This window comes from Sturnira hondurensis, unplaced genomic scaffold (genome assembly GCF_014824575.4).
Source record: "Sturnira hondurensis isolate 20B ecotype Veracruz unplaced genomic scaffold, ASM1482457v3 Scaffold0000566, whole genome shotgun sequence".
Classification (NCBI taxonomy): domain Eukaryota; kingdom Metazoa; phylum Chordata; class Mammalia; order Chiroptera; family Phyllostomidae; genus Sturnira; species Sturnira hondurensis.
The window spans coordinates 418,111-524,963 of record NW_028073197.1 but is presented as its reverse complement, the minus strand read 5'-3'; the positions used below and the strand labels follow the sequence as shown (position 1 = coordinate 524,963).

At 35.8% G+C, this 106,853-nt stretch overlaps 2 protein-coding genes across 3 annotated transcripts in view; both read right to left on the bottom strand.

Moving 5' to 3' along the window:
- Positions 1-3,028: 3,028 nt before the first annotated feature.
- On the bottom strand, positions 3,029-77,878 carry TMPRSS11F (transmembrane serine protease 11F). The gene is made up of 11 exons (XM_037042021.1): positions 77,686-77,878; positions 61,032-61,112; positions 33,704-33,852; positions 28,731-28,849; positions 22,038-22,105; positions 20,005-20,168; positions 16,903-16,941; positions 13,252-13,453; positions 9,550-9,809; positions 7,882-8,024; positions 3,029-6,132 (listed from the first exon to the last, which is right to left on the bottom strand). Exons 2-11 carry the CDS (start codon positions 61,040-61,042, stop codon positions 5,974-5,976), a joined length of 1,314 nt encoding a protein of 437 aa, XP_036897916.1. The 5' UTR covers positions 61,043-61,112; positions 77,686-77,878; the 3' UTR covers positions 3,029-5,973.
- A 16,894-nt stretch (positions 77,879-94,772) lies between these two features.
- Positions 94,773-106,853, bottom strand: part of LOC118984218 (transmembrane protease serine 11B-like protein) — a 27,063-nt gene continuing 14,982 nt past the window's right edge. For both annotated transcript variants that reach the window (XM_037041999.1, XM_037042007.1), the window contains 8 exons: positions 104,221-104,339; positions 104,057-104,124; positions 101,398-101,558; positions 100,657-100,695; positions 99,966-100,140; positions 98,957-99,216; positions 98,340-98,482; positions 94,773-97,223 (listed from right to left, as the gene is read on the bottom strand). In XM_037041999.1, coding sequence (XP_036897894.1) covers positions 97,062-97,223; positions 98,340-98,482; positions 98,957-99,216; positions 99,966-100,140; positions 100,657-100,695; positions 101,398-101,558; positions 104,057-104,124; positions 104,221-104,339 — 1,127 coding nt within the window. In that variant the 3' untranslated portion in view covers positions 94,773-97,061. The remainder of the gene's footprint in view (positions 97,224-98,339; positions 98,483-98,956; positions 99,217-99,965; positions 100,141-100,656; positions 100,696-101,397; positions 101,559-104,056; positions 104,125-104,220; positions 104,340-106,853) is intronic.

The window sequence follows — 106,853 nt, the reverse complement described above, 5'->3', positions numbered from 1 at the left end:
ACACACACACACAGCACTCCCTTCTCCCACTGTCCCAACTCCCGGTACTGTACATCAGGAAAAGAGCACACGTCCGTTTTTCAGGTCGCTGGCATGTGAGCTGTGTCGCCTGTCCAGGCAGGGTATCCAATTAATCCAAAGTCATGCGGCACCTTCCACTGGCAAGAGTTCTTTGTACCAAGTTCCAGTCAAAGTCTCTCCTGCTTTCCAGGCCACTCGGCCAAAGGAGCACCCCAAAGCCACGTGGGCCTCTTCTACCAAAGCCACACTCCACCAAAAGCGTGTCTTTCTTCTTCACCTGGCTGCAGGGATCTCCATTCTGGCAAAGCTGCGTGATCTTCCCTCTTGGCCAAGAGGGGGTCTGCACTCTGCTGAAACCGTGTGGCTCTCTCTCCTAATGGCTACAGGGGTCTACATCTTTCCAAAACAGTGCGGCTCTCCCCCTCACCTGGCCAAGAGGGGGTCCGCACTCTGCTAAAGCCACATGGCTCTCTCCCAGGCACTCTCTCTCAGAGAAGCAGCCCCCAATTACCATCCTGGGTAGCAGCCACTCACTTCTCCCTGGCCCAGAACTTGGCCACACCTATTTAACATATCTATGAAACCAGTTAAAGGTTATAGATATGCTAAATGACCATTCCAGAGGTTAGCTGCAAAACTGTTGCTATGCAAAATAGCTCTCAATGGCCCTGCTCCATTCATCCCTTCCCCCAACTGACACCTGGGGTGGGGGTTAGGACATCTTAATAATATTTCCTCCAATATTCCTATACACTTTGAGTTCTGGACACCATTCCAAATCTTTTTTGGGCCCCCCCTTGGCTGCACCCTGTATCATTCTCACACTTAGAATGTCTGACTTCTCTGCTACTGAAAGGAAAATTCTTTACTTCCAAAGAACTCTACATCTAAAGAAGCAGATTAGACCCACCTGGAAAATCTCCTTTTTGATGAACTCAAAGCCAACTGACAGCTAACTTTAATCACATTTTCTAAGAATTGTCACCCTAGTAGATTTTTAAAAATATACCCAAGTTCTGTAATTTCCACCTGAATCTAAACTGAAGATGCAAGTTTGAGGTTCAGCAAAATGTATTTGTTTGAAAACAGGTGAAAAGTAGTTATTGAAACTGTGAGGAAGGATATCCTAGGCAATTATGAAATTTTTCTTCTTGGAAATATTTAAAAGTTGGGCATCCAAACATCTTTTAGGGAGAATACCTAGGTTTAGAAGTGGAGAGAAGGAAGACCTAACAGGATAATCTCCTTACCTACAAAACTGCATTTTAAAGTAAAAGTTGGGGTATAGAGTCTAACCAGGCAACAAAATATTAAAAAATAGAACTTCACAGGAAACCTATAATATCTGATTAGAAAACAATATTGCATAGCTTTGTGACTTAAGTGGAAAAACCTTTAATAATTCAGAATGTAGATTAAAATATTACTAAGCCAAATCTTTAAATATACTTGAAATACTGATTTTGATATTTTCCACTGTCAGCTACAGAATAGCTCTAAAAATGTTTCTAGTAGGTTGATTACAGAGTTCTCCCAAATGCTATAGTAAAATGTAGTTTAAATAAAATGAATTTGAATTATATTCATTCTTAAAGCTATCAAATGAACAACAATTAATTTGATTTGCCTGGTATATTTCTTTTTTGGAATAAATTAATATTTACCCTATATTAAATATTATTTTTTCAAGAAATGCTGCATATAATTTCAGCAAAACAGTAGTATTTGCAAAGTGTGCAGAGCAACACTATTGATAAGTGAAAATGCAAACACTAGGAAACTTAGCACCTGAGCAGCATCAGCTGAGCTGAAATTGGTTTACAATAACATACTTTGCACTTTCTAAACAGATTTGAAACATTTTATGACATTTCGACTTTATTATTCAACAGGAGAGCCTCACAACATCATGAAGTAGATTAATTTTCCACTTGACACGTGGAGAGCAGTTTAGGGCAAAGGAATATTTCTCTTTTAAATTTTGTGACATGATTACATACATTTCTCTTATTTCTTATTAGGCATAGTTAAAATTGTCGGGCAAGAAAAATATTGAAACCAATAAAGGAAGTTTCGTTGTAAACATTTATGAAAGCAACTTAATAAAAAATTACAGATTGATGCATTTATGTGGGCTTCCTGTAGTTGTATTTCTTTATAAAACAGATGATCTAATGAGGCATTATAACAGCAAAGAAAAATCAAACTGTTGTTATTTTAGTAGGTTTCAAAATCTTTTGCTGCTTCCCACTTTGAAATATGTTACAGACTTTTAATTTATACCATATCAAGGCTTTAAATTACTTAATTATAAAGCTTATTGTGGAGGGTGAGAAAAGGAATGAGTAAGATATGGATTTGGGGGGTTAACTTTCCATGGAGCATTTTGACCTGTGCATTTGAGTGGCTCTATAGCTTTGCCTACAGTAAAATCATACTTCATTTCCTTAGAGATAGTTGTATACAGTGTTGTGGTGGTGTTTGACTTAATTGTAAAACTGTTTCATCTATTGACATGCTTTGCTGAACACTGTAAATTTAATTTACCTCATGTTTTTGCAAGGAAAAAAACATGATTTAGAAACAATCATTTAATCACAATGACTTTTAGGACTGCAGTGCTCCTGGCTGGTGAATCCAAATAACTCGAATTAAAGTGATGGAGAAATAGCTGGACTGGATGCAAGGGTCTCCTGGGTTTTATTTCTACACTGGCTATGGCTTATGATGTAACTTGGAAAAATTCTCTTCGCTTTGCTTTTGCATCAATTGAAAAGGGGAGAGTGTTGTAGATGATCTCCTAGGTTCTTTCAGGTTCTGGCAGCTATGATTCTAGCATTAGTTTCAATAATCTATAACAAGTTTACTTTCCATTTCCACCATTGCATGAAGGAATGCCTCCCGCAGATTCCCTCTCTGTCAAATAAACTAACAAAGCAACAACTTTACTCAGTTGAAAGGTGTGGATTCCTGTTGATATATTTTTGTTCCTATTGTTGTTGAATCATGAAGATTTCACCAAGAGAATATGATTAAGCACTTGCAAAAATTGGGGTTCAATCTTGTTCTAGCATCAAAAACTAACAATTTCGTTCTTTCTCATGGCACCTCTAATTCCAAGATCTCACCGGGAATATGTGCTATAGTATTTACCATCAACTTAATGGATTTGACCTCTTTTAAAACAATGAGTCAGACAAATTAAATGTTTTTTTCTATAAAAAGATGTCAATCTTATTTGAGCACTCACAGCATAAGAGGCAAAGGCCTGTATATTTTGTTTTTAACCACAATGTATTTGCAAAATTCACAAAGCAAGAGTACTGGTAAATAAAGTGCTAACACTGTAAAAAAACTTCTTTATAATATTAGTGCATTTGGAGCATCATCTGTATTGATATGTTTACAATAGTATACTTTCTACCTTTTTTTAGCAAGTTCTAAACATCCTTTGACTTTTCAACTTTATTATTCAACAGGAAATCCTCACAAGAATACCATGAGGTAGATAGCTTAATGTTCCATTTGGTAGATGGAAAACTTGAGAAGAAGCTATTATTGCATGATTCCTATCACACCATTCAATAGGTCAGACATAACTGAACTAGAAATAGTACATATAAATTCTGTTTTAAAAATCCACTTTTCCATATCTTAAATTTATTTAATGGCCTTTTAGGCTTATTCCTCTCATTTTTAAATTAAAATGTAATTGAATTGAATTAGCTATAGAATTATTTAAATCAATGTATAAAGTTTCACAGACCCATATGCAAAAAATTATCACAGTCTTCTGAAATATAAACATATTTACACAAAAGCACATATCCACTGTAATAGAACTTATAGAGTAGAAAATAAATTTTTTGTAGACAGATTTTTTTCTGCCAGATACTGTGTTTAGCTTTAATATAAAAAAGGTCTATCCTCAGTCAAGCACATCTTGAATATGCTAAATATTTTCCAGGAAACTTTAGATATGCTAAATATTCTCCAGGAAGCTCTGAATACAGAACAGTGTAAAGATTTAAGTTTTCACTTTGTTTTTTCTGTTGATATTTAGTTATTAGTCTTTATTAACTCCAAAATTTGGTGTCATTTTCCTTTTAAAAGGCAAATATAGACAGATGATCTTTTTCTGTTTATGGTATCTTAATATTGAGATGTAATTAACTAGGAGGTATTTTTTTAGTTATATTCATCTTGTTTACATATGTTACATATAAACACATACACATAAATTAACAAAACTTTCAGCCATTGAAGAAATAGACAGGCTACATTTTTCCCTGATAAATCAGAGCAACAAATCCAGCACTTGAGATCTTGCACTGGAGGCCTGGAAATGAATCCAGCTACTCTGTAATTACAACCCTGAGGCCAGATGGCCATGCAGTATATATTTTGAATCATGTTTATAGGCAGACATAGTTCAAAATATATTAATGAGACATAAGATGTGATTTTGAAGATCTAGTGGTGCCTAATTTTTTACAATGTGATTTAAAGTATTTTAAAAATGATTACATGATTTTTAAAAAGCAAGAAGCAGTCTTTGAAAAATGTATTTTTTATTGAGTCCAAAGGACACAAATAATGATTAATAGTAGTTCATATTATTGGCCTACTGTGTGCAGACACTGTTCCAAGTGCTTTATTTACTCATATTAGTGCATTTAATCCTAACAACAGTCATAAGTGGGCACCATTTTTACTGGCTCCATAAAGATGAAAGTTAATGCACAGTGACTAAGAAACCTGTACAAGTATAAACAGCTCAGATGAGGCACAGCCAGTCTCCAAGCTCAGGCAGCCTGATTGCAAAGCCTACGCTTTCCACCGCTGGATTTGGGGCTGCGTTAAGCCCCAAAGTCATTCATTCATCTGACAAATTACATTAATGTATCTTAAAACTCACAGAAGCATTTCTTTCCATTATAGGAAACATTTTGTAGTACACAACATATACCAGATACTGTCCTAAGTGCTTTACACAAATCAGCTCTCCCAACCTGACATTCCGATTGACGTGTGACCTATCAGATAGCTGAAGACTTACAAGAGCACCAGTTGCCATACATTTATGTAGATGTTTCTAAATAAATAACTGGATAGATCATTCCCTCAAAAATCTAGAGTGTTTGTCCTGTTACTAATAATTTGAAACCAACTCCGCTAGCCTAAGTCTCATCAGTTCTTTTCATCCTCCTTGTACCCATGAAAAAATGTTCCCAAGAGTCTTTTCCATTCTCCATTCTGGCTTGACACTAACTGATGATGCTGTTAAAAAATACATCAGAAATGCTTACTAACAATACAACATACATCCTGCAGTTAGTGCTTTTGTGTATAGAACAATGCAAGTTCAGATACACTTAAAGCTTTTTTCAATGGCAACTCTTGTGGTTAATGATAATGCTATATTATTATTTAAAAACTCAGGTTAGAGTTCAAGTTATATTGCAAATCCTATGCTTCTCCATTCTAGCCATTGAGTGTCCAATCATCAGTGCTGGTATAGTGGAGCTGTGAATCCTTAGGGAAGGCTGTTGATTTTTTTTTTTTTTTTTGCTAGAAGAATCCCAAGTGCTCCAGGTAAAATAGGAAGTAAGAATTTGGCAGCCTCAGAAGCTCTTCATGTTCTGTGGAAAATGATGGTTCTCATCTTCCATTGAGGAAAACAACTTATAAATATTCAGCATATTAATAAGTAACACAGTTTCCCTTCTGAGGGAGGAGTCAGTGCTACCTGTCATTTCCTGTGTCTTCTTCCCTCAGGGTAGAAAGAGAGTTGGTCACAAAGTCCACCTCATAATATTGGATTGGTCTGAGTCTGAAGGACTTCTTGACCTCCAGCAAAAACACTGATCCAAACCATGTAATGATGAACAATATACAACATGCAGGAGTTTTAAGTCTTGTACCATGGATATAATTCATGGACAGTTCACACTAGATACCAGTCTTTGAGGCAATCCAGTTTCGATACTGAGTCACTCTTGTGTAGACACCAGGTTTTTTGGGAAGAGCACACGATTGTCCCCAACTTACTATACCAACAATGTACCAGATATCATGGTTATCATAAACCAGAGGTCCACCAGAATCACCCTGGAGAAAAAAACACAAACATATTTCAAATTGTTAACTCTGATTTAATTCAGGAGGAAGGTCATTGCAATCCTCTCTCTTCCACAGAAGAAAAAAAGGGAAATTGATGCAAAGAACATGCAGCCATACTAGAAATAGATTATATGATTATATAATGTTTCTCTCAATTGAGTTAAAATCGTGTGCTAAACTTTAAAGTGCATTTTTTTCTTGAAAGATTAATATTCATATGGAATGGTTACATTATTTCTGGTTCAGCATCCTTAGATTTATGCATGATTTAGTAAGCATTTACATAAAATAGTCAATATAAGGTTAATGCATAGATAAGGGATAAGGAAAGTTAGAATGGCTTCCAGTCTTCTGACTTGTTTAACAAAATGAAAGGAAATATCATCCACAGAGATACAAAACACAGGGCCAAGGTCAGGTGACAAGGGGAATAAGAAGAGAATCAGATGCAACATTTTGAGTGAGATGTCTTTGAAATATCCAAGTAGAATATACATATAAGTCTGGAGGTAAAAGAAGAGGTTGAGGGAATATATAAATCTGGAGATCAAAGAGAAGGTTGGGGGCCTAAAAGTATAAATTTATGGATCATCTGCAAAAAGGTAATAATTGAAGCTATGGAAGAGAGAGAGATCCTCTAGGGAGAAAGTATTAAGAGGAACAAGCATAGGTTAGACCGAAATTTAATGTCTGGGGTTAATGGAATGTGAGAAGGCAGAGAAGCAATGGTTTATAGGTCTCTACAAAGTTGAAGAAAGACAACATTTTGTTCAGCTAACAAATATTTGTGCCTGGCACTGTTTTGCGTGTTGGTGATACAACAGTAAGCAAAATAAGCCCCCCAGTGATGTACCTTCATGGAATTTATGACACTAAACTAGATAGGTATAATATATTGTGTATTGGATGATGATAAGAGCTAAAGATAAAAATAAAACCAAGAAGGGACACAGAGAATATATGTGTAAGGTGTGTGGGGGGTCTAGGTAACAGTTGGTAGGTTGCAGTGTAACACAGAGTGTGGCCAAGAGGACAGGAGTAGGTGAAAAGCAGGCAGGAAGGATTGGGGAGAGGTGTTAAATAGGAAGATTTGGGTAATTAGTGTCTATATAGTAGGAACAGTTTTTGGTGACAAAGTTCAAGATGTGGCCCTAAGAATAGGTGGCTGCAAAGTGGTGAAGATCACTGGAAATCAGATCTAGAAACTAAGAATCCAGTATTTAAAGGTATCAGTGTTAATATTACAGGGTTTGGGATGAGGAAGAGACCTGTTTCAGGTTTCAAAGCCATTAGAAAATGAGGCAAAGTACAGAGACTCAGAGGTGGAGGTAAAACAAGACACATGACAGATGATGACAGACCTGAATAAAGCTGTCATCAGGGGAGAGGTTTCTGTGTTTTTTTGTTTTCAATTTTAAGAAAATAACAATAGACCATAAGAGTAATTGTGTGAACCAGAAATAGAAGCAACAGGCTTCAATTTTCTAACTTGTAATATAATTAAAGTACTTGTTTGATCTCATACTAAATAAATTAACATATAAAAAGTGCTCAGTACTTTGCTTAGCACACAGTAAACATTCAACATTATAATTTCTGTTATTGTGATTATTAAGTAAACTGAGTCCTTGGTGAAATAAATGTCATTTTTTTCCTCTCAAGTAAAATATAAGCCAAACTTAGAAATGCCTAATGGAAACTTTCCTTTTCATGTTTTGACCTTGACTTTGGACTTACCTTACATGCATCTACTTTCCCTTCCATGAATCCAGCACATAACATTCCCGAAGTTATCAGACCATCATACACATCCTTTCTGTTACACACATCACTGCTTATGGTTTCCACCCTGGCTTGCCGAAGTTTGTTTTGTGTAGGTCCTGTTACACAGACAAACAAATGAACAAAAACACGTTCTTCAAATACAATTGTATCTAAGACATGGAAGACACATAAAGTGTATATACCTAGGAGCAAATGCACAATAATATTCTATTAACATCAATTGTTGCCTAATTTTATTTCTGTTTCATAAATGTCTACACCCGAGGAACCATAAACATACACAACCCAGAATTATATCAGTGGTTCTTCAAAAGCTATTGGAACCCTTACAACTAAATGCAATATTACATATATATATATGTGTGTGTGTGTGTGTATGTATACAATATATGTATGTGTGTGTATGTATATATATATATATATATATATATATATATATATATAGCATTTTTCCCATGAGGAGAAGGTCCATCACACTGATCTTATCTAATTGGCAGATTTTTCCATATAAAGAAATTAAGGCTCAGGGAATTTGATTTTCCAAAAGCTATTCAAGCAGAGATCAGGCTGTGTGATGCACAGAGCTGTTTCCCCTACTCTAGGCTGTAGTGTGTCATTTGGGGACACCCTGAAGCATGGGGAACTGAACAGATGTCCAGGACAAGCTAGCAATTGGACACCAGCAGAGCCAGGAGTAGTAAGGAAAGAATACTGCACAATTGAGTATGAGAAGAGAAGGAAGTAGTTCAGAGCTCCTGATTGAATTATTGAAACTGTAGGTTAGTATCCCCAAGTTAGTGGGAAGGGAAGGGAAGACTGAAGGAGACTTATAATGACAACTCACAAAGTCAAGTTGGAGGTGCATGGGGCATTTGGGAAATTTTACATATAATCAAATTCTGTCAAAAATATGAAAAATGAGATTAAGATATAGTATCATTTGTCTCCTAGTTTCTTTAGGATATCCCTGATAAAACCTTAAATGTTTCTCATTTCCACTTTTAAAATATTTAATTATTCTCTCTCTTTAAAACAGAATGAACTGGTACCTAGAAATTTAAGTTCCGGTCTTCAGTTTATAAAATTTCAGAACTGATGTCTCTTAAATCTCTTAGGAAGTGGGACAGAGGAAAAGAAATAAAGATTCTATTAATTAATCAAAATAAAAATTCACAAAGCACTGTTGTATTTATAACCAACATAAATCCTCACTAACATGAGGAGGAATTTTTTAAAAAAGAAGAAAAATGGATCATAAGATTGTGGTTTGAAGGATAAACTAACCAGGGTAGTTTGCATATGGGAAATACACAATTCGGAATCACTGCTCCCTTGTACCCCCGGGGCATTTTGTCCCTTCTTACAGCATATAAAGTGGTCTGTTCACTTCTTCCATATTAGCCTCTCCCCTTTCTCACCATTGGTCCTTTCCTCGAGGACAGGGACCTGATTTCTTCTACTTTTTAACCCACAGCTAACCCCCGGCCTTGATCTTCTTGGGGCCATACACATTGGAAGCATCAACACTATTTTTACAAAAAATCTACAGAGGGATTTCCTAAGCCAGCTTGTCAGAGCCTAAGAGATGTTCATATTGGTAAATTATGTTGAGCTACTCACCATCATCTACAGTGGATCCAAACCCTGTGACAAATACACTTGCTTTAGGCGGCAGCTTTATAGCTGCATCTGGGAGGCAAACTCTCTGGACTACGTTTGAATAGTCAACTCGGGTACTGAGCTGAGCCAAAGCAATGTCGTTTTCATTTGTTTCTCTCCGGTAATTTTCATGAATAATAATTTTTCTCACAGCTCGTTGTAGTTTTGGTGGTTTTATAGTGATACCAAAAGTGGCAATCCATTGATTTGGGTCTTTATTTCTGTAACACATTAAAGGGAAAAATTTATGATGCTTAACTTTATATTTTAAAAGAGATTGAGAGTATATTTCTTCCCAGCTATTGGCATTATGTGCCAGAAAAATCCCTATAGTGAAAGAATTTGAAATTGATGACCTTATTGAAAAAAGAGGTTAAACAAACTGATAATGTAAGCATGTGAAAGCCTTTTAAATATTTTCGTCCTCTAAAATGTTATGCTCTAAAAAGAGCACAGCAAACTAAATAAAATTTCAGTGCTTCATTTGGGTTAATAATAGTAATGGGTATTATACAATTAATTTCCAATCTTTGAATTTCTTGTTTGTTAGAAACTCATTAGATTCTGTCTTGTATAATTTAAATGAAATGTAGTGATAGTAATATTGATTTGTTTTGGCTATTACGCATGCTAAGAGGCATTTCCCTCTGTATCAGACACTGTACCCAGTCTTATTTGATGACTCACGTGTTGACTGTTGTTTACTGGGTCTTACTGTTATGCTTGAGATAAAGTGTACCTAATTTGTCTCTTGTGTATACAACCTCTTGTGTGTATACAGGATTGCTTCCTCGCCTACACCCAGACCCTGTCTGGATATTAAGGACTAAGCAGCCCTGACTCAACATCACGCTGTGAGAGTTCTCACCGCCCTTTGATCTGGCCTGGTCAGTCCTTTCTACTATTTTTGAGGCTCTCCCTTCACACATGCTTTTGTCTCCCACAAAATTACAGCATGAGCAATTGCTCTGTCATACTACCATCTCTTCATCTTTATATTTTTCCCCAAAGTTCAGGCCTTCTTTTTCTTCTTATCTCTATCCACGATTAGAAATATATAGAAACTTGAAATTCTCTGTGTAGAAGAAAATTATGTACAAGGAAATCACACAGAGGAGAGTTCATAAAGGGGATTTCCTTGTTTATTCAGGGTTACTGTGTTGATGAATCACAAAAGTGTCAGTGTACTGAAGAGCTGGAAGATGGGTGGTTTTCAGAGTACTAGGCAATGCCCCAGGGGTGAACCGGCAGAACAGGGTGTGGGGGGGTGGGGAGGGGACTGAGAGATGCAGAGGGCTCCTCTCTCAGTTCTTTTGCTTCTTTATACTTAAAGGACATTTTTATCTAAAGCTGAAATCTTAGGGCTGAAGAACTCATTTGAAAAGTAGAGGCCCTGGCTGGCGTAGCTCAGTGGATTGAGCGCGGGCCTGCGAACCAGACAATCGCGGTTCGATTCCCAGTCAGGGCACCCCAGTCAGGGCACATGCCTGGGTTGCAGGCTGGTTCCTTGCAGGCTAAGTACCAGCAGGGGATGCACAAAAGGCAACCGTACATTGATGTTTCTCTCCCTCTCCCCTTCCCCTCTAAATAAAAATAATAAATAAAATCTTTAAAAAAAAAAAAGAAAAAGAAAAGTAGAATTCTGGGAGATACAAGGTACATGGGACTTCAGTCCTCAAGGAGCTAATTGAGTGGATAAAAGAAAGTACCCCATTTCTTTATTCATTGTCAACCAGAAAGGACACTCAATGTAGTAGGCCCCATTCAACATGCTTGTGGCTAAGGATACCAAGACTCAGAAGCTAGAAGGCTTGCCCAGTGAGGAACATATTCAGCTGCTTAGTGTCAGATAGAGAGGGCCCAGGCCTCGTGCTTTCCTGTCAAAAACTTTTTTCCCTGCTCACACTATTTCACAAAGACAGGGATCTTTTTAAGTGGTTGTAAAGATACTAACATTTGTCTTAAACATGATTTTTAAAAAATACTTTTTTTATAGAATAAAAATTTTAAAGTCCTTGGGATAATTGTAATAGTATGTTCAAAAAACACTATTTTTCCTTCACAACACTGGATGTCATTGTTCATTGAAATTGTTACCATCCCCCAATTGAACCCTATCCAGGGTCATTCTATTTCCCAACACTTTTAAGTTATTATTATCAGCATAAAAAATGCCATCATTCATAGTTTAAGAAATCTTTCCCATGAGTCTGCAACCACCATCACCTGTCAAATTTCCCTGTTCCCATTGATTTAAAAATTACTTGAAAGTGGCATCTAAACTCACTGCATCCAATCCTTATTCTATCCTCTATTCCATTCATTCCCATCCCACCTTATCACAATTTCTCTTATTATGGTACCAATTATTTCCATTTTACCATACTTGATGGTCAATTCCAATTTGGGTCTTTCAGCCCACAAAGACTACACCGGACCTGCTGAAACAGGTATCTTAATTACTATAGCTTACATTCTTCACTAAACCTTAATAAATTGACATCTAGATTTATTTTTAATTTACATAAGTAGAGATTGGTTATAAATAAAAATGGATGATACTCCCCCAAACAAGTATTAAAATCAGAGCATTATGTGAACAAAAAGTCAGAAAGCCTTAAACAATTAGTAAAACAAGTTCATGTAAGGCACAATGCTAGTTATTTTATGAAGGAGAAAGAAGAGACTCCTTTATAAAGGGGTCTCTCTCTTTTCTCTTCTCTTGAGAGTGGCAATCACCTTAAATTCATTAGGTCATTCCCCTAACTCGTCTGCCCTACACAAAAAAGTATAGGTACCTTACAAGGACTGTCAAGAGCCTCTTAGACTCGACAAAGATAATTGTCTTGAAAGAATGGTGTGAACAGTGCTACTGGCCAGGGCTGCATTCAGAGCCTTTACCTTTTGAGAGTTTAAAAGGAAAAACTTTCTGTACCCTAATGGTGAAACCTCTGGGAGGAAAAAAGGTGTGTCCCCTGATCCCCTGGGGTGATCGATAGGGTGCTTTGTATATCTGCACACATGCACTGATAGAGCTGAGCTAAGAGCTTCGACTATGAAAGCTCAAGCAGAGCGCTCCTGCTGGGTCCCATACGACCAGCCTTCCATGCTGCGAGGGTGGTGAGAGGACGGCAGGTCTTTCCTATCATCCGCACACCTTTCTGGTCCACACAAGCCACAGGGGTTGTTGGGCGATGCAGTTGGGAGGCACAGCTTCAAGGGCGGTATCTTAGATTTTATCTTATGTGTAAAGATATAGTGGATGTTGGTTGTGGGAAAATAGAGGGATTCATTTTAAAAAAAGAAGTAGCTAAATTTTCTCCTTGCATAGACAGAAAAGTTTAAACTTGTTACATGATAATAACCAGTCTTTAAAATAATTTATGATATAGTGGGAAAGATAGCACTAACATCCTGATAATACAGGAAAATATAGGGTGAGAGCCCAGAGGATGATGTAAACCACAAGTCACAGTCATTTGGAGCAGGGAGATGTGAACATGGTCAAGGCATACAGCAAGCAAAGTGCATTTTAGGGGGACAAAGGAGGGTCCATTCATAACGGAGCAGAAGATAGGCTGGAGACATCAGACTCCTCTCAAGCATTGAATCAACTGATGGCAACTGGTCACTAAATAAAGAAGACAGCCCCAGTGAACTTACTTGCGGAAGCAGTGAGCTGCTGTGAGGAGCCATGTGTTACTGATGAGGGTGGCTCCGCACTGATGGCCTGCCCCTTTGAGCTGGAGGCTGGCCTGCCATGGCCACTCCCCTTCCATGGCTGTTTCCTTTCCTTGGACAATCCTTTCTGCAGAAGTGTATGCTGGTAATGGCAAGTTTGAAGATGTCATCCTTAGTCCACAGCCTGTCACAGAAATAGATTTTAGCTTGTTTTCATGAAAAGGAGGAGGGAAAAGTGCGTATACTGACTTGCATTTTGTGCTAATGCCTAGATAATACATTGCACCTGCTACTCTTTAATCCATTTCTAACACTCAGTCTCTGAGATTATATGTTGGGGTCCTACTGATCATAGCAAGGCTCAGAAAAAAAATATTTACTATTATTTCAAGGCATCGAATCCAGAAATCAACCTCTGTCTCCCTACATAAAGCATATATAGATGAATAAGTAGATTGGTAGATAATTTATTGATCACCAAAAATGCATAGAACCTGTAGGATGAGTACCCATAGGAAGGGGATTGGGGGAGGTAGAAGAGGGTAAAGGGGAATTAAATGGTGATGAAAGGAGACTTGGCTTGGGGTGGTGAACACACAATATAATATATAGATGATGTATTATAGAATTGTACACCTATACATTTATTAACCAATGTCACCCAATATATTCAATAAAAAGATTTAAAATGTTAAGAGTTTTAGATACATTTACAACCAAACACTCTCCAGAAAAAAAAAATTCAGCCTTTGAAAGAGAACATAAGTTGCTGAAGGTCACCCAGCTGGTAAGCGACAATTGGATATAAAATTAAAAGGATCTACATCAAATTGTAATTTTACTGCTAGGAGAGAGCTCGGTAATGTAGGTCATGATTCTCCCTTAACATAAATCTATATGTTGTCTTTGCAAAATCCTAAATTTAAACAATAATGACCTTTTAAAGTACCATATGATCTTACTCATATGTAGAGTCTAATGAACAACTAAACTAACAAACAAAATAGAGATAGACTTGTAGGTAGAGAGCAGGCCGACAGCCCTGGGAGGGTTGGGTGGGTGGGGGGGGGGGGCATAGAGGGATCAAGTGAAAAAAGAAAAACAAGAAAAAGAACTGATGGACACAAACCACAGTGTAGTCATTGTGGAGGGGAGAGGGTAGGTGGAGGTAGAAGAGGGTATGCTGGTGGAAAAATAATAAAATAAACTAAAACATATATATATATTCTTAAAAGAATAGTTTTTCTAAAGTTTATTGGGATTGACATTGGTTAATAACATTATGTAAGTTTCAAAGGTACATTCTATAATACATCTGAATATTGCATTGTGAGGTCACCACCCCAAATCTAATCTCCTTCTGTTGCCGAAATATTTGACCCCCTTTATCCTCTCCATTCTCCTCCCACCCTGACTCTCTCTAGTAACTGCATTTCAGTAGTCTGTTTCTCTAAGATAAAGCATGATTAGCGCCACCTACATCAGATAATATATAATCTCAGAATACAAATATATTAGTGAAAGTTATTTTCTACAAAACTTTTAGAACATATTTGCTTGGTATCAGAAAAGACATGCAAGAAAATATGACCTTAATATAACAAAAGCAGGCAACTCTAAGGGGAAACTATGCTGTGATAAGACCATATATAACAAAACTGCTTTATATAATGAAATAAAGTTCAATAAATCACTAAAAAAAGTCATAGCAGATATAAAATCCACCTGGATGAAGTAATGAGAAAAAAATGAGACCAGGCAATTGATATAAGTTGTTTTCAGAAGTATTAGAATTGGTAAAAAAAGAAATTCTTTCAGAATGCAGTGGAAAGTAACTTGAGCTGGAACTATAAATAATAATTGATATGGCCCTGGCTGGTGTAGCTCAGTGGATTGAGCACAGGCCTGCGAACCAGAGGATTGCGGTTCGATTCCCAGTCAGGGCACATGCCTGGGTTGCAGGCTGGTTCCCTGCAGGCCAACTCCCAGCAGGGGATGTACAAAAGGCAACCATACATTGATGTTTCTCTCCCTCTCTCCTTCCCCTCTAAAGATACATAAATAAATAAAAATAAAAAAAATAATTGATATGAAGGTCAGAAAATGGACATTCAAATAAAAGTAAGAAAGAAATGAACAAATGAAATAGGATCAATCATCAAATTTATAATGGAAGAACATTTTTCCAGAATAAGAAAAAATATAGTGTCCACATTGAAAACAGTCTTAGTGTCCTAGTCAAAATTCAGTATAAATACAACCACTTCTATATCTCTTGGCAAACAAGTTATACAGATTTTCTATATTCATCAGAAACAAAAAAAGATACCCTACATAATAATAAAAATCACACCAGCCTTAAATTTCTATTTTATAGCAAAAATACTAGAATAAAACAGAATATCCTATATAGAATTATCTCAAAAAGTTTATGGCCCAATAATCCTAGAAGACATTAAAATAAAAGAAATGGAAAGATATTCTACCATCTGCAAGCACTCATACAATATACTATTTGTATAATTTTGTTGCTTAAATGACTTGAAGATATGCTTTAGCAGACCAAAAGGTAACACTAAATCAAGACTCAAGAATGGAAAAGAGTAAATATTAATTTAACAGGAGATTTTTGTGATAGATAAATAATTGTAACTATGGGGATAGAATGGAATATAATGTTTAAAAACAATATTAATCAACTATGTAAAGATTAAGTGGTAAATAAAATTATAAAGTTATTTATATAAAACTGGAAAGTCAATTGAAGTTGGGGAGAGGAATTTAGACTATGTTTTTCATTATGCATAGTTCTTGCTTTATCCTTGAGTTTGATAACTAAAAAGATAAAGGTTCATATATGGATTTAACAAGCATAAAGGCAAGAAGATATGTATATTAAAAATGTGTTATAAAAAAGACAGAACTTGATGAAAGAAAAAACTTTTACCAAAAGCCTGAAACATGAATGAGAACATATATATGAGCATTGAAAATATGCTAAGTGTTGCAAGTCACATATAGTGAACATTCATTTCTTTTAGCGTTCTTATAAAACTTTAATGGACATATATTTGTCCATAAAAAAACATACCAGTGTAGGGAGTGGTGATACAAAAAAATGACCATAACAGATATTTTAAGAAAAATGCAAAAAAAAAAGACCCTGAAATTTTAACATGAAGAAGTCTAACTAGTTACAAATTTAAAAAACTCTCTGAATTGTGATAGTATATTAAAATACAATTATTTAAGTGAAATGTTAGCCATATAGGGATGTATGTTGTATTGAAAATACTATGTACTTTTTATCATAATCTATAAGCTAAAAATTTTTCAATTGTGTTTAGTATAAATTTATAAATTTAAATAGCTTTAAAGTAGTAATAATATAAAACTAAGTGTTTGACAAAAATATAAAATGAACAAAAACTCTTGTTTCTTTTGTGGTGATTATTTTACGTTATTGTATAAGTGAATATGAAGTCATTACATTGTACAGCTAAAATTAATATCATGTTATATCAATTATACTTCAATGACAAAAACCCTTGCTACATTTTAGTAACTTTTTATGCCTTTTATTTATTATCTTTGCTATAAAAGAGACAGTTAATTGTGGGTTTTGGAACTTACGGCTGTTTAGAAGATTCCTCATCTTTTTGCCGTCAATAGCTGAAATAAACAAAATGTGAATTAGTTGGTAAAAGAATATGGTCTTATTTTTATGTAATTTTGCTCAAATGGCCTCTTTTGGAAATGCTTATTATCCAAAGCATGTGTATTTCAAAAGAGCATGAGATTTTTCATAGCCAAGTTCTAAATAACCCTCTACTCTGATTTAATCTCAAATGTATAAGTTTAATTTAAAATAAAAAGGGAACATTTTGGTTTTAATTTTTGCTGAGAAATCAGAAACTAAAATTAGAAAAAAATGGTAAAGATAAATGTCCCTGATTGCTTTCTTTGGGAGCTTCAATATAACTCATGAAAGCAATCACCGATTCCTATTACAATTGGTGTTCACTATATCAATTGCACTAGCCTATGCACAGTTAGTTGTGTTGGAAGGGCAGCTCCAGAGAGCTAAAGGTATTGCAGACCCCTCACAGCCCGATTTTCAGGCTTCAGTCTACAAAGGGTAGGAATGCATTTAATGCAGGCTGATGGCTTTCTGTCACTGAGGATTCTCTCTCAGATGATATAATGGAAGGTTGTAGCTCAGGCAACAGGCACTAGAGGCAGGAAGCTCTCTCATATACAGCCAATCCAGGGACGCTACCCCACTTCAATTTCTCCTCCACTTGATGCCTCCCTCTGTGACGTTTTTTCCTTCAAATGTATCTTAGTGTCATTTAAGGTCTGTGTCATTTAATTTTTGGTGGTTAGGTATTTGTTTTATTTTAGTTATTTGCTAGGAAAAAATAGAGAAGNATGGAAGGTTGTAGCTCAGGCAACAGGCACTAGAGGCAGGAAGCTCTCTCATATACAGCCAATCCAGGGACGCTACCCCACTGCAATTTCTCCTCCACTTGATGCCTCCCTCTGTGACGTTTTTTCCTTCAAATGTATCTTAGTGTCATTTAAGGTCTGTGTCATTTAATTTTTGGTGGTTAGGTGTTTGTTTTATTTTGGTTATTTGCTAGGAAAAAATAGAGAAGTATATGATAAGTTGCTCAGGAATGTTGACTTTCCCAAAAGAAGGATGTGAGTCCCAAATCATTCTAGAGGTTTTCTGGATATTCCAATTCTCTTTGCTTAACAAGAGATTGGGTTGGCCTAAAAGTTTGTCCATTTTTTTCCATAAGGTGGCTCTAGTACCACTTAGTTGTCTTCAACCTCATTCAAAACAATTTTGTTAGATAGTATTTTGATAAGCTGTCATATCACTGTGCATTTAAAAAAACATCAAAATTGGTGAACTTTTGTGTAGCTATTTTAATATTGAAGATGGAAAAAATACACAACATTTTGGCATATTATTCTTTATTATTTCAAGAAAGGTAAAACACAACTGAAATGCAAAAAAAAAAGAATTTGTGCAGTACATAGAGAAGGTGCTATGACTGATCGAATGTGCAAAAAGTGGTTTGAGAAGTTTTGTGATCAACAGTTAAGTAAATTTTTTTTTAAAAGTTGTTTTGTGCTGAAGATTTGTTGCTGGATGACGCTTGATGGTTGGGTAGACCCATTAAAGTTGATAGTGGTCAAATCAAGACATAAATTGGGAACAATCAATGTTACACTATGAGGGAGATAGCTGACATACTCAAAATATCCAAATCAATAAAGTTATTGATAAAAACAAAAATGTGTCTTGTATTTTACAGGAAAAAACATATAGACTTTTGGCAAACCCAATGTGCATATGGCAGAAAACAATATATACAGCAGAATTTTGACAATAAAATTCTACGATAACATTTTATTGAATAGAATATAGTTATCTTTATATTAAAGCAATGTGTATAATAAAAATTCATTGTACATGGCCCAAAAAGCTGAAAAAAATTTTAATGGTGAAATGAGAAAGCCTACATTTAACATCTCTTTGACAATAGACCTTTTACTTTAGCATACACAATCATAAATTAGGGGCAAATATATTATCAGAAATTGAGATTTAGTTTGAGATTATAATTTGTAATATCCTGGAAAATACCATGTTTTGTTTTAGAATATTATTGATTGATAATAAAGGTGGAAACCATACTCTTCATTGTTACTATTTCTTAAAAAACTTGTCATTAATGTCTATGGGGATTCCATCTCGCAACGTATTTATGAGTTTCCCAATTTCTAACAACATAGAAATTAACCTCAGACCATCTATTTCTTAAATTCTTGGCTGCTGAGAGGAAAAACACTTTCATGTCCAAAGAACAAGTCTTATTTTTTATATTAAATCAGAAGTAACTGAACTTTGAACTACTTAAGCGGAAGCAATGAGCAGAGCTGGAACACCTATGGTATATGAGACATGTGCTAGAATTTGTGGACAGGGATAAGAAAATAAAAGGACAAAGTCCCTGACATTGACACTTACAATCTTATTGAAATACATTTTTTTTATTTTCTCTAATTAAGTATTGATATAAAAAATAGAAATGCCTCTCAACGAGGATTGCAACTAACTTTGAGGTAACCTTAGTTTGAGTTTCATGACCTTTTTTAACCTAATTTTCTTCCACTCTTGAGGGAGAACATAACCATTTTTATAATTTTAGTTTTGTAAGGAATAAATAAAGAGATAGATAAAAAAGCTTTCAATTGGAAGTAAACTGGAGAACCACTTCACAATTCATGTCATTTTTCTTCCTACAGAGAAAAACCTTCAGAAAGATGTCTATTGCTTTGATACTTCAGAAGCTAATCCTCAAAGCTAATCTGTAAAGACCAGGTCTGGCCACAAGGCTTGCTAGTCCCATGTCTTACAACTACCTTAAGTCTCAGCTTCCTTAAAATGATGAAAATAATACCCACTCTTTTATGTTTTTGAAAATATCTAACATTATAATACATGGAGAAAATGTAAGATGTGCAGAAGAGGCCTAAACAAATAGAAAACAAATATTCATAAAACTAAACTTTGCCTTAAAGTGAATTTTTATTTTAGTTGTATTCCACACTCATATATGTATATCACTGGTGAATTCTTAAAATGAGAAGACACACTGACCTAAGTTCTTATGAGAGGATTGCAAGGGAAGGGAATCACAAGGTGGTACAAGAACTTACATGTGAGTGTAAATGATGGTCTGTTTATAGCCAAAGGCACCTGCTTTGTCTTCAGATTTTGATATAAAATATTCTCAATTCTTTTCCTGAGTTGCTCGGCAATCCCAGTAGATGGGTATCGAAACATGAGAACCATAAGAATGTTCACACCGTTTTTATCTGGACTAAAGAACAAAAAAGCAGATAAATAGAGATAATAATAAAGCCAGTTTTCTAATCATTAATTGCTTTTAGATATTATGATTCACACTAAATTTAAAGTAATACAATGGATGGCATATGTGTATATCATATTTCTAAATTATCTCTTGAAATGCTGGTTAAGATATAAAACAGGAAAAAAATTGTTCTCTGCCCTTACTTAGGCTCATAGTCTGGAGGAGTTATGGGAGAAGGAGATGTTTATGAACTCATGCTTTACATGCACTTAAAGGATTTGCTGTTTAAGGTATTTTGAGCCAAAGGTGTAATCATCATTATTCATCAGAAGTGAAGTGGAAAAAACAATGCTTTGTGTTCACCAAACCCAGGTTTCTTTGCCTCTGAGAACAGATCTAGATTTAATTGCTTCACCTTTCCTGTAGTTTATTGAAACTCCCTAGGGAATTCTAGACAATGGAATGTAGGCAGAAATGACGTACCCTGCTTCCAGGCCCAGACCCTAAAAACCTCTCATTCCATCTTCTGTGCCTTCCTTCTTCCTGTATCTGCCAACCAGATGTGGGAAATCCAGGGAGCGATTCTGCCATCCCTGCCAGCATCCACATCCCCTGCTGCCACTTCTGACTCTTTGAACCGAGCCACCAAAATGAAATAAACCTTTATCGTGTTAAGCCATTGGTGTTTTGGGGGCTGCTGATCAGTTAATACATGGTGATAAGTAGATGATTAGAGAAAGCAATTATAAAAGGGAATCTATTGATAAAAGTTTCAAATATATCAATTTATACTATAATGTATAGGTTTAGAAAGCCTCTGTCACCTTTTGAGAATGAATTTAATTGGCAACATATCACAAATATGTGAAGGAAGAAGGAGAGAATATAGAAAGTAAGAAAGGAACAAATGTACAGAGCAGAGAGGTAAGAAAAGGCAGGAGCCCCTTAACCATATGCATATTTACTTGACCATCAAGGAGTAAAGTAAGTATTACAAATACATATTTTACATATTGATTAATATATAATAATTTTCATCAAAAATGGGTAGAAATATATTCTAATAAATACCAAGCCCTGGGTGGATTACAGTAATTTATCTTAGTCATTGACAGCAGTATATGACCACTTTATAAATTTATGGGTATCACCTTTTATGGGAACATAAAAATGCAAGCATTAAAAATTTAAAAATTATGGAGAGGAGGGGGCTTGGTTTTCAGGAAAAACTATAAAAGACACATGGACAAAACCAAGGAGGGTTGGAATCAGAGGAGGAAGGTGAGGAAGGGGGAGTGGTGGGGGGTAAATGCAGATAACTGTACGTGAACAACAATAAGATTTTTTTAATTTAAAAAAGGACAACTGTAATAGCATAATCAATAAAATATATTTTAAAAGAATACTTAATAACATGTAAAGATACATGAGATGCTATAATAAAAAATTTTTAGTGTCAAAAATAGCAATAGAAATATAATGACATCAAAGAAAATCCTTATTGCAGAGAAAGTCATAGGCTGATTGCTGGGAAGGCTTAAAATGAGGACAATCAAACAGAACTGGGGTGAGTTCTACTGGGTCCCTTGCTGAAGGAGCAGGGTATGTTGGCAGCGTCTTCCCTCCACTTCCTGCATTAATTCCTCTTGGAGAGCACCTTTATTTTTAATCCAATAAATGACATTGTCTCTGGTCATAGAGCACTTTATGTCTTTCTATTGAGACTGGCAAATGGCTAGGCAGTATCAAACAGGCTGCTCAAGATTCATGACATTTTTGTGTTCCAGCAAACATTCACGCAGGGGAGCTGAGCAATTGTGTTGATCCAATGCTTCTTAATGTACTGGTTTGAAGTTGCAAACCAAGATTACCTACCTTATTTTGATAACATGAGATCTGACAAACCGACCTGCTCCCGAAGAACGTTGAAATATTCTAGACATCTGATTAGAAAAATTGTAAGAAGTATTAGTCTTAAGAAAAATGTTATGCCTTGTCTTATCGAGAGACTTAAGGCATGACAAGGATTTCAGTTTATTCTCCGATATGTGCACAGGCTATTCACAGCGATAAGACTAACTCAGGCTCTAATCCTTAGAGCAACAAACATAACAAAGCCGTTCAATTTTTCTGAGCTCCTGCACATGGTATAATGACAACAGCTACCTCATAGAGTTATTTTGAGCATTAAATGAAATAATGTATATCACACATTTCACACCTTGCCTGGCATATTATAAACTAGCAATAATGTTCATTTTGATGATCATCAAATGAATTAAAATATCTGTGCTAATTTTCAAGGCAGCATCCTCACTTTTAATAAAATCCACTGTAAGTTTTCCTTATTCTCGAATATGACGTAGTTCATTATCAATTTTAACTTGATTTCTTAAGTGATTATCCCATTACTACAGCATTCGACATAATATGTAATGGCATCTATTGTGTGACTCTGACACCCTCACTTGTTAGTCATCTCTCTGTGGCAGGTGTGCTTTCACAACTGGTGCTCCATTTAGAAGTAAGTTTCACCACACTCCATACTGTTAGCATTTTATTACTCAGCTTTTCTGATCTGAGTCAGTGAAAGATTTTGAATGTTCAGTGAATTGACTTGCCAAAGGGTTCTGATTTCCAAAAGGCTGTTAAGTTGCTGCCTTAGAGACAAAAACAACAACAACACAAGACAACGACAATAACCCCACTGAACTGAGTCAGATATTACAAGTCCATGTAAGTTTACATAGGCCCACACCCCTGGTTAATCTTGCCCCTCAATTACTGTATGCTCTCGGAAGAGGAAATATTGCCTTCTTCCCCATAAGATTCCTCCTTCTAAACTAGTGACAATGCTCAGTAGGTTTTACCTCATGAAATATTGATTCTGCATCCTTTCCTTCAATCCCACTGCTATGGTCTAAAGTCAGCTCCCTTGAACTTGAGCCTTTGCAGCTGTCCCTTCACTGGCATGTTTATGTGGTTCTACTCCATCTTTCCTCTTGTCAGTTGTTGCCCTCAATGCTGGCAACCAGGATATTTCTAAAGTGCAAATCTAAGTTGTTATACTCCTGCTTCAAGCCCAGTGTCTCCCTCTGTGTGAACTCCATAGCCTTATCCTTTCATTGGCCCTTGCCCCACCCCTACATTCCTGGCCTATTCTCTTATCTACTGAATGACCTGTTCTTTTCTAAACCTACTAAACTGGTTCACACATCTATGACTTTATACATACATTTCCTTCCTCCTACAATATCTCAGGCTAATTTCTTCAGTTACAATCCTGGTATTCTTCAGAAACTCCAGTAACAACTAAATTATTGTTGACTTGCCCTTCTCAAATAAAGTTGAACACTCCTTTATTTGGGCCACCACTGCATCTCGCACGTGATTCTCTTGTAGCGACTCTCAGGCCAGTTTGACACTGTGTTTTTCCCACTCTAGGTGAGCTACGCGACCACTGGGAGTGTGTCTACTTCATTTTTCTATCTCCAGCATTTGGCACATTGCTTGCCTCACAGTAAACACTCAATGTATGTTTAATGAATAAACCCATGAATAAATACATAAGTAAACGAATGACGAATCAACTCTCAGGGAGGAAGATAATAACACATTGTTTTTGTTTCATCAGCAAATCATGTTGCCAAAAGTTAAGTAGAAATTCATGGGACTGTAAAGCAAGGTGGGAGCCAAGAGACCCCAGGGTGACTTGTACATGGATGGCCATCCCAGGGGCTTGAGTCAGTTCCAAGTGAGATCACTTATGGTTTCACTAAGTGTCTCTGAGCTCATTGTAATTCCATTTCTCAAGGAATAGAGAAAAAATATGATTTTAAGGTCTCCCACACTTTACATAAAGGCCCTCTGAAAATTTTAAGTGTATACATAATAGCACTTTGGGAAAAGAACAAGATTCTATTATATAATAGTACAAAAAATTCTACTCTTCAAACTAAACTAAGAGTCTCTTCAAACCAAGAATCTCTTCAAACTAAAATGTGATATTAACAAGATGATGGTCCCCGGAGGTGTCAACCTCTACTTAAAAATGGGTGGATGTTGATAGAGTACAGTACTGGTATAACCACTAAGAACCCCTTACATGTGTTAATTCCATACTACAAGGTAGGCATGGGACTGATTCCTCTATTTAAACCTCGCATGACCGCATGAGGAAAGTATTTTATTTATCCTTAGCAGCCCCACTGTATAGATGACTAAACTGAGGCTCAGGATACTTAAGTCAACTTTTCCAAAGCAGCATAAAAAGGGGTGGCTCCGCACTACATGGTATACCTTAAACTAACCCAATGTTGAATGTCAACTGTAACTGAAAAGTTAAAAAATTAGTGAAAAATTTTCAAACAAAAATGCACATGTGTGCAGGGCATTAGGAAAACATAACCAATCGGAGGTTGTGACAGCATAGTGGTTTAAGCACATTGTCAATTTGTGAAGCTGTCTCTTACTTAGGAGGCGGCTGTAGAAACATCATTTAGCGTCTCTGTGCCTACGCGTCCTCACTTGTAAAAGGGGAATTGTACAATAATTACCTTGTAAAGTTGTTGTGAAGTTATAAAGCATGAGGAACTAGAACAAAAGAAAGTAGTGGTTCTGGCACAAGAACCCAGGGAATCTGGCCCTAGATTTTGTGTTCTTAAGTCCAATCAGTGACACTGACAATCCTGTGTTACTTACATAGATGATAACAGAGGTTTGGGTGGGTGGGGGAGAGCAGTCCCAGGGCAGGAAACTCTTAAAGAGGGACTCAGTACATCTTTTATTTCCTGACTCTAAGTCTCATAAAAGATAACCTCTCGGGAGGTTGCTCTTTGCTGCTTCTCAGTTTAGCAAGGCGAAGGGAACTGCTGCTCTCTACATGCCTAGTTATTGTAAGCAGTTTCTGGAGATGTTTAACTCATGTTTATATTCTTCTAATAAAAACTCACTAGTATTACATTTAGTCCAAATTACAAAAATTAATTGTATCCTTCCCTGTTTTTGATTCAAACCATAAAGAACAGAGTTTTTTTTTTTTATTATTGGGGATTGTTCTATTTAAAACAAGAGTGTGTAAGTTTGTGGTAAAACAGAAAAGCTCTCCTTAAGATCAGAGGCCAATTGTAGCCCTTGGCTTGAACTTCAGCATTAAAAAATCACATAACATGTTTGAAACAAAGTGTGGCTCTAAGATGACACCCAGTTACTGTCGCTGGCAAGACTGGGCTCGCGCCTTTCCCTTCTGGCTGGGAACTACACGCAGATTGTCCTCATGGAAGATCAGTAGTTACTGGATGCCATCTAGGGTATCCCTTTCTAGATCCACCGGTGAAAACAAGTTACGCAAACTCTGCAGGTTTCCTGGCACTGTCAGGGAAATACGTACCAGCAGAGGGCAAATATACCAAGAAAACAAATTCCGTTCCCCTTTTTTCTCCAAGAAAGTGTCCTGCTAGCTCAAAGGGATTCTTCCTTCCTCTGATCTCCTAAAATACTGATCATTTGGATCATATATTTGATGATTATTTTCTGCACTGTAGTAGCTCTCATACTGTTATAGTATCTTTTTAGTTCTCCTATTATTTACACTTTTAGTTTATATTATTTTCCATGCATAAACTTCCATACATAAGCCACATTTTAGACTCCAGTAAGGAAGGAACTGTATATTATACAGTCTGGCATTCTTCACAGCCTTGCACAAAGTAGGTACACAATAACATTTTAATTAATGATGAATTTCCCAACTGTGGTTAATCTTAAACAACAGTATAAGGAAACAACAATATGAAGAAAAAATTCTGGGTTTTGCCCAGAATCGTTTCATGACTTACTAATCCCAATCTCCTTCCCTTTTTCATTTTTCTATTTGTTATTCAACACAACTGATTAGGATCCTCCTATATGACAGGTACTGTGACAACAACACTGGATAAAGAGCAGGGAACAAAAAGTTGGGGTCCCTGGACTCACAGACTACAGAGGTAGACAGATAGACAGTAATAAATAAATAGGCAACTAGTACAGTGAGGTGATATAGAGTCATGGCAGGGGGGTCTGTAACAGGGAGGGGTTCTCATGGAGGAGACATTTAAGTGATACCTGAAGGATAAAAAGGAGTAAGCTACCAAAAGAGCAGTGCTATGGGACAGTCTTCCAGGTGGGAGAAACAGAAAGTGCAGAGAATCCAAAAGAATGTCCAGAGCAGGACGAGAGTATAAAAGTTGGAGGAATTGTTAGAGCCCAAACATCCAGGTTCTTGGAGACTTTCCTGAGGAGCTTGGAGTCTTGTTTGCTGTTGGTGGTGGTCCTCCAGGAAATCTTTTTTTAAAATTTGTCAATTATAGTTGACATTTGATATTATTTTATATTAGTTTCAGATGTATAAGATAATGGCTAGACATTTACATAATTTATGAAGCAACCCCTCCATAAGTCTAATGCCCAGCTGGCCATAAAAAAGAACAAAATCTTACTAACTGTGACAACACGGATGGACTTAGAGAATATTATGTTCAGTGAAACAAGTCAGGCAGAGAAAGACAGGTACCACAGGATTTCACTTACGTATGGAATCTATAGAACAAAGTAAATGAACAAACATTTATTTTGTTCTTTAGAACAAACAAAACAGAAAGACTCATAGAAAAGCTCAAATTTTGTCATAAGTATATTCAGAAACCACTTGTGAAATTTTAAACAAAATAATACTAAAATGTGTTTTTACAAGATAGTTCCAGTTGCTGTGTAGACAAGATATTAGAGGGAGCCTGAGTAGAAGCAGTTATTACTGTGAGTTGCTTATAGAAAGAAAAGTATTAGTTAGATATAGGATGGAGATAGTGAATTAGAAGTAGAAACATGACTTGCGAATGGATTAGACATAGGGAAATGTAGGTATCCTAGCAACTAGACAAATAGAGATGTCATTTGTTGAGTGGGAAAAAAAGGGAACAAGGGAATGAGATGGGGAAGCAACTTTCAAGAATTGCATTTAGATATGATAGCTTTGAGGTACCTGTGGGAAATTCAAGTGGAAATGTCACATAGACAATGAACCTTACAAGTCTGGAGTTCAGAGAAATCTGGGTTAGTGATTAAAATTTTTGAAATAGAGCTACTGGATATCTGTCAGTATATACTTCCCCACTTTTTTCTGCTGAGAGGACCCCTCCTTTCCTATAGAGAAGTCATCCTGTATCTTCCATATGGAGCTAAATTTGCCCCCTGCTCTCATTTCTCACATGGGTAGAACAGTTTCATTCCCTTAGTTAAAGGGATTGTTTTTAGGATGGCCAGGTATTCCAAATCTGACCAAGTAGGTTGGTTTTCCATACTTTGCTCCAAGGACTAGTATGGAAAATTGTCTTTTTCTGCTTCAGTAAATAACTTGGGAACATGTAGCTATTAACTATCTTATCTGCCACGTGCACAATAATTTTTTAAATTAAAAGCCTGAGGACGTTGTTTGAGTCGCTGAATTCAGCCACACCTGAAGCCAGATGAATCTCTAGATTTTTCCAATAGTCTTACGTATCCTTCCGTCCTTCCTTCTTTTTTCCTTTCTTGCTCCCTCCCTTCTTCTTTTATTTCTTTTCTTCTTTCCTTTCTTTCCCTCCCCTCTCACCTACCATTCTCTTCCATTCTTTCTTTCTTTGATTCATTAATTGGGTTTCTGTTATTTTCTTCCAAATGTAACCCATTCAACATGAGGAAGGATGAGGTCATTTATGGAGCAACCAAAGAAAGGGAAGCGAAGAAGGGATTATACCTTTGGTGATCGGGAGGCCTCGGTAAATGGGACTTGTACTGTTTATAATCACATATAAGCAAATAAAGCTTTCTTTTTAATAATTTCTTAAGAAGGCAAATTTACTTAAGTGATGATGAATTGTGATGAAAGAGGAATTTTAGCAGATATTAGTTTCCTAGCCATCCCCCAGCTTCTATAAGTCTGGACTGAAAACAGCTCACACCTGTATTTCCCGTGAGGCCTGACCTTATCTGACCTGAGCATCTTCTTCTGGGATGTCAGGTAGCTTTTTCTCCACCTTCCCTGGGCAGCCCTTGTTGTTATAACACAAATAGCCCAACCCTCTTTCCCTTGGGCAGAACCAACTCTCTGCTGTATCAATAATTAGGTTTCAGACTCCCTCAGAAATCAGTCTGAGCTTGCACTTCTGAAAGTACATCTTGGTCTAGCTTCTTACTCTGTCCTTTGCTGTTACCCTCACTTTCTTAAAAGAATTTTCTGAAAGCCTTTGGTTAATAAATTGCTTAACCAACAGTCTTCATCACAGACTGTGCTTTTTGGGATTTAAACTATACAGATATATATATATATATATATATATATATATATATATATATATATATAATTTGGAACTAGAGAATGCTGCTCAAATTATTTAGTCCTCAGAACTGTATAACCTAGGTACACCATATTATCTTTAATTCACAGAAACAGAGATTGAGGCATGGAAAACTAAGTACCTATGACAACCACATTCAAAGTGAGAGAGAAAAACACATTTATAAACTTTTAAAAACTTCTATTGGGCTTACCATTCTCTCAATCTGATGACTCCTTTGTGTAAACTCGTTTGAGGTTTTTATTCCATAATTTTCTTTGTATTTTATGTTTGTAACTTGAAAAGAGGCAAGGTAATAAAATGACTTATCATCTGGAAGGTAAAAATAAACAAAAAAATCCATGCTTAAGTACAATCAGTTCTTTGTCCCCTAAACCCAGGAAATAGGCTTACTATAATGCAACTTATTTCTTCTCAGTATAAAAATGACTGTGAACATTTTTTCAAATATTTTGTAATTTCATTAGCGTACTCAGCTAAAATAGAAAATTCAGGCATTAGAATAAATGCCTGAGGTATAATTTCATAATACCTCATTTATGGTGTTTTTGCATATCAAATTTTTCATACAATTGGATATGCAATATACAATGGAAAGTAAATATTAAAAGTAATTGTTGAAAGTCACATAAAATTATCAATGCTCAAAAAATTATCAATGTTCTCCAAGAATTATAGTATAGGTACATCATAGCTAAGCTGTATTTTGAAGATACATTGAACAGGCTATCATTTTTTTCTATATTACTGATAAGCTTACTTACATAGAAGTCTATATTTATTGTTTTCAGTTTCTTTTTGTCTATTCACTTTTCAATTCTCTGAATTTTCTACTGACACACCACTGAAACTGACATTGTCAAGGGTTACAGTTGTAATATCAAATAGCCAGGGTTTTTTTTTTCTTAGTTTATTTGCAGCCTTAACCATGTTCCCTGAAACTCCATCTTTAGCATCATGAAGCCATCTTCTAGTATTCTTCCTTCCTCCTTGTCCATTCCTTTTCATTTACCTTGAAGAACTCTTTATTCCTACTTTTATCCTGAGCCACCCAATATTCTATCCTTGACCTGGTCACATTAAATACGTCCTTCTGAGTGATCTTAACTGTGAGAGCCTCAATGACCAACTATTTGTTGATATTAAAAGATAAACCAAGCCATATTTAAATTTTCAACTTTCTTATGCAAATTCCAATGGGACAGTGCCAAATCAAAAGTAGTTAGGAGCACTCCATCAGCAGTAACTAAGGGACATTTTTATAGAGAAGCTACAGAAGAAAAGCAAGGATATTATTTGTTTGGCTATAGTTAATTAAGTGATTGCCTTATGTGAGGAAGCATGTTTGTAACTGGTTGTTTCTAAGTTTCATTTTCTCAGATAAGAGTGTATGGACTCTGGTTTAGGTTTTGGTTTGCTTACATAGGCTACCAAGGTATTAGAACCACCTCAGTTCAATGACCTTCTTGTTTAACAATTGATGACTCCAATACTTTTATCTCTACACCAGATTTTGACCGTGAGTTTCAATTCTGTAACAATGACTTCAAAGACTATTCACTGGACATCCAATAGGAATTGTATGCATTTCCAAAGGGAAATAATTATTTACCTCTTCCTCTACTCACACCTGCTCTACTTCTTATATTTTCTGTCTTCATGAACACTGCCATCATCCACACAGTCACCCAAAGCTTGGCTTCATCCTCATTTTCAATATTAAATCAGTCTTGCGGTTTCTAAATTCTATGGATGCAACCCATTGATAATTCTCAAATCATTTATCCCATCCAGAAAAACTACAACCTTAATTCAGAATCAGTCACCCAGCTACTGTCTATCCACACCAAACAACCTTTCTATTAAAAAAGAAGTCCCCCTATTAGATAATCTATCTTAAATGCTACCAGTACAGTCTACTTCATCACCCAAACAAGAGATTTCAGGGTGATCTTTGATCTCTCCCTAATAAAACAGCAAGGTCTGACAAAGTTGTCACCCAAATTTTTAAAATCCGTTCTCTATTCACAAACGCTACTGTCAGCGTTGCTATAGTCCATTTCCTCATCCTTTATTGTGTAGAAAAGGTAGTAGCTTTCAAATTATTACCTGGCTTCAGGTTCTGTTTTCCTTAAATCTATTTCCCACATAGTGGCAGAATGATCTCTCTCAATGAAAAAAATTGAATAAAGAACTTTGATTTTTCTCCATTTCCTGTGATAAGAAGTCTCAACCCTTTGCAATGATCTACAGAGGTTTTTCTTGACCTTGATCCTGCCAACCTCTTGAGCATATTCTTTACCACATTAGCTTTAGGATTTATGTTAAAACTACAGCAAACAGTATGCATTTATCTGCATTTAACATGCTGATTTTTTTGCATTTCAAAATGAGGTACTATTTTGGGTAATATGAGTAAAGAGACCAATACCTTAGCTCCTCATAGGGCAAATAAATATTTCAATATTCAACATTTATTAAGTACATTCTATATGACACTGTGCTCGGCATCCTAATTTTTAACTAGATTTATTAATTATTCATTTTAAAACATTTTTCAAATGATAGATGCTGTATCAGAAACTTTGGAATTAACAGATGAGTTAATTAACAGATGAGAATTAACAGATAGAATTAACAGATGGAATTAACAGATGAGATAAGAGAATAAGAATAATCTGTAACCTTAACATCTGGAAGTAACTTATATTGTTATTTCTGCCTATCTCTATTTTTTAAAAAATATTGTTTTAATTGTTTGAAGTTTGGTGAAGTAAAAAAGTAATATTCCCAAGCTCTCACAACTGGTATATATTGAGTTTGAAATCAAAACAGTTAGACTTGACCCTGAATCTCATGACGGAGCACACTTCCTCCAGTCCTGGGAGTGGAGCCTGTCCTGAAAATGAGAGGACAAATGATACTGTCCTAGTTCAGTCTTCACTTGCAGTTTCAAACAGTAAGCTTAAAAAAAAAAAACTTTAGAAAGTTGAGTTACTGGATTTTGTGAAAATACAATACTAATGACTATGTTCTTCAAAATATTTTGTGCAACTCCTTATAAAACAGATTCATATTTATACCATAACAAAAGATGTACTAAAAATTCTAAATAATCCTGGAAAAATGTATCTGAATTATAAAAATAAAATAATATATTTATATTTTTATATATTTATATTTTATATATTTATATAAAATATTATATAAATATTTTATATAAAATATTTAAAAATATATTTATATATTTTTATTTATATTTTATAATATAAAAATATTTATTGAAAAATGTAACTTATTATATAATTTTAGGTAACTAAAAAATAAATACCAGATAACGGGGAAACTCAGTTTTTGAAATTTTCTAGTTATTTTCATATTTTATATGAATGGTGGTAGTGATTTCATTCATTAATATCAAAAGATCCTTATACAATTATGAAGGTATCAGCATTTTATATATATAGATATATCTCCCATTATATTTCTCATTGGCACAATACATTTGTAACACATACAACTGGCAATAAATATATATCCAGAATACAAATAGAACTACCCAAATCAACAGGAAAAGACAGATAACAATAAACAAATGGAGGAAAGATGTGAACATCCATTTCACAAAAAAGGGAGATCTAAATGGTCAGTTAATAAATGAATAGGTATCCACTGGTAATCAGAAAAATACAAATTAAAATGATAATGATAGCACTACAATGTACACCAAGTTAGCAAATATACAAAGGTATGCCAACAGCAAATGTCATACGTGTATATGAAGCAACAGGAGCTCCTATACAGCTCTAGTAGAAAAGTTTCATAGTATTCATAAAGTTAAAAAAATCACATGCCCAGCCACCCAGCAATCCTACATCCGCATATGGTCCCTAGACAAACTACCACAGGTGTACCAAGATTATATATATAATATATTATATATTGTATATTATATATATTGTATATTTAATATATATAATATATTATATATCTCTATATAGATTATATATATAATCTATATATATATAGGCAGTATTAAACAATTCTAGAAGTATTGTTTAATATCTAAAACCTGGAACCACTCATGTTCAGGGATATTTGAATAGATAAATCCATTATGGCGCATTTAAGACAATGGAATATTAGTAGTCAATATTGAAAACAGATCGTCTAAAGCTACCTACAAAGAACTGGCTGTCTCCTGCAATAGTATTGAGTAGAAACAAAGCTCAGAAAATACTTATAACATTGTTATACTTTTTTATGTTCAAATAGGATTGTATTTTAAAATATTTCATTTTCTTTTGATTAAATAAAAAAGGTGAATCAGCCCTGGCTGGTGTAGCTCAGTGGATTGAGTGCGGGCCTGCGAACCACATGATCGTGATTCAATTCCCAGTCAGGGCACATGCCTGGGTTGCAGGCCAGTTCCCAGCAGGGAACTCATGAGAGGCAACCATACATTGATATTTCTCTCCTTCTCTCCTTCCCTTCCTCTCTAAAGATAAATAAATAAAATCTTTAAAAGAAAAGGTGAATCAAAGTGGAAATTCCAAGGATAAATAAGAATCCAAAGGTAAAGTTGTAAGTCATATGATTCTGTAAAATTTTAGGAGAAGTCTCAGTCACATGTGATTATAAATATCAAATGAATCTTAGTTGATTGTCACTTTGTTTAACTGTGGTATTAACAATCCATTTTAACACATAATGTAAAATTATTTCTAAAGTTTTTCTTCTTCCCCCTGTCATGAAATAATTTTTTTCCTTCAAAAACAATGTTTGGTCTTTAACCCTTTAAAATGTTTTTAGGTAACTTTTCTCATATCATCAGCATTTCTTGGGGCAACTCAATGTATTGATTTTGAGAAAAGTATGTTAAACTTAGCACGTGATGTGGTTTATCTTTACTGTGAAAATAATCTTTCATTCTTTCTCTTTCTAGATATGTATTCTTTTAGCTGTGTCTATCCATATTGCAAGCTTCACTGGATAGAAATACATAATAAAGAGTTCAATACCGGAGCAAACTATAATTTAACATCCCTAAAAGATTAGTAATTAAAATGTTAACATCATGCAAATGGCACTTTTTATACAACAGAGAATTTCAAGATATTAAGTAATGGAGCTCTTAGGCAATAGAAATGTGACCTGGATACTTACCCTCAACAACAAAATGAGCAACAATGCCGATTGCAATTCCTATGATTGCTACTATTACCAATGTGAAAATAGCTAGCCGGATAGGGTCCCAAAATTGTCTTCTTTGATACTCAACTTGAGGGTAGTCAGCTTCTGAAAATTCAAGTGGTCTGTGATAATAGAAGGAAACAGTAAACACTAAGACAAAATAATATTCATTATGACTGTACTCCATGTTCGCTTGCTTTTTCACTCAATGAAAATAGTTTATACTGCTAAACCACAAGAGTTTACTTAGATATTGAAAAGAACACAAGATTTTAATTTACTTTCTCTCTCCCAACATGCTAATTGCAGTGTAAGTTTTAGTTAAATATCTACTGATATTGACATTTAAATGGGAATATCTTCCCACTTTATTCTGTCTGATGTATCTGAAATGCAGGATATGAAACACAAAGACTCAATTAAAGAAAAGCTAATTAATAAATAATATCTTCATATTTTAATGTGGGAGTTTTAGCAATAAAGCTATGTAATAATTTCATCAGTTTTATTTGAGTAAAGATAAAAATCTTAATATGAACACTTCTTGAATTTAATACTTTTTACAATTTCTAAATGGCTTGTTTTAGAAGTCACAATGTTACTTTTGGAGACCCGATCATGGTTCTTCACACTTTATTAGCATCTCCCCATAAGTCACAAATCTTAAACTGTCCTTGAGAAGACTCCAGTCCCCGGGAAGACATTTTATTTCCACTTGACTCTTACCTGTCCAACTTAGGCACTACCTGCCCACCCCAAATTTCTTAAGCCATTTAAATGATCTTTCTCCCACTTGAAAGGTGGAATTATTTACTTTATTTTCTGAACCCTCTAATGGGATTCAGTATATAATGTCTTGCAAGTAAGATTTTTGGCAGTATTTTTTAAATTTTATTTAACAAATATCTATTTAAAATTCATTCATTAAATGAGATAGTAAAAAGTCCTTAGAATAGTACCTACCACATTATAGTAATGTTTCAGATACTGTTTTATTGTCCTAGAGGTATAGCATTTTTAAGATTTATTCTTTGCCCCTAGGATACCCGTACTATTAATAGAGATACAGATGTGAAAACGAGTATTTAATGTGTAGTGTGAACTGTGCCAAAATAAAACTGTATGAGGAAACAGTTAACTTTTTGAAGGGCTGTAAGTGTTGGAAGATTTTATCAAGAAGGCAACATGATTGCAACTTTGAATGATAAAAGTTCTCCAAGTATAGGAAATAAAAAAGAAAAATAGCATGCGGTGGAAAAAGAAAATAAAAACTAAACAAAACCAAAATTAAAAACAAGTGATGTGCTGTGGCTGGCATAGCTCAGTGGATTGAGCGTAGGCTGTGAACCAAAGGGTCGCAGGTTCAATTCCCAGTCAGGCCACATGCCTAGGTTGTGGGTTGGGTCCCCAGTGGGGGCCACATGAAAGGCAACCACACATTGATGTTTCTCTCTCTCTTTCTCCCTCCCTTCCCCTTTCTAAAAATAAATAAATAAAAATCTTTAAAAAACTAGTGATGTAAGACAGCATTCATTACTAATAACTAGCACTGAAAATAAAAATACATACATAAAATATGATTTTGTCCTCAAAGAATTTATGATCTCCCAAAGTATGTCCACAACTGAAAGTTTTTCACAGCACTGCTGTGCCAGAAAGAGAATATGGTAAGGCTGGTGGGCTGGACCAGATCACTGGCAGTCACATAACCCCAAGTAAAGAGCTACAAATGGACTCTGCAAGAGATGAGGGCCAATAAAGATTTTAATGAGACTAAGAAGATAGAATAATCACAGAGCAATGAAGGAGATAGGAATTAGAGCCAAAGTGCAGACAGGGAGATGGTTGAGTGGTGTTTTTTTAAAAATTTAATTGTTGTTCAAATACAGTTTCCTGTCTTTTACTCCCACCCCAGCCCACCCACCCAGCCCTCCCTACACCCTCCCATTTCTACCCCCACCCTAATTTTTGTCCATGTGTCTTTTATACTTGTTCCTGAAAGCCTTTCCCTTTTTCCCCTGAAATTCCCTCCCTCTCCCCTTTGGACACTGTCAGTCTGTTCTCTGTTTCAGTGTCTTTGGTTATATTTTGCTTGTTTGTTTGTTTTGCTTGTTTGTTTAGGTTCCTGTTAAAGGTGAGATCATGTGGTATTTGTCTTTCACCACCTGGCTTATTTTGCTTTGCATAATGGTTTTCAGTTCCATCCATGCAAAGGGTAGGAGCTCCTTCTTTCTTTCTGCTGCATAGAATTCCATTGTGTAAATGTACCATAGTTTTTGGATCCATTCAGTTACTGATAGGCACCTAGGTTGCTTCCAGCACTTGGCTATTGTAAATTATGCTGCTATGAACATCGGGGTGCATAGGTTCTTTTGGATTGGCGCTTCAGGGTTCTTAGGGTATAATCCTAGCATTGGAATTGTTGGGTCAAAAGGCAGATCCATTTTTAGTTTTCTGAGAAAATTCCATACTGTTTTTCATAGTGGTTGTACCAGCCAGCAATCCCACCAACAATGAACTAGGGTCCCCTCTTCTCCACAACCTCTCCAGCACTTGTTGTTTGTTGCTTTGTTTATAATGGCCATTCTGACCCATGTAAAGTGATATCTCATTGTGGTTTTAATTTGCATCTCTTTGATAGCTAGTGATATTGAACATCTTTTCATGTGTCTCTGGATCCTCTGTATGTCCTCCTTGGAGAAGTGTCTGTTCAAGTCCTTTGCCCATCCATTTTTTTATTGGGTTGCTTGTCTTCTTAGAGTGGAGCCATGTATGTTCTTTATATATTTTGGAGATTAAATCCTTGTCTGAGGTATCATTGACAAATATGTTTTCCCATACAGATAGTTCTCTTTTTATTTTAATACTCTTTCCTTTAGTAGTGAAATATGCCATTGGTATTTTAATAGATATTGCATTGCATCTGTAAATTGCTTCAGGTAGTATGGACACTTTGATGATGTTAATTCTTCCAATCCAAATATATTCCAAACACAATATATGTTTCTATTTGTTTGTGTCTTCCTTGATTTCTTTCTTCAGTGTTGTGTAGTTTTCTGCAGAAGCAGAAATCAAGAAAATAATCCCATTCGATATAGGAAAAAGAAAAATAAAACACCTAGGTTTAGCAGTCGTTTTGAAGGTGCTGGAGGACGACAGTGGGGGCCTGAACTGCGGCGGAAGCAGTGGGGTGGAGAGGAAGAGACAGACTTAGTCTGTGAGTGTTGTTGACTGATTGCCTCGCTGTGAGACAAGAGGAATAATGTTTCCCTTGTTTCAGTGTTCAGGTAAATGATTGCGCCTCTAAGCAAAATGAGGAAGATGAAATGAATAGAAAGTGTTTCCAATGTGGCATCAATGTTGTTAATAATGAGTGATGTGTCGTTTTTACGCTTGATTCAGAGCCATATGGAAAGTATTTATTTATGCCCTTTGTCCTGGACTCATTTTATTTTTGTTGTGTCACTGACACCTGTTTGCATGACTCTGATAAAAGTAACTGTTCAAGCTTAGTGCCACACAACCCCAAACAAACAAGTTTCTAATGTCCCCAAGTACAATGTCCACCTTCTCACCTAAGCGATGTTACCATTTTCAAAATCTGCCCCCACCAAGTTTTGATAATTTGATTGCTATACTCTGAATTCTTCAAGAAACAAAAACTAAAATTCTGTCAGATTTACAGGGGTGATGACTATGTATTACATCGTGATAACACCACATCATAGTAAAGGAGATTTTATCATGGTCATAGAGAATTTTAAAGTGACTTTTGTTCACCTAGGGCTATTCTCAGTTTGATATCCTGGAATGCTGACTTTTGTTTCATGCAGAAGTTGAAATATGTTTTACCAAATATTTATTTCAGTGTTTTGAAGTAGAAACTGGCAGGACCAGTATGCTGATATCAGCTAATTGCAAAGGAACTGGTGTTGACCCTAAAGAAACAAAAATTCAAAGCACTCTTAAGTTTGCAATAAACTTTCAGTACTTTGCTACAATAAGTTAGAAATATGGTTTAAATGTGTAACTGGTTCAAATTTTGAAAAATACTTTTTATTTTGATGATATTTAATCTCCTTTACATAGTTCTATATATGTTTGTATTTGCACATGACAATTATTTATTCATTTATTCTGAATGTGAAACTTTTTAATAGTACCTTGTATCGCATCTGTTTAAAGGGAGAATATTTAACATAAATTGATTCCTTAGTGTTTAGTTTTGGGGAGAAGGGTTGTTTGCTTTGTCTTGGTTTATTTTCCTCTTGATAAAGTAAAATAAAAATAAAAATGGGAAACATAAGTGGAGAAGGAAAGGGCAACTCAAACTTACTCCTCCATTAAAGTAAAGTTCTTAAAGATAAATGGAAAATATTGGTATATGTTCAAACTTCTTGACTGAGTTTTTATGATGGAAGTAAACACAGATCAGTGGGTTTTAATCCTGGTTTTTCTAATATCAATAAGTTAGTTAAATTCTAGACAGTCTTCTGATCTGTAAAATAAAGAATAGAAACCTTTTGTGGCTTTGTTAGGATTCAAAATAGTATAAGTACATAATACAATTAAAGAATCAGGGTAATTCTGTTTATTTCCTTCACAGCACTAACTGCTTTGTTTTGCTTCATTTTGTTCTGTTTTAGGTCTTTAAGTATAATTCTTCAGAACAAATTGGTAGTTACAAAGTAGTCCCTGGGATGTAAAGTACAGCATAGGGAATGTAGTTGATAATATTGCAATAACTATGTATGGTGCCAGGTGAGTACTAAAATTATCAGAGGGATCACTTTGTAAATTATATAAATGTCTAACTACTATGCTGTACACTAAAACTAATAGAAAATAATAGTAAATGTCCATTGTAATTTAAATATATATATACAATTTGTCAGATGATCTGTCAATTGATAATAAAGTATATTTCATATTTTTGCAATTATCTATAGTTCAACACAATTACTTTCTAGGTTATTCACATATTGTTCTTTATGAAAATCATAGTTCCTGATTTGCAAAATCAATTAATAAACTGATCTCTAAATGCATAAACATCGAGAATATAAATCTATTAGTTTCCAGTGCAAAGGGGCTCAGATGAGTTAGACTGGTTCTACATACTAACCACTCAGCACAATTCAAATAAAAGCATAAAATTCAGCATCAGAAATGCAAGGGTTCAAACCTTGTTTAGTCACATAGTGACTCTGTTATCTTAATGTCTCTAATTCAAAGAACGCTTTGTGTGTTAAATTAGGATTATAATATCCCTCACTTCTCAAGGTGGTTGTGAGGATTTTTTTTTTAAATCAAGTAGAGATAAATCATTATCTCTGAAGAACTATAGGAACAGGAGTTGTCAGAAAACATACCATTGAGAAAAATAACAAATTATTGTATTACTTTTAAATCCTAATATCTAACATAATTCCTTACATGAATTTTGTCGTTCTTTGAATAAACGAAAGAATAATAAAGAAATGCCGTCTAGATCCTAGATCTAGAAAAAATATTTGCCTACAAAAGCTAAAGAATTCCAAAACATAAGTGCTACTATTAAATACTCAAGAAAAAAATTATTTTGTACACATGCACTATGTTTTAGGTACCAATACTTACTGGACACACAATGAATCAAATGCAAACACATGGTCCTTGTTGTCGGAGTGCTCATTGTGTGAAAGGGGAGGCAGGTAAAACTAGTGAACACAGACATCCTTATGAGTGCTGATGAGAGTGAGGATGCAGATGAGTACAATGTCCATGGTCAAAAATAAGAAGGTATGGGTTGGGTTAGGTGAGGAAAATACTTGGAAAGAGTGAGTAAGAAAGTCCTCTCTGTGAAGGTCACATTTTTGCCAAGACATGAAGAATAAAAAGAGACCGGCCATGCATAGAAAGGTTGCACGAGTGTTTCTGGCATATGGAAAGTGTGTGAAATGCTTGCATTGAAAAATAACTTGGCCTGTTGGATGAGCTGGCTGGCCATTGAAAAAAAATGTTATGGCGAGGCAGCTGTAAACCACTGAAACTTTCATGGCTTAGGATTTGGTCAATAAGAGAAGCATTTGTTTCTTTAGTAGAAAAAAGAGTATTTTCTATATTCTTACAGAGGTGGGCCCTGCTTACATTTTTTCCTGAGTCCAAACTGCTATTTCATTCTTACAACTTAACTTAGCTACATGTAGCAAACTAACTACATTATCCCGGACAGAAAAGACATATGTATGAAAAGCTCAGTCTTCCACCTTTATCCCTAGACAGTCATGAATTCTGTTCAAGAGAGCAAACAGAACCTGTAATATTGCTTCTTCAAAGTGCCACCTGTGTGGACTATCAATTACTCCTGAGAGTTATGTCCTCTTTTAGAGGCAGCATCTCTGATAATAAGCACTGTAGTCATACCTAAATAACTAAGTGAGAAAGCCTGGCCCCTCCCAGGAACTGTATCATCTTTTGTAATGAGCTGTGATTAGTATATTAGTACATCAGAGGTGGCCAATCATTGAACACATGACAATCGCTTATTAGAGAGAAGCTACAGCTAGTTCAATCTTGAACTTTTAAAAAGTTTATTTGAGCAATTGGAATAGAGTTGTTCTTCCACTTTGTTTTTATAGACTTCTTCTTAGGACAGAAGTTTTTATGAAAAATCCATTAGGGCTCTAACTGGTGTAGTTTATGTAGAAGTGTGCAGAAGGAGGCTACCTTCAGCATACGTCTGCGCATTAAATGGCACGAGTGTCTTCTGTTAGGCACAACTCAGAGACTGTTATCCGAGTAAAACATGTTCCAGTCTCTCAAACCCCAACCTAGATATGTGTTTTAGATTACTCATCTTAATGTGGGAATCCACGGGACAAAGCTATTTAAAAGTCCAATGAAATATAAAAATGCATTGAAAAATCAGTGGTTTTAACTACATTGAAGAATAATAAATTACAAGTAAATCATAAAAATGAAGATAGTCATTTAATGCCTAAATGAGTCTTTTTACAGAATTCTCAAATTTGATCTACTTGTATCCTTTTAAAGAGTTAAATTAAAATATATTTATATAGTATACAAATATAAATGTTATAAATACCATATAGATATATCCCAGCCCCTCAGGCGTCAATGTAGGTATATCTTTATATTGTTATTTATATTGATATTCCCTCATGTGAGAATCCATACAACAAACCCATTCATATATATATATATATATATGTATAATTTATGCACATATATGTATGTGTGTATATATATATATATATATATATATATATATATATATATAATAGAGCCATTTAATAATAAATAGCATTGAAGCTAAAGTATTTTCTTTGTTGTGGCAGAGGCAAAGCTTGGTCTAAGCCTTATAAACTTGTGTATCATCTACTTTCTCTGAACTCCAAACAGATTAGAAGTTTTTCCAGTAATTTTTCTCTTTCACAATTTTATTATATGACTACTGAGTTCATGGTAAAGGGTCCCAAAAGTATTTTTAGTGATATGACAATTGGTTGATTTATGTAAATGTGTCATTTCTAGACAAACCTCAACTAGTACTGAACTTGGAACATAACCAGAGCCGCATGATATGTGTTCCTGTCGGCAGGATTATTCCATGTCCTTTTGTTACACTTCATTGAATTCTATTTAACAACCTTTCGTTGCGTGCCAAATATATTCTTATACTGAGAATACAAAGTTGTTTAAAAAGCAAAATGACAAACTTTGTAGACATAAAATAATAAAATCAATATAGTGTCATAGTGAAAATCATAGATTTGCCAAGTCCTGCCATCTGGAAACATGGAGGACTGGGTAATAAAGTTGTTTGGGAAAGGGACAGAAATGGGTACAGGAGAGATTTCACAGACGATGCGACAGCTGCGGCAACACTTGAAGGATAAAGGGTGTTTCCCAGCATGTGACACTTGTGAAGTGCATTCTGCACCTAACGCTTGTTACTCACGAGCTCAACAACGTCTCCCTACCACAACAAAACTGGGACCATGAATTTATTTGGAAGTCAAAGAAAATTTACTGATTAATAGCATTTTTCATCACCGCACAATAAAAAATTTTATAAAATGTACTAAATAAAGCAATTCACACATTTTAAATGGAAAATGAGAAGTAATAAGAATTTAAGAGAATGTGGGAAACCATGTTAATGGTTTGCACAGTCGAATTAATTCAGCTGATAAGAGTGTAATGCAGTTCTTTTGGGGGAGAGCTCTTTCTGTGGGAAAACTTTGACAATTCTTGAACACATGAATCAGAAACATTGGCAAAGAATAGGTCATAAAAGAGAGGAACTGAGTGTGTTGTTGCAACATTTAAAATGACACAGCTATCTAAGTAGGAATGACACTGGTATTTCCATGCTGAGGCAAAATTTATTTACGACTTGATGAGAGTTTCGAAGACTAGGGACATAAAGGAGTCTGGCAAGAAATGTCCTTGGTTTTGTTCAAAAGGCATATGAGGACATATTGTAAGAATGATGGTACGTGACTATAGAAGAAAAAAGAACTCACCAAATGGTGGGAAACTCGAGGAACTTTAAATATGAGTTAGTCATTAAAATTAGCTTCGCTATCAGCTAGATGTGACTGGTTTGGCAGGCAATGGAAAAGAGCAGAGTTGCAGAATGTGGGCAGAAATTACATAACATCCTGCTCCTTTAATAAAATGTGTAATATCTCTTTACACAGGGAGAAGGGGGGAAATATTAGGCCTATCAAATCCTATATACATAGTACTATATAATAGTAAAAGGCATATTTAGGATTTTCAGGATACTAGTGGTAAAAATTTCATGTTTTCCAAAAACTCCTTAAAAAATGCATTTAGACCAATGAGTTTACATCTAGCACATGATCTATTTCCCTTTATAGTTGACCTTTAAAATCATGATTGCCATCTCTAAGCATACAGAACCAGCCTCTTTCCAGGCTATAATATCAGCGAGGTCAGCTTCACCTTTGAAAGCAGTTATATAATCAACAATATTTGGTAATTTAATTTAATTCTTACAAATATTAGTAACACTTCTACAGTTTTTCCATGTCATTCAAAAACATACTAGTCTCTTACAATTGCATCCAAAAAATACCTAGAAATAAATTTAACCAAGGATGTAAAAGACCTGTACTCAGAAAATTCTAAGACATTGAAAAAAGAAATTGAGGAAGATACAAATAAGTGGGAACATATACCATGTTGATGGATAGGAAGAATTAACATCATTAAAATGTCCATACTACCCAAAGCAATCTATAGTTTCAATACAATTCCTATCAAGATACCAATGGTATAGTTCACAGAACTAGAACAAATATTCCCCAAAAATTAATATAAAAACACAAAAGCCCTGAATAGCAAACATCAATCTTGAGACGAAAGAGCAAAGTTGAAGGAATCATGCTACCTGATACCAGACAGTCCTACAAGGTGCTAGTAATCAAAACAACATGGTATTGGCATAAAAACAGGCATACAAATCAAACAGAATAGAAAGTCCCCAAATAAACTCATGCTTATATGGTTAATTAATATTTGACAAAGGAGACAAGAGCATACACTGTGGTAAAGACAGTCTATTCAATAAATGGTGTTGGGAAAATTGGATAGATACTTGCAAAAAATGAGACCAGAGCACCTTCTAACATCATACACAAGAATAAACTCAAAACGGATTAAAGACTTAAATGTAAAATTCAAAATTATAAACATGCTAAAGGAAAACAGGCAGTAAATTCTCAGACATTTCTCTTAGCAATATTTTTGATGACTCACCTTAGGTAAGGCAAACAAAAATAATAAAAAAACAAACAAACGGAACTACAACAAAATTAAAAAGTTTTTGCACAGCAAAGGAAACCATCAACAAAATAAAAAGACAACCCACAGAATGGAAGAATATATTTTCCAATGATACATCTGATAAATGGTTAATATCCAAAATTGATTTTAAAAAACCTTATAAAATTTGACACCAAATAAACAAACAAAATCCACTGAACAATCCAATTACAAATGGGCAAAAGACCTGAAAGACACTTCCCCAAAGAGAACATACAGAAGGTCAATAGACATATGATAAGATGCTCAACATCATTAATCATCAGAGAAATGCAAATTAAAACCACAAGAAAATATCACCTCACACTTGTCAGAATGACTGTCATCAATAATCAACAAACAGCAAAAGTTGGTCAGGGTGTGAAGGGAAACTTCATGCACCGTTTGTGAGAACACAGATTGGTGGATTCACTAGGGAAATCAGCATGGGGTTCCCCCCCCCTCAAAGTAAAAACTGGAACTGCCTTTTGACCCAGCAATTCCAGTTCTGCATATATAGCTGAAGAAACCCAAAACACAAATTTGAAAGAATATATGCACCCCTTTGTTTACTGCAGCATTATTTGCAATAGACAAGCGATGGAAACAACTCAACTACCCATTAATACAACCGTATGAAAAGGAGTGCTATACATGAACAGTGCAATATTCTCAGCCATAAAAGAAGAACAAAATCTTACTAGTTGTGACAGTATGAATGGACTTAGAGGGTATAATGTTAAGTAAAATTAAGTCAGAGAAAGATAAATACTATATGATTTTACTTACATGTGGAACATAAAGAACAATATGAAAGAACAAATAAAACAGAGACAGGTGCTTCAATAGAGATAGCAGACTGATAATTGCCAGAGAGGATGGGTTAGGGGCACTGGGTGAGAAAAGTGAGGGGACTGAGAAGCGCAGATTGGTAGTTACAAAATAGTTATGGATGTAAAGTACAGCACAGGAAATACAGTCGATAATATCATAATGACTATGTATGCTGCCAGGTGGGTACTAGAAATATTGGGGGGAACACTTTGTAAACTGCTATCTAACTACTATACTGTACACCTGAAACCAATACAAAATAACATTCAATGTAAATTATAATGAAAAAATTTTAAAAATAGATTATAACATGTAAATTACTAAAGCACACAGAGACACGATATATGCCAAGCTCTTCAAACTCTTCTGCCTCAAGAAGACTGTATGGTTACCATGACTGCCAAGCAAACTGTTAATAAGACGCTTTTAATTTCATTCATTTAACATACGTTAATTGAGCACCTACTTGTTTCAGGCACTATTTTAGGCTGTAGAAGTACAGCAGGGCTGAGGATATATTCTTTGACTTTAAGGGTATATTCCCTGGTTTTACACCTCCTGGCTGTCTTCTGGGAAGACACTGAGCAATCGATAAACGTAGACATAAATGTAAAGTGTCAGGTAAGGGAATAGAGAATGAGTGGGGGTGTGGTCATATTAGATAATCAGGGGACACCTCTCTGCAAAGATAACAATCAAAGCAGAGACCTGAGCAAAGTGAAAACTGGAATCACACAAATATTTGAGAGCCAAGTATTACAAACAAAGGGAATGTTAATCCAAGTGCCCTGAATCAAAAACTGTCCTGCTGAGTTTGTAAAAGAATGGAAAGGTGTGCTTAGTGCACACTGTGGCCAGTGTGCACCAGGCAAGCCACAATGGGGGGGGGGGTGAGATCAGAACCATGAGCCAGATCATAACCTAGCAGGTCACAATAAGAACTTTTGTTCATGTCATTCTGTGTTTAGAGGGAAGCTATTACAGAGTTTGGATCAATGAAATGGAATGGTGTGGTTAAAAAGCTCACTCTGTGGAGAATACACTGTGGTGAGGGGTAAGGGTAGCATGAAGGATAGTAGAGACAGGAAAACTGGTCAGGGGACCATTGCAATAGTAGTTCATGTGAGAGAACGGTGATTTGGACTAGGATGGTGACAGTGAGGACATTAGAATTTATCATTGGATTCAAGATATTATTTCAAAGGCAAAACTAATAGACTTCACTGAGAAATTGGTTGCAGAATGGGAGAAAAGGAAGAGATAAGGGGATTTCAAGGCATTTAGCCAGAGCAAGGAAAGGAAGCATTTTGAGGCGGTGAGACCCCTACTAAAATCAATGAATATATGGAACTGTAATACATAACACCAATTTAAAATAGTGCTGTTCTGGGATGGAGAGGGTATCTAGAACTCGACCTGTATGTAACCACCCCAGTGGAACACACTTGCAAGAATCAACACTGGCTTTTGCATTCACATACACCCTCTTTAGCACAATCCAACCCCCCCTGCCCCCGCCCAGTCCCTCATGGTGTAGCTGTCAGCAGACTGATCTGCCCCACAGCCATTACTGATTTCTATCGTTTTCCATTCCCCATCCTTCACCTGCCAGCTACCCAAGGAGCACCTTTTCATCTCCCAAGTGTAACCTCCATCAAGTCATGTCTACACAGGGAACTGCTGGGAAAGTTTGACCTGTAAGTAAGGATCCAGCAGGCAGGTAGTGGGTAAAGGCATGATGAGCCTTTTATCAGTTTCCGTCCCAGAGCCTCAAAACAGATGGGAAAGGCTGAAATCTAGGGAAAGGTAGTCTTTTACAAAGGGATCTGCTTCCTCTGAGATTGATTGCAGATACAGATGTACTTATACACACGGGGTAGGAATTTGAAGATTCTGTTCTTGATTTTATCTAGGAGCCCGTATAGAACCTCAGAATTCATAGTTCAAAATAACTTATTATTAATCCCCTTCAGTCACCAAGGGTAAGATTGATCCCCTTCTTTTTATAACCACTATAATGTTGGCTGGCTATTCTTAAAACCTTTTCTTCCTAACTTCCCAAGGAAACTTTTCACCTTTGAATAACCTGATGATGGCTTTTAGAAATGTATTCCTAAAGCTTACATCTACTTACACTAGTTATATTTCCTTAGGGTCATACAGGATTAATCTAACCCTTTTATCACACGTAATTCACTCAGCAAGTTGTCACATAAATTAAAATCAGCTGAGCATTTCCAGTTCCTTCCATCAGTTAGCTAAATCCTCTGACTGTCTCGGGAAAACAGTCAGGGACATGTTAAGAAAGCATTTCCTGTGCATCTTCCAAGAATTGAAAAATAATAACAGGAATTATATAATAGGTCACTCTAAATGATGATAGCACATTTTCCTGAGAACTGTGTAAGTCTTCTTTTTTTTACTCAGAATGTAAGGCTATGGCTTTGCTTTAAAATCAGTCAACTAAGTGGTGCCACCCAAACTTAGAAACAAAAAATCAATAGTTTATGTTTAATAAAGTTGTATATTAGTTTGATTCAGTAACGCAAAGAAAATGAGGATGAGTGGCCAAGGGTTTAAAGTACAAAGTAGAAGTGATTTTCTGAGGACTCTATAAACAATCCTTTATGATTGTGACAAATATTACTCAAATCTCTTTGATTACTCTCAATGACTTCCTCATTGGGCACATTTCTGTGTTCATGCTTAATGTCATTAAAATTTTATAAGGAAACCCAAGACAATTAATCTGAAGTGGGTGAAGTAAATTCATCAGATAAATGATGCCACCACGATGAGAATTTAAATACCTGACTATCCTTGGGAGTAGAAAAATGTAAATAACAAGCTGAAGGTAAATGAGGTTCACTCCTCCATGTGCAGTGTAAATAATTATGTGCTAGTCAGGTGTTATCCGGGCAGCAGCCCGGAGGGGAAATTCTTTTTATCTCTTATACACGTCTTAACACATCTGTATTCAACCTGAAGCACAGAGATACACATTAGATATTCTGTTTGGCAGAGTTATCTCAACTTCTTGCCAAAAAGCCTTCATTTCTGGGAATGATGGTGATTAGCAATACCTTCTTAATGAAATGGGTTAACTGAGGTTAAATACCTCCCTTACAATAAACACACAGGTAGTAATATACACATGATAATGGAGACAAGTAGCAACAGAAAACAAATACAACATTCATTTTAAATGCAATTTTGAATGCCTAAAAGAGCTTTCAAACCTCAGTAATATCCACAGACTCATAACATTCCTCTCCAGTTTTTAGCCATAGATACAGTGCACAATGAAATTAAATCACCAGCAATGGACTGTCTTTCATTATGGCCTGCTCTGTAGTCAGTTAAAAGGCATCAGGTTTGTCTTGAATGATTTGGGTTGAGATATAGTATGGTAGAATGATTATAAGCACCTTCTGGAGCCTAGCTATTTCTTTTGAAATCCCCCTTGTGGCTTTAGGTAAGATCTTCTCTGTGACTCAGACTTTTTTAGATCAGAAAAATGGGTATAATAGTATCTACTTCATAGTTTCTTGTGAAAATAAAATGAGGCAATATATGCAAAGTGCTATAAAAGAGTTTGCTGTTATTAAAATGCCACTAACTTATCTTTATAAAAACTCATGTTTTCCCAGAAATAATTAAATCCAAATGTTATATATAAGAACCAAACTGTATTTCCATATATTAGCATTGAACAAATAGACATAGAAATTATAAGAATAATACCTTATACAATAGCATTAAAAACCATGAAATTCTTAAATATGTCTTCAACAAAATTTGTAAAAGATTTATATAAGGAAAACTTTTATTTCTATGACCTTCACAAAAAAGTAAGTTATATAACTAAAAGAAAGGAAGGACTAAAATTCTTCTGTAACAAATATCTACATGGGGTCCACTCATATATGGCAACTGTCTTTGGAAATTCTTTAGTATACTTCTTCATGTTAAGTCTCTTCTATTAGTAGTATCTTACTCCTTAAGACTGTCACTAGCTGAGTGGTTCAACGAGGCTTAGACCATTTCATCTCCACAGACTCAGTTACAACAAGGAAAGAAAAAAATCATAAAATATACTTCACTTAAATCTTATACTATGGCACGAGAACTTTCCATTATTATGGACACATTGAAATGTCTGCTTTAGAGACTACAAGAGACCTATTACTTCCTAAGTGGAGAATAGAAGTTTGTAATTAGAAAACTTTCCTATTATCTTGTATAACAAATAGGAAGAAGTTACTCTCTTAAGGGAAAAGAAATAGTATTCAGATCATATTCATAAACAAAACAAAGTCAAATGCCTTTTCATATTCACTCCTCAACATGGTAGTGGGTAAAGGTAACTTCCTAAAATTTTTCAAAGGTATTTGCAATAATAAAGAGAGAAAGATACTGCCAAAAAAACCCCTGAGCACCTCATGAAAGTAATAACCAACAATTATTTAATGTTATCTTGAATTGGAAGTTGGACACCTTAATTGAAAAACATTTCTGGCTAGTGTTGCCTTTTAGAGTTCTCAGTCATCAGTGCACCAAATTATAAAAAGAACTTTTAATTGCCATTGATACATGGGCAAAAATTCCATTAAATCACATCACCACATCTAGTTAGCCCCCAGGTAATAGAGTCAATTAAGCGTGATAGTTCCATGATAGTTCCATCTCCCTAGCCAATGGTTGTTCAAAAATAGGCATGCATTCAGTCCTGGCCACTGATGATAATGTGCAGAGAAGTTAGCTGGGGTAGGGAGCAGGGGGTGCTGCCAGTGAGGATTCCTTTCTTCTAAAATAAGTTGAACTAAGAGATGGCTCCTTTTCTTTTCCTCTGGACAATGTGTGTCAATGTCGCCCCTGGGACTGCTCCAGCCACCTTTCAACTCTGAGAGAAACCAGCCAAGGTGAAAGCCAACCTACTAAGAACAGCAAAGTGCAGAGAAAGAAAGAACTTGGTTGGGTCTCATATAACGCATCTGAGCTGCTTTATCAAACACCACTGAGGCTAGCCCTGCTTTGGGGTTTACTGTTATAGTAAATAGAATTTTTTTCTTATATAAGCAAGTTGGAGGATGGGTTTTTAATTCATTGCAATAAAAACCATCAAAGTAATAACCCTAGTGTGCTGTTGGTAGGAATGCAGACTGGTGCAGTTTCTGTGGAAAACAGTATGGAGTTTCCTCAAGAAACTAAAAATGGAATTGCCTTTTGATCCAGCAATTCCCCTGCTGGGTTTATACCCTAAGAACCCTGAAACACCAATTCAAAAGAAACTATGCATTCCAATGTTCACAGCAGTACAACAATTTACATAGCCAAGTGCTGGAAGCAGCCTAGGTGCCCGTCGGTGAGTGGATCAATAAACATGGTACATTTATACAATGGAATACCACACAGCAGAAAGAAAGAAAGAGCTCCTACCCTTCGTAACAACATAGATAGAACTGGAAAGTATTATGCTGAGTGAAGTAAGCCAAGTGTTGAAAGAAAAATACAATATGATCTCACCTGTATGTGGAACTTAATTAACAAAACAAACTAACAAGCAAAATATAGCCAGAGACACTGAAACTGACAACAAACTGACAGTAACCAGAGGACAGTGGAGAGGGAAATAACATGGGAAAGAAGGGAAAGGGATGTAAACGAACATGAGTGAGGGACCCATGGATGGAGCCAAGGCAGGGTGGGATGAGGGTGGGAAGTGGGCATGGGTAGGGCAGGGGAAAGTAGTTGTAGGAAAACAAAGACAACTCTATTTGAACATCAATAAAAAAAGGAGAAACAAAAAGACATGAACCTCAAAAAAAAAAGTAATACACATATTTAAATGTTAATTATGCCACCTCAAGTATCTTCCAAGAATATTAAAAAGTTTCCCTTCAAACTTCAAGGACAATGTAATTCAGGATCTATTACAACAATTTTCAATAATTCAGACAATGGCTTTTGTATTACATGCGTAGAAAAACACTTAAAAAGAAAATACTTTAACCCATTGAAGAGAGAAACTTTGTCTATATTTTATGTGATTTGGAAGAACCATTACATATTCATGATATGCTAATTACAAAGGATTTCTAGCAGTTTTTTTTTAAGTCAGATCTTCAGTGTTATAGTTGGTAAAAAATTCTTATATTTATATATTCATTCAAAAATAGTTATTGAAAGCTTGTACTGTTTGCAAGTGGAATGTTTAAACACATTACTCATGGAGTATATAGCCCGGGGAGAAATCCAGACATTAAAAATATTATAGGATTATGTGTATAATTACCATGAAATGCTAAGAGAAATGCAAGGTGCATATAACAGGGAAAACTTATCTAGAGTAAGGAATCAGGGAAGATTTCCCTGGGGACATGTAAAGCAAAGCCTGAAGGGTTATCTAATTAAGTAAAACTTAATTAGCAGCAATGGCAGAAGAAGCAACTCCTGCTGCCTGTGCCTGAAGTGAGAAGCTTGTCAAGTTCATAAACTGAAACAAGGCTAGTATGGATGAAACATGGTGTGAAAGAGAAAGACCTAAAGTGACTGCAAAGAGATATGCAAACCAATTCCACAACATTTTTGTGTATAAATGTACAAAATTAACTTTATAAATTTGGCCAATATTGTAGTACATAAAGTTCATTAAAAACAATCATGTAACTACAGGGTGTGGCACAAATAGTGTCCTGTTTAATTACATAAAAATCTTTTATTACAAAATCAAAATTATGTAATTCTGTAACATAACAATATCACACTCAAGCATACCATATGACATTTTAGGTGAAATGTTCAAATTGCTCTCCATCTGACAGGAGACATTCCCATATCCTATCAACCACACTCAATGGCATTACTTCTGCCAGACCCTGTATTATAGTTACTTCACATTACTCAAAATATTTTCAAAATTTAGTAATTGTGAAACTTAGAATAATTCAGTATTAACAGAGATACTATATCAACCCAGAGTATACAAATTACACAAATACTACCTGTGATGATTATATATAAAAATCCCAACATATTATTAATATTCTTGTGGGGATTTTTTCACCTGTGATTTATAGTCTGTTACCCTACTCAGCCATTGATTGCATACCAATTTATTTTTTGCTTATGTATATCAAGTTTTCTTCACCAAAATTGTAAGCTCCTGCAGGGCAGCGGTTTGTCTCCAGCTTTTTTTTTTTTCAATTTCAAAAAGGCCCTTACACAGCAGTTAGTTAGAAAATCTTGTTGACCTGGAAAATTTCATCTATGAAAATGAATCACAATGTACCCTAAATTCACAACTTGCCAGCATTTCTCAAAGCGAAGGAGGACATAAAACAATGTTTGACAAATAATAAGTAAGAAAAACCATAATAACTTCTCAGAATCAAATCAAGAATCTCTGGTCTGAGGTTTTATTTTGTCCCCCAGAGTGTAGACAAATGATACACATGCCATCTAACAGGAAAGAGAAAAATGAGATTTTTTTTTCTTTAGATATTTGGTGTTCAGATCAGGTAGTGGGCAGGGCATTTACTTTTTCCTCAAAAATGAGCCAGTAATTCTCTTTTCAAATATTGACATAAGAGAAATTGACAAAAATCATGCTAAATTAATTTCCTCTGTATTTAACATACCTAGTGGACTGAGTCCCTACTGGAGGCATGCCTACTATGTCAATTTTTCTTTCTTTTTTCATTTTTAGTTTTATGAGATATCCCAATGGCCTCTGAATTAATTCTCTTTTTTAACTCAAGTCCATTTCTTTCAACTAAAATAATTTTAACTATCCTCATCCAACACAACACAAACACTTCTTGAGAAATCTCATTTTGCTACTTGTAACTGAGTTTGAGAGAATATTTGAGGGGGTGCAAAAGCAGACTTAACATAGACTTAGACCCCGGCTAATGTGGCTCAGTTGGTTGGAATGTCATCCTGTACTCCAAAATGTCACAGGTTCAAATCCCAGTCAGGGCACATGCCTAGGTTGCAGGTTCCATCCCCGTTCAGGATGCAAACTGATCAATGTTTCTATCTCACATGATATTTCTCTCTCTGTCTCTTTCCTTCCCTTCCCCTATCTCAAAAATAAATAAATAAATTAGTATGTGCTTGGATGAAAATTAAAAAAATAGTACCTGATAAAGAATTCATAAACTGTTCAGCACATATTCTCCTGACAAACATTTTATATATTTTTGAACACTTTTGGTATGTCACCCATAAAGAAATCATCAATATTTTGTCTACTATTTAAAAACTGAATAGTTATACTAAGTGCTATTAATTACAATAAATTTGACCTTTCAGTAAATACCAGTTCTGTTTTATATACTCAGGGTGGGGCAAAAGTAGGTTTGAAGTTGTGTGTACACGAACAGAGTTTCTGCTTGTATTATTTTCCATATGAATAACTGTAAACCTACTTTTGCTGCATTCTGTATAAGACAGATGCCAAAGAGAATGCTATTGCTATGTAGTTTCTGGCAAACTAAATAATTATATGCAGAAATATGTATTTTAAAACAAAGCTGCTTTCAAGAAGCAGCCAATGTTTTTCTCATAGCTTCCTGTATGATTGACTGGTACAGGGATTATATTTCAGTGGTATTTTGCAATCGAGTTTAAAGGGAGTGGCTATGATTAAGATACAAATGCCCTAGATGAAAGAGATCAACAATGTTCTCATTTACAATTGATGTAATTTGCATATTAAATCAGCAAAATTGACATGTCCCAGAATCTTAGTCACATTTCTGGGCAGCCACGTGTGAAGGAAGTAATGAGTAGGTTCGAGTGCTACATACAAAGATATTTAAGGGTTTCTCATTCTTGGAATTTTCTCCTCAAAGGCTGAGTTGCCTTAGCATTGAGTAGTGAATGAAAATATCATACAACCCAAAGGCTATTTCATTCGATTTATAATTTTTCAAATAGCTTTTTTTTTTTTACTTTTTGAAGGTCTGAGTATACATTAAGTAGCTCGCTGATTGCTATAATAAAGTCTCTTCCAGAAGTTTAAAAAGATATGCCATGTAGCTATGGAATCACATAGAATAATTGAACTTTAACTCCTGGGCTTTTCAAGAAAATTTACAAATCATGTGTACAGTTCAGGCAATGTAAGTATTACATTTTGTATTTGTAAGAATGCCTAGGGTTGTATTATTGAATTCATATTAAGTTAGATTCTACTTTTATTTCCAAAATAGGTTAACAGAAATTTATTTCTATATTTCCATGAAAACCCATTAATCAGTTTATAGCATTACATCTGAATACAGATGAAACTCTAAAAAGAAATTACAGAAATAAAGCTTAAAGCTATACCTGTAATAATAGTGATATTTCATTTGGTATATTGTGAGATTTGGAATCTAGCTTTCATGAGTATTCTTCTTTGTACTAAACATTATAAATGTAACATTAGCATATGAGTCAAAGAAAATACAATTCTAGTAGTAAAATACATTCTAAATAATGCTTATTTTATTTATTCTAATGTATAGATAACATAATTGAAACAGATAATCCAGTTCCAGAAACGTAAAGCAACAGCTACATAACCTGTTGAATGAAAGTGCACCTCAGCCCTGGCTGGTGTGGCTCAGTGGACTGAGTGCTGGCCTATGAACTGGAAGGTCACAGGTTTGATTTCCAGTCAGGGCACATGCCTGGCTTGAGGGTCAGATCCCCAGGTGGGAGTGTGTGGGAGGCAAGTGATTGATGTTTCTCTAGCACATGTTTCTCTCCCTCTCTTTCTCCTTCCCTTTCCAGCTCTTTAAAAATAAGTAAATAAAAATATTTTTAAAAAGTATATCTAGCCCTGGCTGGTATAGCTCAGTGGATTGAGCGTGGGCCTGCGAACCACACGATCGCAGTTCGATTCCCAGTCAAGGGCACATGCCTGGGTTGCAGGCCAGTTCCCGGTTCCTAGCAGGGGACACACGAGAGGCAACCATACATTGATATTTCTCTCCCTCTCTCCTCCCCTTCCCCTCTAAAGATAAATAAATAAATAAAATCTTTTTTAAAAAAAGTATATCTAATTTCAAATTCATTCAATCACATCCAGAAAGACAATAATATTTTTTCCTGATGCTTAAATCTGAGCTCAGCTTTACTAGGTTCCTTGAAAATAAACTGCAACTCTACATAAGTGATCCCAAATGTACAACTACTGGAGGGTCCTGAGAGTGAGGGCAAATACATCCCTGCAATACAACTAAATACACACACTACTACTAAAAATTATTAAAGACTTATAAATTTATGAATCAAGAAGTTCTTGGCTAATAAGCCATATCTTCCAAGTTGACACAATCTAGTTATATAAGCAGTGTTCAATGTTCTTTAAAAAGCCCTTGTCAGAAAAGAATGATGGCAGCTGACCAGCTAAACGAATTGAAAGAAGGAAAAATTAATGGTTTTCCCAATTATAAAGTAGGAAATACCGATTAAATTTCTGCTGCTTTTGTTGAGCCAAGGGGTAAAGAACATAAGAGCAGTACTAAGAAAAATGTAGTGGCCCCCCAAAAATGATTCATGAAAGGCAAGGGATCTAAGTCTGTGTTTACCTCTAAGAGGACATATTAACTGAGTTAACTTCACTAAAAATGTGAAGAGATGAAGGTACTTGTCTCAATCATTTTACCCGATAATATCCCAAGTATCCAATCATAATATCCCATGAGTTAACACAGTCTTAAAAGTGAAATGATATACAAGCAAAGAAAAATGAACTAACCATTTTTCTACCTTATTAATAGTGAATTATTGGCCAGAACCACGAAAGCAGCCAGCATTTGAGATTGAAAATGAAGGTATAATCAGAGACAAGTAACCATTACGGAGGAAGATGATTATGGAGGGATGAATGAAAAGTGGGAGGGGGACATAAGCACTAGGATCGTAATGGGGCAGGACATGCCTCACAGTCTTAGTAGAGAGGAGAGCTAATATGGTACCACTGACGTAGTTCTGACGTGTGTCTGTGCTAATTGTAACATCCAGTCTTAACATCTCTGCAACTGTAACATCTCTGCAACTGTAACATCTCTGCAACTGGTTCTGGTCTACACATATGACCGAAATCATGAGTTCAGTGTGAACAAAGGGAGTAACACAACTATCGTGATTTTTAATATATTTTTAGAAACTTTTATCAAGATGAAACTGTAAATTCTTTGTATCATGTCTCTTAAGATTTGACATTACCATGTTGCATTAAAGGCCTCCCTGATTCATTTTACGTCCTTCATGCCTGTTCAGGTTTACTTGAAAGATTATACCAGAATCTCTCAGTGGGTTTAAGAGGGCAGAAAAACAGTTAAAGCAGTTGTTTGACTACTTGAGATCAAAGAATTAGCTGGATTTTTCCTCATTTTTTCTTATAATAGTATCTAGACCCACCATACCCTCTGTTTTGCACTGAAATTTTTTCTATTTACAGAAATTAATTCTTGCCAGCTGACTCTATTATATTTTACTCATTAGGGTGTTTACTCAAGATTGTTGACATTCTAGTATATAAGCCAGTGTATTTTGGACAGGATAAAAAATTTTTCAAATGCTACCTTGATAGTTTTTTTTAAGATTTTATTTATTTATCTTTAGATGGGAAGGGAAGGAAAGAAGGAGAGAAATATCAATGTATGGTTGCCTCTCGTGAGTCCCCTGCTGGGAACTGGCCTGCAACCCAGGCATGTGCCCTGACTGGGAACTGAGCTGTGATCGTGTGGTTCGCAGGCCTGCACTCAATCCACTGAGCTACACCAGCCAGGGTGATAGTTTTGTACATTATGTAATTTAAAGTCACATTAGTCATTGCGTAGATTATACTTTAAGATAAATAAAACAGGATCTGGAAAAGACTTGATGTTTGAAGCATATAAAATTTCTGGTATTCAGTCATTTTTAACCTAAAAAGAATCGATTTCATGTAGTCCTCACTAATAGATAATGCTACTGCCTATTTTCTACAGTTATATTTTATATCAATTCATTTTTATTTTATATAAAATACCTGAGCCCTGGCTGAGTGGCTCAGTTTGTTGGAATGTCATCTCCATACAGAAAAAGATTGCAGGTGTGATTTCAGTCAGGGCACATACCTAGGTTGTGGGTTTGATACCTGGCTGGGGAATGTATGAGAGGTGATGAATCAATGTTTCTCTCCCTTCCTCTCTCTCTAAAATCAATAAATTTATTCTCAAGGCTTTATTAAGTATAGTAAGAAATTTTTCAATATTTGATGTTTTAAAAATACATTTCACAAATTTTTCTTACAGATAAACAAAAGTAGAGTGTTATCATATAAACTAAATATCTATTGTAAAATAAAAGCAATCAGTTATCAAAACCAGCATTATCATCAATTGCAGGAATTATTTAAAAAATGAAGTAAATTAGAAAAAGTTTTTGGAAAAGAGTATATACAAGATCTTCACCTTATATTTATAATTTACATCCCTTTGTTGGTTTAGTTATTTATTTTGTTTCTTCCTTTAGATTGTAAGCACCATAAAAGTAGAGCATATGTTTGTTTTATTTATATGTGTATTTATGTGCATGTGATTTGTATATATGCACATAATGGACAGCACATATCATGTGCATGTGTAATGTGTACAGATATGTTCAAACATTATGTGTATAGTATACTATCAGTACACTATAAGCTACAATAATAAGCATTTTGAATTAATGAATAAGTGAAACTTTATCTGACACTGTCATCTCTTCTACAATATATTCCTATCAGTACCGCAACATGTTTACATAGAATGAATTCTCTCCACTGTTCAGCTTTTTATTTACCTTCTGAATTATTCTATTTCAACTATCTCATAGGCCTTCTTGAATAGGTATGTAAAAAAAAGTTAACTTAAAATTTCTATTTGTTCCCACCCTTTCCTCTTTCTCAGCATGTTTTTTGGCTTTTGGCATATTTCATTGTAAGCCAACACGCAAAGGTTGAGAGTCTGTGATGGGCCAGGCAATGTGTCTGGCACTGGGAATACAGAGAGCTCTCTGCTTAGCTGAGGAGATATAATTTAAAACAAATAAGCACACAGAGAAGGACCAGCTGAAGGATCAAGTATATACAATATATTATGCAAGTTTGAATAGGATGGCTGTGCTTCAGGAATAATTAATATGCAAGGTGTGAGGTAGGAGAAAAATTTCACAGTGACTTTGATTAGAATCTTCAAGGAAGACTATATATATAGTGTCTCACTGAATGTGAGAAGGAACATTCATGGTAGGCAGAAGAAGCATGTACGTAAGTGGACTCCCTGCCACTCCCTTCATTTAGTTCTGCTACTGTATCCAGAAGACAGTTGAACCAACAAACTGCTTTGGTCCACTCTAATGTTTCTGAATTGCAAATTTCATCATTTCTTCCTCTTGTTTAATTTTTTCTCAATTCTCTTAACGTAGTTCAGAGAGTTTCACCCATACAAAAGGTCTTTTGTAGTCTGGGTGATTTATTGTTCAGTGTTATCTGATAACTTTCAGTGGTTATTTGTGAGTGTATCTCAAGTCTCTTGATGTTTGCAAGGGCTATGTTCTCACACCCCAGAATACCTAATTCTTTTTCCTTCTACTACTGTTATCATAGGTAGTTACCTATTTACTAATAAGAAAGAGAGCAAAAGGAATTAGCATCTGGTTTAATAAATTATGGAGCATGAGCCCATTTGCTTCACCAGGAAGCTACAGCTTCACTCCCTTGAGTATCACAGCATTGCTCCACCAAGGGGATTAACACTCCTTCTCCGCTCATCTGCTACCAGATTGTTGGGGGGGGGGGGGGGGGGGGGGGGGGGNAGGGGGGGGCGGGGTGCAGGAAGAAGTACTTGACCATAGAGCCCTGTCAGTTTAACTAGGGAATGGACCTATCAAAAGCCTGCAAAAACTTGGGTAGTTGACTGGTTATTTTGAAAAAATACCTGGTCCGTCCTAAACCTAAACTAATATACTCCCAGAGGAACAAAGAATCTCACTTTCTCTCCTCAGCTCTCGCTTGGTGACCTGCACTCACCCCGTGTGTCCAAGCATTCTTTCTTGCCTAGAACACACGTACGTGACAGTGCCGATCTAGCAGCCACGTGTGGGCCCAATGCAATGGTGCAGGCTCAGAAGGACTAAGCTTTAATATGAAGCAGAATCTCTGGACATTAGCTCTATCTGGCCTGGATTTTCCATGGCAGGATGTGGGGGATGGGAAATTGTAAACCCAGCAGTACATTTCCACCCAAATAATCCTTGTCACATAACAATCCCCTACGTATAGGTCCTTGGAATGCTTTTCTCATGATCCTATGGAAGAGCCTGATTCCCACCAGCAACACTAATTCCTACTTGCTTTTTTAAGACTAAACTCTGGTATCATTATATATTCCGAGAAACTTATGATTGAGTGGGCACTCCCATATCGCTTTGTTTATGCTTCTTTTTTGTTTGTTTGTTTTTTACATTTATCAGATTGTGCCATTAGGATGTGGTTTACTGATTTGCTTCTTGCCCCTAAGGTCTCTGCTTGCTGGTAACCACGTCTCTTATCTCTGCCTCACTGTGAAGGGCACAAGATACAGGAACTAAGAAACAAAAATTATACTCAGATTAATTTAAGTTGTTCTCCAGTACCTTCATAAAGTTAATGTTTCCCATATTAAGTAGTTATGAACTCTTTAGAAATTATAGAATTTAATTACTCTGAAGAATTTAAGGCTATGAATGCAGTGTTTTTAAAAATATTTTTTAGCGTGATCCACAATAAGAAATATTCTATATCGCAGCATGGAGCACACACATAATAATATATGTAAAACAACAGTTTCACAGTAAAATACTTACACTTACTACTGTACTACTTATGATATAGTAAAAATATACAAAAAATAATCCGGTAAAATTTTTATTATTATTTACTACCAAAAAAAATTAAATAGCACTAAAATAAACCAAAAACTGCTTTGTGCTTATCCACAAAAGTGATTTCAAGTGTCATTAATGCTGACAACCCTCCTCCTATTTATTTTACTGTAACCTCTGCCCACATTTTATAGATAAAATAGGTGAAGTCTTGAGAGGTGGCCTGTCCAGACTAATGAGTACAAAGCTGTGCCGAGACACATTTAAATCTCATGCTACTACTCACTCCACTGCACAATGAAAATGACACACTGCTGCTAAGAAGCTTTGCATATCTAAGCCATCTAATCTTTGAGACTACATCCCTTGGACACAATACCTTCACTAATAAATTCAATTAGTAACCTTCTTATTTTATCTGTGGCACCATCCAAGGTATTTGACAATATCTATTTTAAAAATAATACTGATCTGCAACGCAACTAAAAAGGCTACTTAAAATCATCAGAACTATAAACTCTGGATTAAAGTTGATGAGGCTTCAGTATAGAAATTTCATGTCTGCAGTGATACTTTCAGGGTGGAAAGGTGAGAGAAAAGTGTGATAAACTGGGGGACCAGGTTGATGGAACAGCCTTACCACAAAATTCTGAAAAAAAGAGAACGGAACCTCAAGCTCTTTGCTCACAGATTTTTTAAAACTAAAATTGTTAGCATATCACATTTGTATAAATATTTGTTAAATAAAACGGTAAGTTTTTCCCACAGCACATGTTGTCTTATTCTGTCCATATCTTGGTAAATAAGAAATATACTGGTTGTATTTGACGTGGAGTCTCCCTCAGGCTCACACTGTTGTCTGAGGACAAGAACACCCATCACTGAAGGTCAGGTCTTTAGGCCTACAGTATTATATTTAATTAAAGACAAAATCAAATAACTACACAACTATAATGATCACAAATTCATGAATAAATTTGACAAAAGTCAGTCAGAACATGTGGGAAATTGGTGTCCGCAGAGAGGTTAAGAGACTCTTTAGGTAGCAAAGTTAAATTAACCAGAAGTTTGGATAAAGACATTCTGATCATTTCTGAGTCTGTAAAAGAACAGCCTGAAATTACCTAAATATAAATATATATAAATTCTTTACCTTAAATTCATTAATTGATTGATTATTCTGGAGTTCAATTGTGACAAATGTCACATAGACTCTGTATTTGTTAACTCAATAGTTTTAGATATGAACATTTTAATCATTCACTCATATTCCCATTGCTACCATACTTTCTATTATTTAGAGTTAAAGAAATAAAAATTCTAATAGACTCTCTACTTACATTTGTACTTTATTTTCCCAAAATATACTTCAATAAGCAACACCAGATGAAAATTTATACCAAAGTATTGATTATACTAAAGAAATTAAATGAATTATATTTTTAAAAACTTTACTTTTTAAAGCATAGGTTTTCCTAAATGTTTAAATATAATACATTTATTACTGCATATAATTTCTATTTCTATTATTTAGAAAACAAGTACTGCACTGATTCCTTTTGTTTAACAAAAACTCTTACATTTAAAAACAACAAAATAAAACTTCAACACAAAATACAATAACAAATGAAAAACTTATTTTCAAAGCACTCTCCACCAACCAACATCGGTCCTGCCTGTCCCAGGAGTTGTCAACCTCTGTCCCAGTTGATAACCCTGATGGGAATAGCCTCTGAGTACTTACGCATACATCATGGACCCAGGACTGGGGCAACTTCTATCCAGTCACCATCTGATCTATATCAGCCCAGTCAAGGTTCGGAAGCTGGAAAATAATGACACTCATTAGCATCAAGAAAGGAAACAAGTCTGACAGGTTAGTGATTGAGGTCTGCAGCCAGGATATAGCCTGATAAGAGCATGATCAATGTTGTGACAGCCGGTTCCACAGCAGAGCTCCAAGCCATGGAGGGGACAAAACGTGCTGCTGGTGATGAATCATAAGGCCCCACTTTTCCGGTTGGAGAGGTCTGATCAGCACTGAGGTGTGGCCCCAATTTGTTTTCAAAACAACAACAACAAAACATTAAATTACATTGATAGCACTTCTTTTTCATTAAAATTGTCTCTTCCCTTTGAGGAAATCCGGAGTTCACAGTGGTGCAGGAAACACCTGGGCTATGGGACAGGGTGCCTGTTTTTACCCTCTTGGTCATGGGACCATAGGCCAGCTCCTCAGTTCTGGGAAGTTATTTTCCCCATAAAATACAGCAGCAGGTTTGTATTAGCTTTTTCTAACGTTATTCATTTTAGCTCTAAAGAGAACACATTTTATTTCAAGATTTTTATTTATCTCCAAAAAAGTTTTTAAAAAGTTTAAAAAAAACTTTTTTTTCTTTCCATGGGAAATATCATAGTTCTAGTGTATGTAAATTCCCCATTATTTAGACATAATCACTTCAGATAATTGTATTCACCCACCGAAATCTTAGTCTGAACCCATGAACTTCCAATTAAGATCAGTCAAGTTGTAGGAAGGATAATTTTAAGAGCTATTTTAAAGTATCAGATCCAGGAGATAGTAAATAAAAAAGCTGTAAGTACACACTTTGTTGTGCATACAGAATACCTTTATTTAAAATACTACAAATACAATACGAATTTAATATTTAAATGTCATAATATTCTGCTAAGGCATTAATATGTAATGTATTTCCTAAATCATTTTGCAAGTGAATAAACTGAGGCAGACTGTCCATATGCATAATCATCAGCAAGATGACAGGTAGAACAATATAATTTTCAGAAGGAAAAAAATTCTGAGTAAATAGTTCACAAAACTTAACAGATCAGTTAACTAAGTTGAAAATCATAATTCACTTTAGCAAAAGTCTTTGTCCTTTGGAGCTTTGATTTTTATTCTAAAGTAAAAAAAAAATTTAAATCTAACAAAAAAGGTGCTAAAAATCTATTTTAGTTTATAGTTATGACCATTATTGTTTTGATTTTCTAGACAGTAGTACTTGTGCTAACTTTAAATTAGCATTGTGCAAATGTTTGTAAAGGTTTAATGGTTACATTAAAATATTTCTCAATAATAATATTCTTATATTTTTGTTAAAACTCATAACAATATTCTCAGTTCTTTCTAATAGTAAACAACAATACAATAGAAAATACATTCTGTGGCTTGTGAATAAAATTATGCCAAGAAGCATGTCAAAGTAAGTACAAGAACCAGCTTTGAGGTTCTGGAATGAGACATGTAGTGTGTACATATTTCTTCTCTTACAGCAGAAAATCTGCATTTTCTTAACTAGGAAAAACTGGGGGGAAATTTAGAGCTGCAGTAATGTTTAACTAGTAAAAGATTACAGTAAAGGCTATTTTTAAAAATTCAAAACTAAGGACTGAAGACACAGCACAGGAAGCTTTCCTGGCTACATTGTTCTTTCAAGTTATCTTCTGTTTGGTTTGAAAGGCTCGATCTCTTCTTCATTTTTGGCTTTCTCCCTTTCTTTTACTTTCAGTGAATATGTGAAATAATTCACTTTTATTCTCTGTGATGGAGTGGGGCATGGAGTTCTCCATGCTCCCGGCAAGATGCCTGGGTTCAGTTGTCAGTTCTATTATTAACTAACTGTGTGAACTTGTGATTGTTCTTAAATTTCTCCATTTCAGTTTCTCTCTGTAAAGTAAAGATAATGTTTGTACCTAGTTTTAATGAGATAGTAAGTGTAAAGGACTTAAAATAGTTCCTGGTCCATAATAAAGCTCTAAAAACAAATCAGGTATTTTAGTCTTTCTCTACTCTCATTCCCTCCCCAACTCCAGAATTAGCACTATATTACTAATTGTTTTCAATATACTTCAAAAATGATATTTTCCAAATTCTTCTCTCCATGTGGTCCTATTTTCAGCAACATATTGTCTCTAGTCTTTTGTTTTACTTGTAATAAATGAAGACATTGATGTATTATGTTCTAATAATGTAGCAAATGGAGATTTTTCAATTAATGTTCTTATAAGTCTGAAAAACTAGCAGCTAATTCTGAGGGTTAGTGGCCATTAGTAATTTGTTCTACAGTTATGAAATTATTACATGCAAATTTTGTCTTACTGGTTCTCAGCACCCTCAGCCACATGTGTGCAGGTACTATACTAGCTTTTACTGCTGCGCTGTTGATTGATTTATCATGAGTCAAAGACAATGAGTGTATGATGCAAATGTCAATGAGGGAAAGTCAACAATAAGATGACATTACACCAGGACATCAAGGGAAAAGTTATCCCAAATTTATTCATGTAGAAAAAGATAACTGGAGTCTATAAAGGGATTGTGTATATTTTCTTGAAATTGCAGACTTAATAATAATTAATAAAATTTATGAACTTAAAGTCATCAGTAAAGGAACTACTTAACCTCATATTTACTAATAACCTACGTTCTGAGAGCTGACCTTACATTTTGCTTTGCACTTATTAAGACAATGAGTATACTATTTTTCCATTGAAGAAAGACATAAGGGGATTTGATGGGGATCACATTTTCACTCACAGAGCACTGCCAAAGGGCGATAACACAGAAGAGCGGTGACTCTTGAGGGAAACGAGTCCCATGTAAAAAAAAAAGGAGGCCATTTTAGGTAACCTTTCTCTAATATAGTATAAGAATTAAAAAAATTATTTGTCCAGAAAACTGAAGTAACGAAAACTGGGGACACACACTATAAGATTAGCTCTTCTCAAGAATCGTTTTATGTGCTCATTAAGTTATAGAACTGAGATCAACAAATAATATATGTACATTTTTTTAATTTCAAAGAGTAGATCTTGGAGTTTTTTGAACCAATGTTCGATACAACTTTTTTTTTTAGATTCTAATTGTTTCTTTCAGAAACCTTTATTTTTAAACAAAATGTACATTTTAGATACAAGAGAAATTATTTTATTTCAACATAAATTGCTTAGTTACTTCATTGTAACTATCTTCAAAGTTGTAAACATATTCTACTATCATTGAAAGATTAAGTACTAAAATGATGTCCATGCTGATAAATATCTGTCATGGTAACTACAATTTTCCTGTTTTAAGCAGTGTAATGGGACTTCAGGAACAAACTAACATGCCATTATTTGGATGGTTCTCTCATGGTTTTGGAGGTTTCAGTTTTAAACCATGTAATAGTAGCATTAACTGAATATCAAAGATGTAAAAGATATCAATTTTTTACATCCTAGAAATTTTCAAAACCACAAAATTTTACAGAATTTTAGTTCACACTCTTTATATTTAAGCATTCTCTATATTTAAAGATACTTTGTTACCTAAGTTACTTTATAAGTAATTATAAAATGTGAGTTATAATAAGTAATTATAACTATTTGTGAGACACACAAGTAGTTATACTGAAATGGACGATTATCAGTAGCACTGAGAATCTGCTTCTAGTAATCAAATAGCCATTCATTTTTACTCTTTGGATGATGTTACTGAAAATATTTTGAGTACAAATTGTTTAACTTGAAAAATATTGCAAATTCTTTTGTTATACTCTCATTATATCTATAGATTATAAATTATCTTTGTTGATGACCATTTCAACCTTGGTTCTCTATAAAGAATAGTTCTTATAGGTAAATGGCTTAATAACATCTGTGTAACTTTTTTTACATGGTTGAAAATGTCTATAGATATATGTTTCTGGGGTTGTGTGGTAGTAATTGGTTGACAAATGCTTATCACCTTAAAAAAAAGAAACAAAACAAACTTGAGCCTGATCTTCAACCTGATGAGCATGTGAATGCTAGATGGTAGGAGAGGCTATAAGAGAAAGATTATAATAACACAAACTTCTTAATGCCAAGTATCCTTGCACCTAAAAGAAACCTGTCTTTAAAAATTCTCTGAGTGTAGTGATAGCATCAAAATCAAATAACAAAGTCACAGGTGGCCAATATCTTGCCAAAGAGAGACACAAGGAAGGGTTTCCCTGGGACTTCATAAAGAATGTACGTGCTGCTTCATCATCACAAAGATCAGATAATTAATGCCTTGTATCATTGAATGGGCAATTAATAAGAAATGGCCAAACTCATGACAACAACAGGAAAAATAAACCATATTAAAAAGTTTTCTGAGCAGCATATTTAACATCATTATGCAAAACAATGAAGGTCATCACTCATGATCAGGTGAGACTGCATTTCTTCCCTACTGATTTCCCTGTATTGAAATGACAGCTGGGAACTCCACCTGTGAGTTCTGACTCACCTCCCAAGTAGATGCATTCAGTTGTCCAGGAATATAATTCCCCCAAAACTTTGCATCTCCTGAACCCCCCAAAATATCATTTCTCATTCTTCTCTCTGCCTTCCGACTATGATAATCTTCCAGTCATTTTGTACTTTGCACTATTAATTGTCAGAGGGACAGCTGGCATCTTGCTGGATCACAGATAGAAGTTTCATGCTGAGCACTGCCGAAATGCTTTGGTACAATTAACCTGTTTCCTTCTGGGTGCTAAACTAGTAGTAGAACTAGTTTAACTTTAACTAGTAGCACAATTTTACCGACTTGGTCATATAGGGTATATTTTAGTTAAGACTGTGATGAGGTTACTAGTTGGAAATGGAAAAATTATAACCATTTCATACAGGAAAGTCAGCAAAGGTGTAGGAAGAGTGATAGGAATCGACCACAGGAATCCTATAGCCCTGACCCAGCATACCCTAATACTTCTTTACCAGACATGTGAACTGAATCTTTTATAGGCATATAGCTAGATTAGTTTTTAAAATAGAGAAAAGTAACCGTTCACAAAGAAAATCTATAAGAATGCCCAAGATGTGCAAAAACAAAGAAACAAATATTCTTGCTCCCTCTTTTTCTCCTGGAGAAGTAGGAACATGACTGGTGAGCTGGGTGGCAGTGATCAGAGTTGACTGCCACCTCATGGTTGTGTATCTGAATGATGTGAATCCATCTAATTTTCCAAATGGATGGTTAAGTGGATAGATAGATAAGATAAATTTCAGGGTTTGGACTAGGTCCTAGATCCACGGATATGTTTCAGTTAGATTTACTTAAATGACTGTGAAATTTGTATATTGTGTGTGTACATTTTTCTAAGAAAATATTCTTCAGATTCACCATGGGTTCTACGATACAAGACCCATTAAGAACTATTGAAACAGACGATCATTGAGGTCCTGTTTATTGGTTGTATCCTATTGTCCTTAGTGTAGTACCCATTCCGCCACTAATCTGATGCTCTGATATTTAGTTGCTTGATCGTTTATCTGGAAGCCTCAGGAGAAAGTACATAGTGAAGGCTGTTTATGTTCAAAAAAGTTGTTTCCAAAATTTGGGGACAGTCTTGATAATATTTGTATGCCTGCACTGTTTCCCTTTCTTTCTTCCTTCCTTTCTCTTTTTTTCTTTTCTCTTTCTTTCCATACATGCATACATGCACTGCCTTCTGTGACTAAAAATTAATGAGCCAGGCTCTAGAAGAAAAATCAAGGAGAAGAAGGAAGAGGAGAGACCAGGGAAAGAGAAGCAGAAGACAGACAAGGAGAAGCAGAAATAGAAAGAGAAGCAGAAGAAGGAAAAATAGGAAGGAAAGAAAAAGCAAAAAAGATACAATTCAACTTAGATTCCAACAGGCGTATTCTTCTTTTTTTTTGGCTGTATAGTTATGAGTTTTTACAGTATTCTTAATGAGGGGGCAATCTAAATTTATATAAAGATTTTGTCATTTATCTTATATGGTTATACTTTTTATTTTTAAATAATCAAGTAGTTATATCTATATGGTTCTCTTTCCAAAGTATGTGGTCCTCCAAAAATCATCAAATCACTTCATCATTTTTTTTAGAAATTTTCAAACTAAGAATCCTTCTAGAAATTGGGCTCTTTATTTATTCATGTGTAGTCATTAAATAATGCTTATTGAGTATGTACTATGTGCCAAACAGTATGTTAATTGCTGAGCACTCTATAGCAAAGATTAATTGCTGTCTGCAAAGACTTTATAATTGATCACAGAAGGCAACATCGAGCAGATAATCACAGTAAAGTTTGTTGTGATAGCAAATGTACAGTCTGCTACAGGAGCTTCCCTGACCACTATAGCGAAGATTCCAGGATTCAGAGAAGCCAAACAAGCAAGACTTCCTGTCAACAAATATTCACACACAGTTTTATTTCATTCTGCATTTGAATTAGTTTAAGTCTTACTGACCTTGCATTTCATATAGTGCCAAATTAAATAGTCTGTATTCTCTGTAAAAGCTTTGTGGCATATTTGAATGTAATTTTATAGAATATTTCAAAGACATTTCTAGTTTATTCACTTTCATAATATATCAACTCATTTCTAGCCCCCTTTTAATAATTAGTAAGAAAGAATGGAAGAGAAGTAGGAAGGAATTTTTACCGAATGCTTTGCTTTATATATTAGGTACAAGTAAGCTGAAGGATGCACAGCAGATTCTAGAAAAAGAAATCTAGTTTTCTAGAGTCAGGCTGTATTTATAGCTTCAAATTATGCATTGTTCCCCAACATTCTTTTAACTCATATCCATGGATCGTGCATGTATGTTCTTTGGCTAATCCTTTCACCTTCTGTCATCCTGTTTTTAGTTTACTTCTTATGCACACATTTTGAATCTGTTCTGTTCAAATTTTCTTCTCTCTCCTGAACCTTAAGTGAATGATTAGGCATTTCAATTTATTGCTTAGAAATGCACTTCCAGTCCACATTAAAAATGTCTTGGAAGGTTTGTAAGGGCATTTGTTTAGTTTGAAAAGCGTAACTCACTTCTTCTCGAAGTGTGAATTATGGACTTGTATGAAGTCCTGAGATGTTGTGGGCTGCCAACGTCACAACAAAGGTCTCATTTGCCTTTCACTGTTGACATTTGCATTTGATGGAGCAAATGCCATGTCATCTGAACTGCTGGTACCTTAGTGTAAACCAAGACCATGGTGCAAAACTGCACCAGGAGTCATTATAGTAATCGTTTTTGCTTTCAAATACTCCAGAAAAAACCTCCAGTTTTACTTAATATTCTTGATGAAGCAGTAAAAAATATTAATTTTATTAAATCTTGGTTGTTAGCTACAGATCTTCTTGACATGATAGCCAACAAAGTTGAAACCTTGCATAAACACTGCTGCATACTGAGCTACAACCATTGTTTTAAAGAAGGTTCTCAGACATTTGAATGGGGAGCTGTCATAGCTACTCTTAAATATATATCAGCAGTTTTACTTGAAAGAGCAACTGACTGACAGACTAATTATGGGTATCTAGATTTGGTTCTCTGGCATACAGTTTATTAAAAATTAATTAAATGAGCCCATCACTTCAATGAAAACAAACAGGAACATATAACATATGAGATTAGTATGTGACTCATTCAAGAACTAAAATCTGGGGTCTTAATCAAATGCTCTTTTCAGTGTACTATTTATTTTCTACTGATCTCCACTTCCCAATAATGTGATATCTTTGTTTTTGAGGGCAAAATATTGAGTTACAGTGTTACAGCTGTAACACTAAGTCCATGTGCTTTAAAATGTGCACCCACTCCTTCAATCAACTAGCAGGGCCCAATTTTATTGTTAGTGTTTTGAGGTACTAAATTAGGTGTGGAAAGACTGAATACTGTAAATTAAATTTAGAACTTTCGACTTCCAGCCAAGATGGAGGCATAGGCGGAAACACTGTGCCTCCTCGCACAATGTTTAAAAATAACAAAGTTGTTTAAAAACAACAAAGTTTTAGTAACAAAAATGCCTCCAAAACACAGAATATTGAACTATATGGAAGTCCGACAACAACGAACCATTCAGCCAGACCGATCAACCAAGCAAAGGAGCGAACAGTGAGACAGACCACTCAGGCTAGGGCCCCAGTAATGGGAATTAGAGCCTGAAAGCACCAATTGGACAGACTTTCGGGGTCAAGGTGCTGGGAAAGGCTCCCAGGCTCACAGATAGTTCTTTGGAGAGACCCACAGGGTCCTGGAGGGTACACAAGCCCACACACCCAGGAACCAGCACCAGAGGGGCCCAATTTGCTTGCGGGAAGCTGCAGAGGGGAAAGAAATCTGAGAGAGAGCAGAGCAGAGCAAAGCACCATTTTTTTCCCTCTCTGACCCCACCCCCACATACAGCATCACAACCCAATGACTGGATCGCCCTGCCCTGGTGCAAACCTAAGGCTCTGCCCCTCATACATAACAGGTGCGAACAGACCAAAACATGGCTCAAGAACAGCTCAAAGCCCCAGAGCCTATAATTCTAAGCAACCAAGAAATAGCCAACCTTTTGGACGCACAGTTCAAAATACTGGTGATCAGGATGCTCACAGAACTGGTTGATTTTAGTCACAAATTAGAGAAACAAATGAAGACTAAACTAATTGAAATGAAGGGAAATGCACAGGAAACCAATAGTGATGGAAAGGAAACTGGGAATCAAGGGAGTGGACCAGAAAGGAGAAAAAAATGACCAAACAGAAAAGAATGAAGAAACAAGAATTCAAAAAAATGAGGAGAGGCTTAGGAACATCCAGGACACCTTTAAAGGTTCCAACATCTGAATTATAGGGGTACCAGAAAGGGAAAAGGAAGAGCAACAGGTGGAAAACTTATTTGAATAAATAATAAAGGAGAACTCCCCCAATCTGGTAAAGGAAATAGACTTCCAGAAAGTCCAGAAAGCTCAGAGAGTCCAGAAGAAGTTGGACCCAAGAAGGAACACACCAAGGCACATCATAATTACATTAGCCAAGATTAAAATGAAGGAGATAATTCTAGAAGCAGCAAGAGATAAGGGGACAGTTACCTACAACGGAGTGCCCATGAAACTGTCAGCTGATTTCTCAAAAGAGACCTTACAGACAAGAAGGGGATAGAAAGAAGTATTCCAAGCTATGAAAGGCAAGGACCTAATCCAAATTGCTCTATCCAGCAAAGCTTTCATTTAGAATGGAAGGGCAGATAAAGTGCTTCTCAGATAAGGTCAAGTTCAAGGAGTTCATCATCACCAAGCCTTTACTATATGAAATATTAAAGGGACTTATCTAAGAAAAAGAAGATAAAAAATATGAACAGTGAAAGGACAGCAAACTCACAGTTATTAACAACCACCCCTAAAACAAAAGCAAACTAAGAGGACAGCTAGATCGGGAGCAGGACCATAGAAATGGAGATCACATGGAAGGTCAGCAACAGGGGAGTGGGAGGAGGAGAAGAGGGGAGAAGGTACAGAGAATAAGTAGCATAGACAGTGGGTAGAAAATAGACAGGGGGGAGGGCAAGAATACTATGGGAAATACAAAATCTAAAGAACTTGTGACACATGGATATAAACTAAGGGGGGATGGTATGAGGGGATGTGCGGGGTGGAGGTGAATGAAGGGGGGAATAGAACAACTGTAATGGCATAATCAATAAAATATATTGAAAAATAAAAAAAGAATGAATAAATAAATAAATATGCATAGAAAAAATTTAGAACTTTAGCTTAATTTTATAGGCAGTATGTCCCTAGTTGCTGATATGTTTTACAAAAAAGTTATTGTGATGATTTGGGTAATGTTGCCAAACTGGAGCCTCTGAGAGATGGTAGATAAATGGCATTTGAAAACCCACCATATGAGAACATGCTGAAGTGTCCACCAAAAGCAACATTAAAGCTTTGTAATCTTCAGGATTTCCTATGTTCCTCCTCTTACTTTCTTCCTTTTAGTTTTTTATTGTTTTCTTCTTTGTCTTCTCTACTCCTCCCCTTTCCCATCCTCAAACTTAAAACAAATTTTCTCATTTTAAAATAATATCATATTTGTTTAATAATTATATGTTGCCAGTTGTCATATATAAAAATTATCTTGGGCTTTTATAATATGTCTTTTTATTTTGTGTATCTTCACAGTATTTTTTTCCCTTTTTAAAATGTGTATAGCTCTCTCTACATGGACATATAGAGGTGACCTTAAGAGCCCACCACTAGTTATATTGTACACTTTTTGTTTTTTTAAAGAAACAACTTTATTATTTTCAATTAGCTAATACTAATAAAGTTATTAAGTTTGGTACATTTACTTTTTAAATCAAACCACTTTGAATCTTTTAATAGTTTTTAAAATGTTTTAATAGTTTGATAGTTTTCTCCTTAATTATCTTGCATTTTCTTTGTAAAAATAATACTTTTACCTACCAGCCTTTCTTTTTTTTATTTTATTCATTCATTTTCAGAGAGAGAGGAAGAAAAGGAGAAAGAGAGGGAGAGAAATGTCAATGTGTGGTTGCCTCTTACACACCCCATACTGAGGACCTGGCCTGCAACCCAGGCATGTGCCCTGAATAGGAATCAAGCCAGCGACCCATTGGTTTGCAGTCTGTGCTCAATCCACTGAGCTTCACCAGCCAGGGCTACCCACCAGCCTTTCAAGAGTTAAATGTCCTCTTATACTTTCTTGCCACATCATATTATCATAAGCATACAGAAAACTGTTAAGTAATATTTAAATCCCTCATTTCAACAATGAGAAAAACCATGGCTCAGAGTAAATAACCTATGTTAATACCAACTAGTTTAAAAAGTATACATATTAATCTGTAATTAAACTCTACAATCCCTATTGAAACACGTTTAAGGTCATTTTTTTCCATTGATATAAAGTAATGGAATGATAATTCAGGTAGAAAAAAGAATAAGTCATCCTCTTTTAAAGCTTACCTAAGTGATTTTGATAAAAGTCTAGTTGTTTATAATAAATTTCTGAAAATTATATGATGATAATTGAATCTCTGTTTACAACTGGTCTCTGTCCTATACGAAACATAGATAAGAGAGAATTACTTGTAATGTTTGGGATGCATCATTAAGCTAATTAGGCATGAAATAGTGCACTCATTGGATATAAATCAAACAAAACACATGGTTGAAAACAGGATGGAGATTGATAAACTTCAGTGCCATATGAACTTGGAGTGGAATAAGAAGTCGGCCAGCATTTAATGAGAATAGTAAGTACATATTTAGGTGGGACATATGGTTGGGGAGAAGGGAGATGTGGCTCGGGGCAGGGCCAGACCTGGGATGAGGAACTCCTCATCCTGTTTTGAGGAAACAGGAACTCTCCTCATTTCTCTTTTCCCCCCACTCAATGTGAGAAGTCCAATTTAGTTCCAATTTTAAAAAAATATATTTTATTGATTATACCATTACAGTTGTTCTATTCCCCCCCTTCATTCCCCTCCACCTGCACACTCCCTCCCCCACCATTCTTTCCCCCTTAGTTTATAACCACGTGTCTCAAGTTCTTTGGATTCTATATTTCCCCCACTATTCTCGCCCTCCCCCCTATCTATTTTATACCTACCATCTATGCTATTTTCTGTGCCTTCTCCCCCCTTCTCCTCCTCCCACCCCCCTGTTTCTAACCCTCCATGTGTTCTTCATTTCTATGGTTCCACTCCTGATCTAGTTGTCCTCTTGGTTTGCTTTTGTTTTAGGTGTGGTTGTTAATACCTGTGTGTTTGCTGTCCTTTCACTGTTGATATTTTTCATCATCTCTTTCTTATATAAGTCCCTTTAGCATTTCATATAATAAGGGCTTGTTGATGATGAGCTCCTTGAACTTGACCTTATCTGAGAAGCACTTTATCTGTCCTTCCATTCCAAATGAAAGTTTTGCTGGATAAAGCAATCTTGGCTGTAGGTCTTTGGATTTCATGACTTGGAATACTTCTTTCCAGCCCCTTCTTGCCTGTAAGGTCTCTTTTGAGAAATCCGCTGACAGTCTGATGGGTACTCCTTTGTAGGTGACTGTCCCCTTATCCCTTGATGCTTCTAGGATTCTCTCCTTCATTTTGGTCTTGGCTAATGTAATTATGATGTGCCTTGGTGTGTTCCTTCTTGGGTCCAACTTCTTTGGCACTCTCTGAGCTTCCTGGATTTCCTGGAAGTCTATTTCCTTTGCCAGACTGGGGAAGTTCTCCTTTATTATTTGTTCAAATACGTTTTCCACTCGTGGCTGTTTCTTTCCCCCTTCTGGTACCCCTATAATTCGGATGTTGGAACGTTTAAAGATGTCCTGGAGGTTCCTAAGCCTCTCCTCATTTTTTTGAATTCTCATTTCTTCATTCCTTTCTGGTGGGATGTTTTGTTCTTCCTTCTGGTCCATTCCATTGATTTGAGTCCCCGTTTCCTTTCCATCACTATTGGTTTCCTGTGCATCTCCCTTCATTTCAATTAGTTTAGCCTCCATATGTTCCTCTAATTTGTGACTTTGTTCCTCTAATTTGTGACTATAATCTACCAGTTCTGTGAGCATCCTGATAAATAGTGTCCTGAATTGTGCTTCTGAGAGGCTGGCAATTTCTCGGTCGCTTAGAGTTATTGGCGCTGGGACTTTGAGTTCTTCTTGCGCCTTCTTTCGGGTTGTTCGTGCCTGTTCCATAGCAGGATCAGAGCCCTAAAGTGTTCACTAGAACAGGGCAACTAAGTCGCTGGGTTGTGACGCTGTATGTGGGGGCGGGGTCAAAGAGGGACTATGGCGTCCTGTCCGCCGCCTGCCGCCACGGCCCTCACCGGTGCCGCAGTTGCTGCCGTCACCGGGCCCACGCGTTTCGTCCCACTGCACGCGAGTGTGCCACCGCCATCAGCCCTCACCCCCTGGGGCCTGCGTGGTCTGTCTCACTGTGCGCGAATATGCGCCCGAGGTCTGCCCCGCACCCCAACTGGTTCCCGTCTGCCTGCGCGCCTGGGTCGGGGGCCCTGTCCTGCCCGACCCTGCTCGCTGCTGGCTCCGCCCCTCTTACCATCCCCATTGAACAGTTAGATGTAGTCAGACTTCCGTATAATTCAATTTTCTGTCCTTTGGTTGTGTCTTTGTTTCTCCAAACCTTTGTTGTATTCAAACTTGGTTGTGGGAGAAGGCACAGTGTTTCCACCTATGCCTCCATCTTGGCGGAAGTCCTAGTTCCAATTTTTAAGTTGCAGCTAATTTACACGATCCCAGGGGAACTGCCAAATTTATTCCAGTATCGTGATAGTTCTAATTTCGATGATTAAGGATCAATTTAGATAAATAATTTTCAAAATTGGTGCCATTACCTGTTGGTATTAAAGATGACTGTTTTGTATGTGTATCTCCGTGTGTAATCCCCAATACTGACCAGGAAAATGTAATTCCCACAAGGATAACTTTAGAACCTGATGTGAGAGGGAGGGTGGAAGTGAGGTGTTAGTGGGAGTGGTCCATCCCCAACAGAGATAAATATTTTATCAGTGATGTTTGGTATTGCTGGTGAATGGTGACAGCAATAACCACACCAACTTTAATCAGATTCCTTTCATTTTTTAATTGTTTACAGCCAATGTACCCCCCTTACTTCTTGCATGCAGAACAGACTGCTTGTATAACCCCTGACTCCAGCCTCGGTGTGCCATTGCTTTACAGGGGTGGTACAGGTTCCAAGTTAGTATGTATCAGACTCTTTTGTTGTTATCAGTAAAGAAGATAAACCACTTATGAATGCAGTGTAAGCCACTGCAAAACTTAAACCAGTCACAATTAAAGGAAGAAAAGTGCTAGAGGAAATGCCTATCCTGTTTTTTTTTGGGGGGGGGGGGTTTGAAGTATAATTTATAAGAAGATTCCTTTTTCTTAGCAGCTAAGGAAAACAAAGAGTTCTTAAAGAGTTCTGGAAAGCTGATAATACAATTTTTATGCTTAAAAAAGTTTCTTTTACTTCTAAGGTGAAAATGAATAGAGTGAAAAATTACAGTTTAAATTTCCAAAAGTTATGTATAGTGTAAAAGTGACTTACAGTTTTAAGTGAAATGAAACAAATCAGTCAGTGAATTTTAATTAGGCACCTATACCAAACACTAAAAGACATTTCAGAAGCACAAGATTCCAGTTTTTGGTCTTTATAATTTAAATGTAGCTGAAGAGGTAAAGTTAGAATACATAAGACAATAGCAATGAACAAAACAACGCATATCATAAGGGGCAGATTATGTGCCATAGGTTCTAAGCGTCAGAGAGGTCTGACAGAGCAGAGGATAGAGTTCTGGAATAATTTACCACGGCTGCTGAACAATTGATGGGGTGAGAATGATGAGGGTGATACAATGTTTACTGAGTGATTACTCTTGTTAGATGCTTTTTCTGGTCATCTACATTCATTTTCCCAATTATTCTTAATGATAAATACCCCTTTCACCTTTTTTTAACAGATGAAGAAATTGAGGCACAGAGAAATTAAGTGATCTCATTAAAGTGTCAAAGTTAGTGGCAGAACAAAAATTTGAATGAAAGTAGTCAGTCCCTAGGAACTACACTTTAAACTGCTATTATAAACTGTCAGGGATTTTATGATGGAAGTGGTAATTGGGTTGGGCTTTTACCAAATATCATATTTAAGTAAGAGAAAATAATAGGGAGAACAACCCAGGGGGAAGGAGTCTGTGATTATAGAAGAGAAATTACAAAGCCAGAATGAATATTACATGTTTTAGGGTTGAGAAAACTTGATTAAAGTTTATGGTGTGATATTTCATGGGAAGTGAAATTGGAGTAAATTTTAATCTTAGAGGGTTTCAAATTCCACTGAGCACATTATTAATGAAGTAGAAAATAGGGAGGCATTAAAAGATGTTTTAACTAGTCACATAATGAAAGCCATGTTTTTGGACTATTAGTTTTTAATGAGCATAAAAATGAACTTGAAGGAGAAGAGAACAAGAGTCATGGTGTTCAAACGAAAAGCTCCTAAAAGCTAGGCTAGGAAGAGAAAGGAATATATGGACCAAAGAGACAATTTGGAGGAATAATAATCAGAGAATAAAATTGAGGGTTGAGTCGAGGAAACCTGTCAAACTCTGAGTGTAGGTGTTTGGGATTTTGGGTAGTGCCACTGATAAAAACAGTGAAACCTAGAGGCAAAATAATTTTTGGTTTCCAGATACCTAATTAGACTGCAAAACTCTCCAGGAGCAGGGTGGTGTCATATTTACTCTTTTAGACTTAATGCAGTGATAGGCATGGTGCCTGGCAAATAGTAGGTAGTCAAGAAAATATTTTTTTAATACATGATTGAATGTAGTCATGATAGGATAATGAAACAAAAACTCAATAGGCATCTATAGGTCTACAACTTCAATAAGGAAGTCAAGTGAGAATACAGATTTAGGAGTTGTCTGAATAGAAGAGAATTCTATAAAGTCATGAGAATGGATTAATTCATGAAAGATAAATTTGTTTTGAAAAAACACCCAGAGGACTTAGTATAGGAACTAACTACTTATGGTCTTAAAGGACTTCCTTCAATTTAAAAATTATGAAAAATGAAATAAATGCTTATTTATAGTGTTTGTGTGGCAAATTAGCCTTTTGGATTAGATCCTGCCTGGGAAGCTTTTGTGATGTGTCAATCAGTTTTGACACATTTTTTTTCTTTCAATCAAAGCCAATGAGATAGTCAATACATAAGAATGTGAAGTAGATTAGTCTGTCTCAGATACAGTATCATTTGATAAAGAAGAGAATATCTAAGTCTACTTGGTTCTCAATGAGAATCACCTAATGACTTTTGAAAATGCACAGTAAAAAATGTAAGTAGAACATGCTCATAGGGGATGCTCACTTATTTAGGGATGGTATACCTACAAATGGTGGCAGTAGTTGACTTTGAGTGTTAGGAGGAGAAAGAAGAGACCAGCGGAGTGATTAAAGTTTAATAATAATTTAGAAAGAGGCTAGATGCATTGTATTATCTAAAGGTAGGAGAAACAAAAGTTTACACTTTCTTCCGTGCTCCTCTGAAAGAGGTAAATTCTTCCCACTAGGACAAAATTCTGTTTATTTATTATTTATACTCAACCCTCTCTATTTTTATGAGGAGAGTATGACTAAAACCAGATGATTTTATTCATAAATAATTCACCTAAACAAATAAACATAAATCCAATACAGCAAAATATGAGGACAGTCAACCAACACATGTCAGTGCCTCTGTCAGTGAGCCCCCCACCTTCCCTCAGGGCACCTGGGATGCCACACGGAACATATGCCCTGACACCCAAGGCTGAGCGAAGATTCCAGGGTTAATCAAAGTATCAAACATTAGTAATGCTTTGCTTCTTTCTTAATATTGGGGATGGCCTGACAAAGGGGGGCGCTGGGTGAAGGTGGACAAAGGGGGGAAAGTGGAGACAACTGTAGTAGCATAAACAATAAAATACAATTAAAATTGAAAAAAGAAGTAAAATAAATAAAATTACACCATGGGAAACTATCATAGGGCATAAGGGAGGAAACAAAAAGACTTTAAAATATGCATGAATCCCTTTAACCATTGTTTTTCCATACCTGTAATTAGTAGTCTGGAAGTGGTTCCGTCGTTACATAGTATCTACTTCTTTGGCTGGCAGCTGTCAAAAATAGTCCTAGAAGGAAATTTCGGACTCTTTCCTCTGAGATCCAACACATATGAAAGACAATGAAGAGTTAACCTCCTTCTCCCAGGACTTAACCCTCCACACGCGTCAGGCATGGACCATGGTTTCACAAGTGTTCTTGCCAGTATGAAGGTAGTTACATGCCATCTTTCTTTAGCCAATCACAGGGCCATTCTAAAAACAGCTTGTTAATGAGGCATTTTCTAACACGCCTATAATCTCCATTATCATTAACCCTGGCTGTTTTCCAGAGAGCTCTGAGGACAGCACACATCCCATCAGGTCTTACAGCTTTCGACATGTAAAAAAAAAAGAACATTGTACTCACTCTATACAAGGTTTATACAGTTTGACTACAGCCTCGTAGTAAGTCAGAAGTGAAAATACGGATGGAAGAACTTGAATATATATTCCTTATTTCAAGAAATACCTTTTTTCTCATTCATATTTCTTTATTTTGCTGAAGGAAATGAATGGGAAATAGCCCCTACAGTAATAATTTTTAAAGTGTGCTTTGCTAGTACATAAAAATGACTTTGTGATTAAGTATCTTTGTGATTATTAAGTATCTTTCCAATGAAACATTACATTTAATATTTATTCAGTTGTTAACTACTGCAAGACTCACTTTTAAGCACTAAACTTTTGAAGATTTGAGCAGACATTTTTATTACACAAATTAAATTATTCACAGTACCTTTAATGTTTGATTAAAAGATTTAATCAGAAGGTTTCAAAGGTTATTGAGCAAGTACCCCAAGAAAATATGTGTAGCTATATTTTGGCTTTAATTTATTGCTAATTAACAAAGGAGATATGTTCAAATTAGTGTACACTGTGCTGTTCTTGTTACAGGGCAAAAATTCAGGAACTTTTTGCTGAATTCTCTACTTGTTTCCAGCCGCTAAATAATTTTGCAACTTTTCAGGGCTCAGCCTTCACATGTTGTCTCTATCCCATTGACTTTCTGAAATACATGCATGTGGGGGTAATTGAACATAATGACTGCATGTTACATATTGTACAAACAAAAAGTTCTTATAACTACTTGCAAATTTCTCTAATTTTAAAATTATTTTAAAAAGAAAATTCTTATTAAGATAGCACAAAAGAGAAAACCAAAGTCCTCACATTGTTTTCATAACAGGAAGGAAGGAAAAAATTGAAGTTCAGGGAAAGGAATACACTTGCTGGATTTGTAGAAATTTTATCTTTCCAAATTAACTCTCAATAGTAGCTGGCACAACTTTGTGTGTATTAAAACACTCAATAAATATTCTTGGATAATTCTGGTTATGTTAAAACCTACAGATAAATATCTATTTCATAATTAAGTTATATAACAATATTAGATTTCTAAAACTTGTAGCTGAAAGTTTTAAAATCTTTTTTCAGTATTACTTACATCTTGTTAAATCAAGGCCTTCTGTATTTCCTTAATAATTAAGATTCTATAGCCTATAGAACAGATTCTAAAATGCTTGATAGTTTGTCTAAAACAGACATTAACTGTGATTTTTTAAATACATAAAATCCTATTTAAGAAATAGTATTTGTTTTGTAAAAGTGGCTACCTCAAGAATTTTGAGTTTCTTGAGAAAACAATTGATGATCAAGTGATCATCATTATTTTAATATTTATGTAAAATTAAATTAAAAATCAGCAATGAGTTAAAATATTCAGTATTTCTTCTTTATTAATTTGTGTTTTAGATTCTTGCTTTGTTAGATCATTTTTCTTGCTGTTTGTTTCATCATCATTCATAATCAAATGAGTTCGACTAATTCCCCATTAGGAAATTATGCTTATAAAATATCAAGTTCTATGTGGATCTATTAATTATTGCCCTTGACTTCTTTTATATGATGCTTGATTCCACAATTATCTTGAAGATATCCCATAAATATGATTGAAAAATGTGATAGGTGCAGGGAAAGGCTGTGGCTTGAGATTTAGCTCTAGATATTTTCTTCTATTCTTCATTTACCCATTTTACAAGATGTAGTGAGAGCCATGTTTACTCACCACACTCAAATATGCAAGGAAATGTGGTTTCTTCCCTTATTCTGTTAAAGATGCTATCTTTCTCCTGATGCCTAGATAATATGCAGTAGAACTTAAATACCTGTGTCTTTTCATTTAATTGCTTTCAACTTTTCACTCTTTAACTGGGATAAATTTTTCTGTTTGTTTTTTACCTGAAATAACTTTTTATTTTTCAATTATGGTTGACAAATAATGTTATATTAATTTCAGGTGTACAACTCATTGCTTAGACATATAACTTGCTCAGTGACCTTGTTGATACATCCAGCACACATCTGACATCATATGTATTTATTACATTATTATTCACTTTACTTCCCATGGTGCACTCTACTTCTGCGTAACTATTCTGTATCAACCAATTTGCATTTCTTGATCAAATCACCTTTTTCACACATCCCCCAATCCCCTCCCATCTGGCAACTGTAAAAATGTTCTCTGTACCTATGAGTCTGTTTCTGCTTGTTCATTTATTTTGATTTTTACATTCGACATATAAGTGAAATCATATGACATTTGTCTTTGACTCATTTCACTTAGCGTTATATCCTCTGGGTCTATCCACATTGTTGTGGATGGTAATATTTTCTTCATTTTTATGACTGAGTCATGACCCATTCAATATATGAGGTCTGTCTGGAAAAAGTTCAGCCATTGTTAATATAACAAGAATGGTTTTCACATTGATGTAACCTGGCAGCCAAGGAGAGTGGACTGGAATGCACATGCATGAATGACAGCTCCACTGTACTAGTCAGTGGGGGTGGTAGATACCGTTAAGTGAGCATGTGTACTGCATGGCTGTTGCATTCAAAATGACTGAGTGAGGAGAGCAACAAATCTGCATCAAATTTTGCATTAAACTTGAGCATCCCTCCACAGAAACTACTTGGATGATTCAGAAGGCTGCAGCTATGGGCGGCTGGTGATCAGCAGCTTCATCACAACAATTCACCTACTCATGCATCATGTCTCATGCAGAATTTTTTGGCAGAGCATCAGATTACCCAGGTGATTCAGCCCCTCTACAACCCAAATGTGGCACCCTGAGATTTCTGACTTTTCCCAAAACTAAAATTGCCTTTGAAAGGAAGAGATTTCAGACCGTCAATGAGACTCAGGAAAATACAATGGGGCAGCTGATGGCAATTGGTAGAATGGTGTGAGGTCCCAACATGCCTACTTTGATGGGGACTGAGGTGTCATTGTCCTGTGTACAATGTGTCTTGTTTCTTATATCTTCTTCATTAAATGTCTCTATTTTTTTGCATTACATGGATGTATACTTTCTGGGCAGACTGTGGTGTATACACACCACTTCTTTATCCATTCATCTGTTAATGGACCCTAAGGTTGCTTCCATATCTCAGCTATTGTGCATAATGCTGCAATGAACAAAAAGATATATATGTCTTTTCAATTTAGTGTTTTGGTATTCTTCAGACAAAATACCCAGAAGTGAAATTGCTGGGTCCTTCTTTGTCTTTTGCAATATAGCTATTGTTTTAAAGTCTATTTTGTCTGGTAGAAATATTGCCTCCCCAGCTTTTTGTTTGATTATTTTCATTTTATGAAATATTTTTTATTCCTTTATTTTCAGTCTCTGTGTGTCTTTCAATCTGAAGTGAGTCTCTTGTGGACAGCATACATAGGAGTCTTGCTTTGTTGTCCTTTCAGCCTCCATGCTTTTAAAATAATTGTTGATAGATATATATTTATTGCCATTTTTACTATTCATATTTTTATCCTTTTTATTATTTTTCTTAAAGGAGACTATGAAACATTTACTTTAATCCTGTTTTATGGTTATGTTCAGTACTGTTTCCTTTAATACTCACAATGCTGTAAAGTGTATGCCATTATTCTTGTTAAGCTGGGAGGTAAACTGAGGTAGCAGGGAGGTTGGATAAACTTCTCAAGCCACAGTATGAGTAACAGAATTTGGATTGGAATCCAATTTTTCTTATTTCCAAATAGTTTTCTTTTCATTACCTCGTTGTGTCTGACATTTTTCATTGTGAAGGCACTAATAGCTTTGGTTACCATTTCCTTACTTTGGTGAATACTGCAAAATCTTCAGTGCACCAAGTATGAACAGGTGATAAGAAAGAATGGTTTATTTCCCTTCTTCTTTTACAAGCTGAATCTCCATAACAAGCAGTTATTTTCTGTTGTGTGTGTGTGTGCATGTGCAGCCATACCATGGCTGCAATATTCTATCAGGATCTCACTCCCTTCCAGCTTTGTTTGTCCGTTGCTGGACCCAGTTTTTGTTTATCCCTTGAATTTTAGATATAATTTTCTACAGGATAATCCTGGTAATCCTCCAGAAGATTTTCTTGTACCCATCTCCTAAATGTAGAACAGAAAGTAGAAATTTCTGGCTTCATTGGAGAAAAGCTGGCTGATATCTTCATGGTGGGGGCCATGTTTTGATAGTACTCCACCTGCTTGGCCAGCCCGTTTCACTGAGGTGGCTCCTTCCAGGTCCTCATGGGATCTCAAGCAAGATCTGAGAGCATATTATCTCACTCTTTGCTCTGCACATCTTGCTCCCACCTGTGCTCTTCATTTGCCCCTGAGACACACTAGAGGTGCACTGGCTTGCCCAGCTGGATCTGTGCAACTAGAGACTATATGTGGACAAGTGGGAAGTGTTGCTGACTTGCTTCTGCTCACTAGCTCCCCCCCATGCAGTGTGATTGCTGCTGTGAACACGGTCTCTGCTGTCTGGGGATCCCACTCCCCCATGGCCACTAGAAAAGGCCACGTGGTAAAACCTAAAAGTATGTCACTGTTGATTCACCATAGGTTCACAGGCAGGTAGGGAAGGTAGGATAAATTCTTTTGTTTTCTCCTTGGTCAGACTATTTAGGAACACAGTTGCTCATCCAAACTTCTGAAGATATCCCTCTAAGTTTGACGTAAAGCTCCAGCTGGACTGGTGATCCACCTCTTGCCTGTGCTCTCCAGCCATTCCTGCTTCTTTGGCCCCCTTCCCTGACTCCTTCTCCAGAATTGCATGCCCTTGAAAGTAAAGTTTATGCCTCAGGCTCTGTTTTCTCAGAAATCCAGACTAAGATAGTTGGTAAACCTGACATCTCCTACAATTAGCCTCTTTTCCTAGGGTCAAATCCTATTTGCCTCACTTAAAAGGATTGGCAACAGCTTTACATTGTAGAAATGTAAATCTTTATGAACCTACTTATAATTATTTGATTGAGATAAAAGAGAACAAAAGAGAGAATCATATTTACTGGGCTCCAAGAAAGTGGAGGAGAACTAAGAGAACCATGACAAATTTCCTGACTAACTTCTGTGCTACATAGGTGGCAGATGGTATGGTGGGTGGAAGGGAGTTATACATGCAACTATTCAAGTCACTAGCACTGAAAATATCTTACCTGATTTCCAAGAGGTGGCGCTTAGGATTTTTTTTAGGTACTGACATATCAGAAATAATTTTGATGTAGCAATTGATGAGTATATGGATAAACAGGTTATCCCATGTGGAATTGTTTATGTGCATGCTATCGTGGCCAAAAAAAAGCATACTATTCATGGCCAAATATCCAGAGCAAATTTGCTGATGTGCTCTGTTTGAATAGCAGCCTGACTTGAGAGAAGAAAAAAGCACATCATGACCACTGTTTCTATTTCTCTGATAGGGAGAAAATTAAATGAAGACAACCCTATCAAACTCTTGAGAGAGGGAAGTTCAGACACATAAAATACTTTAGTCAGAGCTATCAACTTTGGTCCAGTAATTAGTGATCACCTAATTGATGTGTATCTGCAAATGTCAGAATAAATATCAAAGATAAAGACAGGAGATCAAATGTGACGTTTATATTTAAAATCCCAATGTGAAATCCTGACATAATGCTATATATCAAGTACTTTGGGTCACATCAAGTTTCTCATCACATGTTCAGAATATCCTTGGATGACCTGCTTGCCTAATGTACAAGCACAGGTCTGGTTTCTATTCCACCTTTAAGCAATCTCATGACATGTGCTTTGTCTTATGGTAGCTGAGGTTGCAGGAGTTCAAAATGTATTGTCACTTGAATGACTAGGTATCCAAGTGACAAACACACATTACCTCATTTTAAATAATATGTAAGAAGTTTAACCTGTCTGGGTTTAGGGGAAGCTCTGATTAATGTCTTTATCATTTGCACATTGAAATGAATAGTTATGCCACCCAAAAGCATTGTTCTTCCAGGTGTTTAAGCTGCAGCCTTTTAGGGCAATGACTCACTTCCCTCTTATGTGTTTGATAATTGGGTAACTCTTCTGTGGCACCTCTTTTATTAGTAAGAAATTCTCATTTTAGCAAAGAGCCAATGATGACTATTAAGAGGATGTAAAGTACCCTTCTGATATTATTCTAATTTAAATTATTCATTGAGAAAATGAAAAATGGCTGCATATAACATAATCAGTCCATTAGCCTTCATTGTGAATGTGTTTATTTATTCAGCAAACGTTTACTACAGGCCCACCATGTAGAGGCACTAGCCCATATACAGAAGTGACGGTAGTGAATACAACAAAGACCTTTCCATCATGGTAGGTTATAATCAAAGAGAGGTGGTTTGGAGTAAACAAAGAGATAATGCAACTCCAGGTTGCATTCAGTGCTGTGGAGCAAATTAAAGCAGAATAAGCCCTAGAGAAGGAAGCAAAATTGGCACTATTTTAAGTAGTAGAATGAAGAAATATCTCTGTGAGGATGTGAGATGTGAGTTAAGACCTGAAGAACAGAATTAATTGATAAATTTAAAATATTTATTAATTTAATGGCTTTTTAAATAAAATTGTATTTGATTTATTTCAATAGCCATTATATGTATTTAAAGTGATAGGTAATGTATATTCAGTTTAAAGTATTGTTTGGAGCACCAATGTACGTGAGGATTCCTTGTGCTCACTACACCTCCCACCCCTTCCCTTAGGGCTCCAAAGCTGGGAGTCATTCCTCTAGATCAGACCCACACACCCACTCCTAACCCTTTTCTCCTTCATGTGCACTTCTTTCTCAGTTCATGTTCATTGCTTTATTCAAGTTCATTATTCCCTTTACCTGAAATGCCAGCCTTTTCCCACACTCTCTACCTGTCCAAATTCTCCCTTCGCATCAAAGCCTAGCTTCTATAACAACAGATAATCTTGCAGTAGGGAGAAGGGTGGGGTTACTGTGAGCTAAGAACTGTTTTAAATGCTTTATATTTATTATGTTATATATGAGCTTTAATACTATTTTTATTGCTATTTTGTAGACAAGGACATGGGCACTTGGGGAGTTTAAGAAACATGCCTAAATTCATAAACTAGACAGTGGCAGGGACAGGATTCCAAAGCAGGTCTGATGACTCCAATGTTCTCTGTGCTTTGAACTCTCCAGTGTGCCTTCCCAAATCATTCTGGGACAATTATTCTATCTTCATCTTATCTTATCTTATAGAATGCTTACAGAAAGTGCATTTCCCAACTTGACCCTGCCTTATTTTGCCTACTAGTACTTCATATACAGGGCTAGGCCAGAGCAGATTAATAATAATAATAAATAATATAATAATTAATAAATAAGTAATAATACAGGATTAACTCCATGTTTTGCATACTCACAACTGTAAACCTACTTTTTCCCACCCATGTTTTAGTTTATGCTTCCCCAGCTTATAGGCAAAGACCATATTTGGTGATTCTTGACCAGATTCAATAATGGTGTTGACTATTCTGAACACAAGTAAATTCAGAAAGTACTTGTTGATTAATCACTAAACACACATCTAATATTTATTAACCGTCTCCCTGTTTGGTATATTTTTTCCTCAGTAAATTTAGCAAAGTTCTCACATCTACTTTCTTGCCTCTGAAATTTCTTCAATGTTCTCTGCTTAAGAGAGACCTAACTACTGTAGTTCTACAGAAAGGCTAAAAGCTCAGTTATACCTCCAATCCCTTTTGTCTCTTTTTCCCTTTTCATGGTATGCCTTAGTGCAGGAAATATTTTTTGATGTCCTGAAATACTTTAGCTTTCAAATTCAGCTAATGCCATCTTCTCTTACAAGAAATGCCTAATCTACTGGAAGTTTGAGGTAGTCCCTGTGAGCTTCGACAACGATGACTATATTATACTGTTATAAAACATAGCACTTTATTTTGAATTATGCATTTGTTTATTTGTCTCCATATGAGCTCTAAGAAAATGTGGATTGTTTCTTACTTATCTTTATGAGAACTTACCACATAGTACTTGGCAGAGGGTTATCCTTAGTAAATGTTTGTAGAATAAATGAATATATCAAGCAATAAACATTATTTTATCCCAGGTATCTAAAGTGTAACTGTTCTAAGTGCTGGAAAAGAGTCTAAAACCAGGGCAAAAAGATAACAGATCAGTTGTATTCTGAAGTGCACGCCTATGCTAGCCAACTCTTCAATTAATTTTGTGAAAGGTTCTGTGTCTTTAAATTTGTGAACTGTGTTTATAAACAAATTTGGGGGAATGTGGAAAAGGAAAACAGACTGACATTTTGAAAACAACATAGCTATTAAATTAACTAAAGTCTTCCCCTTTTGACTAGCTTATAGCTTCTTTGCCTGATATAATATAAGGTTTTTGGTTATATTTGTCTGCTATAAATGCTTAGGATACATTCACAAGTGGATTGTTTCATACCAAAAAGTAACACTCTACTGTACTGTCTGCTGATTCTATAAATGGAAAATTGTGCTCATTTCTGTTAAGCACATTTGAAGAAGGGTACTCAGAAATGGAAAGGGGTCCCTAGGATGGTCCAGAGCATGGAGCTTATAGAAGCACTTGATGAAGGAACAAGGTTTGAAAGGAAAATTTGAAGGGCTGTTTGATGAGCCACCAAGAGAAGAGGATTTTAATTCTGTGTTACTCCTGAGGGCAAAGCTAGGGCAAATGAGTATGCTCTCTTATTTCTCGGCCCCCTTAGAGTTAGAAGGGGCCATTTGAGGAGTTCTGGCTAGTGGTCTAGGAGCATCAGTGGATGTATTTTCAGTTCTGCTAACAGATCTATTGGCAGCTCTCTCTTCCCTTGCCATGGAGATGGTGGAAGCCACATGTTCACATGGATGCAACAAGACAAAAGCAGCCTGGATTACAGACCCAGCAGCCTTGGGGAGAGTTTACCGGTGGAAATAGTATATGAGTGAGAAATAAATGTTGACATGTTGAGCTATGGAGATGTAGGTGTGTGTTACCCCAGGTGTGCGTATTAGCCTATCCTGACTAATAATACATCATGGTGTTTGACAAAACGTGTTTTGGATGCCCTTCGCAAGCACCTCCACCCCTTCACCAGGAAGTCTTTTCCTGGCTTCCTCTTGTTCATGTTATAGGACTTATCTCAGCTTTGATTGCACCCACCTTCCTTTGTGAATTAGTTTGCTCTTCCACATGCTTTTGTCATACATAACTATAAGGGTTAATGATTATTGGATGTTTATGGATTGATGCAACTATTTTGTGGATATTGGTAATGTACACTTCCCTTTAGAACAATTAGCATAGATCAGTGGTTTTAAAAGTCCAGTCTGCACATTCGTGAGGGGGTCTGCTAAATCAAACCAATGGGGCAAACGCAATGGTGGCTAAAACTCCTGGCACCTTAGCGAATCAAGACAGGGCATTAAACTGTACAGGAGTTGTTTTATCATTGTAGTTTTCACTGCCACACACTCACGGGGCTAAAGATCTCACTTCATTTAAGAATTCCATGTTTGACAGATAGAGACACAGTGAAGAAAGAGAACTTCAGGTCAATATTGCTGATGAACATAGATGCTAAAATCCTCAACAAATCACTGGCAAATTGCATCCAACAATACACCAAAAAGATCATACACCATGACCAAGTGGGATTCATCCCAGGGATGCAAGGATGGTTCAATATTCACAAATCAGTAAATGTAATACATCACATGAACAAAACCAAAGACAAAAAACACGTGATCATATCAATAGATGTGGAAAAAGCTTTTGATAAAGTACTACACCCATTTATGATAAAGGCACTCAGAAAAGTGGGAATAGAGGGAGCATTCCTCAATATAACAAAGGCCATATATGAAAGACCTACAGCCAACATCATACTCAATGGGCAAAAACTAAAATCTTTTCCACTAAGATCAGGAACAAGACAAGGTTGTCCACTTTCACCACTTCTATTCAATATAGTATTGGAAGTTCTAGCCACAGCAATCAGACAAGAAAAGGAAATAAAAGGCATCCAAATCGGAAAGGAGGAAACAAAACTGTCATTGTTCACAGATGACATGATCGTGTACCTGGAAAATCCTATAGACTCTAACCCCAAACTGCTCAAACTAATAAATAAATTTGGCAAAACAGCGGGATACAAAGTCAATATCCGGAAATCAAAGGCATTTTTATATACTAACAATGAATCAGCAGAAGCAGAAATCAAGAAAAATATCCCATTTGATATAGCAAACACAAAAATAAAATATCTGGGAATAAACCTAACCAAGATGGTCAAAGACCTATATGCAGAAAACTGTACAACACTGAAGACAGAAATCAAGGAAGATACAAACAAATGGAAACATATACCATGTTCATGGATTGGAAGAATTAACATCATCAAAATGTCCATACTACCCAAAGCAATTTACAGATTCAATGCAATAGCTATTAAAGTACCAATGGCACATTTCACAGACATAGAACAAACAATTCAAAAATTTATATGGAACCATAAATGACCCCAAATAGCAGCCTCAATTTTGAGAAAGAAGAACAAAGTAGGAGGGATCACAATACCTGATATCAAAAAAAATACCTGATATCAAACTGTATTACAAGGCCAATGTAATAAAAACAGCCTGGTACTGGCATAAAAACAGGCACATAGACCAATGGAATAGAACAGAGAGCCCAGAAATAAACCCAAATCTTTACAGTCAATTAATATTTTTTTTAAAGATTTTATTTATTTATTTATCTTTGGAGAGAGGGAGAGAAACATCAATGTATGGTTGCCTTTCGTGTGTCCCCTGCTGGGAGTTGGCCTGCAGGGAACTGGCCTGCAACCCAGGCATGTGCCCTGACTGGGAATCGAACCGCGATCCTCTGGTTCGCAGGCCTGTGCTCAATCCACTGAGCTACGCCAGCCAGGGCTTTACAGTCAATTAATATTTGACAAAGGGGGCAGTAACATAAAATGGAGTAAAGATAGCCTCTTCAACAAATGGTGTTGGGAGAACTGGACAGCAACGTGCAAAAAAACGAAAATTGAACATCGACTTACACCATACACCAAAATAAATTCAAGGTGGGTAAAAGACTTAAATATAAGCAGTGACACCATTAAAGTCCTAGAGGAGAACATTGGCAGGAAAATCTCAGATATTTCACGCAGCAACATTTTTACTGATATGTCCCCTAGAGCAAGGAACATAAAGGAAAGAATAAACAAAGGGATCTCATCAAAATTAAAAGCTTCTGCATGGCTAAGGAAAATAGTATTAAGATAAAAAGAGAAGGAACTGTTTGGGAAAACATATTTGCCAGTGATACCTCAGACAAAGGTTTAATCTCCAAAATATACAAAGAAGTCACACAACTTCACTCTAAGAAGACAACTAACCCAATTAAAAAATGGGGGAAGGACTTGAACAGACACTTCGCCAAGGAAGACATACAGAGGATCCAGAGACACATGAAGAGATGCTCAATATCGCTAGCTATCAGAGAGATGCAAATTAAAACCACAATGAGATACCACTTTACAGTTGTCAGAATGGCTATCATAAACAAAGCAACAAACAACAAATGTTGGAGAGGTTGTGGAGAAAAGGGGACCCTAGTTCACTGTTAGTGGGATTGCAGACTGGTACAACCACTATGGAAAGCAGTATGGAATTTTCTAAGAAAATTAAAAATGGACGTGCCTTTTGACCCAGCATTTCCACTATTATGAGTATATCCTAAGAACCTTTAAACACCAATCCAAAAGAACGTATGTACACCAATGTTCATAGCAGCACAATTTACAATAGCCAAGAGTTGGAAGCAACCTACATGCCCATCAGTAAATGAATGGATCAAAAAGCTATAGTACATTTACACAATGGAATTCTATGCAGCAGAAAGAAAGAAGGAGCTCCTACCCTTTACAACATCATGGATGGAACTGGAAAGCATTATGCTGAGTGAAATAAGCCAGACAGTGAAAGACAAATACCATATGATCTCACCTTTAACAGGAAGCTAAACAACAAAACAAACAAGCAAGCAAAATATGACCCAAGACACTGAAATACAGAACAAGCTGACAGGGACCAGAGGGGATAGTGGAGAGAATCACAGGGGAAAAGGGGAAGGATTCACAGGAACAAATATAAAGGACACATGGACAATAACTAAGGTTGGGGGTGGAAATGGGAGGGAGGTGGGGAGCACTGGGGGTGGGGATGGGCCCGTCTGGGAATATAAGACAGAAAACTGTACTTGAACAATAATTAAATAAAAAATAATATGACAAAATAAATTAAAAAAAGAATTTCATCATTGAAGCATTAAAAATTTGTAAGGTGTATAAAATGTTCATGTTGAGTACATGTCTTCAGTAATATTCGGAATGACAGAATGAGAAATACAAATAAGCACCTGTGCTGCATACTGAATTAAAGTGGCTGTCCTGAGCAAAAGCACTTGAACAATTGTATGGCTTGCACGCTAAGCTCACTACTTTTGTCCCAAAACATTTTATTTGAAAGAAATGACTGACAAATGATAGCTACTTAGAATTGGCATTTGGTGGGCATGATCTTGAAATGAATAATGGAAGCTCATCAAAAGTGAAACAACTGACAATATTCATTGCTCATGACAAAATCTGAGACTTGTCATGAAAATTAGAATTCTGGTAAATTTGTATGTGCTTCTGTGACTGTGACAGTACCCTCACACTTAACGGCTTTATAATAGGATCAGTTCTGATATCAATGTGTTATTTTTGATATTGTTTTTTAAAAAGTGTCAACATTTGGAAAATCTGCATAACTAAATGATAAATACTGTTGTGATATCATGCATGGATAAAAGCTGCACTCAAAAAACAAAACAGACTAGTGGATTTTTAAGTAACAGAGCACAAAAAGTGCATTGATATGGATGAATTGGGAAGAAACTGCCATTTGTTGAATATTGAAGTATTTACAAGGGAAAATACCTAAAAATGCTATTCACATGCTCTTCCCCTTTTCAACTACATTCCTGTGACACGGCAAACTTTTCTCATATAATTCAACCAAAACAGCAGATTGAATAAAGAATCAGATATGAGAATCCAGGAGTCTTCTATTAAGCCAGATATTTAAAACTCATTTGCAAAACTTTAAAACCACACCACTTTTGTAATTTTTTCTTGGAAAATAGATCTATCTCTTAAATAAGAATGTTGTTATATTCACATGTAAAAAGCCTATTATTTCAAGTAGATTATTTTAAATATTTTCAGTATTAATTTTTAGCATAATAATTATCAACAAATATAGCCTATGTAAACAAAAGCTCTTTGGAGCTCAAAGGTTGAAAACCACTACTATAAAAAATCTAGGATTGAGACTATGGACTTGGCAAAGTGAACACTGTAGATTGGCTGCCCCGGTACAAGAGAGTGAGCACCTTCATATCCTCAGCCTTCATGCCACTTAGTTATAACCAGCCCTTCAATCTTGTTTCAGGATAAATCCTGTCCCTGAAGAAAGTGGCAAACTCTCACTATGCCAGGTTCCCAGGTACAGGAGAGAGTTCCTCAAAACAGCCTGATTCAACTTCAGTGAACCCACCTACCCTTCCAGTGCCGGGGCACTGCCACCCTTTGCTCCTACACTATTACCCACCCCAGAAACTAGAGATAGCAATGGAAGGACCCTCTCAACGATTTCATCAATCCAATAGTAAAACTTACAGATTTTTACTTGAAAGAAAAATACAAAGAGGCTAATTAGTGCTGCAAAAAATCAACTGTTGTTTTGAAACTGTGAGGCTGTCTGAGCAGGCTCATTTGTGAAAGAAAGTATATAGCTACACAAAATATAGTGCATATGTAGGGGAGTTGGGGAAATAAAATCAAAGAGATAAAAAGTGAAAGCCCAGCAGAGCACAGGCAACAAGGGAAAGATTTATCTTCAGCCTCTGCAAAGACTCTCTCCAGAGGATGCTGAAGGCCCAAGTCCCCTTCTCTCCCAGAAGAGCAGCCTTTTTAAAGAGGAACACATGACACAAATTTAAGTGTTATTTTTTTTGTTGCTCTTCTTTTGACAAAACCAAACATTTTTTGAGAAAATGAGTAAGCCAAGAAATGAATGTATTATGAAAACAAGGCCTCAAAGGATACCTCAGATTATAAAAGAGCAAACTAACAAACCTGGCAAAGGCATTAGCAGATCTAGAGAGGAACGTGGAAAGTCCTGAGAGAAAGAATGATTAAAGGAAAAAACATGGGCAACTAAAAACTGAAAAGATAAGTGCAGTCAGTTATAGAACCTGTCCCCAGCTGAGGGCATTGTCACAGGCCTAACCAAAGGAGGAGCAAGGAGCAAATAGAAAATGGGTAAGAGAGCTGCTACAAAAGAGAAAAGCAAGGCAACCATAATCCGGATTTACTCCACAGCACTGTAATCGAGGCGTTCTTCCCAGGACTTAGAAAAAATATATTATGGTCACTGACAGACGCTGAACTCTCTGAGGTTAAATTTCTTCTGATATAAACTGAATAAAGAATAATCCTTCCAAGTAATTATTACTTTCTTAATCTCAGAATTTTAAAGTATAGAACTTTAATGTGTGTAATACTTAATGTACATTGTTGCAAACATTAAAAACTCTTATATTTGAAACCTTTTTATTATGCATTGATGCATGCATGTTTCTATGCACATGCAATTAATTTATATGAAGTATTTAAAATAAATACATTTCTAATCAAAATGCTCTGTGCCAAATTTTGCACTACTATAACATAATGATAATATCAACACTATTTGGAAACAGATTTAAAATTTTCACATTATGAATAAAAGCATGAATTTAATTGCTTTTTATCTAAAATTACCAGTTTACAAAATTAAGCAAATACACTTTAAGTTGTAATTTTTTATTTAGGGTATGTTCTATTGTTTAACAATATTCACAAAATTATTTATCTGTTTCAAATAATGTATGAGCGGATCTGATGCTAATTAACAGTGCTTGATTATAAACAGTAATCAATCAATTTTATGTATAAAACAGCTGCTTCCCATTGCAGAGTTTGTCATCCACACCCTTATATTCAATAAGATACAAAATGCAGTATAAATAATACTTAGAAGTTGAAGTAATTTACAAATAGGATCCATAAGGCTTTTTTAATTTGAATTAAAAAGGAAGGTACACAAACATTTATTTGTAATAAAATGATTTTTTTAAATAAAAAATGAAGCTGCTTATTTCACATCAGTAAACTCTGCTCCTCACAGACAGATGGTGTCCAAGATGGAATTCTGGCACGGGTTCAAGTTAAACAGTTCAACTACTGTGGAAGCTGCATGTGAAGTCTCAGAAATGTAACTGCAGGACTGATGAAAATCTTAGGGGTCACTAGTATCACTCTTTTCTACTGCTAATCTTACCTCCATTTTGAAAGCCAAATCCTTGATCCCATTACCCTCTGGATGAGTAGATACCCAACCTCTACTTGAATGCTCCTGAACCCTCTTGGAAGAAGGCAGAGTTACTGCTTTTGCTATTCTTCCTCTTTTTGGCAGCTCACAGGAGCAGTTGTCAGAGAAGTTACACACCTATCACCATCACAAAATTAGGTGATTTGACACTCTCTGAAGATGAATTATTCCTTTTTATTCATATGTGGTTGAGTAACTCCTTTGTATGACTTGTTTTTCTTCTCCAGTGAGTCCGCATTCTAGTAACAGTAATTTATCCTTTTACCTGACATTTCTATTTATGATAAATGAAAGCAAAAGAAAACTGGGCTCCTTTGAAATTTTCAGTGTTATTCTCTCTTTACCCATCACATGGTCCTCAGCTCCCAATCAAAATTAGATCATCTGGGTAAATAAGTTTCTCTTCCATCCTTCTAATTAATAATTAACACGTAACCATGTTCTTTACTAAAATAAGGAAGTTGAATTATCACATTGTATGTTAATTTCAGATATTGCTTTTAAGAAAATATAAAATTGGTTTATTCTAAAGAACCTTCTGAAATTAATAATAACAAAATAAAGAGATTTGGCAAGACAATACACATAACATTAATTTTCTCCTGGCCAAGGTTGTTAAAATCTGTGTGTCTTGGTTTTGTCAACTGTAACCTTCAGATAACCATGGTATACTTCATAGAGTATAAGGATTAACTGAGATAACATGAGGGGGAACCCAAAGAAAAAGAAATTATTTATAAAATATGTGTATTTATTCTTACATATTTAAACGTCAATCATCTTCAAAGTACTCTCCATTTGATGCAATACACCTATTGATATATTTTTCCACTGCTCAAAACAGGTTTTGAACTCACTGATTTTGATACTGTTTAGTGTTTCCGCTGTTGTTTGTTTCACCTCTTCCATATCAGCAAAATGTTTCCCTTTGAGGACTTTTTTTCATCCAGGGAAACAAATTAAAGTCACTTGGCGTGAGATTGGGTGAATAGGGAGGGTGGAGCATGGGGGTCATGCTGTTTTGGGTCAAAAACTGCTGAACATTCAGTGTGTTGTGGGCAGGTGAACTCGTAAATCAACTGTCATCAAATGGGTAAATGAGTTGAAAGAGTATTCAAAACAATTCACTGAAGTCAAACAAGCACAGCCTCTCACAACAACGCCAACTGGCACACCGATACAAAGGGGTTCCTAGAACACTCACCTCGGGGGGGAGAAGCTTGTAGTACAATGTGTCTTCCCTCCAGAAGATAATTCTGTTTTTTGGGGACCCTCCTTATACATGTAAAGTTATCAGAATTGTGCCTGACACATAGTAAGAACTCAATAAATGTTAAGCTTCATCATTTAATTTCTTATGATAATGAATAATATCTGATGTTAATTATAACTAAATGGGTTAATATCGGGTAGTTAATAATTAAATTTAATATGCTAAGACTTCTTTTAAGAATCTTTTGTCTTTGAACATATTTGAAAACTGTATTAATATATAAGAGAAAAACACTTGAAACTGCCATTTAAACACAAATTTATGAATCTCTGAGACAACTAAATTATATGGTTGTATATGATATATATTTATTTCAGATCATTGATATACAGAAAAAGGATTATCAGTAGAGTAGAATCCATATTTTCTGGGAGGAAAAAATTCAGGAGGTAAAACATTTCCTCTTATATCCAATATAAGTAGTTGAAGCTTAAATAAAATGTAAATATTGTATGAGAACTCTTATGAAGACTGTGAGTCAAATTTTCAGTAAATACTGATAAAAATTTCTACTCTTGAAAGATGAATATTATAAACTAATATCACTCAATTTATGAAGATTGTATGTTCATGAAACAGGACTCTATGCTCTCTTTGACAGACTCAGACCAAGAATATGGTCAGTAATTAACATTTCTTCTCTACAAAACAGCCAACTACAGATGCAGTTCTGTCTCTTTTCAGGATGCAAATGCTCTCCCCTCTTTGCCCTCCAGCCTCCAAAGCCCGCAGACACAACTTCTAGAGCCATCCTCCTGGTTATTCCATCATGACTCCTGAGAACCAAAAATGCCATTTTTGTGTATCATTGGCCTCTAGTCATCAATGAACCATGAGCCCTTGGATCAGCCAGAATTATACCTCCAAAATAGAGGCTGCCTTTAGAGGCTGGTCAGCCAGCATCTGCAGGCCTCCTTGAACTACCTCTCTCCAGGCCTCCATATCCACGGATCACGTGGCCCTGGACCACTTGCACCACTCTTCCCAGAGGTAGATGAGGAGAAGCAAGGTGCCTTGCATCTTTTGAAGATTCCAAAGCAGTACAGCAACGGAGCCTTTTTCCAGGAAGTTTAAAAGCCATCCTGAGATAGGTGAGGTAGCAGCCTGCATACCGTGAAAACCTCCTTAGCCCAGAAGATGAGGCATGTGCTGGGCTTTATCTGCATGGAGCCTCATCTCTGTAGCTTCTAGGAGAACCACTTCCTAGACCCAGAGCTGACACTCATGGGAGGATAGGCGACCATCTGAGCAAACTCCACAAGCTTTTGAGCCCCAACTATGGCTGAGGCAGCCTGATTTCAGACAACCTGACGAGGAGGCTTCTGTGCCTAATGGCTTTTGAGGAGCTGCTCACTGCATCCACCTGGTCTTCCTGAGCCTTTCCTTTCTGCCTCTGGGTAGCTTTTTAACTATCCTGTGGCCCTTTCTTAAGCCATTGACCAAGTGAAAGCAATAACAGAAAAGAAGAGAGACAGAAAGTCACCTGCAAAAACTCAAGAAAACAAAAAAAGAGTAAAATTGTCATATTAAACAAAGATAGTCTGCTTTTAAACTTGTTTTAATTAAAATGCATTACACATTTCCATGGCTCACAGCTGCATCTTTTAATTTATAGTTCAAATAAAGAATTCCTACAGATACCTGTATCAACACTGAAGAATTAGTGCACCCAATATCTATGAATCTAAAATGTATTGTTTCACCCAGCTTTGCTGAGAGTGAAATTCTTTGACTAAAAGAGTTAATCAGCACCTGAAATAAAAGACTCTAAATCAGTGCCTAAATCCTGACATGATTTAGTTTATAACCACACCCCTTCCACAAAAGCTTTGACATGAAGGCAGGTACAACATGGTCCAACCCACCACTCGGAAGTGCTGCCTGGTAACTTACAATGGACAAGAAAAATTATATTGTTATAATTCCACAAAGTCCAAATGCCTAAAATGAAGAGCATTATGCTATTGTGCAATAACCATGATGTGGGTACATAAAATACAAAGCAAATAATAATAGTCAGTTTTTGATAAAAGCATTTTCTTTGCTTAGGCCTTCATGAAATTTCTTGTTTTGTAGAGTCTGCGTAATATTAAAGTTCATAAATATTTCCTCGAGACAATAGTTTTTTCTAAACAACCATTATATACTCTAGTTTAAAATGCATGTTATATAAGGTTTAGACATAATGGGTAAAAATGACCTGAGATAGTTTTGACAAGATGCTTTTCTCTTAGATACCAGTCTTGGAGGCAATCCAGTTGCGATAGGCAGTCACTCGCATGTAGACACCAGGCTTATTGATCTTACCACATTCTTCTCCCCAGCTCACTATTCCAACAAGGTACCAAATATTGCGAGAATTGGGGTAAACCAGTGGGCCTCCAGAGTCACCCTAAATAAAACAAAGAATATTTACCATTGTGAGAATTTACTCTCACATACTTTACTTGGCCTAAATAAAAAACCCAGCTGATGTTTGTGATTCGTGTGTAATAGAGATCATATGAAGTTATATGGTTTAAATTCTTGTTTCATCCATAATTGTAACTGTGATTGGCCAGAATGTAATTGTGACTGGCCAAAATATATTCTCTGGGGCTCTTTGGAATTGACCTTGAAGCTATAAGGTCTAGTTCTATGAGAAAGCTTTGGGAGACGTATATTATTTGTATACTTGGAGTATAAGGCTTCATATCCGAGAAAAGTAGCCAGACCCCTAGCCATGAGGAAGCTAAAAATCAAAAGAAATGGGCTTGAAGTAGTTTAAATCTTTCTGATACTGATTCTTTATTGAAATGTGATTAAGACTGCAGACTATGATGCTAGATTACCTTGCTTTGGATGCCAGCTTTCTCACTTAATAGCTGTGTGACCTTGTGCAAATTACTTTACCTTCTACTGCCTCAGTCTCATTATAAAATGATATAATGATAGTAGCTACATCACAAAGTTACAATGAAGATTAGATGAAATAATATCTGTAAAGGACTTCAGTCAGTGCTTGACTCAGAGTATGTCCAACATAAGTGATTCTTTAATACTTTAATACTCATAAACACATGTTGCATGTAGGGAAGGATTACATTAGTGCCAAAGCTGAGGGAGTTTGAATGGATCGTCAAAAGTCAAATTCAGTGCATGTGTCCTTTATACTTGTTCCTGTAAATCCTTCCCCTTTTCCCCTGAAATTCCCTCCCCTCTCTTCTCTGGTCCCTGTCAGCCTGTTCTCGATTTCAGTGTCTTTGGTTACATTTTGCTTGCTTGTTTGTTTTGTTGTTTAGGTTCCTGTGAAAGGTGAGATCATATGGTATTTGTCTTTCACCACCCTGCGGGGGTGGGCTGAGATGGGAGTAAAAGAAAGAAAACTGTACTTGAACAATAATTAAATTAAAAAAAGAAAAATTTCAAATTCATCGAAGCATAGAATTATCGCCATGTTGGTAATTTTCATAAAATAATAGCAGTTACTAATTATTGTGTGGTCAATGTGAATAATGTCCAGACTTACCTGGCAAGCATCAATATTGCCTTCCATGTACCCGGCACATATCATCGTGTCCTCTACCATACCATTATATGCTTCCCTAGAATTACAGGTGTTTGTATCGATAATCTTCACAGGTGCCTTCTGAAGTAACAATGGGTAGTCACCTAAAGGAAGTAAACATTCTCAGCAAAAGAGCTGCTCTGAAATGAACCAGGGTGGAAATTTTGTTTTGTTCTTTATATATAAGATCTATGTTTGAGTCTGGCCTATTCTTTGAAAAAGCCCACTTACCTTCCACAGCCAAACAAATGAAAAAGCAATGTTCAGAGAATAAGTTGGAACATCATCCTAATGCTGCCTTTCTATACCCTTGTCTCTCTTTTTACGTCATTGGACAAGAACTGTTTTAATTAGATTCTCCAGTTTACAGAGTTTCACAAACCAATTGGTCTTCTTGGGATGTTCTAAGCCAAGGCAAGTTACAAAATCATGACTCCATATGCAGCATTTCCTCAGAGAACACCTGGGAGTGCTGGGCATCCGGGGGTAAATGATGCCTCTAACTCTGTACCTAGATCACTAATTTTTCTTGTTGCTTTTGTACCTTGTATACTGTGTTGAGTGTTCACTGGACTTACCATTATAGAAAAGTGCTCCCCACCCTGTCACAACAACTCCTTCACCTGGTGGAAAAATCTGTGTGGCTTCAGGAAGACACACTCGATGTACATCTTTCTGAAATGAAACTTCTTCAGTGAGCACTACAACTGCAATATCGTCATGATGTTCACCTGGGACGTAATTCTCATGAATAATAAATTGTTGAACATAATGTTGCATATATGGTGGAGTTACAAGGGTGCCAAAGCTGACAGTATAGTTTTTTGGATTAGGTGTCCTAAAGAAACAAAAATTTTGTATTATTTCAAAATAATAAAAATACAGCCTGCACTTATTATACTCTTTTCATCACATTAAGTTTCCTTGCTTCATAATCCATTAATAGTGATACAATCTGATTTGGGAATTAATTTTAAAACCTTGTTTGAGTCTCTACACTATACACTATGTAAGGCAAGAGGATAAAGAAAGAAAAATAAATAACTGATGCCTTCAAAAAATTTAAGCCTAATGAAAGATGGTATAAATGTCGCCAGTTATATTTGCTTAAATGGTTGTATATATAATTAGACCACAAACAGAAGGATTTAAATCTGCAGGATCTAGGAAATGGAAGACTTCTTAGGGAAAGTAGCATTTTGGGAGAAACGATAGAGCTGAGTCCCATTTGCCTGCAAGATGAGAGGGGGACAAGCATGCACAGAGGGGCAGGGAGGTATGAAACAGACTATCATGTCTTAGCAACTACAAGTAGTCTGGGATGTCTGGAGTGTAATGTGATGTGAAATAAGAATTATGTGAGATAAATATGTTGTATTGCAAGTGAATGACTTCCCATTCTTACTTACTGGAAATCTAAGGAAAGCCTGAGACTGACTTACCATATAATTTGTCTTCCAAACCTTCTAGGATACTTTTGATAATGAAAGGGAGTGCTACTGATTATTAAACTGGGATAACAGGTATCAAATGGAAATGTTCAGGAACTTTGGGTCTCCTTAGCCTTTGGCAACACGATGAACTTACTTTTGAAAGCAGTGAGCTGCAGTCACCAGGTGTCTTTTACCGATCAAAGATGCCCCGCAGTAGTGTTGGCCATTGATTTTGAGACTTGCTTGCCAGGGCCACTCTCCTTCCCGAGCATTGGAACCTCCCCTGACTCTATCATATGTAGCTGACATCCTTGCTCGTCTCCCACAGCCTGTCAGAGGAAGTCAGTTTGTTCCATTGAGAACGGAAAGATAATGTTTGTTTGATTACAAAGCTGAGAGTGAAGTGAGTTATTCTTGTATGGTTCTGTCTGACAATATCTCACACTTATAGGGGCAGGATAATCTGCATAGGAATCACTAGCAGCCCCTGAGTCACCTCCATACCCATCCTAGGACCTCCAAGACACCTCAGCCCTTGAAGAATGTAGAAGCTGTAGGAGGGATATAAAGTCATGGTGAAGTCCATGGCTTCTGCAACCGTACTCTCTGATTTAAATTCCACTCCCACCTTTTACAAGCTGGTTGAACTTAGGCAAATTATGTCACTCCTTTGTGCTTCAGTTTCACCATCTCTAAAATGGGAGACAATACCTATTTTTAGAATGGTTGGGAGGATTAAATAAGTTGTGTGGCAAGCACTTAGAACTGTGCCCAACCAAGAGTAACAAATCTTGACTTATGTTTCGGATTGTCTCATATATTAATTAAAAATTATCTGAACTTACGGTTGTTGATAATTTTTTCAGCAGTGGTCTTACTGATTTCTGAAATAGAACAAAAATGACGTGGTAAATTTAATACCTAGCTTTAGTCTACTAGCCCTGGGACCAATGGAGTGAGATGTTAGGTCCAGCAGAACAGGAGGGTCTGGAAATAATTTAGAATCTCAGGATAAAATGTCACTAGAAAGGAGAGAACATTGGTTTATTCAAATTGTTCTTTTACTGTATGAGAATGTAATATGGAAATAACATCTTCATAGTTCCAGAGGAGAGACTTATTGTTATTTAAATGGAATTGTATTCTACGTCATCTAGAGTGAAAAATTGCCAGTAACTTCCTTTGAAAGAACAAGAAGTTCCCACAAGTGAAAATGATTCCTGTTAGTGTAGAAAAATAACTTAAAAATTGACCTGTCATAATAGCAGATCCTGTGCTGTTTTTGAAAATTACAGGAGATCATGAAAAGAATAGCAAGAAATATCATTACTTATAGGAACTGTTCAAAGTCTTACTATGCGCTTTGAAATGAGAAGCAGATTTTTCCCACCAAAACCAGTTTTAAGATGTAGCATTATCATTTGAATGTGTTTTAATAATGAATACAAATTATTGCTCTGATGTAAAACAATGACATTCATTTTTTTAAAAGACATTGAGGATCAGCTTTGTTTCCAGTTCTTGTGATGTGTGTTAGGGATAAAAAGATTAAAGTAGCATTGCTCTCATCTAATACATAAGCTTACCCGTCAGCCTAAGAGAATTAGGATCTATATTCAAGGATCCTGGGTGGTTACTCAGTGTCTGATGTAAAATGGTTTCAATTCTTCTTCTTGTGTTTCCTTTCATTGATTTGGGAGACTTGAATATCAGCCATATATGCACTATCACGCTGTTGTTATCAGGACTGGAAACGACATAAAGGTGCCATATGTTGCTGAAAAATTGCGCTTCCTTCCTTATTTCCTGATCTTTCATATCCTGATTTCTTCTGCTTTTTTATGGGTTTGTGCAGTACCTTCCCTTTAATCACATTTAGTTGGTGACAGTATGCACACAGCTGTATTATTCAGTTTAGAGGATAAGTAGTTCTACAAATCTGAAAAATAGAAAAGGCCTGAGGGGCAGGGTAGAAGAACTGGGATTATTTATTCAAACGTTCATTGAACAATTGCTGTGGATGAACAACTGAGCTAGGTGCTGTTGGGTGATGCGAGGGTGACTAAGACATGTTTCCTATCCTCTAAAAACGTCTGGATTTCTAAGGGAGATAAAGGATATATACAAATTACTGTGATAAATGAGGCAAGCATGGTAAGATATTTATCTTACCTTCTGATACTAAGAAAAAGGATAAGTCATTTTTTACTTAAAGGATCAGAGAAATTATCATAAAACAGGTGACATGCACGCTGGCCCTTAAGTATTTTTTTTTTGCTGTTTCATCCTCAAGCAGAAAATTTCATCAAACAGAGATGAGGAGGACTAGTATTCTAGAATAACTAGACTACAATAACATTAATTTGCATTTATTGGTCATCTGCTGTGTTCTAAACATTTGGTTATCATATCCATTATCATACTTAGTGTCCACAACAACCCTGAAGCACAGGTGTCATTATCTTTACAGACAAGGAAAAATTGAGGCTTGAGCTTGTGTTCCAGGTTATACAGCTACTAAACTAGGTTACAGATTCAGTATGATTGACTCCATAACCCAGGCTCTTTATACTCTGCCCTCTGTCTCCCTATGCCCAGTCAGCCAGTGACAACAGTGTCTAGAAGATTGGACTTAGATGGAGGAGGCTTTTGATGCTAGCCAAAGAGTAGCAATGAAGAGAACCTGAGTTAACTTCTGCTTGAGGGAGATTAACTGTGGCACTCAGGGTTGATTTGTATGAAACTAGGGAAAGAAGGGGCAGCCCCAGAGGCTGATCAATGGGCATGTAGGAATTGTCAAGCAGCCCTGAGACTAGTGTCTGAAGCGGTATTATTGTACATTAGATTCCCCTAGTGGACTACCAACATTTTGGCATATAAATCAATCATTCCTAGGAAGCCCACAGCTCATTCAAGTTAGATGATTATAATAGGTTGTGCCCAGATGAGAAACTGTTTTTCCATCACTTCCTATAGATACCTGAAGTTACATGCATAAGAAAACAAAGAGAAAGGCTTTGGTGGTTGCAGTTTTGTCTGCAAGTTTTGAGAGGTACAAGGGCCTTTAATTTTACTCTCTTATATCTTTCCAATACGAAAGTTGACCCCCAATGTTAATGCTAGTTGAAATTTTGACTTATTTTGCAATTTCAGCAGTCCCGTGACTTCCAGGTGCAGGGGAAATGAGGACATAGCCTGGTGGAATTGATGAAGGTAAAAGCAACCATTCCCTACACTTGAAATGGAGTTATTTGCAAATTGTTTCATGCATATTATCTTCTTTGATCCTGAGTGCAGTTTCATGAGTGAAGTAGGTGTTATCATCAATATTTCACAAATAGGAGACATTACTCAAAGTGATATAGTGACTTTCCCAATGCTCTAGGGCTACTAAGTGGCAGAGTCTGGGCCTGGGTTGCCTAATGACTCCTCTAGACTCCCTCTGTTGCTTGATACTACTTCAACCCCTATGCAAAGAACACAGCATAAGGATTCTACATATAGTTATGGTGACTAGAAGCATTGCTTTGGTATCAAAATGTGCTATCAATATACTCTTTTCTACCCTATATGAACTCTAGGACTATTCTATAAGATGCTTAGCTAACTTGCAAGGATAAAGATGGGAGAAAACAAGGTCTGTATTTATGCTACTGCTAAACAAAAGTGTCAGAACATCAAACATTGGTCTAAGAGACCACCTAATGTTTTCTGAACATAAAAAAATTGAGAAATCAGAGGGATACCTTACCTATAATTTAAGGATTAATATATTCTCGAATGAGAATTAATGAGATTTAATGAACTCAGCTATAATGCTCAATGTTTGCTTTACAAAATATAACCAAAGACACTGAAATAGAGAACAGGCTGACAGTGACCAGGGGGGAGAGGGGAGGGAATTTCAGGGGAAATAGGGGAGGGATTTAGAGGAACATATATAAAGGATACATGGACAACAACTGAGAAGGGTGGAAATGGGAGGGAGGGGGAGCACAGGGGTGGGATGGGATGGGAGTAATAGACAGAAAACTGTATTTGAAAAATAATTAAATAAAAAAATTGGGAAAAAATCTTTGCTTTAGTTTTATAGTGAAAAATAAATCTGAAACCTAGCTTAGGATAATGCTAAATATTAGTAACTCATTGACTACTGTAACATCAATAGACTCTTTTTTACAGGAAAATTTTAAGCATAATGGTAGGTATGGTAGGGCGATCTCTTTTCTGTTATTAATTACTTACTCTAGTGTAATGACTTGAGAATTGATATATTGTCTGTAAATGCTAGAACTCTGAAATGCATCAGCCATCTGTCAAAGAAAACAGAGTCAAACATCAAATTCCAATAATATATGTGTTTTTCAGAGAATCAACAATCAAGTAAACATAGAAAAATACTAATTTACCTTAGTCTCAAGAATTTTGCTAAGATAGTTATTTTCTGGTGATGTCTCCCTTGCATAATTTTCATTATGTGGGATATCCAACACTGTAAATCTACCTTGGTAGTAATAAACTGAGTTTTCTGTGAGGTAAAGAAACAATCCAAGAGTTATTTAAGGAAATGAATTTTCTATCTAGATATAGATTATACAGTAATACCACCTAGTGAGTATTGTGCTCATATTAGATATTGATAAATGCTGTAAATCTTTCTGGCATGGTTGATTAGATAAACTGGGCATTGTAGAAACTGTTTATAAGATCACAAATGAAGTATATATATCAGGCAAAGGTCAAAAAGAGTTGTCGCGCTTGATTGAGACAGCTAAGATCTTATAATATACATAAGATTTCTGTCTAGAATAACCAATTGTCATATTGAATAAAAAGAGTTAACCATTTATTATTTACTATGTTAAGATACTTTATAAGAACCATATGAAATATGCCCTTTTCAGAGAAATGTAGTCTTAGAGATATTCAGGAACTGATCCAATATCTTATGGCTACAAAGAAGAATCAAGAATTGAAACTTGATTTGTCTGAGTCCAAAGCCCACACGTAATCCATTACATTTCCTTCCTAAATTTGTATAGATACAAAGCTCTTTGATATATGATATATCATACCTCTTATGTGATAGATATTAAGCATCAAGGAATGTGCTAGATACAGTGTGACAGTGCATATATATGATAAGCATTAAATAAATGCTAATATTAATTTGCAATATGATCATTAACTTTCAAAAACATCTGTGGAAAAGTCTCAGTATGGATTAAATCATTATTAATGAGGTACTAATAAGGATATAAAGCATTAAAGTTAATTTTTCGACTATTAATTCTACACGAATTCAGAGAAGAAAGATACCTTTCTTAAAATATGTTTTGTCATTTTAAATGTAGTGAAAATATTTCACAGTGAGAACTGTGATGGTAAAAAATGCCAGAGAGTTCTAAACAAAATGCTGAAAATGGATTGGTTGTAAATAATAATTTGCAAATATTTTTTCTTTTTTAAGTATATTTTATTGATTATGCTATTATACTTGTTCTATTCTTTTTCTTCTCCCCTTAATATTTCTCTGCCCCGTACCCACTTCCCCTCCAGCATTTCTCAATCCCTTAGTTCATGTCCATGGATTGTACATATAAGTTCTGTGGCTTCTCCATTTTCTATACTATTGTTAACCTCCCCTTATTTTCTTCCTACCAATTACACTTGTTATTCCCCCCCCCCACCGATAACCCTCCATGTGATCTCCATATCTGTGATCCTGTTGCTGTTCTACTTTGTTTGCTTAGTTTGTTTTTGTTTTTGTAGCTTCAGTTGTGATAGTTGTGGGTCTGTTGTCATTTTACTGTTCATAGTTTTGATCTTCTTCTTTTTCTTAGATAAGTCCCTTTAACATTTCATACAATAAGAGCTTCATGATGGTGAACTCCTTTAACATGGCCTTATCTGGGAAGCATTTTATCTGCCCTTCCATTCTAAATGATAGTTTTGCTGGATAGAGTAGTCTTGGATGCAGGTCCTTGCTTTTCATAACTTTGAGTACTTTTTGCCAGCCCTTTCTTGCCTGTAAGGATTGTTTGTTTTTTTTGTTTTGTTTTGATTTGTTTTTGAGAACAGCTTATAGTTTTATAAGAACTCCTTTGTAGGTAACTGTCTCCTTTTTTCTTGCTGCTTTTAACATACTCCTTTTATCTTTAATTTTGGGTAATTTAATTATGATGTGTCTTGGCATATTCCTCTTTGGGTCCAACTTTTGGAGGATTCTCTTAGCTTTCTGTACTTATACGTCTATTTCCTTCACCACATTGGGGAAGTTATCTTAAATTATTTTTTTCAAATAAGTTTTCAATTTTTTGCTCTTCCCATTCTCCTTCTGACACCACTGTGATTCAGATGTTGGAACGTTTAAAGTTTTTTCCAGAGGTTTCTAAGTCTCTCCTCATTGTTTTGAATTCTTGTTTCTGCATTCTGTCTTAGCTGAATGTTTATTTCTTCCTTTTGTTCCAAATCATTGATTTGAGTTCCGGTTTCCTTCTCTTCACTGTTGGTTTCCCATATATGTTTCTCCCTTTTTTTTTGAGAAATCAATTTATTTTTTAATTTATTTTAATTTATTTATTGTTCAAGTACAGTTTTCTGTCTTATACTCCCATCCCAGAGGACATACAGAGGATCCAGAGACACATGAAAAGATGCTCAATATCACTTGCTTTCAGAGAGATGCAAATTAAAACCACAATGAGATACCACTTTACACTGGTCAGAATGGCCATCATAAACAAAGCAACAAACAACAAAGATTTCCTGTATGTGTTTCTTTATTTCACTTTGTATAGCCTTCACTTCTTCCTTATATTGTGGTTGTACTCAATCATTTCTGTGACCATCCTGTTTACCAGTGTTTTGAACTCTGCATCTGATAGATTGGCTATCTCTTCATTGCTTAGTTCTTTTTCTGGAATTTTTATCTGTTCTTTCATTTGGGCCATATTTTTTTTTTGCCTCAAAGTACCTGTTACATTGTAAGGGGCAGAGCCTTAGTATTCACAATGATGGAACAACTCATATTTTGGTGCTG

What these genes read in the sequence shown, in the direction of transcription:
- TMPRSS11F (XM_037042021.1), bottom strand. An exon ending in GTCATCAGATTGAGAGAATG is followed by an intron (nt 22,106 to 28,730) that starts GTAAGCCCAATA and finishes TTTTCTAATCAG; the next exon opens with ATGTCTAGAATATTTCAACG. An exon ending in TGGATCCACTGTAGATGATG is followed by an intron (nt 8,025 to 9,549) that starts GTGAGTAGCTCA and finishes TCTGTGTAACAG; the next exon opens with GACCTACACAAAACAAACTT.